The sequence below is a fragment of the Hyperoodon ampullatus genome (genome assembly GCF_949752795.1).
Source record: "Hyperoodon ampullatus genome assembly, chromosome: 19".
Taxonomy (NCBI): domain Eukaryota; kingdom Metazoa; phylum Chordata; class Mammalia; order Artiodactyla; family Ziphiidae; genus Hyperoodon; species Hyperoodon ampullatus.
The window spans coordinates 44,546,255-44,680,248 of NC_136932.1; the positions used below are offsets into that span (position 1 = coordinate 44,546,255).

A 133,994-nucleotide genomic window follows, 5' to 3' on the forward strand; every position below is an offset into this window, starting at 1 on the left:
GGTATTTTCAGTAGAATTCAGATCTTGTCGATTGCCAGGTCATCTGAAAACCCTAAGTGTACAACATAGAAAAAGGTTCAAATTTAGGAAATAGTAAAGAATTAGGCATTCCTAGAATAAACTAGTGCTTCACAGATAAAAGCAACAGCACCTGTGGGTTTTTACCAAGTTAAAAGATAGGCAACACGAGTTTTAGCTTTTGCTAGATCTCCCTCTCAGCTCTACGCAAATGGACACTGAGATCTTTTACAACAGTCAACAAGTTCTCCCTTAAAATGGGGATGTTTACAACTTTGCTAAACCTTACACAAGAGGTAGTGAAATCCTGCTTAGAGCACAGCCCACCAGTTCTGATCTAGCCTTGGAACAGGTAGAAAGCCAAATACGGAAGCCCGTTTAATCATTTCCTAATGTTACATAAGTTTCAAAATCAATCCAGCCTCCATTAAACCTGAATAATAAGAGAAACTCCAGCTATTTAATAACTAGAGAAAAGTACTCCTCAATAGGTTGAAAAAACCTCGAGTTTTTAAAGCTTTATGTCAGATTCTGACTGCTGTCCCTGCCTTAATGTTTCTGGATTCTTTTGGCCATTTAAAATAAAGAGAAAAAGCTAAAGCCACTAGTAAACACCTGGTGTGCAAAATACAACATCCACTAGTTGGCTTTCTTCAGTTATAGCATAAGCTCCAAACAGCTCATCTTAAATTAAGAAGAAAAACAAAGTGGCTGTCCCATCTCTGCATAAATAGAAAGCAGATTTTTTTTTTTTAAGGTAAGAGTACGTTAAGGAGGGGAAGTTCAAAACTGCCAGCCAAATTCACAGAGAAAACAAATTTAGCAAGTTAACTTCCCAAAGCTCTTTGAAGAAGCAAGATAGTCTCTCTTCTTAATGCAGTGTCTCCCAAAAGGAACTGTAACTTTGCTTGGTACTTATGCTGGGAGAGATGCAAGGTGTGTGTTTCAATGTTTGCTGGAATATAATGTTTCCTCTTCAGTGTCTGTTTCATCCTGGAACTCATGGCTTAAGAGAGACTTCTTGGAGCCGGTTGACATCATGCGAATTTCATCTTCATACTCATCATGATGCTGCCTGAGCCGATGAAAGCCATCCTTGTGTCTGTTAGACTTGATTGAGCAGATGCACCAAATAATGCAAGCTGTTAGGATCAATGCCGACATGGTGGCACCTGTCAACCAAAACCATCACGTGAGTGGTGTTCTAGTTGAAGAATATAAATAAGCAGCTGCTTACAATAGCACTTTTTATATTATGCCCTTCATTTATTTTATTTCTTTTCATTCACTTAAAAACAACCGTTTTTTTATTACAGAAGTAGTACATGTATCATGTGCAAAATTAGAAAAATACAGATAAGCAAAATACTAAAAACCCATACTCCAAACTCCACTTCGTGTCTCCATTACCCCGAGGTCATCTTTAACAACCCTAGGGCATGTTTTTTCTGGATTTTCCTTCACGTGTGTGTACGTACACATATATTTTTTTCTTTTACCACAATGAAATCAAACTGTGTCTACTGTTGTGTAACCTGCTTTTCATCAATCAATGACTTCCACTTTTCCTTTCCGGTAAATTTTCATCTCATCCCAAATCCCTCATTTATTTAAAATATTTTTACATAAGGTTATCAGAGTAACAGTCTAAGTAACAGAAAATAATACCAATAAAATCATAATAAAAATTAAGTTCATGGAACTTCCCTGGTGGTCCAGTAGTTAAGACTCTAGGCTCCCAGTGCAGGGGGCCCAGGTTCGATCCCTGGTCAGGGAACTAGATCCTGCATGCATGCCACAACTAAAGATCCCACATCCTGCAACTAAAGATCCCACACGTGACAACGAAGACTCTGGGTGCCGCAACTAAGACCCGGCACAGCCAAATATTAAAAAAAAATTAAGTTCACAACAGCAAATGGATGGCAGAGCCAGATTTAAACTGAATCCCAGCTCCTATGTTTCTAAGCACTTAGTGATTTATGCTTTATCCGATTCAAGTTAAGAACTCTACCATAAACACCCCACAACAGGCTCTATGATTTGACCATGTTTCCAATATACCACTCTCTCTCAACTAAGGATCTCTCCCCAACACACCCTGTAATAAAACTTGGTTATTCTGCATCAGGTCCAAGTTGTACTTAGAAATGAACCAAGGTTCTTTGTGTCAAAAGATACAATACAGCAGAGTATTTATTATTTTACCACATTTTTTCTTTCTAACCTTTCACTGATTCAAGCAATGGCACACATTAAGCCTGGAGGAAACAAATATTCCCTCCTTCCAGGATCATGGAAAAAATAGAACGAATATAAGTCAAAGTCCAAGGGACTTATGATCTTAGTATAAAGCAAATCATTCATTCAATCAACAACTCTTCATTAAGACCCACTACATGCCAATCCATGGTTCTAGGCACTGGGAGGCAGATGAAATCCCTGTCCTCTCAGAGTTTATGTTTTAGTGGGAGAGATCGAATACAGACAAATAGATGACTAATACATAATGTAACGGCAGGTAGTGATAAGTGCTTTAACAGAAACAAGCGGCGGTGAGATAGTGACAGGGGTACTATTTTAGCTAGGGTGATCAGGGAAGGCCTCTCTGTGGAGGTGACATTTGAGTACAGACCTGAAAATGTGATGGGGCAAGCCATGAGAACATATGAGAAAACAGTGTTCCAGGAAAATCATGTTTAGATAGGAGACGTGAGAAGAAAAGTGATTATTTTCGGGTGATTATGGAGGTGATCCACTCTCAAATTGAAATGTCAGGATTGGTTTTAACTTCAACTACTGAAAATTTAAATTTTTTTACCTGATACAGTTACCACAAGCTCCCTTGGCAAACCAAATATCCGGTTATCTGTGTCAAAGACTATTACCACAGAACTGGCTGCATCATGATGCACAAAGACCTAGGAAGATAAAGTGTGAGAATTAGGAAAAAGTTTACCTAAGGTATATTGTATCCCTGCTATATTCCTAGGACCTTTATAGCAAACCAAGGAGATGGTTCATTGTCATCTAAAGTACACAAAATGCTACAAAAATTTCCCTTTTGTTGCTAAAGGATAGAAAGATAACAAGATACCATAATCAAGAGGTGGTCACATTTTTCTTTATTCCCCACAAGCTTTCTAACAAGAGTTTCAAATTAAATATAAGTATTATTAATAATAAAAATTTACATGAGACCACTCAAGTTGAGTTTCTTACCTGGGAATGTTGTTGCTGATACCCATCGGCAATGGCATTGATGTTATGGACACCTGGGGCTAACAGTACATGGAAATAACCTCCCTCTTTTGTATGTACTTTTATTCCTTCATTGAGCACAATGACTGCTTTAGAGATTGGTTTTCCAGTCTTATCTTTAACAAATCCATGAACTCCCTTGTGAACCTTAAAAAAATAAATGTTTAAGATATAAATTTATGTTTTCATAATGCCAGATATTCTAGAGGCCATAACTTGAGGCTTGACAAAAACAAACAAAACAACAAAACCCTCTATAAGTCTAGCTTATTCGTCCCTCCCCACTGACTCTGACCTTGTTTGCTACTCATTCACTGCTTCAGAGGCACAGAGATGGAAATAAGGGGAGAGAGGCCTCTGATAGAGTCAAAGCCTAAAATGTTTGAACCCAAATCTTCCGACGTCTTGAATGCTTTACTTCCCACCACAGGACACTGTCTCGAGTAACTCCGTGTGATATTCAAATGGAAGAACCTGCAGCATCTCACAGGGTTAAATTACCTCAATATACATCAGATATGCAAACTCATGGCACCTATTTCGGCAGTAAAAAATGAACAAAACTCTCCTTTCTACATACATTTAAAATAAACAATACAAAATTTTGGTAAAAGATTAAGAAAATATTTTGATAAAGGTTTTCATTGACCATATTCCTGGGAGTTCGCTTCTAGTTAAAAGGGAAAGACTCACCTCCACCAACATGCTAAGAAGAGATTTTTTATTTTCTGCCCACAACGAAGGGAGTTGTGCTGCACTAGGAAAGTAGCAGCAGCTTGTGTATACTGTGATTTCTGGACAGTGGCCATAGGTAACACTATAATCCTGGAATATAAGATTCAAAAACAAATGTAGGAAAATTAATAAGTAAAAGTAAGAATGAGGTTATGTAATATGACAAATGGAATGAATGGAATAAAAAGAAAAGCTGGGTGATGTAAACAAAGAATCTGTAAAGCATTTTACAGCAAATATAAATAAACCACTTGGTATTATAACCAGTCACAAACATGGCCACTCCTAAGAGAGTTCTTAAGATCAGGGACTATGTCTAATTCATTTTTATATCTCCAGTGCTTCCTACAGTGACTGGCAGTAGAGGGGTTCTTATTAGGGTTTGTTGAATAAATGAGTAAGTACATGCAGAGGGCCAGCTTCCCTCTAACCCCTGGAACTTCACTGTTGTTACTGCTGTTCTGGAGTTCTTAGAGGTAAAAGCACAAGTATTTGCTCTCTGATACCCTCAATCTTCAGGCTCGAACCTACCATACAGCAATATAGCAATTATTTAGGTAGGAACTACTTGTGTGGACAGGTTCCAAAATCTAACTTACCACTTACTTCCCATTCCTTACAGGGGCTTAAACAGATACCTGTACACAAATGTTCACTGCAGTATTATTTTCAAGAGCCAAAAGGTGGAAACATCTGTCCATCAAAAGATGAATTGATAAACAAAATGTGATCTTTACATACAATGGAATATTGTTTAGCCATAAAAAGGAATGGAGTAGGTGATGTATGCTTCAGAATGGATGAACCCAGAAGGCATTATGCTAAGTGAAAAAAGCTGGACACAAAAGAAAAAATATTGTACAATTCCACTTATATGAAATATCCAGAATAGGCAAATACATAGAGACAGAGAGTAGATTAGAAGTTACCAGGGGCTGGGAGAAGAGGATAATGGGAGTTATTGCTTTGGGGCACAGAGTTTCTGTTTGGGGTAATGAAAGTTTTGAAAATAGATATGGTGATAGTTGCCTGACACTGTTAATGTAATTAAAATATCACTGAAATTATAATTAAAAATGGTTAAAATGGCAAAAAAAATTGCTGTCAGAGGTTAGTTAATTTAAGGGCTATCATGTCAAGGAAGCCACAAAGCAGATGCCATTCACTTTACTATATCAGAAAAGTCACCTATTCTTTCACTCAATGTCCAATACGTATTTATAATTCCATTCTCACCGTACTCTATAAAGCATACCTTCATGCTGCCCAGGTGACTGTGCCATTCTGCTCCACGCATTACTCCTCCTGGAATATTCTCATCTATAAAAGCATTGAGAGATGTAGGATCAACAAGATCAGAAGGCAAGTCCTCATCCTCTCCCAAAACAGCAACAACAATAACAAAGGGTAGGGAAAATACCTACCTGATTTATTTGGGCAACTGGGCTGACCCATATGCATCGATGGATGATTATTTGCATAAAGAGATGCCAAATGCTTTAGAGTCTCTTTGTTTTCCACTACAAAAAGAAAAATACAGAAGTTAGCGGAGAAATTGAAAAGATTTTTCTCCAAGTTCAACTTCATGGACACAAAAGTCATATTCCTTTCCTTCTAGTAAATCTTGTACCTCACTGAAGTTTATTGAGGAGTTATTATAATTAAGCACATGGTTCTGTGCACCCCAAGATAATCTGTCCAAGAAAATAAGCATCTTCCTTATATTAAAAGGCACTAACGGCGAGTTTAACAAGTTATCACACTAAAATACAAACCTATTTTGGTATGTTTTACTACGTTTGGGGGCGACTGTGGCCTAATTACAATATTCCTTGTAAGCTGCATTGAAAGCAACACAAAATATCTCCATATACAATGGCCTCAGAGAGATTCAACAGGCAACTGTTTAACTCACCACAAGGTGCAACCAGTCAGTCAAGGTTTAAAGCAGGAGAGGGCAATTCTGTATTGTTAATGTTTGGTTACATAATATGGATTTCTTGGGGTGGGCATTGTGTCTTATTCACTTTTGTATTTCCAATGTCTAGATACATAATAATTGTTCCATAAATGTTTATGGAGTACAAATTGAGCAGATGTGACAAGATGGCTACACTGAATAAAGCTAGGTCATCATTAGATCTGACCTCCCTCCTCCAAGCAACTGAACTGTTGATGTATGTACAGTCTTCTTAGGTTGTTTATTCATGCAGTGTGCTCAAATGCTCACCATTTAAAAAATTTTTAGAAGGGATATTACCTAATTGAAATTTCCTATTTAAGCTTAAATAGTACATATGTAAAGTGACATTCTACATACCTGTTTGTACTGGCTTGTCATATGGGTACGTGACCAGCACTGAACCACCATCTAAAGCAACAGAAAGACTGAAGTCCTGTTTCTGAATCAAATTTTCAATGATGGCTTTAGTTTCAGGTTGGGAGGCATTATCTAAAAGATAGAAATGTCAAACATAAAATATCAAGTTTTACATTTTTAGTATGAGCAGCTAAGAAAATATTCCCTACTTGAGCACAGTCAAAAGGCTAACTTATAAAATCTGTAGATAAATACTTTATTACTCCATAAGCCACTACCTCACGCAAGAAAGATACATCCTAGGAGGTAGGATATTTTGAGTTTTACACACTTTAGGGTAATGTTGAAAGGTTAATGACTCTAACCAAGTTTAAGAAAGTTCTTACTGGAAACAAAAAGGGATGGACATATCCTCTTTTAAAAAATAATAACCCGTCCTTGAAAGAAAATAAGATTTTCAGAAATCAGGGTATTTTCTGAAGCATTGTTTGCAAGAGCAAAAAATTAAAAAGAAACTAAATGTCCATCAGTAGGGAAATTGTTGAATAAACTAGAGTACTACCATATATTAATAGCATAATAAGATGCCATTAATAAGAATGTTAGAGATCTATGAGTATTGAAATAGATAGATGTCAATGATATATCCAATAAAAAAGTTGCAGAACAATATGTATAGCTGATGATCCTATTTAAGTAAATAAGAAACTGGCCCCTTCAAATCAATACACACATACATTGTGTGTGTGTGTGTACATGTGTGTACACTCATATATAAGAGAGTAGAGAGAGAATATACATCTCTGTATGACTATGATGAAGACCTCTCCCCCAATATTATTGATTGAATTTCTAAGAAAAAAACTTGAATTACTTTTGCAAATGAAAAACAACAAAAATTTGAAAAGTGTTCTAGATGTCTCTATTCATTTATATTGTACATCCTAGACAAGAAAGCACCCCTTATTCATCTATAAAATAGGATCAACCAATCTCCTAGCAAAGAGAAATAAAATTATCTACAAAGTACTTTAATGACCTAAATATTGGTCTTACTTGTGAAGTCTGTATCCAGGTCTTTGCCACGAGCATTTGTCTGTCCTATCTTTGAAGTACAGTCTTTCTCTTGTGCTCTCTCTCGCCCATCTGGATTTAGAGAAGGGACAATCACAATTCTAGTCCTGTCGACCAACTAAAATGGAAACAGAAATCAATGAGTTTATTAGGTCTATGTGGAATCAAAAGGTACCCTCCCATGCTTCAAACAGAAAGTCTTTATTGTTTGTTTTAAACACAGATTTAAAAGGCAGAACTGAAAAATAAATAAAATTCTCTCTTGCTCCAAAAAAATTTAAAAAGAAACAAAAAACTGCACAGCTGCTGTTCCCAGAGACCTCCCAATATCTTACAACAGGGTCAGAAACCACTGTCTGTAGGCTAAACCCAGACTGCTGCTTGCTATTGTAAATAAAGTTTTATGGGCACACAGCCTTGCCCCTTCATATGACTATTTTTGTTCTGCAATGGCAGAGTTGAGTAGTTGCAACACACAACATCTGACCCACAAAGTCCAAAATATATGCTCTATGGCCCTTTACAGAAAAAGTTTGCTGACCACTGGCTTAGGTCAATAATAACTGACCAATAAATAAAAATAATACAAATACAATAAACACAATAGTACTGTATTTATAATAATATTGTACTTCCAGATTAAAAACTGGAACATATAATGTGACAAATATCAATGTATGTCTGGAAACAATGAGACAGAAGAGTTGAAATCAGCATATCAAAAAAAAAAATGAGGTGGGATATTTGTCTTACTCATAATTTCTCCTTCAAATGAGCCATATCCAGAGGTGTTAATACCTACATTTATGGCATGAATTTCTGATATAATTCATCCTACATATTTCTAATAATAAATCAGAATAAGTGATCCCTGGTTTATTTATTCTAGTAAAATTGTCAATAGCCTGAAAATATATTTGCAATCCTTTAATCCATTTATGCTGGAATCTCTGAGGGAGACTTTTTTCCTATGCTTGGGCTTAACCATATGTCTCTGGGTATATGTATATTTCCTTGAACTCTCCAGACAATTCTGGCACTCAGCTCAAAACAAATGGCAATCTAAAGTGATCTAAGCCTAATTAGACCAGTGAGGCAAATTCTCATAAACTAGGAGTTTTAAAATTCCTGGTAGATGTTTTACCTGGGATATATAGTCTCTTATAACCTTAAGATCAGTAGGTAGTAACTCTGGCCAAATGTTACAATAACCTAAGGAGCTTTTAAAGAAATATTGATGCTTCTGGGGATGGAGCCCAGGCATTGGTATTTGTAAAAGCTTCCCAAATGTTTTCAATGTATAGCCAGGGTAGAGAACCACTGTCCTAGGTAATCTCCCTTTTAAAAAAGAACAACAACAAAAATCTTTGAAATACTCCTGCAACTCACATGAAGAAGTCAATGGGATCTACTTTGCTGAAAATGGTAAAATAAATGGAAATTTAGGAAATCATGACATCAATTCTTTCCAAATTTCTTTCAGGGGAGGCAGTAGGGTAAAACAGAACAGCACAGGCTTTAAGAGTGAGACATGCTTGGGTTTAAATCCCTGCCTTACCACTTAGTAGCTGTGTGACCTCCTGTAAGTTATCAAATATCTCTGCCTCAGTTTTCACATCTATAAAATGAAGCTAACATAATTGCAGGGTTGAGGATTAAATTATGATGTATGTAAAGTACCTAACACATAGTAGGTATTAAACAAATACTAGTACTTTCCCCCTTTCCTAAATTCTATACAGACAGTGCCAATTAGTGAGTGTTCTAGACAGATGCACACTTTTTCCTTCCTTTCCTTAAGACAACACAGAAACTAGGTTGCTTAGTCATACATAACCAGCTTCTGGATCAACGTTCTAGTCTATAGTCACAGGCGACTAAAGTAGGCACTGCCATATCACTTTTTCTAAAATCTCTAAGCATCCAAGGTGTCCAATAATTTCATCTTTATTACATGAAAAAAAACCCGATTTCTCTTCTACCTCATTTTTCAATACAGTATCCTAGTTATGAATAACTGGCAATGGAAGTCCCTCTAATTAGAATATACATCACTGTGAGTAAAGATTGGAAGGGTAACATAAAGGAATAGAGGACTGAATGCAAATCTTTATTATTTTTTTCCTCTATGGCTCTTAATATATACAAAGAAATATAATAGAAAGACACTACTAACAATGACTATATACCAAGGTCCATTTTTAAAGAGTAAAGTTTATAATGACCTTAAAAGTACCTCTGTATAGAATCTAACAGGAAGTTAAATTTAAAAAAATGGTGCCTTGATATCAGTGTATCACTGAGCTTTTTCCTTTTAAAACATGTCAAAACAGGCTATTTTCTTACTTGGGTAACAGCCGGGTTCTTTTTGTAGTTTAGGCAGAGAAATTCTGCCAGAGCCAAAAGAAGTTCAGTTCCAACTGGAGCATTTCCATGGATACCAGCAACAAAACGAATCTTTGGTTCTTCAGGCTCAGATACATTGGGCTTATTGGAGATTTCAAGGGACCAAATGTGACGATATTCAGCACTCTGTCCCAAACTTTCAAAAACCAGAAATAAAAAGTTAGCAAGTAATCAAGTATTATGTTAACGCTGCCTTACAGATTTTAAAAAAACAAATGAGAACAAAATTTGAAAAGTCTTTAAAGAGTAAATCTTTATGTCAGACTACTTTAAGAAAATTAGGTTCCCTTAATCAAAGAAAGTCAAATAGATGTGAGATACTATCAGATTTAGGAAAGATTATGATTTAGTTCAGCATTCCTCCATATTGTCATTCTCCTATCATCTTCATAATATTTACCCAATCTTCTATAATCTATACTACTCTTTAGTTAATATATGTCTTTTTTTTTTTTTGGCTGTGCCGCCTAGCATGTGGGATCCTAGTTCCCCGACCAGGGATCGAACCTGCGGCCCCTGCACTGGAAGCATGGAGTCTTAGCCACTGGACCTCCAGGGAAGTCCCTAGTTAACATATGTCTTTTAAGTTAACTCACTTAAATTTTTATTATGGAAATATTTAAATATACACAAATGCAGAGCACCTTACTTTTAAAATCTAAATTAATTTACACAAATAAGACATTTTAAACTTTAAATGCAGTACCAAGATTACAGCAAAACTAATTGAAAAGGCCTGCTTTCTTTGATATAAAGGGAGATTTACAAGAGTTAGATAGAAAAAATAATATTGGCATTAAATTGAGGATAATAGAATAGACAAAGTACCGCTTTCTCACAATGGTATTTAATGATACTTAGCAAACGTTGGAGGACCACCTAAAACTGCCTTGTGTCCCACCACTGGCAGGTGTTGCATATTTGCTGGGGAAATATTTAACTAAGAAGTGCATGTTTAATTGAAAGGTTAAAAAAAAAAACTTAAATGAACTAAGTAAATGGATAGCAAAATAATGTCCGATTTTTTGTTTTAAAATAAGAAAGTCTGTAACGTCTACATGGCACTAACATGGACAGTATTAAAACCTGACCTGGGCAGAAATGTTCAAGAGTCAGTTGCGGAAGAGAGGTAATTGGTATTGCCAAAGTAAATATCAGTCTTTGCAATTACAGACCTTATAAACTAGTATTTGAAAAGTAAATTTACTGGTAAAATTAAAAGAACCAATGAAGGAAAAAAGTGAAAAAGTGAAAGGCTAGTTAATGTTCATTAGGTTTGTAGTAGAGAACTGTAAGTTCAGGGCGAAATGTAAAGGCCCTAAAATAGGCAAATAATAGGAATCAACAAATCAAGGAAATAGTTTTGAGACAGTGAAAGTGAAGCAGAGAAGCTTAAGAAGTGAAGGTAAAAGTTGTCTCAGCCATCAGTTTTACATAAGCCAGTACTGCATGTTTTCCCAGAACCCTCAATCACATATGTCCATAAGGCTTCAGGGAACCATGACTGTGAGTAGAGACTAAAGCACAGAAAATGACAGCCAACCAGGCTTCATTTTCTAATTTGAAGAAAAGGTTAAACATGATCCCTGACAAGAGAGCTCATAGTTCCAAATCTGTCCCTGCCCCCAGCAAAATGAAACAAACTAAATATTTAGTTAGAACGTGAATCTGCAGCTGAGAAGTAGAAAGGTTTTGAAATCAAAGTAATCGTTCGCAAGAATGATTTTACATTTTCTGGAGGCACAGGCCACACATTGCTAAACTAACAAGTAATTCTGCTCCAATGTTTCTCATAAAAGTTTCCAAGATTCATTGTTAGAAAGATCTCCAAGCAAACATTTGTTTCAAAATAAGTGAAATCCAACTCTCTATACAGTCAGCTCCCAAATATCTCTAAATAAATTACAAGAACCATTTAATGTGGCTTATGCTAAATGATGTAACCTCTTTAAAATGAAGAAGGAAGGAAGGAAGGAAGGAAGGAAGGAAGGAAGGAAGGGAGGGAGAGGAAGGAAGGAAGAAAGAAAGAGGGAGGGAAGGAGAAAGGGAGAAAGAAAGAGGAAAAAAAGGCAGCAAGAAGGTGACACTTACTTGGTAAGATTTGTAATATGTGGATAGTTCATCACAAGTCCTCTCAGAAACTCTGATAAGTCCTTGTATGAATGGTATCGATAAAGAGCCAGATTTGAGGAGGAGCGTAACATGAAGCCTTCCAAACCATTCTCAGCTGAAAGGTCTTTAATTAAAGTTTCAAACTCTTTAGTAGTCGGATCGCTGGCACCCTCATTGTTGGTGCTGTCCCCCTTGCCTTTCTTTGATTCATTGTTTGAATCTGTTGAAGATCGAACAAGTGTGAAGTTGACCTGAACAGCACCTTCACTGTTTACGGTCACATTCTTGGTAACTGGATTATACCTGCAATAAAGAAGACAGATCAGAGCCACGCTTCTGCAGCTGGAGGACCCAAACCCTGGGAAAACAGAGGTGTGCAGAGGATATGTGAATCCTTGAGATAAATGTGGGGCATCTCCCTAAAGGGTCAAATTGTTAACTTTGTGAGAATTTAAGATTTGTTTTAAACATTAACAAAGACCATACAAGGGTAGACTATAAAACATAAATGAGTTTTTAAGATTAAATATATGACTTCAAAAGAAAGCTCATGCTTGCAGTGTATACTCCTGGAATCTGAGTTCACTTGTCTGTCATCAGGGAATATGGTGGGAAAAGTTTGAGAAGTACTAACTTAGGACATTCTCTGCCAAACGCATCATTCTTGCCCCATTTTTCAGATACCTTGATGCTTTGGTTTTTCCAATACTATGCCAAAACTGAAAAAAACCAGAATAGACTTCTTTACTCGTTAAAGTTCTAACCCATTCATTTACAGACCACTTGGTATTTGAAAACCATTTTTTAAAAAAAGGTAACAATAACTTTAAATGTTTCCATGTATTTACCCTTACTTCAATGAGTGTTCAAACTAACTCTTCAGATATAAGAGAGCTAGCAGGGGGAGGGGAAAATATTCTGTGGAAATACCTACATGTATCAAATATAAAAAAGAAAACTACAAGAGGATAAAAATTATAAGTTTTGACTAAAAAGTAAGGTGGCTCCAGTTCTAAGGTATTTGTAAAGGAGGAGGAACATAAGGAATATTAAGTTTTTTCCAAGGGAAAAGGTCATAAGTTAATTTTTTCTTTTCAAGTAAATATATCTTTGTGGTGAGAAAAACTGTAAAAAATATGAAAATGGCTTTTCTCAGAGAATTAGCAGTAAGTAAGAAAATCTCACTGATGCGAGAAGGCAAAGGTACAATAATAAAAAATAAGTGTCTGTGAAAGAGTTTTAAAAGGGTACAAATGTAAAGTGGTGGTATTTGGGGGACAACATGACTAGAAGTATGCAGAACAGAAGTCTTTTTTTCCCTACTAACAAGTACTTCCCAGAACTGTTACCCATAGTGAAGGAAATCAGTCACTATGGCTTTACATCTGGACAGGGGAAGGTGACCTGAGAGGATGAAGGTAAAAGAGGCTACAGTTCAAAGTGAATAATTTCACAGATTTCTTACATCTGATGGTTCATGTACTCACTGTGCCACCAGAGAAGAGTCAAATGTGTAACCAGCTCTAAACTTCTCAGCGTTAAACTCAAGGTTGCTTAGCCTCTACAGGGCTTTCTGGCAATAATCTTTTAGAATGGAACTATGCTTGTTTCATCTCCAAGCACTCAATTACAAAGCATTCAGTAACTCACCCTCGAGCAGATGCTGTGATTTTATAAGTTCCTGGAACCAACAGACGCCAGTAATCTCCAGTTTTGTAAGTAGTTACTGGGTGATTAATTTCAGCAACACTAATGGTGGCATTTAATATACCTCTGCCATCTGTGGCATCTAGGACGAATCCTTTGACACCCTGATGAACCTGGATAAAGCACAAGGACACCCAGATTTTATTGATAAAAATCATCATCTAATTATTTTGGGAGTTCACATCCAAAATAACAGATTGTTAAATAATGTAAACATGTAGAACAAATAGGAATTCAGGAGCTCAGAGTAAAGCTAAATGTAACCGCCCATTAAACAAAATATTTCAGTTTCTGAAAGGCTAGTTTTTCATAAGTTAGATTTGTTTTTATCTTCCTATCAGCTACAGAAAGACATTTTGAGGACAAGTGGAGGAAATTTGAACATGGATCAGGTATTAGGTAGTATAGGGAGTTACTGTTAATTTCCTTAGGTGAGATAATAGCAACTGGAGAAGTCAGGTAGGAGAATTAACCTTATTTTTAGAAGATGTATTCCGAAATACTTTGGGATAAATATCATAACACTTGCAATTTATACTGAAATAGTTCAACAAAAGTGTGTATGTGTTTATATATATATAAAATACAAATGCAGCAAAGTATAAAAATTGTTAAACCTAGGTAAAGGAATAGTAGTATTTATTGTTAGTCTTATAATTTTTCCTGATGCTTACAAATTTTCAGAATAAAATGTTCTAAAAAATTAGTATGCAAACTCACAGCCATTATGCCACTCTACTCAGCAAAGTACTGGCACAAAGTATTAGTCAGATTATCCTAATAATTTTAACCACTACTAGCATATTTCTTATAGTCTTTACCTATTGGCCACGATGCACATCCAAACAAAAGGAAATTAATTGTTTCACAGTAAACCAATGGCCAAAAAAAAAAAAAAAATTTACCCCATAGCCCATCTTTATCACTTGACAAATTCTTAGGCATGTACCCAATCTATAGTAGCCCTTTATAAAGACAAGGGTAAAAAGTGACCACTAACCATTAAGTGCAAAACATCATCACTATATTGTTTAATCATTTTTAACTCTTCTCCGTGCATATAAATAAACTCATTTACATCCATGAATTTTCTAGATAAATATACGAAAACATGAATAGGTCAAACTGGAATTCAAATGAGGTGTATTCTAAAATCAATGTGTGAAAACCACATGTACACACAAAAATCTTCTTGCTCTTGGGAGAAATTTCATACATCACTCCAGAATCGTCACCTGTTTCAGAAACTGGATTAGAGATCTTCGATTCTGTTCCCAAAATTTTGGCAGATCTTTCTCAAATGGGTATTTCACACAACCAAGTTCAATAGTCACTTCAAAGCAGTTTGTTTGTAAATAGTTCCAGTCCTGCATACCACCTGAAGGATAAAAATTTTAAATCAGTTACTCTGAAGAAGTTCTAACTAGCTCAGATCCCAAACTGTAAGCAACATTCCTAGTAAAAAGCCAAATTCATCTTTAATCAGCATGGCTGAAAACCAATAATGCGTTCATTTGAGAGCTCTCTGATGCTTGTGGTACAGGTAAAACATCTGTACTTTCATGTTCAGGAAGAATTCAAGTGTAGCTCACACTCTTCTTCTTAGCACATCTAAAGTTCTTTGTAATAGCCAGCAGTAAAATATAACACTTTCATGAAGTTTCAGTACATTATTTTACTCAAAAGTCAAAGTGCACCAAATATAAAAAATAGTTGAAACGGTAATTTGAATGTTTTTTTGTTTGTTTGTTTTGTTTTGTTTTTGCAGTACGCGGGCCTCTCACTGTTGTGGCCTCTCCCGTTGCGGAGCACAGGCTCCGGACGCGCAGGCTCAGCGGCCATGGCTCACGGGCCCAGCCGCTCCGCGGCATGTGGGATCTTCCCAGACCGGGGCACGAACCCGTATCCCCTGCATCGGCAGGCGGACTCTCAACCACTGCACCACCAGGGAAGCCCCGGTAATTTGAATGTTTTAAACTATTTATACAATATTGTTAAAAGAATGATTCTTTCTCAAAATTAAAAAATCAGTAACAAGCAGTACCATCCAGGGGGACAGAAAATCCATCAAGTTATACGGCCTTAATATAAAAGAATGTTTACCTGGGACATTGTACCAACTGGCTCCATTTGTTATTCCATGAGGAAAATATTCATTAGGGTACATATTCTTGCAAGGTCTACCTTGAAACATCTGGGAATTTTCCTGGAAAAAAAAAAAAGAATCTTTACTTGTATTTATTTGTATCTGCATCAAAAAACATGGGAAGGATAAAGAAAGATAGGAAGAGTGGTTAACAATAGGGTATATGTGGGGGTGGATGGAGTCATGGGAAGCAGTGACTTACTACCTACTTTTTAAAATCAAAGCTAAACAGTTTATGCTCTGTAAAAAAAAAAAAAGTGAAGACTTCATTTATTACTTGTAATTACAAGTAATATAAAAATGCAACCCAACCCCTCTCAAAAACAAAAACAACACTGTTCATCTTCGTACTTCCATTTCATGATCTCAAGAAGCTTAAAGTCCAGAAGAGGTAATTCACACACAATGGAAAGTAAGCATCTTTCTCTGACTTCTTGGGGACTAAGGTAGCCCCTCTGTGCTTTGACTGCACTCTGTACAATTATTTTATCCTGTTAAAACTGGTTGCACCTCTTTTCCCCCTAAAGACAACACACTACTCCTTGAAACAGTTTGTGTCTTTGTGTCCTCGGCATCCAGCAGTGTCTACATAGCACGTGTGCAATTGCTTGTTCAATGGAGAGTAAGAAAAACTGCCGCAGAGGCACAAATAAACACTACTGGGAGCTAGAGGAGAGAATGATTATTTCTGACTAGAGTGGCAGGGGAATCTTCCTGAAGAAAGTAAGCTTTGAAAGATGGTCAAAACTTCATCTCTCTCTTGTAAATAGAAAAAGAAAAAAAGTGCAGAAAAGTGTAAAGAGAAAAGTAATTTCTCACTTTCCCATCACTGAGAATTAACTTTAAAATATACAAAACAACCCCCTTTCGTAAACTTAACATACCAATTACAGGCTTATGATCCCACCACTCTTATCAAATGAAAGCTATTGTTTTAGGTTACTGGAATATTTGTGTACATGCTCTTTTGCTCTCTGGTTTTTCCACTAAACACTTGTACACATCTTCTATGTCTCTATATCCCTATCTCCATTTCCATCAATATCTATCCATTTGATTATAAATTATATAGATGTACTACTGTACTAATTAATATAGTATGTATATTACAAACCTGCATTAAAAAAATTTTAAAAACGGAACTTCTAATATATTCTTCCTACATCTTAACGGATCATCTAGTATAAATCCCACTCTAGACACCACAGTTCTGGGCAACTGCTGTTAACATTTTGACTTTATTCTCAGAGCAATAAGGAACTTGTGAAGATTTCTGATGGAAGGGTGATATATGATATAGTCATGGAAGTTTATTCTGATAATAATGTGAAAAAATGGACCAAAGCCAGGGAGACTCATCAGAGTACTACTGAAATAATCCAACTGAGAGATAATGAGCATCTGAAAGGTTGTGACACATAGGTTTTACCATGTGTATTTTACCATCTTCTTTAATTCTCACTACTCTACTTTGATAATCTTTTTTTAAAAAACTAATTAAAAATTTTAAAGCAAACAGTTTGACAACTTAAAGAAGACAGGGGGTAAGGATGTAGGTCTCCAGTCTCAGTCCATATATAAAGAGTCTAAAATATATACCAAGATAGTAAATTATTCTCTTCTTTTTGCTTGGCTATAGTCTCTAATCTTTTTATAATAACTTTCATTATATGAAACAACTTTTTTTTTTTTTTTAATTATTTATTTTGGGCTGCGTTGGGTCTTCGTTTCTGTGCAAGGGCTTTCTCTAGTTGCGGCAAGCGGGGGCCACTCTTCATTGCGGTGCGCGGGCCTCTCACTATTGCGTCCTCTCTTTGTTGCGGAGCTCAAGCTCCAGACGCGCAGGCTCAGTAGCTGTGGCTCACGGGCCCAGTTGCTCCGCAGCATGTGGGATCTTCCCAGACCAGGGCTCGAACCCATGTCCCCTGCACTGGCAGGCAGACTCTCAACCACTGTGCCACCAAGGGAAGCCCTGAAACAACTTTTTAAAGAGGCATTTACAAAGTGGTGACAGCTAAAGCAACTGGATGCAATTGTCAAGACAGTAAAAATGGCTAAGGACAGAATATGGAGGGGGGAAAAAGTAAAAGAGAGAGGTTGAGCCACTGAAACAGAACAAAGGAAGCAAAGCTCTCTGCTATATAATGTAACAGAGATCAAGGGGAGAAGACAAGAGCATTAGACTTCAGAGGTCAAGAACATTTTAAAAAAATAGACTTCGGGTAACCTTTGAGAGGGCACTTCCAGGTAAAACAATGTAGGCAGAAGACAGATGACAAGATACTGAGGCATAAGAGAACAATAAGGAAGTGGAGATAAGCAGAGACTATTCACTTTTCTTATTCTTTTCTTTTGATTTCTTTTGAACTAATTTTAGAGTTGCAGAAAAGTTGCAAAAATAGTACAGAGAGTTTTATATACCTTTGATCCAGCTTTCCCTGATGTTAGCATCTTATATAACCATAGCACAATTATCAAAACAAGGAAATTAACACTGGCATGATACTATTAACTAAAAAACATATATATATATATATATATATATATATATATATATAATTTATTTATTTTTGCGGTACGTGGGCCTCCCACTGTTGTGGCCTCTCCCACTGCGGAGCACAGGCTCCGGACATGCAGGCCCAGCGGCCATGGCTCACGGGCCCAGCGGCTCCACGGCGTGTGGGATCTTCCCAGACAGGGGCACGAACCCATGTCTCCTGTATCAGTAGGCGGACTCTCAACCACTGCGCCACCAGGGAAGCCCCTAAAAAACCTATATTTTACTCAAATATCACCAGTCTTCCACTAATGCCTCCTTGAAATTTTCTCTTCACTTATTATGTCACACTGTATAGCTCCATTTTTTCACTTTCACTTAATTGAATGCATTGAATTTCATTATACTTAAAATATAATAAAAGTTACTGTAGAAAGATTAGAAAATTGAGGCAAGCCAAAAGAAAAAAAATATAAACCTAGAGATCACCAATCATTTAATATTTTGGCATATAACTTTTGACGTTTTTTAAGCCTACATATGAACTGAGCATGGATACCCCACCCCTGAGTCTTCTCTAGGTTCTCAAAATCTGCTTTATTGAAATATAATTCACACGCCACACAACTCACGCATCTGAAGTATACAACTCAATGGTCCTTGGTATATTCACTCAGTTGTGTGACCATCACCACAGTAAATTTTAGGACATTTTCATGACCCCAAAATAAACCTGTACCCATCAGCACTCCCCATTTCCTCCCAACCTCTTCCCTGCCTCTCCCTACATCCCAAGCCCAAGGCAATTACCAGTCTATTTTCTGTCTCTATGGATTTGCCTATTCTGGACATTTCATATAAATGGAATCACACAATATGTAGTCTCTTGTGACTGGGTGCTTTCACCAAGCATGTTTTCAAGGGTCATCTAAGTTGTAGTTTGTATCAGTACTTTGTTTTTATGACTGAATAGTATTCCATTGCATGGATATATCACATTTTGTTTATCCACTTATCACTTGATGGACATGTGGGTTGTGTCCATTTTGGCTATTGTGGATAATGCTGCTATGAACATTTGTGTACAAGTTTTGTGTGGACTATGTTTTCATTTCTCTTGGAAATATACTTAGGAGTGGCATTGTCAGGCCACATGATAATTCTATATTTAACATTTTGAGGAACCGCAAGATTGTTTTCCAAAGCAGTTGTACCATTTTACATTCCCACCAGCAATGCACAAGGGTTCCAATTTCTCCACATCCTTACCAACCCTTGTTATTTTCTTTTTTTTTTTAAACTATAGCCATCCTAGTGGGTAAAAAGTAGTATCTCATTGTTGTTTTGATTTGCATTTCCCTGATGGCTAATGATACTAAGCATCTTTTTGTGAGTTTGTCGGTCATTTGTATATTTCTTTGGAGAAATGTGTGTTCAGATTCTTTGCCCATTTTTCAATTGGATTGTCTTTTTATTATTTAGTTGTAAGAGTTCATTATATATTTTATTTTATTTTTTTTGCGGTATGCAGGCCTCTCACTGTTGTGGCCTCTCCCGTTGTGGAGCACAGGTTCCGGACGCTCAGGCTCAGCAGCCATGGCTCACGGGCCTAGCCGCTCCGCGGCATGTGGGATCTTCCCAGACTGGGGCACGAACCCATGTCCCCTGCATCGGCAGGCGGACTCTTAACCACTGCGCCACCAGGGAAGCCCCATTATATATTTTAGATATAAGATCCTTATCAGATATATGATATTCTCCTATGCTGTGGGTTGTCTTTTTACTTCCTTGATTATCATCTGTTATATGTTGAATTATGTCTCCTCCAAAATATATGTTGAAGTCCTAACCCCCAAAACCTCATAATGTGACTGTATTTAATTACAGAGGTAATCAAGTTAAAATGAGGTAATTACGGTGGGCCCTAATCCAATATGACTGGTATCTTTATAAAAAGGGAAAATTTGGACACAGACAACAGGGAGAATGCCATGTGAAGACAGAGGACTGGGATAATCCATCTAGAAACCAATGAATGGCAAAGACTGCCAGAAAAACACCAGAAGCTAGGAAGAGGCAAGGAAGGATTCCCTTCCAGGTTTCAAGGGAGCATGGCCCTGCCAACATCTTGATTTTGGACTTCTAGACTCTAGAACTGTGAGACGAAAAATTGTTACAGCAGTTCTGGAAACTAACACACTATCCTCTGCAGCAAAAAAGTATTAAAGTTTGATGATGCCCAGTATGTCTTTTTTTCTGTCACTTGTGCTTTTTTTTTTTTTTTTTGCGGTATGCAAGCCTCTCACTGTTGTGGCCTCTCCCGTTGCGGAGCACAGGCTCCGAACACGCAGGCTCAGCGGCCATGGCTCACGGGCCCAGCCGCTCCACGGCATGTGGGATCTTCCCGGACCGGGGCACGAACCCGTGTCCCCTGCATTGGCAGGTGGACTCTCGACCACTGAGCCACCAGGGAAGCCCCCAAGCCTCAACTTTTAACATGCTTTCTAAGAACAACTTTTAAACTAAAATTTCACACATACACACACACACAAATATAACATTTCTGATTATGAAAGTAATGTGTGTTCATTATAGGAAGTTTAGAAAATACAGAATTTCTACTTGCTCCTTTGCAGTATGTTACTACTAGGCTCTTAAATACCTTAGACCAGGGGTCCCCAACCCCCAGGCTGCAGACTGGTACCAGTCCCTGGCCTGTTAGGAACCGGGCCACAGAGCAGGAGGTGAGCGGCCACCAAGTGAGCAAAGCTTCATCTGCCGCTCCCCATCACTCGCATTACTGCCTAAACCACCCCCTACTCCCCACCCCTGTCCGTGGAAACACTGTCTTCCCCGAAACTGGTCCCTGGTGCCACAAAGGTCGGAGACCACTTCCTTAGACTATAGGTTGGCAATTTTTTTCTGTGAAGGGTCAGATAGTAAAAACTTCTGGCTTTACAGGCTCTAAAGTGTCTGTTGCAATGACTCAACCCTGCCCTCTGCATCTATTGAGATGACTGCAGCGTTTTTCTTCTTTAGTCTGTTAATATGGTGAATTACACTGACTTATTTTCAAATGTTAAACAAGAAAGCAGCAATGGACAATATTTTAAAGAATGGATGTGCCGTATGTCAATAAAACTTTATTTACAAGAACAGGTGGTAGTCTGGATTTAGTCCCAGAGCTATAACTTGTCAACCCCACCTTAGACTACTTTATGAGGTTTATATTTAAGTACTTTTCAAATTAAATAAACTAGCAGTTTGTTTAATTTATTATGTTCCAGGTACTGTGCTAAAAGCTGTAGATGAAAAGACATTACCTGAACTTCATGGCTAATGGGGAAACACATGCAGTATGTTTAAAAGTGAGGTAGGAAACAGAGGAGAAAAAGAGGTAAGGTTGTCTGAAAGGAATCATGGAAGGCTTAACAGAGAAGAAAGCACTTGACCTGAGTCTTGTAGGACTTCGTTTTAACGCATTTTTTTTTAAATGAAAAATGAATTTTTATAGCATTTTATGTTTAATCACAAGCCTACCTTGGAATAAGAAAGTGCTATTTGTTGAAATACAGCATCATCTGGTGATTTACTATATGTGGCAAGCCCTTGTTCATCATCATCAAAAGGGTAGTTAACCACCAAAGAACCTATGAGGGAAATGAGCAAAATGTATTGTGTTATTTCTTTCAAGATGGAGCATTAACATAAAGTAAGCTTTTCACAATACTGCCAGAGACAGGAAACCAATACAATTTTCCAAGGTTAATTTCCTCAATAGAAAAGAAAAAGTTGCTAATTTCCTCAATAGAAAATCAAAGTGGATAAATAAAATATTAAATAGCTATGCATGATACTTAAAGGCTGCCTTAACTGGAAAGGTCTTGGGAGTTTGCCTGAACTTACAGGCATACTTTACATGTTAGAACTGAAACCAGAAGTATACAGGCTTAATTTAAACAATTTTACTTTTATAATATTTAGGATCAGAAAAATTGAGCAAAATTTGGTACTTTTTCACTAAAATTCAGACATTTATAAGATCATGTCATGGAATTTTAAACTAAGAAAGGACCCTTGAAGTCCAATTAACCCACCCTCTTCATTTTGCAGACGTGGAGTCTAAAATGGAGAGGCTAAAACAACAAATGTATGGATAGTAGAGCCAGTCCTGACCTTCATTCAGAAAAAAATGCTAAAAATTTCTCTTATGCTCATATTATAAATTAGTCAACTGGAGTTATATCATATGATTTTTCATGACCTAAAATACAGAGAGTGATGTTTTAAAACATATATAAAGGATATCAACTCCTTTCATGCTCCCCCTAGGACATAAAGCAATTAGGGTGCTTCTCAGGCAGGAGCCCTGAGCCCACCCCCCCCACCATAGGATCAAATCCCTTATTTTCCTATTAGTCACATCATTTTCATTTGTCCATGTGCCCATTTATTCTGCCTTGATTAGGCCATTCATCTTTGCCTTTTTTGTCATGCCACTTCCTGGGCATGGAAGTGAAGGAACAAATTCAACTTGAATCCAGATGAAGTAACCTGTGGTAACAAATACCAGCAAACATTCATATATTAGAAAAATTTTTTCTTTAAGAAACAAGTATGAAGAACTATGTTCATTTTATTCCCCAAAATAGTTCTAACAAGATAAGTGTACGTCAACACCTGTTCTTAGACAAATTACTCCAAAAAAATCTAATTTCACCTGGATCTATGACTCATGCCTAAAAGTTAAACAGAAAAAAGTCAACTTCTACTTAATATTGTCTTTCAAATGGCTAATTTTATAAGGCCAAAAAAAAGTCATAAAAGACTTACAATACTCCTACAAAAGTTTATTTAAAAAATAATTAGTATTGGGCCTCCCTGGTGGCGCAGTGGTTGAGAGTCCGCCTGCCGATGCAGGGCGCACCGGTTCGTGCCCCAGTCCGGGAGGATCCCACATGCCGCGGAGCGGCTGGGCCCGTGAGCCATGGCAGCTGAGCCTGCGCGTCTGGAGCCTGTGCTCCGCGACGGGAGAGGCCACAGCAGTGAGAGGCCCGCGTACCAAAAAAAAAAAAATTATAATAATAATTAGTACTGGGACTTCCCTGGTGGCGCAGCGGTTGGGAATCCGCCTGCCAATGCAGGGGACATGGGTTCAAGGTCTGGTCTGGGACTGCGGAGCAACTGGGCTCGTGCGCCACAACTGCTGAGCCTGCACTCTGGAGCCTGCGCGCCTAGAGCCCGGCTCAGCAACAGAAGAGGCCACCACGATGAGAGCCCCACGCACCACAACAAAGGGTGGCCCCCGTGCCCCGCAACTGGAGAGGGCCCGTGCGCAGCAACGAAGACCCAACGCAGCCAAGCATGAATAAATAAATTAATTAATTAAAAATTTAAAAAAAATTAGTATCAACACAAAGAGCATGAGCTATTTTAAAAAAGATAAATCTGACTTCATCAATATTAAAAATTTTGTGCATCAAAGGACATTATTAAGAAAGTTAAAATAAACCTATAGAATGGGAGAAAATATTTGCAAATCAGCAATTTGATAAGGGTCTAGAATCCAGACTATATAAAGAAGTCCTTAAACTCAACAAAAAGATGAAAAACCCAATTAACAATGGGCAAAAGACTTGAACATATATTTCTCCAAATAAGATATACAAATGGACAACAAGCACACAAAAAGATGCTCAGCATCATTAGCCATCAGGGAAATGCAAATCTCATTTCAGTGAGATATCACCTTTCACCCACTAAAACGGCTATAATAAAAAAAAAATTAACAAGGTAAGGATGTGGAAAAACTGGAACCCTCATACATTGCTGGTGGGAATATAAAATGGTTCTGCTACTGTGGAACAGTTTGGCAGTTCATCAAAAAGCTAAACATGGAATTACCATATGATGGTATTTCCATCAAAAAGCCAAACATAGGATAACCCAAAAGAATTGAAAACAGGGACTCAGATATTGTCTGGCAATGTTCATAGTAGTATTATTCATAATAGTAAAAAGTAAAAACAACCCAAATGTCCATCAACAGATAAATAGATAAACAAATTGTGGTATATACATACAATGGAAAATTATTCAGCCATAAAAAGGAATAAAGTACTAACATATGCTACAATATGAATGAACCTTGAAAATACTATGCTAAGTGAAAGAAGACAGACACAAAAGGTCATATATTATATGATTTCATTTCTATGAAATATCCAAAACAAGTAAATCCATAGAGACAGAACACAGATTGGTGGTTACCAGGGCTTGAGGGGCATGGGGAATAGAAAGCAACTGCTTAATGGCTAAGGGGTTTCCTTTTGGGGAGGTGAAAATGTTTTGGAACAAGATAGAGATGGTGGTTGCACAGCATTGTGAATGCACTAAATGTCACTGAATTATTTACCTGAACATGGTTAGTGTTATATGAATTTCACCTAAATAAAAAATTAATATCAAAAATTACAAAAAGAAATATTACTTTTCTCTATATTCTTTCAAAATCCTTCTAAATTGTTAAGTTGACAGCAAAGAACTCCTCTGTTAAATTTCTTTGCCAAGATTTCAAAACTCATTTAAAGATTTTAAGATAAGAAAGCAAAATACGTCATGGAAAGAAACTTATCTACGTGACTGAAGATGTATCCCCCACCATGCCAAGGTCTTGATACCACATGTAAACATCTGTCAATTATTTTCACTGGAATGTAACTAGTATTAAGTTTTCAGCTTTAGCCAACATGACATGATGTATTTTTTACAGAATATTTTTAAAAGCTCAAAATAAAAAATATTTTCTGTCAAACATGGTATACAATTAATACAGTAAGAAAAAAGCCAAAAAAATTATTTTGCTAACCAGGCTGCAACTTCATAATTCCTATTTGGGTCTTTGAGAATCGTCCATGATTACCAATTATAGAAGTATTTTCTCCTACTATTAGCAAGCTTTCAAAGTCATTTTTGGAGAATCTCAATGTACTTCTTACATACAAATATCCATGTGTGTACTGTCATTTCTAAAATGGCAGGTTAATCTATACGCCATCAAATCTTGACTGTGATACTTCCTTGGACAATCCAACAAATGTGGACACTAAATTTCTTACCTATTGCCCCTGGTGTTAATACCTTCACTCTTTTTTTTTTAAATTTATTGAGATATAATTCACATAGCATACAATCCATCCACTTAAAGTATATAATTCACTGTTGTTTAGTATATTCACAGGGTTGAATATACAACCATCACTACTATCTAATTACAGAACATTTCATTACTGGAAAAAAAAAAACCCATACCCATTAGCAGTCACTCCCCATTCTCTCCACCACTATCCTCTACAGCTTGAGGCAACTGCTAATCTATTTTCTATCTCTATGGATTTGCCTATTTCTGCACATTTAATAAAAAATGTAATCATACAATATATGGTTTCTTATGACCGGCTTCTATCACCTACCATGCTTTCAAGACTCATCTATGCTGTAGCATGCATCAGTCCTTCATTCCTTTTCACAGCCAGATAACATTCAATTGTATACCACATTTTATTTATCTGATCGTTAGTCGGTGGACATTTGGGTTATTTATACTTCCTGGTTATTATGAATAGTGCTACTATGAACGTCCACATACCAGTTTACATGTAGACATGTGTTTTCAGGTCTCTAGGGTATTGACACTTATTCACACAACCCTAGTTGGACATTGTGATGATTTTTTTTGTTGTTGTTTATTTTTTTATTTTTGGCTGCGTTGGGTCCTTGTTGCAGCACATGGGCTTTCTCTAGCTGAGGCATGCGGGGGACCTACTCTTCGTTGCAGTGCCCGGGCTTCTTGTTGTGGTGGCTTCTTTTGTCGCAGAGCACGGGCTCTTGGCACGTGGGCTTTAGTAGTTGTGGCACCTGGGCTCAGTAGTTGTGGCTCATGGGATCTAGAGCACAGGCCTGGTAGCTGCGGTGCACGGGCTTAGTTGCTCCGTGGCAGGCGGGGCCTTCCCGGGCCAGGGCTCGAACCTGTGTCCCCTGCGTTGGCAGGTGGATTCTTAACCACTGAGCCACCAGGGAAGCCTCATTGTGATGATTTTTAATCTTGACCTCTGATCCTATTCAACTAAGTTCCTGCTGAATTATATGGCGGTGTATAAGCTCAGATACTACATGAGAATGAGGTCATTGTGCTACAGTTAAATACACAGCAGATAAAAGATAAGAGAATGTCAAAATCTAAACCTACATAAAAGGGCATATTAAACTTTAGGGAGAAATAGGACTAAACATTTGGATCTGTTAGTGTTTAATTTTTATAAATGACAAAGAACATGTTACCAAATTCCCAGTGAGAGGGATAAATATAAAACATTTCTGAGGGATAAATATAAAACACTTGAAGAACTAAGTGAGAAAGAAATTGAGGGAGGGAGAAGGAGGAAAAGGGAAGGAGAGGTGGAGGGTGAGAGACAGAGAAAGAGAGGGAGGCAGGGTAGATGGAAGGAGGGAGAATGGAGGAGTCCTGGGAGAGGGGAGGGGTGGGGGAGGAACGGGGAAAACAGCCAGGAAACCGGCTTAAAAAGTCATGAGAAAAGACCTTTATTGTTGTCTGCCATAAAAGCACTAACAGGCTTAAGACAGCCCAAGACTATAAAGAGATAAACTTCCACCAGGATTTTCAAATGCTCTCAACAAGAATTAATTAGTGGAATATCAAGTTGCCATTACCTCCATGCAGGTTTGCTGACAGCACAAATGGATAGGCCTTCATCCAGCTCATTACAGCAATAGTTTCTGGTTGGGTAGGATCTGTGATCTGAAAGAACTGATCTGGGAAATTTCGGTTCAGGTCAAAGTTGTTGCTGTTATTTCTGCCGACTACACTTATTGAATCTCCTGTATGATAAAAGATTCAAATTTAAGCCATGTTTCATTTATATTTTAATCCAATACATACTACTTCAGCTATCTTAACTCAAAGGTAAGTGTGAACACATCAGGCTTCACTATGATCAAACACACTATGATTGAAACCGAGTAGGACCCTGTGGGGCCTTCCCAGGTTAAAAAAGCCCCTCTGTATCCCGTATTTCTTGTTTGTAGAAAAAAGGCTTTAGTCTCCTAGGCTTTCCCTGAGTTCCAAAGAGCAGGTATAAGCAGTTACTAATTAGGGAAGCGAGGAAATTCAGAAGTAAACGAAAAGCAGTTAAGCAAGAAAAGTAATGACAACAATTCCCGATTAAAAACAAGAGTCCTAGTTCTTACTCAAGGGATATACATAACAATCTAACATGTATCCTTGAGTTGTTCTGCAGGATGTAAGACCCCGACCCAGTAGGGGAAGGTGACTATGTGCTGAGCACAAGCATGTAGACCCCAGACTGGTTGGAACCAGAAGGCTGATGATTAAGATTCCCGAAACATCACCCTGTTCCTCCACACCACCAATCAATCAGAAGAAAGTCATGCACCCTGTACCCTCACCCCAAATGTTGCCTTTAAAAATCCTTCCCTGAAAGCCATTGAGAAGTTCGGGTCTTTTGAGCATGAGCTGCCCACTCTCCTTGTTTAGTGCCTGCAGATAAATCCTGTACTTTCCTTCACCACAACCTCATATCAGTAAATTGGCTTTGCTCTGCAGCAGGTGAGAGGATCCAAGTTCAGTTGGGTAACGTGATTAAAACACACATCGTTTTTACATTGTACATTAAAAAAAAAATGTATCTCTTCTAGATCTTCTGAATAGAAAGGTAAAACCATTATCCTTTCATTTCTGCCTCTGGTCATACTTTGAGGGGAAAAACTCCAACCATACGAATTATATTAAAATATTGCTCATCTGTCAATAATCCACATACAGTGACGTGATCACAATGTTGAGTGGGCATGACTGGCATGAGGGGGACTCTATTGTACTGGTATACAGGTCACTAAAACAATGTAAATAAACAGACCAAATGAAAATAAAGAAGTTGCAGTATGCTTACATTAAAGTGAAAACAAAAAGGTAAAATTAGTCAAGAACATAGGTGGAAGGGAGGAAGAGAAAGGGTTCAACTTAAGCTTATTCCATTTTACTATGGGATGAGAGCCCTATTATTGTCATTATAATGAGAAAATGAATGCAAGTGAATGAAGAAAACCTACTAGAGGACTAGTAGTAAGTAGTTCCATCTTTCAGAAAGGTCTCAAGGGAGGAATGTGGAAGGAATTGGTGAGGCTGCCAGAGAATAAGGTCCTTAGGGAAAGAATCTAAATGATATATATAAGGATTAACCTGGTCATTCACTTAATCGATTCTCTCAGTGTTCAGTCAGTGAGAGTAATAAATCACGTGGCTGCATATTCATATTATGGTATCTTTTCTACTCACTGGTATCACTGCCTGGAAGGAATCACAGTTTGGGAAAAGATGGATTCTCACTCTCCTAGTGTTCTGCATAATGTGGCCCATGTAAGAAAGTTGCTCTCCCTGCCCTTACTATAATGTCCTAGGAAAGATGGGCTAGCCTAGAGGAGGCAGAGGAATGGGAAGTCAATAACTTAGCAGGTTTAGATTATACATGCATGGGGCATAGAAATGGGAGTCAAAACAGAGTCACTGGCTTAAAAAATATTTGGTTTGAGATTTCACTTATGAGATAAAGTTCCCAATACAATAATTTAACAAAAATTACTGTTAAAATGGAACAATTTGTAAAAATCTTACATTATTTTAGTAAATAAGAGCCATTACCAAAGTGGAGAACTTCATTAAATGTAAACTTGATGACATAATTGTTGAATGAACTAGCCTATCTTACAAGAATACAAAAGCTAGAACCAATGATAAATTATAAGTATAAAAATAGGAAGGAATTTCAGGGAAACAACCAGTTCAAATTCTTTTCTATCCCCCAATAATTATGCCATATAATAATCAAAAAGGTTAAGCATTAGTAGACAGCTATTCTTTACCTTCCTGGGCCTTTTCATACCCATCAGGATTCATGGATGGCATAAGGTGAATTCTAGTGTTAAGAACCAAATCTGTTACATCGGGATCTGTTCCAAAGTTCTTACAAAGGTATTCAATGAGGTTCAGTAATAGTTCTCTTCCAACCACTTCATTTCCATGCATATTTCCAATGTACTTAAATTCTGGTTCACCTGAAAATAAAGTAATTACATGGAAGACATTTTTTCCTCTTCATTAATCCTAGACTCTCTCTACTTTTTCCCCAACACATACAAAGACACTGAACCAAAGATTTAAGATATATTTTGGCAAAAGAAACAGGAAAAAGCATCTTATAAAGCAGTCCTTACTAATATATACGTCTGAGCAAGCTCAAAGCATATATACGTATGTGTGTGTGTGTATATATATATATATATATACATACATACGTATATATGCCATATAATATGAAAATAAAAGTACTATTAGCAGAAAGAATCTAATTATGCAGTATGTTAAACTTTGTGCATAATATGGATTATCAAATGGATTTTCTTCTTTTCTAGGAAAAAATTGGTTACGTTTTCTTTGATCCAGTTATACATACAATAGGTGACCTTTCTAGATGAAGCAAAGCAATATAGCACATAGCTCTGAGAAGCAATCTGAAATTATGTGTGAAACTACACCAATTACCTGGTTCATGGACACCTGGATTATCAGATATCTCCATTACATAAAGTTCTCTTGACTCTACCGATTTTCCCAATGAATAAAGCCGGGTGATGTTAGGATATTCATTGGCAAACCTTCTCAAGAAGATTTCCATATCAGGGAAATGGTGGTGGTGAAAGTCCTGTGGCTGAACTGGCTGGTGGGAGGACTGTGTTCCAAGAGGACTATTAGGTATAGCAACTGTGCTAGCAGTTACTACAACCTCAGTTGTGTCAGGGACTACTGAAGCCACGGTTGGCCGAAGGGGGAAATTCACCTTTGTGGCTGGTCCTTCTTTCACTATTATGTTATTAACAGTCAGTGGCATATACCTGAAAAGAAAAATTTGAAAAAGTAGATGGCTTGGAGTTAAATTGAAACAGACAATGCTTTAACATTATAAAAGTACAATAGCCTTTTCATACTCTTGCACTTAGTCTATCGAAAGTCAAATCAAATAAAGAAATATGTGTAAATTCAAGACTTTTAGCATATTATCTCACAAAGAATCCCAGATTAAGTCTTTAAAGAACTATTTCTCTTACCATCCTTTCAGGTTCCACACATTAGAATGCTTATAAAAAATTACATTCAGGGGCTTCCCTGGCAGGGCATTCCCCTGCCAATGCAGGGGACACGGGTCCGAGCCCTGGGCCAGGAAGATCCCACATGCCAGGGACCAACAAAGCCCGTGCGCCACAACTACTGAGCCTGTGCTCTAGAGGCAGAGAGGCACAACTACTGAGCCCACATGCCACAGCTACTGAAGCCTGCGCACCTAGAGCTTGTGCTCTGCAACAAGAGAAGCCACTGCAATGAGAAGCCCGCACACCGCAACAAAGAGTAGCCCCTGCTCACTGCAACTAGAGAAAGCCTGTGCACAGCAACGAAGACCCAACGCAGCCCAAAATAAATAAATTTATTAAATAAATAAAAAAATTTTTAAAAAAATTACATTCAAAGGAGAGAATACAATGAAAAATGAAGATCGTTAATCCATTGTAACCATTGCTACAATACTCAAAGTAGGGATAAATGATCCAATTCTTTGCAGTGCCTTATCAGACTGACATTCCAACTACTTTACCAAATGGGAAAGTTCAAAATTAAAGGTAATTTATTTGCTAAAGGTAAATCCTTAGCAAAATGAGCTTCCAGAAATGTTTCCAGAGGAGGTGGGGAACCACTCATGTCATGTTTTAGAAAGGTGATGGTGAGAGAGCTCTTCAAAATGTCTTTCATAGAGCCCTGAGTTTCTTCTACCTTGGTATTCAATTAGCCTTGCAGCAATGCTTTACACAGCTGACCATCAAGCTTTTATTTATTTTTTTTTAAATTATTTAATTATTTATTTTTATTTTTGGCTGTGTTGGGTCTTCGTTTCTGTGTGAGGGCTTTCCCTAGTTGTGGCGCACGGGCTTAGTTGCTCTGCAGCATGTGGGATCCTCCCAGACCAGGGCTCGAACCCGTGTCCCCTGCATTAGCAGGCAGACTCTCAACCACTGTGCCACCAGGGAAGCCCCCCATCAAGCTTTTAAAACTGTCCTTCCTCCCAATTTTACAACGATGCTTCATATCCAGTTGTATTGTTAATGTGACAAAAGATCCACCATAGTATTTTCTCATTATAAAGGGGGAAAAAATCAGAAAACAAGGAAAAATAAAAGCCAGATACAGTAAATAAGATCTCCAAGAGTATATTTCTCTTCTTAGATATAAACGGAAACTTGACATTTTAAGAGTCTAGTTTAAATTCTTACCCAGTTAAAACTGCTGTAATGTTATAAGTTCCAGGAACAAGTAATCGGTGGAAATCACCAAATCTTCCTGTTGTGATATTATGATTAATACCAGCCACTGAGATGGTTGCATTCTCTAAGCCAGCTCCTGTTACTGAATCTTTAACAAATCCTTTAACTCCAATGTGGACCTAAAAAAACAAGAATCAAAGTAGACTGCTCAATCAGTTTGGAAGGCAAGAGAAAATAACCTCTCTGCATTGATGCTAGAATTTTTAAAAAATAAGGTTATTCCTCTAGCTCCCTGAAATATTTTTCAATCCCTCCAAGTTAAAATAAAATATAGACCAAAAAAATTAAATCCTTAAACTTAAGTCATCTGAAATCTAGACTGGTAAAATGCTTTTGAAATTCCTTCTCCTCAAGGCCAGACTTCTGCTTTTATCAACAAGATATAAGTAATCATTTCTGATATATCCAATTAACCTGCCTGATACTTAAATTAAACTTATGTCCATGGTTCATATAATGGTAAAGGTTCTCTAGCAAATATGATCGAATAGCATTGTAAGAATCTGGTACTACAAATTTTGCTAATTATTTCAGGTTGTAAAAGTGTTGTAAGACAGTCAGAAGAAGCCCTCCAGAGGAAAAGAGCTGGGGGGAAGGATAACAGAGGTATGACTAGAATATGTTCTAATAGATTCTAATATAATAATTTCTAAATATAATCTACAATCTTAAATAATAAAAACAGAAAAATAAAGGGTATCTAGAATAAACTGTTGTTCATATACACAAATTTCTCCCTTATTTAATCAATTATTACCATATGCCAACCTTCCATTCAGCTTTTACCTTTTCAATCAATGTGATCAAAGACTCACGATTGTTCTCCCATTCTTGTTGAAGCTGCGAAGCTGGTGGGTACTTGCAACAAGACAGTTCTAATGTGATTTCAAAACAGTTGGCCCAAAGATAATTGTAATCTTGCATGCCACCTGAAACATGAAGGAAAAAATAAGTTTATTCTCAGAATTCTACTCTCAAAAAGACCATAGAAATTAAATCAGTCATCTCTGCATGTATAAGTTCTCTTTTCATTAAATTGTTTGAAATTGGAGAAGGCTCTTGAATTATAGAGGACACAACAAGGAAGGCAAAAGGAATACATCTTGGAAAGGAATATACATAAAGGAAATATATTTGATTGATAGGATGAACAGTTATAAAGAGCATGAATATAATTGTTAATAACAATAGCAATAATGATAACCACTCTACATTTGAGTGTTTACTATATGCCAGCTCTGTTCTATGCCCTTCATGTGTATTAACATTTAATCTTTACAAAACTTTTTGAGGTAGGTATTGCTATTTCACCCATTTTACAGATGTGAGAAGTAAGGCACAGAGAGGTGAAGATTTTTGACAGAATGAACATGAAGAATACTCAAGATCTTAAAGTTATAAAGGATATTCACACCAAAGCATTATTAAGGGCTTACTATTCTAACTGTACTCCCTGTATCACAAAGGTGACAAGAAGGGTCTGGATCAAAATGGTAGAGTAGAAAGATCCTGAGCTCAACTCCTCACATAGGCACACTAAAATTACAACTACTTACAGAACAACTACCTCTGAGAACAACCTGAAGAATAACAGAAAAGATTTTCCACAGCTAAAGATACAAGGAAGGAGCCACAACAAAATGGGGTGGGTGGGTGGAGATGCAGTCTAGTCAGGGCCCACACCCCTGGTGCAACGACGCACAAGCAGGAGGAATATCACAACTGTGACAGTCATCCCTGAGGAGCAAGGAGTCCAAGACCTACATTGAGCTCCCTAGCCCAGGGTCCTGAATTAGGAAGACAAGCCTCCAAAATGTCTGGCTTAAAAGCCAGTGGGGCTTATGTTCAGGAGTACCAGAGAGCTGTAAGAAACCAAGACTCTGCTCATAAGGGTGCATGCAAAAATACACTCGCTCCAAGTCCCAGCACAGAGGCAACAGTTTGAAAGGCACCTGAATCAGACACACTTGCTGATATTGGATAGCCTCCAGGAGAGGTAGGAGGCAGCTGGGACTCCCCCTGGGGTCTGAGGTGCTGGCAGCAGCCATTTTTGTGATCTCATTCTATCATGCTGACACCAGCACTGACAGGCACCATTTTGGAATCCTCTTTCGAGCCTATTAGAGCCAGGGGCCTGCCTCACCCACCAGCATGCCCACAGTGGTCAAACAATGCTGAGCATCACACTCAGTCATGCCGGGGCCTGCCCTGACCATCAATGTGCCCAAGCAGTTGGCCCTGCCACAACAGAAAGGTACAAGCAGCCCTCATAGGGAACACCCCTGAAGTGTCTGCCCAGAGGGGAGCAAGCTGCTGGGCCCATAGGACATCTCCAACATAAAGTCACTTCTCCAAGATCAGAAGACATAACAGACCTATTTAATACAAAGAAAATCTACACAGAAAATTAGGCAAAATGAAGAGACAGAGGAATGTGTTCCAAATGAAACAATAAGACAAAACCTCAGAAAAAGACCTAAATGAAATGGAGATAAGCAATCTACCTGATAAAGAGTTAAAGGTAATGATCATAAAGATGCTCACTGAACACAGGAGAAGAATGGATGAACACAGTGAAAACTTCAACAAAGAGTTAGAAAACATAAAAAAGACCAATTAGGGCTAAAGAATACGATAACTAAAATGAAAAATAGGACTTCCCTGGTGGCGCAGTGGTTAAGAATCTGCCTGCCAATGCAGGGGACATGGGTTCGATCCCTGGTCCGGGAAGATCTCACATGCCGAGAAGCAACTAAGCCCCTGCTCCACAGCTACTGAGCTTGCACTCTAGAGCTCGCATGCTGCAACTACTGAGCTGCGTGCTGCAACTATTAAAGCCTGCGCACCTACAGCCTGTGCTCTGCAACAAGAGAAGCCACCGCGATGAGAAGCCTGTGCACCGCAACGAAGAACTGGATCTCCCATCCAATTGCCTATTCAATATCTCTACTTGGATATCACAAACCTAACACATTCTCATCTTCCCTAAACCAGTCTCTCCCATGACGGTCAATGGCACTAGAAGAATTTAGTTGCTCAGGCCCAAAGCCCTGGAGTCACATCCCACATCTAAAGCATCAGGAAATCGTGTTAGTTCTAACTTCAAAATATATCCAGAATCCCAAGATTTCTCCTCACCTCTACTGCTGCTGCCCTGATACAAGCCACAATTGTTTCTCCACCTGGATTTCTGCAATCACCCTTAATAGGCCTCCCTGTCCCTGCCCTAGCCGTTCTATGTTCTTTTCTCAACAGAGATGCCAGAGAAATTCCGCTAAAATGTAAGTCGGATGTTATTCCCCTATACAATGACTCTCTATTTCACTCAGACTAAGAGCCAAAGCCTAAGCCTCTGCATGATTTGTCCACCACCACTCCCCTTCCCTCTCTAACCTCCTTTTACACTCTCCCCATCACTGGCTGTGCACCAGCCACACTGGCCTCCCCGCTGTTCACCGGATACACTAGGTACCTCCTGACTTTGGGTCTTTGTTCTAGCTGTTTCCTTTGCCTGGTATGCACTTCCCCCAGATACCCCTACTTGACTAACTCCCTCCCCTCACCTTCAGCTCTTTGCTCCAATTTCAACTTGACAATTAGGCTCACCTCCATCTCCCCACTTAAAGTTGCTCCTTACTTCTCCCCATCGCTGTCCCCAAGCCCATCTCACCAGAACTCTCACCCTTTTCTACTTTTTTCTTTTTTTTCTACAGTACCTAACAATTTACCTATTATGTTTCTTATTTACTGCCTGTTCCTCCTTGCTAGATTATAAGCAACACAAGGGCAGAATATTTGTTATGCTCATTGATGGATATTCCAAGCACAAGAACAGTACCAGTCACATCGTATTCCTGCAGTAAATATTTGTTGAAGGAATGAAAGTAAGTAGGCTGGATCAGTGGGAAATTAAGACTTCTGTTTTGAATGCATTAAATTTGCGATTCCCATTGACCATCCATGTGGAGATGTCAAATAGACTTTGTCTTCGTAAAATATATGTGCAGGTTTACCACTACCACAAGCCCAGTAACTTTGTCTTAACCTTTTTTCTTAGAAGGCAAGCTATCCATCTTTTGGCTTTCTCTTATCTTCCAGCATCTTGGCACTTACTTTGGGTCTGGAAGAAAAATGGTGAGATGCTGATTTTCACATCCCTACTAGTCATATTTAGTCATTAAGTGATGTAAGTCACCTTCAGTCATTGCTGACCTCTGATCATCTTTGGTAACTCTGACTCACATGTATACATGTGAACATACATATGTTATTCATTGTCTATCATATTTATTAATCTCCAATATTTACTATTGTATTGGTCACAGTACAATGGTCATTGTAAGTCATTAAACTAAGATTATAGGGACTTATAAATAGGAGACATATTTCCGTTCAGAGTTTAGAGTCTTGGTGAGGAAAAGAAACACAGAACACATACAAATAATTTCAGAGCAATACAAATGTGAACTAATCTATTTTTCTGCATACGTAAAACTTAATAGAAAAAAAATCTTCCCATCTAAGGAAAAAAAAACTTAATAGCTGAATTAAATTGCAAACACAATCAACTCACACTTTAATTATGCCAAAATGCAGTGAAGTAGACTACTTATAATACTATAATCACCAGGCTTGAGTCCTAGCATTCTTTTGTCTACCCCTTGTCTTACTTCAGCAGTAATTTAAGAAATATTAGCTAACAGCAACAAGAAGACAAAGCTTACAGTCATATTTTAGAGTGTTATCTAATCATCTTTTTAGATGTAACTTTAATAGGACTGTAACTAGCCAGCTCCAATCAATAACACATACAAACACATGCCCAGGGAAAGGGGCGGGCAGGAAGGACAGAAGTCTTTTAAAAATAAGACCTAATTCACAGAGAAGAAACTACATTCAGTGGCCTCTGGTCCTACAGATCACATTTTATATAAATAGTGATTTTGTAACATATAACTCTATGAACAATCTAAAACTAAAGGTCTGATTCATGATGACAAATCTCTTTTTGTAGATTCTATAGATTTGGGGAAATATTACAGTGAATAGTGTACCTAACTGTAACACATCTTCATAGAATTAATGTTAACTTTACCACGTGGAACCTAGTGGAGATATAAAATAGAATATTGGGCTTCCCTGGTGGCGCAGTGGTTGAGAGTCCGCCTGCAGATGCAGGGGACACGGGTTCGTGCCCCAGTCTGGGAGGATCCCACATGCCGCGGAGCGGCTGGGCCCGTGAGCCACGGCCGCTGAGCCTGTGCGTCCGGAGCCTGCGCTCCGCAAGGGGAGAGGCCACAACAGTGAGAGGCCCTCGTAACGCAAAAAAAAAAATAAAATAAAATAGAATATTAATTAAATCTTGACATATGTTTCCCAAATTTTCCTTTGATAAGACACTACTCAACAGAAAGTCATGTAAAATGACGTTGGAAATAAAAGGATGACTGTGTAAAAACAATACAAAATGTCTTTCCTATATTTCAGCAATAATCAGAAAATGTAACAGAAAAAAGATGCCAGCATCAAAACCCACAACATGGGGCTTCCCTGGTGGCGCAGTGGTTGAGAGTCCGCCTGCCGATGCAGGGGACACGGGTTCGTGCTCCGGTCCGGGAAGATCCCACATGCCGCGGAGCGGCTGGGCTCATGGGCCATGGCCGCTGAGCCTGCGTGCCCAGAGCCTGTGCTCCGCAACGGGAGAGGCCACAACAGTGAGAGGCCCGCGTACCGCAAAAAAGAAAAAAAAAAACCCACAACATGTATAGGATTAAATGTAATAAAATGCATAATATAAATCAACATTATAAATTCTACTGAGGGATGTAAATTTCATGCTTCCAGATAGGAGACTTATAACAATATCAATTAATATTGAAATTAATTTACAAGCATCATGCAGAAAAATAGATATTTATTGGAACTGGACAAAATGATCTGGAATTTGGAAAAATAAATGGGTGAGAATACCCAAGAAAACATTAAAAAATTAAAATGATAATAGAGACTTGCATTGCCAGATATTACAATGTATTATAAAACCATATTTACTAAAGCAGTGCAATTAAGATGTCAAAACAAATAGACCGGCAGAACAAAATAGAAAGCACAATAACAGAAACAAAAGCATTTGGGATATAATTAAAGACATTTAAAACCAACGGGGAAAGAATTAGTAACTGTTACATGGATAACTGGTTAACTGTGTGACAAAAATATAGGTGAGATTTACCTCAGATCATACTAAATAAAGTCTTACGTCCACATGGAACATGATGTAAAAATGTAGCCATAAACAAAATCAGAAGCCAACTAGTATTTTTATACTCTCAGGATGAGGAAAGCCTTTCTAAGTATGACAGCAAAGTAGTATAAAGCCATAAATGATAGACTTAACTACCTAAAAATTGTAAACTACCTGTTGATCAAAAAACTGACTTAAAAAAGTAAAAAAAAAAAAAGACAGATAAAAAAACCCAGATAAAAATAAAGGTATATAGAATATTGCTGGGTAACAATTTAGCAATATGTATATAAAATCTTTAAAATAGGCATGACCGGGCTTCCCTGGTGGCGCAGTGGTTGAGACTCTGCCTGCCGATGCAGGGGACACGGGTTCGTGCCCCGGTCCGGAAAGATCCCACATGCCGTGGAGTGGCTGGGCCCGTGAGCCATTGCTGCTGAGCCTGCGCGTCTGGAGCCTGTGCTCCGCAACGGGAGAGGCCACAACAGTGAGAGGCCCGCGTACCGCAAAAAAAAATAAAAATTAAAAAATAATAATAATAATAATAATAAAATAGGCATGACCTTAACACAGAAATTCATTTTCCAGGAATTTATTTTAAGATAACAGCTACAGTGATAAGGACTATAGTGTTTAACTTGAAGGAGAATAAAACAGGGAACAACCTGAAGGTCCAAAAATGGTGGACCAGTTTAGTAAATATGATATAAAATGAGCTACTATGCAATAATTTAAAATGTAACAGACACACACTTATGGTCATGACATTTACCATGTAATAATAAAAAAGGTTATAAAACAGCATATACAAGATACATCTTTTTGTAAGATACTTTAAATTTTATTCTTCTTTGAAGCCTACAGAGTTTCTCAGTTCCCCTTTACCCAAGTATGAAGTAACCGATCCAAAACAACTTTGACAATCTCTCTGATCTACATGCTGCTTTACAGCTTTTTCTAAAACTCAGGTTTATTGTGGTATAATTTATACACTGTAATCCCTTTTAAATGTACAGTGCAATGTGTCCAGTCATATAACCATTTCCACAATCAAGATACAGAACATTTGCGTCACCCCAGAAAGTTCCCTCCCCTCTGCTCCCAGGCCCTGGGCAACCACTAATCTCTTTCCCTATATTTTTGCCTTCTCCAGAATTTCATATAAATGAAGTCATACAATGTATAGTCTTTTGTATCAGGCTTCTTGCACTTAGCCTAACACTTTTGATATTCATTCATATTGTTATATATACAAATTCTCCTTTTTATTATTATATATTCCATTGTATGGATATAGTACAATTTGTTTATCCATTCACTATGTGGCAGGTATTTGACTTGGTTTCAGCTTTGGGCGATTATGAATAAAACTGTGCCTAAGTCTTAGTGTCGACATATTTTTTCATGTCTTTTGGGTAAATACCTAGGAGAAGCATGGTTGCATCATGTGGTAAGTGTAAATTTAACTTCATAAGAAACTGTCAAACTGTTTTCCAAAGTGTCTGTACCATTTCACATTCCCCCCATCAAGGTATGAATGTTCCAATTGCTCTGCAACCTTAACTAACAAGCTGCTCAAGCAACTGGTCAGCCTTTTTAAATTTTAAGCATCCTGGTGGGTGTGTAGTGGTATCTCATTGTGGTTTCAATCTGTATTTCCCTGACAACTAATGACAGTTGACACCCTATGATGTCTTTATTCATGATCTATTTTGGGAGACCTTGGAAGCCAGAGATTATGAGACTGCAGACAGAAGAGAGCTCAAAAAAGGGATTCTATAAAGTTTCTATGAACTCTTGGGCTCAACTATGAATTGCACATGTAAGGGTCTGACCCTAAACAACATACCAAAAGCACTGGGAATTGATCTACAGAACAGACCACTGACCAGGTCTCAGACTGCTCCCTGGGTGGTGCTCACATAGGACAGATCTGAACAGGCAGTGTAAAGGTTTTGAAAACTGAACTGACATTGGAATCACAGCCTAAAAAAGGCGAGTCAAAACTCACAACTGAACAAGTCTGATAGTGGGTCATTCACTGTCAGAACAAATAAACAAAAAGTTACCATTTTTATAGGGTTTAAACAAGGCTCAGATTTTATAACCTGATTCAAAATGTTCAGAATATAATCCAAAATTATTTGACATTTAAAGAACTAGTCAAATGTCAACAACTTGCAAGGAAAAAATAATCAATACATACCAACCCCAAGATTACCCAGATGTTGGAATTATCAGACTAACCTTAAAGTAATTATTATAGCCATGCTTTAAGGAAGTAAGATTAAACATTCTTGAAATGAAATAAAAGAAACAAACAGAAGACATAAAAAAGAACAAAATAGTTCAGAAGTAAAAAATATAAACAAAAATTTTAAGTTTACTGGATGAGTTCAACAGAAGAATGGAACTGACAAAGATAAAGAGGGTTAACTTGAAGATAAATAGAAATTACCTAATCTGAATACAGAGGAAAAAAAAAAAAGAACAGAGTTTTAGGGACATACCAAAAAGTCTAATATTCTTGCCACTGGAGTCTCAAAAGGAGAGGGAAAAGAGTGCTATGCTGAAAAAAAAAAGTGTTGAGGAAATAATGGCTGAAAACTTCCCAAATTTGGCAAAAGACATAAACTTATACTTCAAAAGCTCAGCAAATCTCAAAGAAATTCATGCCTAGATCCTTCTTGTCAAACTACTGAAATACAAAGACAAAGGAAAAAATCTTGAAAGTAGTCAGAGAAAAATGATACATTTATATAGGGAAACAATTTAAATGACCGTGAATTTCTCATCAGAAGCCATGAAGGCCAGAAGGCAATGGCACAAAACAATTTAAAAAAAAAAAAGCAAAAGAATAGTCAACCCAGAACCTAGAGTTTTATATCCAGGGAAAATATCCTTCAGGAACAAAGGCAGAAATAGATATTCTCAGTGAAGGAAAGCAAAAAGGATCCACCACAAGCAGACTTCCTATAAAAGAAATGTTAAAGGAAGTTCTTCAGGTAGAAGAGAAATGATAGCAGAGAAAAACTTGGAACTTCAGGAATGAAAAAACAGAAATGGTAAATATCTGGGTAAATATAATAAACTTTTTTTCTTCTTTTAAGTTTTCAAAAATATGTATATCAGTTGAAAGCAAAAATCATAACACTGGTGGGGGTTTTAAGGTACATATATAAAAAATATACATATAATAAAACTGCCACATAAAGTCGGGGAGGGTAAAGGGTGTGGTGGTACGATTTGTACGTTCTTCTTGAGGTGGTAAAATATTACTTCTAGGTAGAACTGTCAAAAGTTAAGTATGTATATTGTAATTCCCAGAGCAACTACCAAAACAAACTCTACGAAGAGATATAGTTAAAATACTACAGTTAAAATGATATGATAAACGTCCAAACAATACAACAGAAGGCAGGAAAGAGGAAGCAATGGAATAAAAAACAGAGGGACAAACAGAAAAATAATAAAAAGGTAGACCTTAAACCAAACACATCAACAATTATATTCAATATAAATGGTGCAAATGCACCAACTAAAAGAAATTGTCAAACTGAATTAAAAAACAAGTTCCAACCACAATATGTGCTCACTTTAAATATAATGGTATAGTATGTTAAAAGAATGGAAAAAATATACCATGCAAACATAAATCAAGTATTAATATCATATAAAGTAGAATTCAGAGCAAGGAAAAGTGCCAGGTATAAAGAGGGATAGTACATAATGTTAAAAGAGTCAATTCACCAAGACAATATAACAATCCTAAATGTGGCACCTAACAAAAGAACTTCAAAACACATGATACAAAAACTGATAGTACTAAAAGAAGAAATGAATAAATCCACAATTATAGTTGCAGACTTCAGTATTCCTCTCTCAGTAATCAACAGAAAAAGTAGACAGAAAATCAGCAAAGGCTAGACAAGAATCGAAAAACAGCATCACTTAACTAGATCTAAATGACATTTATAGTAGATCCTACCCAACCACAGCAGAATACACATTCTTTTCAAGTACATGTGGAATATTTACCAAGACAGACCATATCCTGGGTCATAAAACAAAGATAAAAGATTTAAAAGAACTGAAATTATACAAAGTATGTTCTTTGACATGATGGAATTACACAGAAATCAATAACAGAAAGATATACACAAAATATCCTTCTCTCAATGAAATCTCATAAAAATAAAGCACATTTCCTCTGAGTCTATAATAATGAGCCAGTCCCAGAAGGCAATTAGTGAGCCATGATATACACCTTAATCTACCTCTTTTGAAATCGTAGGAGTCAATCAATGTCAGAAGAGTAGCAAACTAACTTTTAGTTTGCAAGACAAAAATGATAAAGCTATCCTAACTTCAGAATATCAAAAAAGTCTTTATTCACCAACTTCAAGTTTTAGTTTAAAAATTACTTTTAAAAATCATCTAAAAAACTGGAAACAAATGGGGATATTAACTGAGTTATGAATAATTTAAGATTTTTTTCAAGATGCCACAAATAAGCATTATTTGCCATCTGTATTAAACTTCACATTATTTTTCCAATACTAAATGTCAAAGACTGTATAATAAGTAATCTTAGCTAAGTAGCTGGTCCAGATCCGTTGTCTTGATTTTTTCCTTAACAGGAAACCTACTTATGCAAAGCTAAAGCTAGAGTTCACTGTCACAGAGAACCCTGATCTGCAGATAGGCCTGACATTTCTGACAGCTGCAGCTACTACCAGATTCAGTTAATACATTTGTTTATTTTTTAAGCTGATATGTTATGTGGCTCAACATAGACTAAAGGATAAAATGTCTGATTTCAGAACATTATCCAGTCAAAGAAAATTTTAATTTTGGGAATGAAACATTCACCATAGGCATACCTCAAAGCAATAACATTACTCATTAACAATCATAAATAATCAAGCCTCTAAAATCCATTAGTCTCTTACTGGGCTATCTAAACCAATGACCTTCGAACTTTTTTATTCATAGGAAAATAATCTTGAAAAATTATGCAACATTTCACACATTTTAAAGTTGGTACCTAAAAGTTTTGATTTTAAATTTAAATAGCAACAATGTAATTTTTTGCACATTGTAAATTTTTATTTTTTAAATAAAGCCTTTACATTGTTATTTTAGGTGGATTCAAATAAATAAAAATACTACAGAGATTTGATTCCTAGAATCATCTTTTAAAACTTGCATGAACATTCTTCTTCAACAGGAGGAATTTTATAGCTTTCTTTTGTAAAAGAAACTTGAACTTTTATTTCCATTCCACTTGCTCCACAGATTGTTATTCAAATGGGACATACTTTTTTTTTTAATAGATCTTTATTGGAGTATAATTGCTTTGCAATACTGTGTTAGTTTCTGTAGCACAACAATGCGAATCAGCCATATGAATACACGTGTCCCCATATCCGCTCCCTCTTGAGCCTCCCTCCCATCCTCCCTATCCCACCCCTCTAGGTCATTGCAAAGCACCAAGCCGATCTCCCTATGTTATGCTGCTGCTTCAAATGGGATATACTTTTATGCTTGAAAGTCCTTCATTGATCATCCTATAATACTTCAATCTATAATAATATGTATGTATGCATATTTAAATTTCTCTTAATTTCCAATGACATTAATGCCCTATTAAATTTTTGTCTTCTAGACTGAATTATTGGGACTTCCCTGGCAGTCCAGTGGTTAAGACTTCACCTTCCAATGCAGGGGGTATGGGTTCAATACCTGGTCGGGGAGCTAACTAAGATCTCACATGCCCCGAGGACAAAAAACCAAAACATAAAACAGAATCAATACTGTAACAAATTTAATACAGACTTTAAAAATGGTCCACATCAAAAAAAATCTTTATAGATTGAATATGACAATAACTACTGGTATACAATTTATCGATAAAGGCATAGTTTTATTATCAATTTCAATAAATAATAAACCTAACAGGTAATAATTACTGAAAATATATCTTTTCATGAGACGTTTCAGTGATGCTTTTATGATACCATTAAAGTAATCACCAAATTGTCCCTTTTGTTTTTGGTGCACTTTGTAAAACTCTGAGTTAACATATCATAGTGTGATTCAGATGGATAGAAAAAAATACGCCTATCTTCAGTCAAGTGGAAGAAGAGGATATGAGATTGAATCTCAGCAGCCAGTATCTTTCTCAGGCATGAAAGATCTGGAAATTTATTTCCTTAAAGTTATCCAAACTAACTGGTCTCTTCCTCCTCCCCATACATACCCAGCTTGAAAACCACTGATTTAGACTATTTCCTCTACTCCCAAGGGAAACTGGCAAAGAAAGACGAAAGGTATACATTTTGTTTTTAAGCCTACCTACCAATCTAATTTTTCTATACTCAGAAAATATTGAATGCAATGTATTGTGAAAGCTATGATGTTTTCATTCCTTTACCCATATTAAAGAATAAGACTAAAAGTGTAATCACTAGGAATCTGTCCAGCACTACAACAAATTGTGATCAATACTCATTGTTATGGGTGGCTAAATCTTCTGATCAAAGGATCTATTCATAGCCATTCAACTCCTTCAATCCACGTGTCTCACAACTAATCTTCATATGCTTGAAGATACTCAATTCATCTTTATCATGGAACCAATCCCTATTACTGTTTTCACTAGAGAGATCTAGCTTTAAGGAGGTGGAGGGTATTTAAATAAATTCAACCATTCATTCAAAGATGGTGCACTAACAACTCACTCTTATGCCTCATGCAGAAAGTCAATGGAAAAGAAATATAACCAATGTTACAATGTTAAGACTTGAACATAGCAAGTTTTTTTTTAACTTGCCTCAGTAGGCCAACTATAAAGTATCAAACTGTATGACACAAGAACCCCATAAACCTTTTACAGAAAAAAAAATGCAACGTATTTTTTTTTCATTAGGAAAAGCATTTTAGCATGCAGGAATATAGATAGGCAATTTCTATTCTATATTTAAATTTGGAGCTTACTGTTATTTCTTTAATAAAACTACTTCAAGCTGGGATGAAGTGAGAGAGTGGCATGGACACATATACACTACCAAATGTAAAATAGATAGCTAGTGAGAAGCAGCTGCATAAAACAGGGAGATCAGCTCGGTGCTCTGTGACCACCTAGAGGGGTGGGATAGGGAGGGTGGGAAGGAGATGCAAGAGGCAGGAGATATGGGGATATATGTATACGTATAGCTGATTCACTTTGTCATACAGCAGAAACTAACACACCATTGTAAAGCAATTATACTCCAATAAAGATGTTAAAAAAAAAGAATGTGGTGGAATAAAAAAAAAAAAAACTACTTCAAGGGATAGTGCAAAGCTCTCACAACTTTGACTTTTGTGAACAATTTATTTATAAATAAGTGGGTTATTAAATGATAATTTTGTATTCCTTGAGATATTTTTAAAAGCTAATGAGTATGATGGTCATAAAAATTTTTAAGTGGAAGATCTGCATTAAATGAATGGAAAAAACAGAGATTGCCCTTGAAAGAATTTTTCCCATATTCCTGGTCTTTAAATTCAAGTTTGCTTTCACCAAATCTTAACTGAACTTGGTCTTCATATTCTGAACAACTTATCTTATGAAAATCTATTTCCTTCACCACTCCCACTGAATATATATTTGCTAATGATATGATTCTACAAAGTTAAACTACATTACACAGTCTTGCATCTGTTTTCAGTTTTGTCTAACTTGGTCAACACTCTCAGGCAGGTCTTCGAACTGTATTTTCCTCTGTTTTTTTTTGTTGTTGTTGTTGTTTTTAAGTACTTTCCTATTTTCTACCACCTGTATTAAAAAAAAAAAAAAAAGCACATCTAATTTTTAGACTTTGGATCTGAAGATTTAGGGGCCATATCCTAAAACAGTGTTTGGTTCTCAACCTTGAAGAAAGTCTACTATTACATTACAAAATATAAAAGCACACTGCTCCTAAAGGTTAGATTTTTATATGAGGCTATACTTCAGTTTACTAAAACAAACAAACTTATGACTCAAGCAGAAGAAAAAATTCTGTTTGATTATCATTTTAAGTTTTTGCTTTCCTTTTAAATGAGGTGGCACTCAGATAAAAGAGAGAAAGAGAGAAAGGAAGAAAGATCCAAGTAGCTCCTTAATGTACAAGATCAGATAAAACCAAAAGCCCTTTATTAATGCACATTTGATTATCAATAGTATTCTTAAAATATGAACAGGTTGAGAATATCTAAACTGTTGATATTCCTTAAAGAAAACATCCCAGTACAAAATGCCAGAAGTACATTCACTTTTGGAGATGAAAAAGCACCCATCTGTTCATATATATATATATATATTTTTCCCCCTAGTTGAATTTCTGGCTCCAAGCAATTAAATGATGCTAGGAAACAATATCAATTCAATTTTCAAAATCAGGCACACTGCCATATGCTTTCCACATATCTCATAATGCCTAAATCTCTTTATAATCTTGACCTCTTTCCCAAGCTCCAGAGCCTATCTCGAACTGTACATCAAGTATTTATAACTAGTACATCCAGTACCACCTCACCTCCAATTTTCACTCCTCTCACATCTAAAGAGAAAACACACACACACCCTTTCTAATTAGTTTTTTCCCATTTCCATTATCATTCTTACTTATCCAGGCTCAAAATCTCCAAGTTATATCTTTAATTAAGTCTTCCTTTGCCTTGACTCTCTGTTCTACTATCTAACTGACGGTCAATTCTGCAACTCTTCTTGCACAATTTCTTATATATCTCATACTCCCTTTTCATTCCCATGGCATCCCTCTAGATAAAGCCCATATCTCCAAAAAAAGACCTTACTCCAAATAACCGTAAAAACCTCCCTAGTCTCACTTCCTGTAGGACCCTTTCCCTGCCAATACATTTTGTATAAAGATAACTACAAAATGCATAGCACCACACTGTCCTTATCAAGGAATTCACACTCTGGCAGGAGACACAAAAAACTAACAACATAAGTAGATAAGCATTACACTGATGTTAAATAAAATGTTCTAGGAAGGTAAGAGTGACAGTTACTACAGGGGAGGTTTTCAGAGAAGGTTACAGCTGAACTGGAGAAGAGCATTCCAGACAGAGAATAGCCCAGTATGTGAAGGTTCACATTTTGCAGGAAGGACAAGTCATTCAGTGGTAGGTGAAAAGAAGGAGAGAAGACTAGAAATGTAGGCTTGAGTCAGACTGAAAAGTTTAGACTTGCTCCAATTAAAATGTGAAACAAGCAAAGATATAAGAATGCTTTAAGTTTTAGTTGTTTGCTAGTTTGCTTTTAATATGTAATTTTTAAAACAAAAATTAACACAAGCACTAATAGAACTAGACACATCTACCTTAAGTGTGACCAATGGTAAATCACTTATCATATACACTTTGGATTAGTAAACAGACTCTGCAGGAAAATTAGATATGAGGACAGTATTTTGTACATGTTCATTAGGTCAGATTGGTTTATGTTATTTAAATCCTCTGTGTCCTTACTGATATTTTTGTCTTCATGATCTAACAATTACTGAGAAAGGCATGTTTAAAATCTCCTACTGTATTTATGGATTTGTCTATTTCTTAATATCAGATATTGTATTTCTTCAGTTCTGTACCATCCATTTGATTCTTTTTTATTTTATATAGATTCCAATTTCCTGGTGTCATAAGAATTATGACATAATGCCCTATTTAATGACACAGAAAATGCTGCACAAGAATAAGCTTTTCAGTCCATTTTTGGACCAAATCTAACCTTTATGCTGTTCAAAACAGTTTGGTAATTATTTTCCCCAGGCTCTTTCCTTTCTGTCGATAATCTACTTAAAGCCAAACATACCTCAGTATTTAAGAGCACATTAGTGCTACTCAGTCTGACCTCCACTTTATGCAGAGAATGGCTGCCCACATGATCAAAGGAGTTTAAAGTTGCACCAAAAAACCTGACTTAGTTACAGATAGGTTATCTGGTCACATTTCATAGATCTCTTCTCTTTCTAGGTGGTTACTTGCCCTTCTAAAAATTTCTGTAAGTTGAAAGAGGGCAATTCTTAAAAGTTGACTGAAACTATAATTCAGTTTCATTAGGTTTGCTTTGGAATAAACATATTAAACCATCAGATGATTTTTATAATGTCTTCAAAACCATGAAGAAAGAAAATAATAAAGAATGGTAAACAAAAGGCATACAAATCAGCACATTGTGGTTAAAAAAAAAAAAAATAGAATAAGGCCTGCTCCGTGAATAAGTTCAGCTTAGGCTCTCACAATAACAGGCTCTAGCAGAGGAGCACGACTGTTCACAGGCCTTATTAGGACAGTCATTCCCTAGATGGATCCTGAGGTTTGAGAGACATGTTGAGAGAGAGAAGCAAGGCCACCCACGTAGGCAGCTAGATATGCTGAATCAACCCTGGCAATGAAGGTGAAGGTGGTGGGGGCCAAATTACCTCACATCCCCCACTACTAATACACTATCTGATTCCCGAGAGCAGGAATTGTTTCTGTTTTGCTCACACTGTACCCCATCACTTAATATAGTGTATGGGATGTGGCAGGTGCTCAGTAAATATTTGCTAGGTTAATAAATGATTTCGCACCAGTTATTTCTTCTCTAAGGCTTAATTTCCTATAAAGCAAAAGGGTTGGACTAGATCAATATATTCATTTTCAGCTCTAAAAGTCTACACTTCTTTGAGTTAGAATTTCTAAATACATCACATAAACGTCAGTCAAGTTACTCCAGGACATCCGGGTCTGAATATATGCCTAGTCACAAGGTTTCACAACATCTTATCACAGTCCAGTATAAGACAAACAATGAATTTACCCAGTTGAAACTACTGAAACTTAATACTTATGTTTCATGGGTGCACATATTTGTTGAAACTTATGAAATTGTACACTTTAAATGTGTCCAGTTTATTGTATGTCCATTATACCTTGATAAAGCTATTAAAACACACACACAAAAGAAACTACCAAAACTGCTCAATATTGCTAAGGCAGTAAGAGATATAAGCTACCTATTGTAGAAATAAAATATGTCTGACCATCCAGCTAAAACAGGAGAGAAGTAGATGCTCATAAAAACAATAATAATGGCAACAGCAAAATTTAGCTCCTTTAGATGCCTGAAGACTCAGAAAAACCCGTTGCCTGGTTTAACCAAATAATCTTACTGTGAAGGAAGCACACTTACTTTTTAAATAGTATAACATATATTTACCTTCCTTAATTATTTGTCAATTAGAAACTACTTTCTAACCTTTTACAACTTTCTCCAAAAATGAAAATTTAATTATTTTTAGTCCATTATTTTAAATAGTATCTCAAATAATGAAGCAACTTGATTACATCACAAAACCACTAGTTCATGAAATCAGGTTTTATTAAATATACTTGCTAAAGGGAATTCCCTGGTGATCCAGTGGCTAAAACTCTGTGCTTTCACTGCGGATGGCGTAAGTTCAATCCCTGGTCGGGGAACTAAGATCCCACAAAAAAAAGAAAGAAAGAAAGAAAGAAAAAATAGAAATATATTTGCTAAAGATTGAAATGAGATTAAACATTAAAGTACGTCCCTTATCTTTAAAATTTTTTAATGGTTTTCAAACCACCTCTAATTGTTCCGGGCAGAAAGTTTGGCTTCTAAATATTTCAAAGTCCTTTCTAAATAGTTCAAATCACTAGTTATATATAAGAAACACTGGTAGAAACTATATGGGAATAAGAAGACTCTAGAAAGTATCAAGTCCTCAAACTTAGCACCCAATTTGTGTACACTTGGCTTGACATAAAAAGTCAGAGTTATTCAAATATTTATATGAAGGCACATCAAGAGAAACGTCGTAACATACTTTATAATGTGACTAACTGCCAATAAAAAGGTAAGGGGAAACCTAAGGCATTCACCGTGGGCAGATTCTAAGAAGAGAAAAAAGTTTATACTGATGACTTTTCCATAGATTGACTTGTTCCTTCTGATTACTCTTAATGAAATTGTCTAAGCCTGGGCATAAAAATGAAAAAGTCATTATTCAAAGGATACCAAAAGTTTAAAGAGAACAATAGCTGTTTTTATAACATTTAAAAGAAAAGGTAAACAATTCAAGCTTACTTTAACATAAACATAGCATTCCATGAGAAATTGCTGGTGGATATGTAAAGTAGTACAGCCACTGTGTAAAAAGCTAAATACAGAATTACCATATGACCCAGCAATTCCACTCCTGAGTATTTGAAAAGATTTGAAAACAAGGACTCAAGTAGATACTTGTACACCAACATTCATAGCAGCATTATTCATAGTAGCCAAAAGGTAGAAACAACGGATGACTGGATAAATGAAATGTAGTATATACATACAATGGAATACCTCTTAGCCATAAAAAGAAATGAAGTTCTGATACATGCTGCAAAATGGATGAACCCTGAAAACGTTACGCTATGTGAAATGAGCCAGATGTAGAAGGACAAATATATTAACTCTAGTTATATGAAATATCTAGAATAGGCAAATTCATAGAGATAAAAAGGAGATTAGAAGTTACCAGTGGCTGGGGGGGGGCGGTGAGAAATGAGTGGGGAATAGGGAGTTTTTGCTTAATGGTTACGAAGTTTCTGTCTGGTATTTTTAAAGTTTTGTAAGTAGATGGTAGTGATACAGACGTACAACATTGTGAATATAATTAATACCACTTAATTCTACATTTTAAAATGGTTAAAATGTCAAATTTTATGATATATATGTATTTTTCAACCACAATTTTTAAAAAACAGCATTCTACAATCATCCCACATATTAAAATACAAAGGGAAAATGTGCCTTTATGTAAAATGGAGAGAAGTGGTGGTCATCACATTAACCAAGCTGTCCAACTTGGCCACTTGCAGCCTCACTTTATGTGCCTCCCAATGTGATTGATATAATGATCTTGCTGGAAATTTTGACCTGATAATCTTATCAGGAAGAAAGCAGCAAATCTAGAATATGGGACATTCTGTAGGACAACTGGCCTGGACACTTCAGAAGTTTCACCATCATTAAGAAAAGAGACTGCTGATATGACTGTTCTAGATGGGGGAAACTAAAAAAACACAAGAGCCAAATGCAATGCTGGAACCTTGACTGCATCTGATCTGGAAGAAAAGGAGCTATAAAAGATATTTGGGGGATGATAGAGGAATTTTGAGTTATGAACAGCATGTGCAATGATAGTACTGAATTACTGTTTATTTCTCAGTTACAATAATGGTACATGGGTTATGCAAGAGAATGTCCTTGTACTTAGGAAATACATACTTGGGAGGTATTTACAGGTGAAGTGTCATAAAATCTGCAACCTACTTTTGGATCATTTGGCAAAAGAGTGTGTGTGTGTGTGTGTGTGTGTGCGCGTGCACATGTGCATACACGTGAGGGGGTTAGGAGGGGGAACATTTGGGGTAAGATAGCAGTTGGTGAATTTAAATGAAGGATATACAGGTATTCATGTAGTTTTCTTTCAATTTTACTGTGGGTTTGAAATTTTCAAAATTAAAAAAAAAAGATTAAAAAAATCAGAATTCAGACTTCCCCAGTGGTCCAGTGGTTAAGACTCTGCGTTTCCAATGCAGGGGGCACAGGTTTGATCCCTGGTCAGGGAACTAAGATCCCACATGCTGTGCAGCACGGCCAAAAAAAAAAAAATCAGAATTCCTCAAAATTTCCTCTTTCTACCACAGTATACTTAGGAATGCTAAATGAACACAGGGGGAAATATAGCATATTCAGGGCTTTACATACCTTCCACATCATACCAATGCGCACCATTTGTGATCCCATCTTTGAAAGTCTCATCTTCATCTCCAGGACAATGAGGGGCACCAGTTTTCATTATGGGGTGGTTTGAAGCATAGGCTTTTGCCAAGTATTTAAATACTTCATCATCTGAGGTTTTGCTATAGATTCCAGTAGCCTTATGTTCTGGAGAATCATCAAAAGGATAGCTTGCTACCACCGAGCCACCATGGAGATTTCCAGAAAGCACAAACCTTTGAAAACATAACCAAATCACATATCACTTTTTAAAGGGCACAGAAAACATGTATTTTAAAATTCTACATCTTTCATAAATGAACTTAGATATTCTTCTTGACACCTAGAAGACAACTCTATCAGCTGTTAAAACAGACTAACAACAATAAAAAAAAAGAAAATGGAAAGAAAGTATTATTAACTCAATAAATTTCAAACAGTTTTTACAGTCGAAGTTAACTTCAAATAACTTTAAATAATTTCCCCATCACTGAAAAAAACAGCTGAATAACACAGTGTAAATTAATGTTTCAGGAGATGTCTTATTCAGGGGACTGTAAAATCATGTATTAAGTTGAACAATATGAACTTGCCACTATTCAACCATGTTTTGACCTACAAAAATGACAGTTTCATAGAGTTGAATCTAATTCTTGTACTTCATATTGTGTTAATTTCATAGAAAGCATGGCTGGCATAAATAAATATTTGTTGAATATACGAGTTAGGTTAATAAGTTTCATGCTTTTTATATTACTGTCCAGAGAGAATTTTTAAGATAGGGAGTCTAATTTAAAACAGGATGTGCTTTGCCTCATTCCATTTTCACAGTACACTAAATTCACATTTTCAGGAGAGAAGCCATAGTTGAGAAAATTCAGGGGTGGGGAAAGACCTGAGCTGCTTTCAGGTAAAAACAATACAGCACATTGCATCACTGCAAAAGCAGCTCTCTTTCTAGGTGCAAGGTTCCTGGTTGGACCATTAAAAAATAAACTGACATGGAGACAAGGCTGTTTCTATAAAAGAAACATTTTAAACTTTTTGCATTTTTATTGATACTTTTAAGCGAACCCATTTACAATTTGGTCAAGTTTATAGATATAGAAATACTGAAGAATGCCTTTTATGGTAAAAGGTAAAGGCAAAAACATGCCGAAGTCCTATTTATACATTTTTCACTCAGGTAACAGTTCAAACCATTACTATGAGTGGAGATTAAACACTTTTCTCTTTGCACTCAAAATTAGATTTTTTGCTTCTGCCTTTTTGTGGCTGAAATAAACTGACCTACAGTAATTCTAAAGGGGGTTGATTTATAACATTTCTTTCTATATGTTTGAAAGAAAATTAAGTCTACGATATGTTTAATTTGAAAGGTTAAGTATGATCAGTACCTCCCAGAGGAGGTCAAACAATGAAAATTACTTGTAACACAGAATCTATTCATCAGAAGACAGAATTTAGCTGGTAAAGACAGTGATTAAACACCAGAATAGACTATGAAAGAAGACTAGTTTTATATAATTAAAATTAGCACAGTTCTAGATACCAGAGGGGAATGCCATTTGGTATAGCGGCAATAGCACAGGCTTTAAAACCAGGCAAATATGGGTAAGAACATTTGGTTTTGCAGACATGTCACTCACCAGTAACATGATCAGGAGAAGTTGCTGCCTCTGAATCCACTGAACCCCAGTTTCTCTCTCATCTGTAAAATGGGGATTAATGCTACCTGCCTCCCAGGGTTGTTACAAGAATTAAATACGATAATACATGTACAATTATCTTCCAGCACAGTGACTGCTTTATAGCCCCTGCTCAACAAATGTTCATTCCTTTGGAGACATCTAGCATCCTGCTTAGGGAATCACTGCCTTACAGACTATCATTCTACTCACCAGTTGCAATGCTACAATGTAACAGAAACAAAAACTAAGCATCTATTCTAACTCCAATTTACCCATCCCTCCTCCATAGCAAGTTATTAACAATTTACTTTTTGGTTTCTATGCCTAAAATAATTTAAGTACTTCCCCACCACCCCACACTGACTTGGGGAAAGTTACAAGAAGGCTGGCCCAGCTCAGACAATCAACTGAGCAACAAATTTTCTTGAGTGTCAACTATAAGCCAAATGTTCTAGGCACTAAGGTATGTATTAGTGAAGAAACAAATACAAAAATGCCCTCATGGCATTCACAGTCTAGTGGGAAAAAAAAAAAAAGGTAACTGAATATTCTAAATAAGTGAAGCATGTTACTTTATACGTGTTCAATTAAAATTTTAAATTCCAAGATTCTCTATTAAATGCTGTTTTTCACTTTGACATTTCTTCTAACACTTCTCAGAAATACTGTTAAAATGGCCTAACCAAATACTTTTAGAACAATGAAATATTTGCAATCTACTTGAGTGATAAAATTAAATTATTAGATTTTCCTTACTCTACTCACATAGTTTTAAAAGCACCAATGCCACTCTGGTAAGGGCGATTTCAAAAGAAAGTGATATCTATTATAGTGGTTGTAAAATTATTTCTTTTAGTCTTTGTCAAACCAACTTTGTATATCGATCCAATTTTATTTGAAGGGTATTTTATGGTTTCCAATCAAATCAATTCTCTTAAGTATTTCTCACACTTGACTTCAATATTATATATCATTCCTTGTGTAAGATTTAAAGTAGCTGGTAAATATATCATAAAAATTATAAAGAAGAGTCTGTAGATATTAAAAAGTCAATCTCCAAGTTAACTTTATTACGGTCCCCAGATAACCCTGTAAATAACTTTTAAAAATTAAGAAAACTTGATGTCTGATAAACTAAATTCTAAAGGTTTCAGGAAATTGTAGCTATACACCTACCCCAACAATATGATCATTCTTTTCACAAACATACCCAAAAAATCATTTATATGCTAATCTCCTATTAAAGTCTAAGCAGGTATATTTAATTAAAGAACTGTGCCAAAAATATGAGGGTGAAGTAAACTATAAAATCTTTATTTTAATGATGGAGTTAAAATCTTGTATATTTTCTTGAGCAGATGAGTCAACTATCAGTAGTACAAAATCACGGATTGGATGAAGTATAAAGTGAAACAAAGAAAATAAACTCCACTTTCCTAAGCAGGAGGAAATGAGTCTTAAATTGTTATGTATCCAAAACAACAACAAAAATCTATTTCTAATACAGCTGGGTGATTAGGATATCAAGAAATTATTCAAATGATTTATTTCACGAAAATACATTGAAAAAGGTAATTTCCCTGTCGAGACGGATGTCTGTGGTTTTAGAATTTCCTATCCATAAAGCTGACTCTATATATTTAGGAATCAATCTCAAATCGTGTATGTACTTGTTTTTTTACTTTATTCACATATCAATGTCCCTTGTTACTGATTAATCATTAAATAATATGCATCTTGAGTTATTTATGATTGAGGATGGAAGGATGTACTTTTCACCCTATACACTCACCTACTTTCCCTTCTGATTAGAGTTACATTTGAAAAGAGGGCGGATATGATTAGGGTAGTCCATAGCCACAAAATAGAGCCACTTTCTTTGTAATACCAACTGACACAGATGAGCTTTTAAAATCTTCACAAGCTCCTATCATTGAACTAGCCAGCCCAGACCATAACTTTAATCATTAAATACTGGTGATATGAAAGAGTTATCCAAAGAGCACATTTTTGGTCCTAGATTTAAAATTTAAAGCTTTCAGTATAGTCTCAAGGTGACTTGCACCAAGACAAAGCTCATTTTTATTTCTGGTCACAGCAGAAGTAATACTGAATAGAAAAATCTACTCACAGAATTTACATCCCTGCAAAGGTCATGATGGGGCTTCTTAAACGTGTCCTTTAAGCAATGCAAACAGTGAATTTGATATATCATCTCAGAAAGGCCCTGGCCTTCACAGCTTCTGACAATAAGCTGTATGTTAAAGTCACACTTCTTATGTAAATGTTCAGAGGTCCTGACACCATTATCTTTATTTTTTATTTTATTTAAATTTATTTATTTATTTATGGCTGTGTTGGGTCTTCATTGTTACACTTGGGCTTCCTCTAGTTGCGGCGAGCTGGGGCTACTCTTCATTGCAGTGCGCGGGCTTCTCATTGCAGTGGCTTCTCTTGTTGCGGAGCCCGGGCTCTAGGCGCGTGTGCTTCAGAAGTTGTGGCACGCAGGCTCAGCAGTCGTGGCTTGCGGGCTTAGTTGCTTTGCGACATGTGGGATCTTCCCAGACCAGGGCTCCAACCCGTGTCCCCTGCATTTGCAGGCAGATTCTTAACCACTGCGCCACCAGGGAAGTCTCAACACCACTATCTTTAAGGGAAAAATCTTCCCAGAAAGCATGTGAAATTAATACCTACAAGGGATCTCAGAAGGAGTATAAGTGAAAGATAGGAGATAAAAAGAATCTAGAATTGTCATAATGGCCATGAATTTTTCAAGGTCTGCTATATATGCTGAACCTTGTAGAAGAGATGATTCCAAGTCCTACAGGGAAACTTCTTTGTTCATTATTGCTTGTATCTTATCTGTCACTCAGATATCTTCTTCTAATCAGGATGGAAAGATTAATTGCTTCACAAGCCTCAGGAAGACACAAAAATGGGGATATGCTGGCAAAGCCGATGCTTGACAAAAGGAAGAGGTGCATGGTCACTTCAGATATTATTCCATGTGGAATAAGTTCCTTCTTCCTTTATTCTGCTCCTCCACCTTTTTGCTGAAAATCCTACCCATCTCTCAAGACTCAGTTCAAGTTCTACCTACTCCACAGAGATGACCCATATTATTGCAGCCCACACACATTTTGCCAGTAGGAACAATTCCTGTAAGGTTTAACTGGGTACATAAACACACCATATATATATTTATAATATTTTCTTGTTATACACCAATTTCTTCAGGTCCTCGTGCTTCCTTTAAGTTTTTAAATCTCACAGAGCAGTTACTAACACTTAAGGTGTCTATTAATTGTGACAATTAGCCATTTGGCCCTGGCCCACTAATAATGTGCACAAGTGGCAGCAGAAACCCTTCAGAGTCTAAAATGAAGCTGCTTACAGATGAAGGTTCCAGATCTGTACAAGTTCTCCAGCCAGCCATATCTATATGCTCCGTAGCTGAGTCAGAGGTAAAGACGGGAAGAGAACCAGTTTCTGTTAAATAACCAAGAAGAAGACCCCAGGAGTGTCATCTGTCATTTCTAGGCTACCGTCTCCCTCCATGCCTGTTAAGAGCACTGACTAAATGCGTGAGTTGAAGTCCCAGCTACAGAACAGGGATGTTAATGCTGTCTGTCTCATCAGGTTGTGGCCAGCATAAACTGAGATCATGCAGTCCACGGAAAGGGCTTAGCACAGTGCCTGTAGTAATAAGATAATCGCAATCTTGTCAGTTTATGTATAAAATAAGTGAGCTGACCTAGATCATCCTTAATGTCTCTTCCGTCGCTCATATTCTACGATCCTGTGAGAACAGGGGCCAGAATGCTAGAAGAGTCTCCCCTCCAGCCAAACAGCGCTCTCTGCATCCTTTGAACAAATGACAGCCTCTAGGCAGCGCTTCTCGGACAATTAGCCGGACAGGAGGCTAAGCGGCCTGGGCCCTGTCCCTGTTACGGGGTGTCGCTCTCCGCCCTCACTACCCCCGTCCCTTAGGCCTGAGAGCACCGTCTGAGCGCTTACTGAGTGCCGGACCCAGCCTCTGCTCTGGAGGCTCACTTGGATGGGGAGGGTGCGTGGGGGAGGCGGCGGCGGTGGAGGGAGGACGACACTCACTTGTTCCTGCGGATCCACTCGATCAGGGCGCGCACCTCGGGCACGTCGTCCAGGGACGGGGGCTCACCGGTGCTGAACTGGTCCGGGAAGCTGCGGTTGAGGTCGCGGCCACGGCTGTTGTCGCGGCCGCTGGCCCCCGGAGGGCCGCTGTCGCTGAAGCCGCAGTCGCCCTCGCGGGCGCGCTCGAAGCCGTCGGGGTTGAGGCTGGGCAGCACGTACACGTCAGTGGTGTTGAGCAGGCGGACCAGGCGCAGGTCCCCGCGGCGGTAGCCAGCCGCCAGCTCGCGGGCCAGGTAGACGAGCACCTGGCGCGAGACGGTCTCGTCGCCGTGCATGTTGCCCACCAGCTTCACCTGCGGCCGGCCGGGCAGGAGCGGCCCCGCCGCGTCGGGCCCCGTATCGCCGTCAGAAGGCGGCGGCCCCAGGCCGGCCGTGAGGCGCAGCACCCACAGCGGCCGGCCCTCCACCGAGCTGCCGATGCTGAAGAGGCGGGCCAGGCCCGGGGGCCCCGCGGCCGCCGCCTCCCTCAGCGCCAAGCCCAGCTCCTCTTCGTGGTAGTAGCGGTCGAACTGGCCCTTGACCGCCTCGGCGCCCGCGCTCGTCGTCGTCGTCGTCGCCTCCGCCTTCTTGATGTGCGCTGCCCGGGCCGGGCTCCGCAGCAGCAGCAGCAGCAGCAACAGCGGACACAGCAGCAGCGGGACGCGCCCTGGCCGCCAGAGCAGCCGCGCGTCCCAGCCTCTCGCCATCTTCCAGCAGCGCTGCAAACCCGGACCTCGTTCCCTCGGCTCCGCGCTCCAGGAGGCCTTAGCCAGCCGGATCCCCTCCGCTCCCAGCAACCCCATCCCGCCCTCCAGGCCGCAGCCATTCGCGGGCGGTCCTGCTGCGGCGTCACGCCGAGGGGCGGGGCTGTCCTTAAAGCAGCCGATTCCCTCTGGGCGTGCCTTCCTCCTCTCGGGGAAGAGTTTGGTCACGCTCTTCATCGGTCTAGGTTCCTGTCGCTCTCTTTCCCTCCTCCCCGTTTCCCTTCTGCGTTTGCTCCGCTTCTCCTATACTCCCTCAGTTTCTTCTTTCTGGCTTACCCCTTAAATTCTCACCCCTTTTTCTCTGAGTACTCTCACTAGCTTCCTTCCCATCTTTGTTGCAGCTTTTCCTAGCGGCGCTTTAACGCTTAGAAACGAGAGTTGAAAGAATCAAAAGGTTCAAAAGAATCAAAGGACTCGAAAAAATCCAAAGGTTCTAAAGAATCTACCTGGGAAAAGCCAAAAGACGCCTCAGCCCTTTGCACCTTGCACCCCTTCCATCGGAGTCTGTCGCCCAGCGCCCCGGCAGCGGTTGAAGAGACTGGGACACTTGGAGTGGCAGAGGGCTCACTACCTCATTTCAGTTTTTAGTCTCTATGTTGAAAGAAGGTGTCTCCTTTATGTACAGTGGAAATCTGCTATGCAGTAGGCTCCCTTTGGGTTAATGAATATATTTCCTTGGTGTTACCCCAGTTTATTTCACTGCCATTGGTTCCTGTGTGTGCTTTTCTCAGCCCTGTGGGCAGATTTCATTTCATGATTCACTTGCCCACCTCTCACACCTCTCCTGAGCGAGATACTTGTTTAACTGTGGCCTTAAAATAACATTTTAAAAGCAGCAGGTATGACATTTCTGGAGACGCTTGGTGAGAATAATTCCGGAACGCCTTATCGTCTGGAGAAGAGGCCTTTAAACTGGTCTTCAAAGTAGGCTTAAATCACTTTAGCTTGAAGAAACACAAAACCTCACAATCCTTTTATCAAGTGTGAAATTCTACCCAACAAAGAATATAATTGCAATAACAGTTCTGGTTCCTTCTTTCAGAGCCAGGCGATTCAAGTCTCCTTCCTTGAACTATGATTGAACCCTAATATGAACAGTAAAGAGTTCATTCATCAGATTTTTACTGAGCAACTATTGTGTGCTAGAGCTATGTGCTGGTAAGCAATTCACTCTGCTCAGTTAGAGGTTGGATACAGTTTGTGATAAGTGGTACAATATGGATATGGGGGCCCAGGTGAGGGAAACCTCATTCAACCCAAGGAGGAGTAAGGGAGAAAGAGAGAAACTAGGGGAGGAAGGGAGGTATTCTGGACAGAAGGAAGAGCAAGCGCCGAAGGCTTGAGAGCAAATACTGCACATTCTGGGAACTGCATGCAGAGCAGGATTGTGAAGGAGCTCACAGGTATGGAGGACACAAGTCAGAGAAGCAGGACCAGAACCCAAAGAACCTCACAAGCCAGGCTCTGGGGAGCACTTGATCTGTAAGACCACGGAGAGCCACTGATGGATTTTAAGCTAGTTTAGAAAAATCCTTCTGACAGTAACATGGAGAATGGAGTGGAAGGACTAAGACTCGAGACTAAGAACCCTGTAAGGAAGATATAATCCGAGAAGACATGAGGCTCTGAACCCTCAAGGACAGTGCCAGTGGAGGTAGAAAGAAGGAAATGGATTTGAAAGAACTTTAGGAGAGAAAGTGGACAGGATCTGGTGACAGAGAGAGACAGAGGGTTGTAGGCTGACTTCAAGTTATAGCCAAAGCAGCTTGCAGGTGTCCACTGAGGTGTAGGACAGGAGAAAGTGCAGGCTTAGGTGAAGATGATGACTTTAGCACAGTCACTCTGGTCCTGTGAGCTCCTTTTCTCCTCCCTGCCTGCTTGGTTTAGTGCGCCTTTTACACAGCAGCTGCAACTCATCAGAAACAAAGCCCCAACTCTGTACAGAGACAACTCCCCCCTTCCCCCGCCCCCACCCCCCGTCCACCCCGGAACTTAATCATTACACTGTGCACTTTTAGAATAATCCAAATCAAAGAAGCCCCAGGGGACATGTTAACCTCTAATCAAATATTTCCTTTTCTACCATTTTCACTTTCCTTTGAAGCCTCTTCCTGCCAACTCACTCCTGCAGCCTCACCTAGTGAGGCGATAAATAAACGTGTGAAGGCAGTGAAATAATGTGATGTAACTTGAGCCACCGCCCTCCCAGGAATCCCTGGGCCTCCTGCCTTGTGATTGTTGCCTCTTTTGGGTCTGGAGTCTCCATCCTAAGCAGGTACCCGGTGCTGGTGGTTAGAAGTGAAACCCAAAGCTCCCAACCCGGTCACTGCTCACTGGAGGGGAAAACTCCAACTAAATAACTCCAGCTGCCCCTGAGAAATCTTAACCTTGTGACAGGTGTCCCTTTTCTCCTTCCCACAAGGAAAGTCTTGGCCTCACAAGTGAGGGAGCTTGGGGAAAGGCTTCCGGTTCACAGAAGCAGAGTGGTAATGACCTGGATTTTTGGAAACAGGGCAGAGCTTTTGAATGGCCTGCCCAACTTCAGCAACCACTTTTTCTAAAAAGACTCTTAGGTAATTGAAGCACACCATAGATCATGAACCTGTAAATGTCACACTGTCTGGCAGAAACACCCACAGACTGACACATTCAAGTTGGCAAATGTTTATGGAGCACCCATCTAGTGAAAGGTCTGCTGTGCTGGGTGCAGGAGGATTGGAGGATGAATGAAAGATTGTCCTCTTCTAGGAGGTCAGAGTCTAGTGAGGGAGATATAACATAGACAGGACAGAATATTCCCATGAGGCCAGTGCTATGTAACAGGCACTGTGCTAAACCCTTTACATTGGTTGATGCATTTAATCTTCACAACAATCCTGAGATAGGTACTATTACCTTTCCCGTTTCAAAGATAAATAAATATACTGAGGCACCAGATCTCACAGCTGGCAAGCCACAGATCCAGGACTCAAACTCAGGGAGTCTGGCTTCAGAGTCTGTGTGTTTACACTGTGATAAAACTGCTTCTATGTAGTGAACTAAAACAAAACAAAATGAAACAAAGACAAAAACCAAAAAAAACCTTCTATTGGAACACAGAGGAAAAAGCAACTAATTGTGATGAGGAGTCAGAGAAAACTTCATCAATACTGTTAGATTATGAACTGAGTTCAAATCCTAGATCAACCATTTTCTAGCTGTTTCAACTTGGGGAAGTTATTTCATTTTTCTGAGAATTAAATGAGATAATACATGTATAATATTTAATGTAATACTTGATACTTGGCATATAAGAGATTTTCAGAAATCATCATTATTTTTATTGTGCTTAATAAAAAGAATTCTCAAACAGGAAAAAAAAACAAAAAAGGAGAAAAGAACACTCCAGACAGTGGGACCAGTGAGGATAGAGGGGCAGAAGCATGCAGTAATGGTGGCTGGAATATAAGATGTGTTGGGAGGAGCAGCAGAATCCATAGCTATGAAGGAAGGATGGTGCCAGATGATGAAAAGCCTTAACTATTATGCTAAGGGGTTTTTGCTTTATTCCACAGCATATGAAAAACTTACAGAGCTGTTTATGAAGAGAGTGGTGTGGATCATATCCGTGCTTTAGCAAGAGAATTCCAGGAGCTGTGTGGGGCAGACTTAAAAGCAGTTGCCGGGAATTCCCTAGTGGTCCAGTAGTTAGGACTCCACACTTTCACTGCTCAGGGTGCAGGTTCGATCCCTGGTCGGGGAACTAAGATTCTGCCAGCCGCGTGGCATGGCAAAAAAACAAAACAAAATGCAGTTGCCATCCAGACAGGAGCTGATTCTGACAAGATTAGTGAGGACAGAAAGGAGAAGGTAAATTAGAATGATATTTGGGTTATTGGGTTGACAAGATTAAGCAACTGCTTGGATAAGAGGGAAGAGGAAGTAAAAGATGACTTCACAACTAGTGAAGATGACCAGATGAGATGGCCTTGCCAGCATCCAAGACAAGGAAGGCAGGAGAAAAATCTCTCTGAGCTGAGGACTAAATTGAATTGAGCATTGGATTTAGCAACGCAGAGGTTACTGATGACTTTTTTTTTTTTTTTACTTTTTGGATGGAAACTGCACCCCTGCAGTGGAAGCACGGAGTCTTAACCACTGGACCGCCAGGGAAGTCCCTTTACTGATGACCTTTACCATGGAATGGTGCAGGGAAAACCTGAATGGAGGGGGTTCAAGAGAGACTAGAAGGTAATGAAGTGGAGCTGGTGAAATAATTCTTCTGAGGAGTCTATAAAGGAGAGTAGAAAAATGAGACAATGCTGAATGGGGATGGAAGGCCAAGAGAGTTTTGGGGGCTTTAGGTTTTTTTCTTAAGATGGGAGAAACTACAGATTGTTTATATACTGATGGGAATGATCTAATAAAGAGGGAAATTTTAATGATTCATTAGAGAGGAGGGAGAATTGCTGGAGCCAAGCCTTTGAGAGGGCATAGGATCTAATACACCACTGGAGGCTTGGTCTTAAGTAGGAGCACAGACACTTCACCTGTAGTCACAAGTGGAAAGGCAGAATGTATGGGCATAAGTACAATTAAGTGGGTATGTGACATGTTGAGAGCTGGTGGTTATTCTCTGCTGATTGCTTTTGTTTTCTTAATGAAACGGGATGTTGTAGCTGTCAGTTGAGAGTAAGGATGTGGTGGTGGTATTGGAGGTTTGAGGAAAGAGAGAAAGATGTGAAATAATTATCTCAAAGAGTGGGAGAGAGAAATGGAGAGTAATAGTTTTCAGCCATTGACACTTAATAAGGACCAGCAGTTTTTTAACATGTCATCTGGACCTGCTAATGGGACATGGAACAGAGGGGTTTGTTTTGGTTTTTACAGAGTTTGGTCTTACTTCCTCAGAGTCCTTATCTTTCCAGACCAAAGAGAAATGAAAGATGTTTATTGAAATCACTTTCAAAAATTGCCCTTGGTTAGGTAGGCCCATTCTATTTTAATTTTAGTCAGGCCCAATTCTAGGGCATAGACATGCTGCCACCCAAACCTGAGGCCATGACAACGATTTTGATCAGTATTTCAAAAAAACTCACTATGTGCCAGCACCAAATGGACAGCAGTCCTATTCTTATGTGGCAAAGAAGGAGGGAAGCAGGTATCAGTTACTTTTGGTTGTACCTATCAGAAAACCTGACTCATTCTAGTTAGAATAATAAATGGAATGTATTGGCTCATATCACTGAGAAGTCCAAAGGAGAAGTCTGGATTCAGGCATAGCTTTATCCTGTGGCTAAATGGTTACCAGGCACCTGCTTTCTTCTTGTCCCTTGATGTTGCCTTCTACAATGTTCACTTTATTCTAAGTCTGACTCCCTTTGTGGTCCCAAGAGGGCTGCCAGAAGGTCCTAAAGCCACATGCCAGAAGGTCCTAAAGCCACATGCTTTCTTTTCATACTCAGCAACAAACAGAGGATGCCCTTGTACTATTGATTTTGCTGATTTACACTCATATTGGATCAGCTTAGGTCATATGCCTAACCCTGAACCAATCACTATGGCCAGGGAGATGGAGTATGCTGATTGGCTTGGCTTAGGATATGAACTCCATTGCTGGGGCTGGGGGTGGAATCTGATTCCCAAAAATTACATGGTTCCCCAAATGGAAATTAGGGCCTATGGCAAGGCAGAAGGGGGGATGGAAGCTGGGGAGACAGCCAGTCAATTACCAACCTGCTTCACCAACCAAGTGAAAGCAGCAGAATGTTTTATTCACTCAACATTTATGAGGCGTATCTGTGTGCCCTGTCCGGGGATGTGGGTGGGGGCATGTGAAAGAAGAAAAAAGGGAGAAGGAAGAGGAAGTGCTGTAACACAGTGAAATAAGTAACAGTATGTACAAAGTGCTGATAACTAAGCCCTGCACAGGGCTTTAGAGTTTACAATCTGCAGTTTGTCTCACTAATCGTCACAATTTGGAAAAGGAATATTTGTCCTTATTTTTGGCTGTCCAGTATCTGAACCCCTTCCCCTCATTTGGGGGACCCTCCACCTTAGGGGTCTTGGTGGAGGGCAGAGTCTCCTACTATTCAGGCTGAAAATGTCTCCTGGAACATGGGCTCATAGTCTCAGTTTGGTCAAGCAGATGAACCTGTGACGGACTTTGAACTGGGAGCCAGTGACACAAAGAAGCAGAGACTGTGGATAACTCTTTTTGGCTGTGGTGGGTGAGGGTGGCAGCAACATACAATTTCTGGGGTGACAGAGGAAACAGAAAGGACATCCAGCTCCCAGTGCCGGTGGTAGGGGGACAAGCTGCAGCAGTTGGTACCTGGTGACAGTAGCAGCCAATTCTGCTGCTCGTTTTGGAGCATTGTTCTATCTGTGTGTAACCTCTGATTTTCCAACGCTTCCAGCAATTCTGCGAGTCAACCAATATCCTTTCAATAAACCTGTTTTTAATCAGAATCAGTTTCTGAGGCTGCAATTTAGTGAAATACAACCCTTTGAGGTCAGTATTATCATTATCATCCTCCTTTTCAGGTGAGAATACAGGCTCTGAGAGATTAAGTAACTTGTACCTAGGACCACACTATCTTCCAACTTCAAACGCATACTTTTTTCACCATATGCCTCATTCACAGGTAAAGGAGAAACAGAAAGACTCCTTCATTCGCAAAATAGTCCCTTTCTCTCCCCATCTGTCTGGTACCCGAGGGTACCACTAGAGAGAGGTTCCTCTGAGTCTGAAAGGCTTTTCCCTCAATTAAAAGGCAAACACTCCAGGGATCCTGAGGTCTTGTCAGCTGACACCTGGATGGACTTGTTTAACAGCTGCTTAAGAGTAAGGGCCCATGAGAGTGGGATACAGGTGGGTGGGACAGGAGAAGGAGAAAAACACTAAAAGAGGAGGAATAGGGTTTCCATGAGACTGGGACTAAAAACAGAACTTGCCCTCACATTTCTAAGGAGGATCTTTGGCTTCTCTACTTAGCCCACTGGGGTAAAGAGTGGAGATGTCAGTAGGGGAAGCCCCAGGAAAGACTAGATTGCTTCATACTGATGGTTCTCAACCCTGCTTAGGATCACCTTGGGAGGTTTTTTTGTTGTTTTTTTTTTTTGCGATACGCGGGCCTCTCACTGTTGTGGCCGCTCCTGTTGCAGAGCACAGGCTCCGGACGCGCAGGCTCAGCGGCCATGGCTCACGGGCCCAGCCGCTCTGCAGCATGTGGGATCTTCCCGGACCGGGGCACCAAACCCGTGTCCCCTGCATCGGCAGGTGGACTCTCAACCACTGCGCCACCAGGGAAGCCCACTTTGGAAGCTTTTTGAAAATACAAGTGTAGGGGGGAATGGGAGTGGCTGCTTGATGGATACAGGGTTTCCTTTTGGGCAATGAAAAAATTGTGGAACTAGATAAAGCTGATGGTTCTACAATATTGTGAATGTACTAAATGCCATTGAAATGTACACTTTAAAATGGTTAATTTTATGTTATGTGAGCTAAAATTAAAAAAAAAAAAAAACTGAATTCCCTGAATTCCCTGAGAGTGGGGAGGTAATAAAGAGCATGTATGAGGGTGGAGGAGTTTCAGAGAGAAAAGGAAGACTGGAGGAAATTCCTGAGAAGTGTGAGACTTTAGGAGAGACACACCTTTAAGATAACGTCAGTGAAGACTTACCATAATTTTCAGGAATCGGATTTGGATTTCCTTTGGATGTGACCATGCTGAGACAGGGCTGAGTAGATCTTAGTCTTACTTGGGTTATAACTTACACCTATTGTGTAAGTCTGCCCAAGGCTGGTCCTAGATTCTAGCAACAAATTCAAATGGGACCAAGTGCTCTCTTGCCCAGACATAGTCAGGTATGCCCCGATCCAAAGACATCTTCCAATAAAAACAGCAATAAACTAGGACTGTGCGCTCTTGCATAAAGGCCCCAGAGCACAACTCACACCTCCCAACCAGAAAAATATTGTTACCAGGGATGCTCTGGCAGTCAGCAATTGTAGCCTCTAATTTTGATGAAAATACTTGCCGAGACTGGATTGGCACAAACAAAGCACATTCACACCCAGCCAGCTGGACTCTATCTCAAGGTACAAGATGAAGAAGTTCCAGAAGGTGAAGAGATTGATACTCTTTATGGGAACAATCTGCAGTCATCTCTCTGTTACAGGTCTGGGTGAAAACGGTGTAAGGGAATGATAGCAGTTACAAGGACAAAGCAGTTACTGAAATGCTGCAAGCCCACAGAAAAGCCAAGGCTCCCCAGGAGACCCTGAGTGCCAGGGACACAGAACAAAGCAGTGGGTTTGCAAAATGACCCTTATAAGAAGGAATTACTAGCTCATATGCTCAATAGAGAAGGGAAACACTTTATGCAGAAAGGAAAGAATGACAACGAAACCAGATAAAACAGGTGGAACTGATGCAACCAAAGACAAGACAGCATAGATGGCAATTATAGCAAATCTCTAGGGACACCAGAGCAGATGTTCCTGTCAGGTTCTCTAATGCTGCTTCCCAATGCCACCCTACCCCCAACTCCCATCTTTGCTGCTTACCCAGCACGTCATTCTACTCTACAAGTCTTCCATCCATTTATTAATTCATGCAATAGAACTTGACTAAGCACAGTCTCTGTTCCAGATCCAGTACAAGGCTCTGGACATAGAAGTAAGGAAAACACAATTAAGGGCAGATTAAGAAGAGCCTCCGCACCTTAAGAACTAAAGAATTATGGTATCCCATTCCCAAAATAAAACTCAAATTAAATTTTTATTTTTCAAAATGACACAAACTTTATATATATTCTAGAATCAAAATAGCTTCCTTCTAGGTTTGAGGATTAGAAAGTTCAGATTACATTAAAGATGAATGTTTCTCTCATTTTGATGTTCCTGCTTTGCCAGTGCCTTAAGGGGTAACCTAGCTATGAGCCTTTTCCCAACCCTTAAAAAGCTCTCAAGAGGGAGGATGATGCTTGCCTTTCTGGCTACAATGGCTGCTCTTCTCTTTCCCAATTTCTGGTAACCACCATGGTTGTTAATGAGTGGAAGGAGAATAAGATGGCAACAAGGGGAGGAATTAATATGCTGGAAAAGGGACCAGATTTCTTGATGACAAAAATCCCACAAAATCATTTGGGCTCTCACATCAGGACACTGAATGAACTTTCAGTAGTTGTGCTTCAAGATGTGCCGAAGGTTTTGAGAGGAGGAACACCAAGATATCAGAGGGATGAAATGACTTCCATCTTAATGATAAACTAAATCATTTCATACTTTTAACACTATCTAAACATATAAAAATTGGGAGATTATATGACCCAAACCATAAAATTATGGCTTCAGCAAAAGTGGCCTTGTCCATCATATCCTTGAACACTAGAATTAGAGATCACTTCTTATAACTGACCTCAGGGACCATTGGAATCCAGTGGCTAAAGTCTGAGAATAATGTTAAACCAGGCAGGACTTGAAGAATGGCAGGTCCACAGAAAAGCAGTATAGGTATGGGTCAAGACCAGGGAGGAAAAGAGAGTTCCTGAGATGGATTCCAATAGCTAAAATAATTAGGCTTGGAACCTGAGAACTGTAAAGAAAGAAAGTTTCCAAAGTTATGAGCTGGGGACTCCCCTGGTGGTGCAGTGGAATCTGCCTGCCAATGCAGGGGACACGAGTTCAATCCCTGGTCTGGGAAGATCCCACATGCGGCGGAGCAACTAAGCCCATGCACCACAATTACTGAGACTGCACTCTACAGCCCGCGAGCCACAACTACTGAGCCCAAGTGCCACAACTACTGAAGCCCACGTGCCTGGAGCCCTTGCTCTGCAACAAGAAAAGCCACCACAATGAGAAACCCACGCACCACAATGAAGAGTAACCCACACTCACTGCAACTAGAGAAAGCCCATGTACAGCAACAAAGACCCAATGCAGCCATAAATAAATAAATAAAATTTTTTTAAAAAGCTGGACAGTGGAAGAGGAGTTAAAAGCCAATGATTTACTGTGTAGAGTTGGGTTCTAAAGGCAAGATTAAATAATCAAAGGAGAATATGAAAGAATGTCAACATGTTAGCAAGGTGTGGCAGGCCTGCTAGGAAGCCTTGATGGGATTTTGGCTACTGGGCCCAACAGAATGTTGCTTACGTGGCACTTCTCTTCCAGTTCCTAAGTTCACCTGACAGGCCATACAAGCCAGAACCTAAATGGAATTGGTTCATGGATGGTTAGTATGCCCATAGCTGAGAGATGTGCAACAAATTAAGTGAGATTAGAAGAGTCTAGATTACACTCCTGAGCATATATCCAGAGAAAACTCTAATTCAAAAAATACACATGCGAAAGAAAAAAGAAAAGGTACATGCACCCCACTGTTCATAGCAGCATTACTTACAATAGCCAAAACATGGAAGCAACATAAATGTCTGTTGACAGACAAATGGATAAAGAAGATGTGGTACATATATACAATGGAATACTACTCAGCCATAACAAAGAATGAAATAATGCCATTTGCAGCAACATGATGGACCTAGAGATTATCATACTAAGTGAAGTAAGTTAGAAAGAGAAAGAGAAATATCATATAACATCACTTATATGTGGAATCTAAAATATGACACAAAGGAACTTATTTACAAAACAGAAACAGACTCACAGACATAGAAAACAAATTTATGGTTACCAAAGGGGAAAAGGGGTGGGGGAGGGATAAACTGGGAGTCTGGGATTACCAGATACAAACTACTGTATATAAGATACATAAACAACAAGGTCCTACTGTATAGCACAGGGAACTATACTCAATATCCTGTAAGAAACCATAACGGAAAAGAATATGAAAAAGAATATGTATATATGTGTATATATATATAACTGAATCACTTTGCTGTACTCCAGAAACTAATACAACATTGTAAATCACCTATACTCAATAAAAAAAATTTTTTTTGAAAAGAAGTGTCTGGGGGAATTCCCTGGTAGTCCTGTGGTTGGGACTCTGTGCTCACACTGTCCAGGGCCTGGGTTGGGAAAATAAGATCAATCCCTGGTCGGAGAAATAAGATCCCACAAGTTGTGCAGCATGGCCAAGAAAAAAATGAAGAAGTGTCTGGGCTGTATCTCTGACTGTGGTTGTCAGTGATTTGAAGAATGATTGGTTTCAGGGATGGCATGAATCCCAAGCCAGGATAATCAGAGTTCTCTAACTGCAACAGATGGAAAGGTGATTTCTTCTCTGTTCAGTTGGAAGGCTATGTGGATGAAAGCTTAGACTTGCCTGAAGACAAAGCTCCAATTTCATGGGGACAATGGAATTTGGAGAATGAAGCCAACATGCAAAGAGAGGTAGAGAGGAGAGGACACACGGGAGAGTGATGGGAAGGGCAGTTCCACCTCTGACCTCCATGGTTTGGTTGCAAGAGGCAATACATTCTGTTTCCACTTAGACTAGTTTAAGTTGTGTTTCTTTAACTTTTATCCAAAGAATCCTATCCTAGCAAAGCCATCTGGCAATATTACTGAAGGAAATTAATTGCCTGAGGAATTTATTAAAAGTTGCACAGGTACTACCATACATCAACTAGAATGGTTAAAAATTTTTTAAATTGACAATACCAAACGGCGAAAATGTGGAAAAACTGGGACTCTCAGATATTGCTGAGGACAAGGGGTAAGATGATAAACATAAAATAAAACAACTTTTTGTCATTTTCCAGTAAAGTTACACATACCCCTTTCCTATGAGAGAGATTCCACTTCTAGGTCTTTACCCAAAAGAAATGAAAATATATGTCCACAAAAAGATGTACAAGAATGTTCTTAGCAGCTTTATTCATGATAGCTCCAAACTGGAAGCAACTCAAATGAGAATGGATAAACAAATTGTATATATTTATAAAATGGTATAACACTTAGCAATTAAGGGTAATGAATCACACTAATATGGCTGAATCTCAAAAAACTTATATTGAGCAAAAAATGCCAGACACAAGAGTACATAGTGTATGATTCCATTTTTATTAAGTTCTAGTAACAGGCAAAACTAATCAATTATGGTGATAAAAATCAGGAGGGTGGGAGGAGGAGTTTGTTTGGGAGGAGACATTGACTGAAATAGGCACAAGGGAAATTTCTGAGGTCGTAGAAATGTTCTATAGGGTGGCAGTTACATTGATCTATATGTTTGTCAAAGCTCATCAAACAGTTCATTAAAGTCTGTGCATTTTATGTAAATTATACCTCAATAAAAAAGAATATTTGTACACCCATGTTCATAGCAGCATTATTTACGATAGCCAAAAGGTGGAAGCAAACAAGTGCCCATTGACAGAAGAATGGATAAACAAAAGTGGTGTACACATACAATGGAACATTATTCAGCTATCAAAAGGAAGGAAATTATGGGCTGCCCTGGTGGTGCAGTGGTTAATACTCCACCTGCCAATGCAGGGGACATGGATTCGATCCCTGGTCTGGGAAGATGCCACATGCCACGGAGCAACTAAGCCCGTGCGCCACAACTACTGAGCCTGCGCTCTAGAGCCCGTGCTCCACAGCAAGAGAAGCCACCGCAATGAGAAGCCTGCGCACCACAACGAAGAGTAGCCCCCACTCTCCGCAAGTAGAAAAAGCCCGTGCGCATCAATGACGACCCAACGCGGCCACAAATAAATAAATAAATTTATTTAAAAAAAGAAAAAAAAGGAAGGAAATTCTGACACACTCTACACCATGGACGAACGTTGAGGACATTATGCTAAGTGAGAGAAGCCAGTCACAAAAAGAAAAATACTGTATGATTCCACTTATATAAAGTACCTAGAATAGTCAGATTCATAGAGGCAGAAAGTAAATGACGGTAGCCAGGGGCTGGGAAGGGGAGGAGGGAATGGGAGTTATTGTTTAATGGGCACAGAGTTTCCTTTTTGCAAGATGGAAAGAGTTCTGGAGATGGATGTTGGTGAAGGCTGCACAACACTGTGAATGTACTTGATACCACTGCACTGTATACTTGAAAAAGTTTCAATCAAATTATGGTAAATTTTAAGTTATGTGTACCTCAGCACAATTTTTTTAACATCTTTATTGGAGTATAATTGCTTTACAATGGTGCGTTAGTTTCTGCTTTATAACAAAGTGAATCAGCTACACATATACTTATATCCCCATATCCCTTCCCTCTTGCATCTCCTTCCCTCCCACCCTCCCTATCCCACCCCTCTAGGTGGTCACAAAGCACCGAGCTGATCTCTCTGTCAGCACATTTTTTTTAAAAAAGATTATTGAAAAAAGTTGCACAGGGACTATGATTGTCTCCTTTTTATTTTGCCAGGTAAGACACAAAAAAACCCAACAAATAACCCGCCATCTACTATTACCTGCATTTCACAAAAGGAGGGATATTTTTGAAGGTAAAAAAAATGGAAGAAGGACATAGTCTCACGATAAAGAACAGTTCTTTACCCCAAAATGACATTTGAACATGTTCTCCCATGTTATTCTTACTCTTCTTATTTCATTACAGATTAATTTAAAAAAATTCCCATATCAGCAGCTGTTTGGAGACCAGAGTTTGGAACTGCTACCGCTAGTTACTACAGAGTGGGGGTGGATGGCACCAAAAGCAGTGATAAAAAGCCCGAGCCCACCGAACCATTATTTGACCCAATATGACATTTCCGGTGTCCTGAAACCGTGTTTTCATTCACGTGTAGAGACTATCACACAAAAATATCCCAGAGACAGCTTCTGAAAGACTGAAGATCAGAGAGACCTCTTCACCAGAGGATGACAGTGAGGGTTGGGGACACAATGTTCTTCTCACCCTGACACCCCCAGAAAGCACACTTGTGACTTTCCTGCATCTGTGTTCTAATTTGGGGGCCTTATATAGGGCGCCTGCTTAGCGTGCAAAAGCTCTTGCAGCTGCAACTTCACAGAAGCCAGGAAGTGAAGCAACCCAAAGTTGACACAGCCAGGAAGGCTGAGTCTGCGTGGGAAGTGGCAAGGTGAGAAGAAAATGCAGTAAGTGTGAAACCACAAGGAAATTCAGAGCTGGTTCCAAGGTTCAACCTTTGCAGTGAGTGGCGTCCCAGAAAATTCTGGGTGCCTGAACGCTAAGTTTCATGTGCCCATTTAGGAAAGAGGTGAACAGGCATTGCAAAGTCCAGGAATTTTCTAGGTCTATATGCATTCTACTGACTTCACATTTTTTAAGTAGCATTAAAATATTCTATTAAATTAGCACAACAAAATTCTTATTGATACATCCAGAATGATTTATGTATTATGAAAGCAAGATACAGTTGAAAGGAATCGGTGTCGTGTGATTTTATATGATAATCCCAGCGCTTGTAGACATATAGTACATCAAATAAGAATTTAAGTATATTTTGTATGTTGTTTCCTCCCAGGTAAGTAGCTGCAATATCAGAAAAAAAAAATCTGATGTGTTAAGACACATTTTAAAAAATAACATACTTTCAGAAAAATCATAAATAAGAACAAAAACTTTTTTATGTCCCTCCAGCGGGGATTCCCTTTCATCCTGCTCAAGCTCTCAAACCCTATGCCAGTTTGTGCATCCATAGGGTGGCTCTCCTCCACCCTCCTTGGGCTCTGATACCCTCACCAGGTCACCCGTATGCACGGACATTTTCCTCAACTGGCTCAGACTCTAAACCCTGCTCTGAGCCACCACCATCACCACCGCTCCATGAGGACACCATTCTCACCTTGCACAGGCTCCAGCTCCTTGCATTCCACCAGAGGCACCCTGCTCAGATTCGGACACCCACCCTGTGCTGAGTTGCTCCCCTGAGGGGATGCTCTCCTTGCTCCACTCAGGCTCTGACACCCCATACTGGGTTGCACCATTGCATGGATGTCCTCCTCACTTTGCTTGCCACCTTATCCTCCTTGTTCAAACATGTAGGTCATATTTTGCAATATCTGTAATTGTTTTGCCTTATTTCTAGATTTACATAGATTCGACTTCACGACAAGCCTTGTTATATCCTATTTTCCCCACTCCCTAGTTTTCCCTTCTGAAATGTCTTAATTGCCTGGATTTTATCATCAGGTAGCTTTTTTTTTTTTAATTTGTTTTTGGCTGCATTGGGTTTTTGTTGCTGCACACGGGCTTTCTCTAGTTGCAGCAAGCAGGGGCTACACTTCGTTGCGGTGCACGGGCTTCTCATTACGGTGGCTTCTCTTGTTGTGGCGCACAGGCTCTAGGCCCGTGGGCTTCAGTAGTTGTGGCACGCAGGCTTAGTAGTTGTGGCTCGCGGGCTCTAGAGCACAGGCTCAGTAGTTGTGGCGCAAGGGCTTAGTTGCTCCGCAGCATGTGGGATCTTCCCAGACCAGGGTTCGAACCTGTGTCCCCTGCATTGGCAGGCAGATTCTTAACCACTGCACCACCAGGGAAGTCCCCAACTTTTTCAAAAAGTATTTGTATGTGCCTTACCTGACCCAAGCCGTGGCATATTTGAGACTATTTGTTGGTTTCCTTCATACACAGAAATTTGGCTGGGTATAAAATTCTTGGGTCACCTCATTTCTCCTTAGAACTTTGTAAACATTGCTCTATCATCTTCTAGTGAGGATCATTGCTGTGAGTAAGTTTGAACCCAGATTTACCTCTTCCTATTACAAGTGACTTGTGGTTTTTTGCCTAGATATACATAGGATTATTTACTTAATTCATGAGTTTAGTCATTTCATGTGGCCATGTCATATTTCTATGCTTCTGTGTTAATTTTTCCTACAACACAGTGTATCCTTTAAATTTGTGGATTCTGTTCTTCATTTCAGGAAAGTATACTTTTCTCTTTGAATACTTTTATTCTCCATTTGCTGTACTCTCTACCTCAGGGACACCAAATATATTTATATAGTGGATTTCTCTTGTCACTTATCAATGTATATCATTCGTATAACAGCAAAATTCTATGTAGTTGTAAGGTGTCTTAGCTCAGGTTTCTACAACAAAATAACATAGACTGAGTAGCTCATAAACAACAGAAATTTGTTTCTCACAGTTCTGGAGGCTGGGACGTCCAAGATCAAGGCACCAGCAGATTTAGTGTTTGGTGAGGGCTCACTTCCTCGTTCATAGATGCCCATCTTCTCACTGTATCCTCACATGGCCAAAGGGGCAAGAGAACTCTCTGGAGTCTCTTTTGTATGGGCACTAATCCCATTCATGAGGGCTCCACTCTCATGACCTAATCACCTCGAAAGATTCCACCTCCTAATACCATCATATTGAGGGTTAGGATTTCAACATATGAATTTTGGGAGGACACACACATTTAGTCCAGAACATAAGGATCATAATTATTGTTACAAGTGTGATCCAAATACGGGAATTTTACTGTTCTTTCTCAGTTCAGGTCTCAGATACTAAAAACTTTGTGAATGACCTTTAGTGTGTGTTTGAGTGTGTGTGTACACATTTGAGCATGTATGTACTTTTCTTATGAAACAGTAAAAAAAAATCAAACATATGCTACATGTGTGCCACTGTTTACAGCAATATTGAAGGGGAGAAAATAATGTTTATTTAGGAACAGACATACCACAAAGTCCAGGTTTTATAAGCATGCGAATGTGTGATAATGATGTAGTAGGCTGAGATAAAAGATAACACAGTAGTCAGTTTGTTTTCCAAGAACTACAGTGACCAAGCAATATTTAGAACTAATTTTTAGTTAACATTAAATAATGCTTCAAAACTGTACAAGGCAAAGACATAAGCACATTACATGTGTTAACTCATTCAATGCTCAAAAATAACTATACAAAACAAATATTATTAGACCATGATTCAATAAAGAGATCAAGCCTCAGAAGAGTTAAATAAATCTCCAGAGTTGCCTCACTGCTAAATGGTAGAGTGGGTTTGGAACCAGAGTTTCCCAAAGCAGTGTTTCCACATTAATCCTCTCTCTCTCCCATCTTCTGCTATAGTGGGAAGTCCTGAAGGAAAAAAAGAGATGTGTGTGCCTCTAAAGGGTATTCATATTTTAAGAAGTCAAATCTGTTGGTTCCCACGAATGCATATTATCTTTACAGCAATATATGTCAGAATTGTAAAACATATGGAACGTAAAACTTCTCTACAAAGTCATTTTTAGTCACTGTCACCTGGTCTTTTTTCAACTGTTCCTTAGATCCTTTCGGTTAATGTTCCAAAGGGCACTCAAGTTCAACATATTTAAAGGGAAATCCATTGTTTTGCCCCCAAGAACTTTTTCTTCCTCCCAGTTTATTCACTGACACCTCCCTCTCCCTTGTTTCTACGTACCATTAGTCATCAAAATTTATTGCTCCTGTCTTTTCATTCCCTCATTTTCTTTTTCTTTTTTTTAAAAATACTTATTTATTTATTTTGGCTGTGCTGGGTCTCAGCTGAGGCACGTGGGATCTTTGTTGCGGCATGTTTAGTTGCGGCATGAGGGATCTTTAGTTGTGGCATGCGAACTCTTTTAGTTGCAGCATGCACATGGGATCTAATTCCCCGACCAGGGATCAAACCCAGGCCCCCTGCATTGGGAGCGCAGAGTCTAACCCACTGGACCACCAGGGAACTCCCCTCATTCCCTCATTTCCTTGAATCTGTTCCTTTCCATTCAAAATGTCACCACTCTAATCTAGCCTCTGCCCTGACCTGGAATGTTGCATTGTTCGAGGGCTTGATTAATCTCCTGTCTTGTCATCCTTCTGCTCTCTCTCTACTTTTATCTCATACACAGGTTCAGACCTGTCTTTCTAAGCAGTGGTCTTCAAACCCTTTTGAAAGCACACTCTACCAATAAAAATGCTTGAGCATGAATTCCTACTATATTTATTTATTTCTAACTAATGTACACATATGACTAAACATACATGTACTTTGTAAAACGTACAGAAAAATAGAAAGTAAAAGGAAATAGAGAGGAAATGAATACTTTAAATTTTTATTTGCTTTCTTAAAGGTACAAAATCATTTTTGTTCTCCCTATAATTGAATAAATGTCACTGTTTTTTTAAATTATTGGTTAATAATTTGTGATGCAGAGATTCACAAGTATGTTTCTAACTTCACTGTCTTTTGAAAATAGGTTTTAATTGTCATCATAGCCAAAGAAGATATTCACAGAGTTACATAGTACCAAATGCACCAAAAATGCATTACTGAATCCTATTATTCATTTTCGTCCACCAATTATGCAAAGTGGTTTTTTTACAATTAATCTTTTATTTATTTATTTATGGCTGCACTGGGTCTTCGTTGCTGCGTGCGGGCTTTCTCTAGTTGCAGCGAGCAGGGGCTACTCTTTGTTGTGGTGCATGGGCTTCTCATGGTAGCTTCCCCTGTTGCAGAGCATGGGCTCTAGGCACGTGGGCTTCAGTAGTTGTGGCTTGCGGTTCTAGAGCGCAGACTCAGTAATTGTGGTGCATGGGCTTTGTTGCTCTGCAGCATGTGGTATCTCCCTGGACCAGGACTCCAACCGGTGTCCCCTGCATTGGCAGGTGGATTCTTAACCACTGCACCACCAGGGAAGTCCCATCAAAGAGTTATTCTTGCAAACTCATTGAAAGATAATATAAGTCTACATCTGGAATATTAATAGGTTAGAAGATTGTTTCCAAATTTTTTTTTTTTTTTTTTTTTTTTTTTTTTACGGTATGCGGGCCTCTCACTGCTGTGGCCTCTCCCACTGCGGAGCACAGGCTGCGGACACGCAGGCTCAGCAGCCATGGCTCACGGGCCCAGCCGCTCCGCGGCATGTGGGATCTTCCCCGACCGGGGCACGAACCTGTGTCCCCTGCATCGGCAGGCAGACTCCCAACCACTGCGCCACCAGGGAAGCCCCCAAATTTTTTTAAGCATGCAAATATAAATTTTGCATAGGCAATGATACAGTTGTATTCATTTCAGGAATAAAATAATAATGGAAACATTTCCAGGCATTTCAAATAAAATGCTCTCTCAATAAAAAGTGTTTATTTCCAAAAGCAGTTACTTTTTCATTTATTGTTAACACTATCTTTTCCTTAAAGGTACTGGTTAAATAAATGTATTTATTCTTTTAATATCTGTTAGGTAGCACAGTATTGAAAGTCACTTGTCATAACAGAAAAGGTCAGGAATTTTGGAACACCAGTCTTTTTGTAAGAGAATAAGTAATTCATCTTTAAATTGACAATTCTTTTAACTCCTTTACCCTCAAGTGACCCGTGAACCTGTTTGATACAATTGATTTTTACTGTTGCTCCCCATCTCGTTACAATATTATAAAGGTTCTACCACTTAAAAATTTGGGGCGTTTGTTTTTGTTTTTATGAAAATGCTCTTAACAATGACACCCTAGAGCACAAAAATTCCTCTCAGGAGATTTCTCTTACCATTATGACACAACTTCTGTACAGACAAGTGTGGCTACCAGCATGAATCGATAGATATCAGTAAAGTTTAATTTTTTTTAAGAAAAATAAATAGAAATTGTAATATTTTTTCTGTATCCTAAGGCAGCATCTAATGTACACTCAGGAAGGAGCACAGGTACCCCCTTTGGAGGCCACTGTAGTAAAACATTGCTCTGACCCTGTCCCTCTCCTGCCAGGAGGCCAACGTCAGCAACGCAGTGTTTGGCCTGAGCCAGTCTTTCTACTGGGCACAGTCTGACCTTAGCAACTTAGTTGCCAGTTATGGTTTTCTCGCCTTGTGTCCTCATTCGTCAATGCTTGGGTTTGAGTCCTGGATTTAAAATAAATAGATGATAGATACATAGACAGATAGATAGGTAAATAGATAAAGCAATAACAACAGCAATAATAGCAAATACTACAGAGCTTACTCCTTGCCTAGTATTGTTCTGCGTGCTTTACATACATTTATTTAATCCTTGTAACTCTCTAAAATAATATTATTATCCCCATTTTACAGAAGATAACACTGAGACACAGAGATTATACAACTTCCCCAAAGTCATTGACTAGTAAATGGTAGAGGTGGGTGGGTTGGAGTCTAGGCAGTTTAACTCCAGAGCCTGTGCTTATAGCACCTCATTGTTCTGCCCTGTCTCATGCCAACTTGTCATGGCTAATTGTAACAGGGGTGGAGAGGCATTGCTAAGTCAGACAGCTTTCAGCCAATAACATGGCCGATCCCAAGTTCAATATGAGGCAGTGCTGCTTCTGAGTGGATCAGATACTCAAGTTCAGAAACACTGGCACTGGTTGGGGGTTGAAATGTGAAAAAAGACTGGGAGCCAGAAATGGTTCAAAAGCTAGAGTGAAAAACAGAGACTGTGGTTGAGTCCAAGGAAAAGGATCTGGTTGCCAAGGAATAGGGTGACAGAGGAATATGAACAATAGCCACCAGTTGTTAATGCTTACTATGTCCCAAACACTGTCTTATTCACCTTACGTTCATTGTCCCTTTAACTCTTACAGTGGCCCTGTAAAGAAGGTACTGTTATGCTTTCAATTTCTAGACAAAGAAACTGAGGCTTAGAAAAATGAAGCCATTTTCCTAAGCCCCATGGCTAAACTAAGTGGCTCAGCCAGGATTTGAACCTAGGTATGTCTGAATTACGTATGCTAAAGGATGGTTTGGTGTGGAGGAATGCTCCAACCACTGTCTCTCCATAATTTCTATTAGTTTGCCCAAAGCCACCTCAAATACCTCAAATAAATATACAATCTAAGGAAAAACAACTCTGTGAATGCAATTTCAACACAAGACCTCCTCCAGATTGCTGTATCTTTGATCTGGTCCAGTCTTATTCCAAAGGTGTGCTCTTAACCCTGGAGTGCTATACCTCCTCACCACTGCAAGTGTCAACAGATAAGAAAGAGAAGAGTAAGAGTGCACTTGCACACCTCTCCCCTCAACTTTGAGCTTAGAGCAAGTGACACAATGAATCCAGAATTGGATATGGTGCCCAGTGGCAGCTTTGGTGGGAGAAACATCCATTTGCAGGGGCTACAGTTTCAGCAGTGGGGCAGTGTCCAGTGCCTCTGAGGACCATGGTCCAACCTGTGGCATTCAATGTTTCAGCACTTGTCATCACAGAATCTTCCTGGACTGACTTACGGCAACATTTAGGCTGTGGTCCTGACTGCTGCTGGGACTGCTGCCACCCCCCACCCCCCCGACTTCTTGTTTTGACCATTTTCAGAGCCTATTTCTCCATCCTTCCTAGCAATAGCCCTTTGGCAAATTTTCTTTTGTGCTTAAACCACCTAGTTTCTGTTGCTTGCAACTAAGAATTCTGACTGAACAATGATTAAATTTGCATTTTCATTGTTTCTATCACAGTGCACCATATTTCCAAAATTTAAAAAAGGATTAGTAGCAGATTGGTTCAAGAAGGCGGAGTAGAAGGACGTGCTCTCACTCCCTCTTGCGAGAACACCAGAATCACAACTAACTGCTGAACAGTCATCGACAGGAACTCACCAAAAAAGATACCCCACATCCAAAGACAAAGGAGAAGCCACAGTGAGATGGTAGGAGGGGCAGTCACAATAAAATCACATCCCATAACTGCTGGGTGGGTGACTCACAGACTGGAGAACACTTACACCACAGAAGTCCACCCACTGGAGTGAAGGTTCTGAGCCCCACGTCAGGCTTCTGAACCTGGGGGTCTGGCAACAGGAGGAGGAATTCCTAGAGAATCAGACTTTGAAGGCTAGCGGGATGTGATTGCAGGACTTCTACAGGACTGGGGGAAACAGAGACTCTACTCTTGGAGGGCACACACAAAGTCGTGTGCGCATCGGGACCCAGGGGAAGGAGCAGTGATCCCACAGGAGACTGAACCAGACCTACCTGTTAATGTTGGAGGGTCTCTTTCAGAGGCAGAGTGTGGCTCTGTCTCACGGTGAGGACAAGGACACTGGCAGCAGAAGAACTGGGAAGTACTCCTTGGCGTGAGCACTCCCAGAGTCCACCATTAGCCTAAACAAAGAGCCCGGGTAAGCACCAGTGTTCGGTCCCCTCAGGCCAAACAACCAACAGGGAGGGAACCCAGCCCTACTGAAATCTGCCCACCAGAGCAACAGCCAGCTCTACCCACCACCAGTCCCTCCCATCAGGAAACTTGCACAAGCTTCTTAGATAGCCTCATCCACCAGAGGGCAGACAGCAGAAGCAAGAAGAACTACAATCCTGCAGCCTGTGGAACAAAAACCACATTCACAGAAAGATAGACAAGATGAAAAGGCAGAGGGCTATGTACCAGATGAAGGAACAAGATAAAACCCAGAAAAACAACTAAATGAAGTGGAGATAGGTAACCTTCCAGAAAAAGAATTCAGAATAATGACAGTGAAGATAATCCAGGACCTCGGGAAAAGATTGGAGGCAAAGATCGAGAGGATGCAAGAAATGTTCAATAAAGATCTAGAAGAATTAAAGAACAAACAAACAGAGATGAACAATATAATAACTGAAATGAAAAATACACTAGAAAGAGTCAATAGCAGAATAACTGAGGCAGAAGAACCGATAAGTGACCTGGAAGACAGAATGGTGGAATTCCCTGCTGCAGAAGAGAATAAAGAAAAAAGAATGAAAAGAAATGAAGACAGCCTAAGAGACCTCTGAGACAACATTAAATGTAACAACATTCACATTATAGGGGTCCCAGAAGGAGAAGAGGGAGAGAAAGGACCCAAGAAAATATGTGGAGAGATTATAGTCGAAAACTTCCCTAACATGGGAAAGGAAGTAGCCACCCAAGTCCAGGAAGCACAGAGAGTCCCATACAGGATAAATCTAAGGAGAAACATGCCAAGACACATAGTAATCAAACTGGCAAAAATTAAAGACAAAGAAAAATTATTGAAAGCAGCAAGGGAAAAATGACAAATAACATCCAAAGGAACTCCCATAAGGTTAACAGCTGATTTCTCAGCAGAAACTCTACAAGCCAGAGAGAGTGGCATGATATACTTAAAGTGATGAAAGGGAAGAACCTACAATCAAGATTACTCTACTGGAAAGGATCTCATTCAGATTCGATGGAGAAATCAAAAGCTTTACAGACAAGCAAAAGCTAAGAGAATTCAACACCACCAAACCAGCTCTACAACAAATGCTAAAGGAACTTCTCTAAGTGGTAAACACAAGAGAAGAAAAGGACCTACAAAACCAAACTCAAAATAATTAAGAAAATGGTAATAAGAACATACATATCAATAATTATCTTAAACATGAATGGATTAAAGGCTCCAACCAAAAGATACAGGCTCGCTGAATGGATACAAAAACAAGACCCATATATATGCTGTCTTCAATAGACACAGTTCAGACCTAGGGACACACACAGACTGAAAGTGAAGGGATGGAAAAAGATATTCCATGCAAATGGAAATCAAAAGAAAGCTGGAGTAGTAATACTCATATCAGATAAACAAGACTTTAAAATAAAGACTGTTGCAAGAGACAAGGAAGGACACTACATAATGATCAAGGGATCAATCCAAGAAGAAGATATAATAATTATAAATATATATGCACCCAACATAGAAGCACCTCAATACATAAGGCAACTGCTAACAGCTATAAAAGAAGATATCGACAGTAACACAATAATAGTGGGGGATTTTAGCACGTCACTTTCTTCTCAAGTGCACATGGAACATTCTCCAGGATAGATCACATCTTGGGTCACAAATCAAGCCACAATAAATTTAAGAAAATTGAAACCATATCAGGCATCTTTTCTGACCACAACGTTATGAGATTAGAAGTGAATTACAGGAAAAAAAAACCATAAAAAACACAAACACAAGGAGGCTAAACAATAGGTTACTAAATAACCAAGAGATCACTGAAGAAATCAAAGAGGAAATAAAAAAATACCTAGAGACAAATGACAATGAAAACACGACGATCCAAAACCTATGGCATGCAGCAAAAGCAGCTCTAAGAGGGAAGTTTATAGCTATACAAGCCTACCTCAAGAAACAAGAAAAACCTCAAATAAACAATCTAAACTTACACCTAAAGGAACTAGACAAAGAAGAACAAACAAAACCCAACGTTAGCAGAAGGAAAGAAATCATAAAGATCAGAGCAGAAATAAATGAAATAGAAACGAAGAAAACAATAGCAAAGATCAATAAAACTAAAAGCTGGTTCTTTGAGAGGATAAACAAAATTGATAAACCATTAGCCAGACTCATCAAGAAAAAGAGGGAGGGCTTCCCTGGTGGCGCAGTGGTTGAGAGTCCGCCTGCCGATGCAGGGGACACGGGTTCGTGCCCCGGTCTGGGAGGATCCCGCGTGCCGCGGAGCGGCTGGGCCCGTGAGCCATGGCCACTGAGCCTGTGCTCCGGAGCCTGTGCTCCGCAAGGGGGGAGGCCGCAGCAGTGAGAGGCCCGCCTACCGCAAAAAAAAAAAAAAAAAAAAAAAAAGAAAAAGAGGGAGAGGACTCAAATCAATAAAATTAAAAATGAAAAAGGAGAAGTTACAACAGACACCGCAGAAATACAAAGCATGCTAAGAGACTACTACAAGAAACTCTATGCCAATGAAATGGACAGCCTGGAAGAAATGGACAAATTCTTAGAGAGGTATAACCTTCCAAGACTGAACCAGGAAGAAATAGAAAATGTGAGCAGACCAATCACAAGTAATGTAATTGAAACTGTGATTAAAAATCTTCCAACAAACAAAAATCCAGGACCAGGTGGCTTCACAGGTGAATTCTATCAAACATTTAGAGAAGAGCTAACACCCATCCTTCTCAAACTCTTCCAAACAATTGCAGAGGAAGGAGCACTCCCAAACTCATTCTATGAGGCCACCATCACCCTGATACCAAAACCAAAGATACTACAAAAAAAAAGAAAATTACAGACCAATATCACTGAAGAATATAGATGCAAAAATCCTCCACAAAATACTAGCGAACAGAATCCAACAACACATTAAAAGGATCATATACCACGATCAAGTGGGATTTATCCCAGGGACACAAGGATTCTTCAATATATGCAAATCAATCAATGTGACACACCATATTAACAAACTGAAGGATAAAAACCATATGATCATCTCAATAGATGAGCAAAAGCTTTTGACAAAATTCAACACCCATTTATGATAAAAACTCTCCAGAAATTAGGCATAGAGGGAACCTACCTCAACATAATAAAGGACATATATGAAAAACCCACAGCAAACATCATTCTCAATGGTGAAAAACTGAAAGCGTTTCCCCTAAGATCAGGAACAAGACAAGTAACACCACTATTATTCAACATATTTTGGAAGTCCTAGCCACGGCAATCAGAGAAGAAAAAGAAATAAAAGGGATACAAATTGGAAAAGAAGAACTAAAACTGTCACTGTTTGCAGATGACATGATACTATACATAGAGAATCCTAAAGATGCTACCTGAAAACTACTAGAGCTAATCAATGAATTTGGTAAAGTAGCAGGATACAAAATTAATGCACAGAAATCTCTTGCATTCCTATACACTAATGATGAAAAATCTGAAAAAGAAATTAAGGAAACACTCCCACTTACCATCGCAACAAAAAGAATAAAATACCTAGGAATAAACTTACCTAGGGAGACAAAAAACCTGTATGCAGAAAACTATAAGACACTGATGAAAGAAATTAAAGATGATGTCAACAGATGGAGAGATACACCATGTTCTTGGATTAGAAGAATCAATATTGTGAAAATGACTATACTACCCAAAGCAATCTACAGATTCAATGCAATCCCTAACAAATTACCAATGGCATTTTTTACAGAATTAGAACAAAAAATCTTAAAATTTGTATGGAGATACAAAAGACCCCAAATAGCCAAAGCAGTCTGGAGGGAAAAACACAGAGCTGGAGGAATCAGACTCCCTGACTTCAGTAATCAAGTAATCAAGACAATATGGTACTGGCACAAAAACAGAAATATAGATCAGTGGAACAAGATAGAAAGCTCAGAGATAAACCTATGCACCTATGATCAACTAATCTATGACAAAGGAGGCAAGGATATACAATGGAGAAAAGACAGTCTCTTCAATAAGTGGTGCTGGGAAAACTAGATAGCTACATGTAAAAGAATAAAATTAGAACACTCCCTAACACCATACACAAAAATAAACAAAGTGGATTAGAGACCTAAATGTAAGACCAGACACTATAAAACTCTTAGAGGAAAACGTAGGAAGAACACTCTCTGACATAAATCACAGCAAGATCCTTTTTGATCCACCTCCTAGAGTAATGGAAATAAAAACAAAAATAAACAAATGGGACCTAATGAAACTCAAAAGCTTTTGCACAGCAAAGGAAACCATAAACAAGATGAAAAGACAACCCTCAGAATGGGAGAAAATATTTGCAAATGAATCAACCGACAAAGGATTAGTCTCCAAAATATATAAACAGCTCATGCAGCTCAATATTAAAAAAAGAAACAACAAATCCAAAAATGGGCAGAAGACCTAAATAGACTTTTTCTCCAAAGAAAACATACAGATGGCCAAGAAGCACATGAAAAGCTGCTCAACATCACTAATCATTAGAGAAATGCAAATCAAAACTACAATGAGGTATCACCTCACACCAGTTAGAATGGGCATCATCAGAAAATCTACAAACAACAAATGCTGGAGAGGGTGTGGAGAAAAGGAACCTTCTTGAACTGTTGGTGGGAATGTAAATTGATACAGCCACTATGGAGAACAGTATGGAGGTTCCTTAAAAAACTAAAAATAGAATTACCATATGACCCAGCAATCCCACTATTGGACATATACCCATAGAAAACCATAATTCAAAAAGACACATGTACCCCAATGTTCATTGCAGCACTATTTACAATAGCCAGGTCATGGAAGCAAACTAAATGCCCATTGACAGATGAAAGGATAAAGAAGATGTGGTACATATATACAATGGAGTATTACTCAGCCATAAAAAGGAATGAAATTGGGTCATTTGTAGAGACGTGGATGAATCTAGAAACTGTCATACAGAGTGAAGTAAGTCAGAAAGAGAAAAACAAATATCGTATATTAACGCATATATGTGGAACTTAGAAAAATGGTACAGATGAACCGGTTTGCAGGGCAGAAATTGAGACACAGAGGTAGAGAACAAACGTATGGACACCAAGGGGGGAAAGTGGTGGGGAATGGGGGTGAGGGTGTGAGAATTGGGAGATTGGGATTGACATGTACACACTGATGTGTATAAAACTGATGACTAATAAGAACCTGCTGTTTAAAAAAAAAAAAAGAACATTAGAAGACTAAATTTTAAAGAATGCAGGAGTGGATAAACATTTGACAATCACTTAGTTGAAAATGGAAAAAGGGAAGTGTTAAAAATTCAATAAGAAATAAAGAGATTGGGCTTCCCTGGTGGCGCAGTGGTTGAGAGTCCGCCTGCCGATGCAGGGGACACGGGTTCGTGCCCCGGTCTGGGAATATCCCACATGCCTTGGAGCGGCTAGGCCCGTGAGCCATGGCCGCTGAGCCGGCGTGTCTGGAGCCTGTGCTCCGCAACGGGAGAGGCCACAACAGTGAGAGGCCTGCGTACCACAAAAAAAAAAAAGAAAAAAGAAATAAAGAGATTAAAATTTTAAAAAAAGGATTAGTAGCTCAAAGTGGTTCATTAAAATATTAATATAAACCACATCTAATATTATACTTGATGATGAAAGGCTGACACGTTCCCTTAAAATCAGGAACAAGCCAAAGATGTCCACTTTCACTAATTCTTTTCAATATTGTACTGGATGTTCCATTTAGGATGTTAGAAAAGAAATAAAAGGCAACCAGGTAGAAAAGAAAGAAGTAAAACTACCTCTGTTTGCAGATGATATGACCTTATATACAGACAATCCTAAGGAATCCACTAAAAACTACTAGAATTAATAAATGAGTTCAGCAGGGTTGCAGGATACAAGATCAACATGCAGAAATCAACTGTATTTCTGTACACCTGCAATGAAAAATCTGAAAATGAAATTAAGAAAATAGTTCCATTTCCAATGGCATCAAAAAAGTTAAAATACTCAGGAACCAATTTAAGAAAAGAAGTTGAAGACTTGTACACCAAAACTACAAAATATTGAAAGAAATTAAAGAAGATCTAAATGACTGGAAAAACATCCCATGTTCATGAATCAAAAGATCTGATGTTGTTAAGATGGCATTACTCCAAATTGCTACACAGATCCAATGAAATTTCTATCAGCATCCTTTTTTGCAGAAATTGGTGAGTTGATCCTAACATTCATATGGAAATGCAAGGGACTTAGGATAGCCAAAACGATCTTGAAAAAGAAGAACAAAGTTGGAGGAATCATACTTCCTAATTTCAAAGCCTAGTAAAAAGCTACAGTAATCGAAATAGTGTGGTAATAGCATAAGGATAGACACATAGATCAATGGAATAGAATTGAGTGTCCAGAAATAAACCTTCTCATTTTTTGGTTAACTGATTTTTAGCAAGGGTGCAAGACCATTCGATGGGGAAAAAATAGTCTTTTCAACAAAATGTTCTCAGACAACTGGATATCCACATATAAATAAACGATTTTGGACTCTGCTCTCATACCATATGCAAAAAATTAACTCACAGTGGATAACAGGCCTAAACATAAGAGCTAAAACTGTAAAACTCTTAGAAGAAAACGTAGAAGTGTATCTTCATGACCTTGGATTACACAATGGGACCTTAGATATGACACCAGAAGCATAAGTGACACAAGAAAAAATAGGTAAATTAGACTTATTCAAAATTTTTAAAATTTGTGCTTCAAAGGACAGTATCAAGAAAATAAAAAGGCACCCTCCATTTCTTGGCAGGGATGGGGCTTGCAGTCCTGGTCCCTGTAATGCAAGGAGTAGAGGGAAAGAGGTATGGCTCTGGCCCCCTTGACATCATGTCTTCGGTACCGGCAGCTTCTAGTCTGCCGGTTCTATCCTCAAGAGCCAGGACACAGGGGAAAAAAGAAACAGAAAAAATATAAATAACTAAATAAAAATAAATGAATAAATAAGAAGTGAAAAGACAACCCACAAAATATTTGCAAATCGTATATCTGATAAGGGATTTGTATTTAGGATATATAAAGAATCTAACAACTCAAAAATAAGAAGAAAAATAACTCAGTGAAAATTTGGCAAAAGACTTGAATAGACATTTTTTCAAAGCAAGTGCAAATGGCCAATAAGAACATGAAAATATGCTCAGCATTATTACTCATTAGGGCAATGCAAATGAAAACCACAATGAAATTGCTAAAAGGTACCGAGTTTCTTTTGGAGATGATGGTGCCAAAACTGATTGTAGTGATGGTTGCACAACTGTGAATGTACTAAAACCCATGGAATTGTACACTTTAAATGGGTGAATTGTATGCAGATGAGTTATATCTTAATAAAGCCATCACCGAAAACCCACAATGAGATGCCACTTTACACCTCCTAGGATGACTAAAATAGAAAAGACCGACAATAACAAACGATGACAAGTATGTCAAAACATTGCAACCCTCATATGTGGCTGGTGGGTTCATAAAATGATGCAGTCACTTTGAAAGTTCCTCAAAATGTTAAACATAGAGTTACCATAAGACTCAGCAATTCCCCTCCTCGGTATATACCCAAGAGAAATGAAAACATAGTCCACACAAAAACCTGTACATGAATATTCATAGAAGCATTATTCACAATAGCTAAAAAGTGGAAACAATCTAATTGTGCATGAACTGATGAATGAATAAGCAAAATGTGGTATATCCATACAATGGAATAATATTTGACCATCAAAAGAAATGAAGTCCTGATACATGCTACACCACAGATGAATTTTGAAACCATCATGCTAAGTAAAAGAGGTCAGACATAAAAGACCACATATTGTGTGATTACATTTATAAGAAATGTCCAGAATAAGCAAATCCATAGAGACAGGATGTAGATTAGTGGTTTTTCAGGGACTGGAGGGAAGGGGGAAATAGGCAGTGACTACTAAGAGGCACAGGGTTTTTTTTGGAGTGATGAAAATATCCTAAAATTAGATAGTGATGGTTGTACAACACTATGAATATTCTGAAAACCACTGAATTGCACACTTTAAAAGGGCAAATTTTACGTGAATTATATATCAATAAACCTATTATTAAAGTTTTTTTTAACAAATCATTAATATGGTAATGTGATACCATAAATCAGAATAGCATTATAAAGTCAAATAGTGAACAGGACTCTAGTGAAAATATAGAGTATGATTCTGTGTGTTATAGAATAAGCATCTGAAAATACGATTAAATTGCACCAGTAAGCAAAAGATAACAGTGCAAATAGTAAAAGGGATGATGAGTATCTGAAAATTGGATATTACTGGGCTAGCAAGTTATTCATCTGTATTCCTCAGTGTATTATTTATTATGAACTTGTTCATATATGAGCATAAAGCCACCCTTGACTTTTTATTGTCATTTTCAAACAAAAGAGACCTGCCTAGTAAGGAAATAATATTTTTCTAGAATAAGAACAAAACCATACTTTCCAAATTGAAGAATTTTGTTTCTAAAGGCAGGCAGAAAATATCAAAACTATAGCAACATCATTGCTATAGTAATGAAATCTACCTTTCTTCAGCAAAATAAGGCTGTAAATCATTCTATTGCCAAATAGGTATAAATCCAATTACGAAGCTAATGACACATTTTGTGCTTGAAGAGAAAGTGAACAAAAGTCCTTTATAAAGTCTAGGCAACTGCAAAAATTCAATGGCATACAATGTGAAAGAGCAATTACTATCATGTGTGCATCCTGGAAGCTATTGCCCATTGCATAGGAAGGAAACGGCTGATATGCTATGTACAAATCAGCCCTTGACATATGTGTGCTACATATATGAGGGGAAAACGCTCCATGACATTTAATTCTATTTATCACTACAGATGCATGATATGGGAGAAGAAATTTTTCATCTACAAAAATTGGTTTCTGAGAAAATATATGTTGGAGTCGGTACTGATGGAAACCTGGCCATATGTTTAGCAAAGAAAGGTTGCACTTGAATGCCAATCTTCTGCTTCATTCCTAGAGAACGATTAGCAGACAACATGCACCCTGACCTTGAATCAAGGATGAAGGAAAGAGTGAAGGTCGCAAATATGCTCAGGTCACAACCACTGAGTGAATGTCTTTTTAGAGAGAAGAAACAAGATTCTGCTTTTCTAAGTGGAGACGTGTTGTCTGCTGAAGAAAGTCACTCCCACACATTTTTTTAAATAAAGGAAGGGATTTTTGGTATTTCTTCGTGACACTCATAATGCCTGCAGAGACATTTCTCTATTTTCAAGTGGATTATCTCAGCTCTGTGTTCACAGTCTCGCATGGCCTGAACCTGTCACTTCAAGATGGATATAGCAACAAGTTTTAAAAGTTGAAAATAAACCAGCAGAATTTCTTAAGAAGATATAAACAAGCTGAATTAATTATTTGTCTCTACATAACAACTTATCCCCAAACTCACCAGTATAAAACAACAAACATTTATGATCTCACAGTTTCTGTGGGGCAAGAATCTGGGTGCAGGTTAGCTGGGTGCCTCTGGCTCAGAGTTCCTCACAAGGCAGTGGTCAAGCTATTGGCTGGAGCTGCAGTTGTCTCAAGGCTTGACTGGAGAAGGATCCACTTCCAAGCTCACTTGGGCGGCTGTTGGCAGGACTCAGTCATCCCTGGCTGTTGGCTGGAGATGGCAGTTCATCCACTGCCACGTGCCCCTCCACCCACCCCGAGGCCATCTCACAACATGGCAGCTGGCTTCCCTCAGAGTGAGTAAGAGAGTAAGAGAAGGCCAGCAAGACAGAAGCCACAGTCTTTTTGTAACCTAATCTCAGAAGTGACATCCATCCCTTCTGCCCTAATCTATTTGTTAGAAATGAGTCAGTAGGTCCTGCCCAGGCACAAGGAGAGGAGATTACACACAGGTATGGAGACCAGGAGGTAGGGATCATTAGGGCCCTCTCAGAGGCTGCCTGTATCCATATACTTCGTGGGTGTGGTTTTACTTGGACCAGGTGTCACACAGTTCACCAGGTCTTGATCAGTGAAGCTCTCTACTTCTCCATTTGGCATGGGCTAAATTCTCAGTGTTCTGTGATCCAGGAGGCCAAACTTGACCACCATGTCAGTTGCTGAAGATGGGTGTAAGGTCTAAATCAAAACCTCATTTAGAAGTCCAGTGTCTGTGCGTACACGTGTACGATAGAGCTGGTGGGTATTCCCCCGCCCCCTTCAGCGGGCATGGCTGTTTGGTGGGAGAGGTCTAAACCTATTGTTCTTCCTTCCCATGGCAGGAGTAAAGATTGTCTTCAGTCAGCATGCCAATTCAGCTGGGATGCATTGAGAAATGGATTCATCCTAGTTCCTCAGATAGAGTTGGTCTGACCTGACTGAAACAGCAATAGAGTGGATTTGACCTGAGAGGATTCTCCATCGTTATGGATTGGGAGCAGGCTTTCAAACTTGAGGCATTTTTTGTTTTGGCCAGTCAACCCAAATAAGAGTGGCTTGAATTAGGGCAGTGAGTCTTTTACTGATCTACTTTACCAGGGATGAGTGACTGTTGGTCATCCTCCAATCTCCATTTTCCTCTTTATCCTTAGTAAGAAAATCTCAATTATTAGCTGGGCACATGGCTGCCAGGAGAAAGGACAACAATGGTCAGTTTTCTTGCAGTCAGATGTGGTCATGTGACTGTGTTCTGGCCAATGAAATATAAGCACAGTTGGTATAAGCAATATAAGTAGATGGTGTGAGCACTTTTGAGGAAGTGGCCCTACAGGAAAGCAGTATACCCTTCTATAGGCTTTTTCCTTTATGTTAGCTAGAATATGCATGTAGTGACTGAAACTCTAGCAGTCATATTGAGTTCACCTTAGGAGTAGAAGCTATGCAGGGTGAAACAACATGAAAGAAGGACACTCTGGCAGACCACATCAATCCTGGGATGAGGGCTTCCCTGGTGGCGCAGTGGTTGAGAGTCCGCCTGCCGATGCAGGGGACACGGGTTCGTGCCCCGGTCTGGGAGGATCCCACATGCCGCGGAGCGGCTTGGCTCATGAGCCATGGCCATTGAGCCTGCGTGTCCGGAGCCTGTGCTCCGCAACGGGAGAGGCCACAACAGTGAGAGGCCCACATACCGCAAAAAAAAAAAAAAAAAAAAAAAAAAAAAAAATCCTGGGATGACTATCTTTGGATTTCTTATATGTGAAAGAGAAATAAATTTGCATTTTTGTTTGAGCCATGTCTTGATTTTTCTGTTACTCCTAACTGAAGCTAATCCTAACTACAGATGTGGCTTTGTCCAAGTGCAGATCCTAAATGTATGCAATTCACATCTAGTCTTGCTATGACCTGAGCTGCCCCACTACTTCCTACTTCTCTTCTAGTGGGCAGGTATTGTTTCCAAGTATAGGGCAAAAAGCTATAGCAAACGTTGCCAGGTTCCCACTGGTAATGGGTGAGGACCTAGGATGGGCTGACTGGCTGTATCCAGATTATGGGGCAATCTGCAGTGAGCTGGATGTACCTGGTGAACCACAGGGGTGGGGCTACATCAGGGCAGGGGCTAGTCCTTGGGGTTCTCTTCGGGTAGCAGGACTAGCAGGAGGCTGTGGGACCCTGAGCTCTCCTGCCATCTGCCATAGGTGCTGCCTAAGTCCAAAGGCCTGACAGGTTTATGATCTGTAGGTCAAGTCCCTGTCTAACTCAGATATGCAGAGCCAGCAGGTACCTTTAAGAACAAGGGGTGGGAATTGCCAGGGACAAGGAAGTACAGATAAAAGATAAGCAAAGCTGTCTTCTGAAAGTAGGCAGGGAATAGACACAAACAAAAACCCATATCAAGCACCAACATGCACAGTGTTTGCGTTGTGTGTGCAATGCCAGCCAGAGGGCCCTGGGAAACAAAGCCCATGTCTGTTTTCCTTTCACAGCCTCTGCTCTACGGTATCAATGACCTTCCCTAGTGAAACCCACACCCAGGCTTATGCCAGGGCTATGCTCAGCTCTCACTCTCCTTTTCACGAAATACCAAGAAATAACTTGCCTCAGGGCACACACAAGGGATGTTTCTGGGGCATTTTGTGCCTATGAGAGCAGTGAAGGATCCAAGGTATCCACCAGTTTCTTAGGCTCAAAGTATTCCTATTGTAAAATGCAAGTCCAGCCTTATGGAAAGAGCAGGAATTCACCTTAAGGAACAGGAGAGTTTCAGCAAATTTATTACCTACTGTCAAGATTCTGGACCATGCACACTTTTCTGAATGCTTCTGAACTAAATTTAACTTTAGTTTGATAAACTTACTCCATTATCTTCAGACTGTTCTATCTTGGTATGCACTGGCCCGAGAATGCCTCTTGTTCAAAATCCATTACCAGTGCCAATTATTTTAAAATACATTTCCCCAAATCAGGCAAAGGGACCTTCACTGGTCCAGAAGGGGTCAGTTTGGGAGGCTCAGTGTGGAATACAAAGTGTTTGGGTCCTCAAGTCAGGCAGACCTGCACTGAGATCAAGACTCTCACACTGGAGTCCAAAGATACTATCTGTAGGTGTGGAACTAGAAATGAAGGAGTACATCCATTACCTAGAGTTACAAGATGACCAGCTGAAGAACTAAAAATATTGATAAAACCTTACCGGGAAGCAGCTTGGGAGATGAAAGGGAAATGCTGTTAGTGCACTAGAGCCTTTTCTCTCACAGCAGGAGGTCAATTGATAAATCAAGAAATGATATTCCTGCACTGTTGGTGGAAATGAAAATTGGTGTGGCCACTATGGAAAGCAGTATGAAAGTTCCTTAAAAAACTAAGAATCGAGTTATCATATGATCCTGGAATCCCACTCCTGGGCTTATATCCAGAGAAAACTCTAATTTAAAAAGATACATGCACCCTAGTGTTTACAGCAGCACTATTTACAATAGCCAAGACATGGAAGCTACATAGATGTCCATTGACAGATGAATGGATAAAGAAGATGTGGTATATATATATATGTGTGTGTGTGTATATATATGGTGTGTATATATATATGATATATATATATGGTGTATATATATATATATATATGGTGTGTATGTATATATATATATATATATATATATGGTGTGTATGTATGTGTATATATATATATAGTGGAATATTACTCAGCCATAAAAAAGAATGAAATAGTGCCATTTGCAGCAACATGGATGGACCTAGAGATTATCATACTAGGTGAAGTAAGTCAAACAGAGAAAGACAAATATCATATAATATCACTTATATGTGGAATCTAACATATGATACAAATGAACTTATTTACAAAACAGAAACAGACTCACAGACATAGAAAACTAACTTATGGTTACCAAAGGGGAAAGGAGGGTGGGATAACTTAGGAGTTTGGGATTGGCAGATGCAAGCTACTATGTATAAAATAGACAAACAATAAGATCCTACCATATAGCACAGGGTACTATATTCAATATCTTATAATAAACTGCAATGGAAAAGAATTTAAAAAAAGAAATAATGATATTTTTTCAACACATGTTCATGATGTGCCAAGCACTGTTCTAGGTATCAAGGATACAAACATAAAATACTAAACTAAAAAAAGCCACTGTACTCATCATTCTACTAATAAGCCTATTGGTTAAAGGTGGAGACATTAAGATGACTACCAGAAGAAACAGTAAAAGTCTGAAAAGAGTTCCTTTGGGGAGTGGATTTAGGATATGTATATACACACACTTTCTTAGATATAAAAAATTTTAAATTCTCAACAAAATATTCTACTACCTACTAGCTATATATCCTTGAATAGATTAAATCCCCTGGGCCTCTGTTCTTTTGTCTGGAAATTGGGAATAATGACTATTTATTACAGGAGTACCTGGCATAAAGTAGGCACGAAAATGTCAGTCCCTCCCCTCTGTCTCCCATGTAATATTTTGTAGCTCAAGGTCTTCAGGCTGAGAAGTGACATCTGTTCCTGGGTTTGACTGGCCTGAGCAAGTCACATGACTTTTCTTTGCCTGCTTCTGTCCATCTGACACAAAGCTGCTCATCTCAGATTTCTCTGAGTGCTACAAGAACGGGATGTACACTGGTGAAAACTGAGCATTGTGAAAGAACACTGACCAAGTATTAACATGGTTTCCATTTGGATGATACTGTGCAGTTATTCGTGTCATGTTTACTGCTCACTTATGGATAGCTAAGGTAAATCCGCTCTCCTGACTAGTATTATTGCCTCAGAACTTTCACAATTGGCTACTTTAATCCCTGAGGCACAGAGGGCCTCATGATTCAAGGGAGAGAACAATTGTGAATGAGAGAGAGAGAGAGAGAGATCACTGTGTGAGATCACAATGTAATTAGTAGAAAAACACCAAAGATGTCGGCGCGACAGAGCAAGGACGATTGCTGACATCCAAGCTGGCCGTAAAGGGGAAAGTGTGCATATATGATCCTCTGTGTGTCTACACATATACAAATACTCAGGGGGATGTGCCTGCAAGTTCTGTGATGTGTCAGTGGGTGGGGTGGGGCAGGAGGTGGAGAGTAGGTTAGGGGTGGGGTGCAGGCAGCAATGTGCTGGTAAAGGTCTAACAGCCCATCCTGGAGAGGAGAGCCCTGATTTGTAACAGTTGTCAATTTCAATGGTGTAAATGCTCCCAACCAGGCCAATTTCAATGTACCAAGTTGAAGTCACTGAATGCAGAGTTGAGAAGAAAAGCGCAGAGGCAGCTCTTACTAGTCGGTACTAGCAGTTCCACCACGTTGCTGGCTGCAGGTTTCCAGCCCCATTCTCTTTCAGAAACAGAAGCAACTCCTTACACTCACCTGCTTCTAAATTTGTGGATATGGCTTTAACTTTTATTCCAAAATCCAATCCATAAGTCCCAAACAGAATTGTTCATTCAACCCTGGTTGATTATTTAGTCCTTTGTAAACTTCATGGCTTATCCCGGCTCACAGGAATTCTGGAACCAGAGTTTTGTTTGGTTGATTTTTTCCTCCGAAATCTACACAATGGTTGGCAAGACCATTTGTTTATTCAGAAAGCAGTCAACAGGATGCTACAGGCTTGTTAGTTCACCTAAAGATTTGGCAAACTTCTACTGGCCAAGGAAAGCTCTGAGCAGGCAAGAGGGAGCCCCCTCACTTCTGGTGCCCTCACAGTTACAATTCTTTGGAAATTAAGTTGCTGTCTGGTTCTTTGGCACATGTATGAATCTCTTCCTCATCCCACAGAAAACTCTGGTTAGTCTCCAGGGACTTTGAAACTCTCCCCCACCTCCTTCCTCCCTGACATCCTGTATCCTGGAGCCAAACAGGGCTAGATCCAAGCCCTATGGGGCCTAACGTTTATATACTCAGGGGTCTTCTTTAAGGAAAAGAATTACAAATATAATTACAAATATAAAGCTACTGAGGTCAGGGTCTTTAGAATGAGCCTGTGCAAATGAGGGTCTCCAGCAGAAGCATCATTAGATTCCAGTAAATATGCCCCTGGAGCCAGACTACACTCAGAAGGAAATTGGATGTTTGCCTGGTGTTGGTGAGTGGTGGAATGTCCTGCATTTTTTTTTCCTTTTGGTTGAGGAGGAAGCTCCAGACCCCTGTTTCTGTTTAAAAACTCTGCCTTCGAGCCTGACACTGGAAGACATTATCCAATTTCTTCTTTTTTTAAAAAAAAATTAATTTATTTATTTATTTTTGACTGTGTTGGGTCTTCATTTCTGTGCGAGGGCTTTCTTTAGTTGTGGCAAGTGGGGGCCACTCTTCATCGCAGTGCGCGGGCCTCTCACTGTTGCAGCCTCTCGTTGTGGAGCACAGGCTCCGGACGCACAGGCTCAGCAGCCATGGCTCACGGGCCCAGCCGCTCCGTGGCATGTGGGATCCTCCCAGACCAGGGCTCGAACCCGTGTCCCCTGCATTAGCAGGCAGATTCTCAACCACTGCGCCACCAGGGAAGCCCTATCCAATTTCTTCTTAGGAAGCCATTTTATTCTGCATCATTCCTGCTGTATCACATGGCTACTTCCCCACTGCTTGATACAGAATACGCCAGTTATGCCTGTAACAGACAGAGATCTGCCCATTGGTCCAAGGAAATATCTTCTCTAACCCCTAGCAAAGTCTAACTTCAGAATCACTGTGGATAAGAAGGGACCTCTAGTGGTCAATCTCAAAGGTCACATCACTGCGACCTTCTACCTATCCTCTGAAAGGTGTTTTGACCTGTCAACTCTGGGTTGCCAGTCTAAGAAGTGGAGGAAGGAAAATATAGGATAGTTGAGAGGAATTTTGCATTTTGATATAGGTAGGTTGTGGATGGTAAGATGGCTTCCACTGCATGGCATGTAGAAGATGTAGTGGATGTTTTTCCGTATACTTGCACTCAAAATCTATTCATCTCCTAGCATGATTGGACCCAGTGCTGTGCCAGGGAATGAAGGGATATAGGGGAAGCAGAAATGTGACTTCAGCCCAAAGTAGTAGATGTTCTGCATTTTGAAAGCAGAACGTAGTACTGTGAAAGAGTATGTTTTATTTTATTTATTTATTTTTTAAAAATTTTTTGGCTGCGTTGGGTCTCTGTTGCCGCATGCGGGCTTCCTCTAGCTGCGCCAAGCGGGGGCTGCTCTTCGTTGCAGTGCGCGGGCTTCTCACTACGGTGGCTTCTCTTGCTGCAGAGCAAGGGCTCTAGGCGCGTGGACTTCAGAAGTTGCAGCACGCAGGCTCAGCTGTTGTGGCTCGCGGGCTTAGTTGCTCCGTGGCATGTGGGCTTCCCCGACCAGGGATCAAACTCATATCCCCTGCAATGGCAGGTGGATTCTTAACCACTGCGCCAGCAGGGAAGTCCCTGAAATAGTATATTTTAATATTTTATTAAAATCTTGACTCTTGAGAAGCTAATTGAAAAAGCAGAGACGACCTCCCCAGAGAAATACCCACACGCACTCACACACGCACACGCACACGTTTTTGTCTAAAATTCAGGGATTTTATTGACACTCTAAAATTCATCCCTAGTGGTTCAAGAAGCCAAGTTAAGAAACTCTGAAGTAAGGCATTTGGAAAAGGATACAGTGTGGCAGCGAGGAATCCTGAATGGATTCTAACCCTGTGTCACTTTGAACAAGTCGCTTTACCTCTCTGAACTTCACTTCCTCACCTATTAAAAAACAGGAGGATTAGACAGAAGTAGAGTTGCCACATAAAAGACAGAACACCTGGTTAAATCTGAATTTCACATAAATAAAGGGTTTTTTAGTATAAATATATTCCAAATATTGGCTTTGTCATAAATTAACAGATAGTAGGTGCACAGGACATAGTTATACTAAAAAATTATTTGTTACTTATCTGAAATCCACATTTAATGGGTGTCTTGTATTTTTATTTGCTAAATCTGGCAATCCTAGACAGGTGGCCTTTCAGGTCTTGATTTAAGGTCTAGGATTTGGGGGGATGAAGGAATCCTAATGGAGGATGGGAAGTTAGAGGATCATTAATTACTGTTTACAAGCTGGAAATTCTGAAGTTCTATGACCAATTTTAAGCAGTTTAGTTGATACTGTGTCGGATTCTAGATGGAAAGGCACCACACTGGGTCCCTGCATTGCTCAAAGAACCACTCTGTCATTGCAAGGCTGTGACTACCAGATTTCTAATTTTTCTTTTACATTAAAACCCTCAGTTGTATTTCCAGTGACCTGGCCAGATGACCCTGATGGCCTGTGACCCTCCACCCATTTGCTGAGCTGCTGCCTCTGTCACATCAAGCTTGGTGACAGCAGATGTGAAGGCTGCAGCTCAAAGGCCTTTGGGGATGGCACTTGTCAGCAGTCAGCTGTGCTGCCCATCGGGTCTTTCCCCCTGGTTGTCTGTTTCCCTCCCTGTTCTTCATTCCCACACAGCAGGAAGTACTGTGAGGTCTGTGCACCAGCAGAGTCATTTTCCCATGGGGCAGCCCTGTGTACACATTCTCTTCCGGGGAAGAGCACCCCATTTACCTCTGAGTAGGCATCCTCCCCATCTTCCCCCCCTCCCTCCCTTCCTTTTTTCCTTCCTTCCTTCCCTCCTTCCTTCCTTTCACTACTGTTTCCTGAGTACCCACCATGCACTAGGCACTGTGCTAGGCACTTACCCTGAGCTGAGGCGCTTCTACCTTCATCACCCTCATCAATACTTAGTCCCATAGTCCATGGTTCTCAAAATGAGACCCCTGAACCACCATGTCGGTCACCTGGGAGTTTGTTAAAAATGAGATTCCTGATGAAGGAAAGGTGCCCAGAGACTCCACAGGTGCTCCTTGGGCTCACTTAAATCAGATGGCCATGGCTGCCAGTTCTTGGACCCCCTCCTCTGCCCAGAAGTACATGGGCCTGATGTGGAGCAGACTGTATCTACTCCCAGGAATTTCCACATTTGAGGCTGCCTGTCTTCTCTCCCTCTGGGCCTGAGCCACTTGTGGAGGACGTGGAGTATTGGACTCTGTTAATACTCCAACCAGCCAAACTACTTAGGCTTAATGGTTAACTACTGGGCTTAACTACTTATGGCAAAATGGTTTCCTCTCTCTGTCGGTCCTAGGAAAGAGGAATGTTCCAGGGACAATTTGTATGGTCTTGGACAAAGCACGTCACTTCTTTGACTCTCCAGAAGGGGCGCCATGATAACGTTTTTTAATCTGAAAATGCACTCTAACTGGCTCCTAATCATTGTTACCCCACTAGAATGTAAGACACTTGAAGACCAGGAGCTTTGTTTTGCTCATCTTTGTATCTCCCAGGGTACCAACCTAATGTTGTGGAGTTAAGGGAGCACCATTCATTTTATAGACATTATCCATTGTATAGTTATTAAAACAGTTCTCCACAGATGGCAGGAGAGTGACTTGAAAAGCCAAGTCTTACTAATTCATGACAAAGCTACCACCTTGGTTTGGATGGGACTGGCAACCCCATTGCTTAGAGTATTCATCACATAGCAGACACTCAATAAATATTAAATACTTTTCCTCAACATTTTATTTATGAAAATGTCAAACATACAGAAGAGTTGAAGGAATAGTACAATGAATATCTATAGACCACTACCTAGACTCTAGATTCAGTAAATGTTAACATTTTGCTGTATTTGCTTTGTGAGTGTGTTTATTTATTTTTGCTGAATCATTTGAAAGTTAGTTGCAATCACTGTGACACATAAATATTTCAGCAGGCATCTCTTAAGAATGAGGACATTCTCCTATATAACAACAATACCATTATCACACCTAAGAGTAATTAACCGTTATTTCCTAACCACCTAATACCCACTTGTAGAAGTTGATGTTGGTGCCCTACTCACATCCCCTTGGCCTGCCTAGAGGTCACCCGCAAACAATTCCCATATAGCCAATGACTTCCTGAGGGTCTGCCTGGACATTCACAGCCAGATCAAGAGAGTGCACTCTGCCTTCACAGGGCGGGCTGGAAGTGCTGGGGAGTCAACACCCCAAGAGTGCCCCTTAGCCAATGATGGAGGAAAGCTGGTAGATAGATACTCAAGCTTCCTTCCCCCGCATGAGTTGATTCTGAGGTGTGTTCCACAGAGCTTGTCAAAGGGTCCACAGCAACAGTCACCCATAGTAACCTGTTCATTAACACATCCTTTATTAGTTTTCCTTCCTTCCCTATCTCACTCCCTTACTGTGCTTCCTGAGATCACCTTTAGATAAACTACTTGCATGCAAAGTTTTATCTTCAGGTCTGCTCTGGAGGGACCCAGAACCAAGACATCAATCCTCTGCTAAGTTCATTTTAAAATGAGAGCAAGGACTTCCCTGGTGGCACAGTGGTTAAGAATCCACCTGCCAATGCAGGGGACACGGGTTCAAGCCCTGGTCTGGGAAGATACCACATGCCTGGTCTGGGAAGATACCACATGCCGTGGAGCAACTAAGCCCGTGAGCCACAACTACTGAGCCCATGTGCCACAACTACTGAAGCCCATGCGCCTAGAGCCCACGCTGCACAACCAGAGAAGCCACTGCAATGAGAAGCCCGCGCATCACAACGAAGAGTAGCCCCCGCTCGCTGCAACTAGAGAAAGCCCACGTGCAACAACGAAGACCCAACACAGCCAAAAATAAATAAATAAAATAAATAAATAAATGTAAAAATCTTTAAAATGATAGCAAAACACAGTGCCCTTAGATCCATACAGAAGCAAACTCAAAACCTGCTTAGATGGTGCTTGCAACCCAGTCAACAGGAAATGCTCTTAGTTATGATTCTTACTGGAACAATGCTATAGTGAGGCTGTGTTTATTTATTTTGCCCTGCCCAACCTCTATTAATAATAATAATAGCTACTGCTTAATAAGAGCTTACTGTGTGGCTGCTTCACATGCTTTATTTCATTTAATCCTCAAGTGACCTTGTAGAGAGGACACTATTATTATTCCCATTGTATTGATGAAGAACCTGAGGACCCTAGAAGTAAAATAACTTTATGAAGTCATACAGCTAGCAAGCAGCAGATCTCTGGTGTTCTTAACCAATGTATTAAAATGTACAGATGACCATAAATATTTTTTTATTCTATTCTTGTATGAATGGGAACAACAGTACTTGCCAGATAAAATTCATGTTGCAACAACACCATTAACATGTATTTTTAAAAATTTCTTTTATCGAAGTGTAGTTGACTTACAATGTTGTGTTAATTTCTGCTGTACAGCAGTGATTCAATTATACATATATATACATTCTTTTTCATATTCTTTTCCATTATGGTTTATCACAGGATATTGTACATAGTTCCCTGTGCTATACAGTAGGACTGTGTTTTTTATCCATTCTATATATAATTACATCTACTAACCCCAGACTCCCAGTCCATCCCTCTGCCTCTCTCCTCCCGCTTGGCAACCACAGTCTCTTCTCTGTGTCTGTGAGTTTGTTTCTGTTTTGTAGATAAGTTCATTTGTGTCATATTTTAGATTCCATATATAAGTGATATCATAAACATATGTATTTTTAACCAATTAAAAATGTTATCTTCATTATTCAACATAGTTTTGGAAGTCCTAGCTATGGCAACCAGAGAAGAAAAAGAAATAAAAGGAATATAAATTGGAAAAGAAGAAGTAAAACTGTCACTGTTTGCAGATGACATGATACTATAGATAGAGAATCCTAAAGATGCCACCAGAAAACTACTAGAGCTAATCAATGAATTTGGTAAAGTTGCAGGATACAAAATTAATGCACAGAAATCTCTTGCATTCCTATACATTAATGATGAAAAATCTGAAAAAGAAATTAAGGAAACACTCCCACTTACCTTTGCAACAAAAAATAAATAAAATACCTAGGATTAACCTACCTAGGGAGACAAAAGACCTGTATGCAGAAAACTATAAGACACTGATGAAAGAAATTAAAGATGATACCAACAGATGGAGAGATATACCATGTTCTTGGATTGGAATAATCAATACTGTGAAAATGACTATACTACTCAAAGAAATCTACAGATTCAATGCAATCCCTATCAAATTACCAATGACATTTTTTACAGAACTAGAACAAAAAATCTTAAAATTTGTATGAAGACACAAAAGACCACAAATAGCCAAAGCAGTCTTGAGGGAAAAAAAAACAGAGCTGGAGGAATCAGGCTCCCTGACTTCAGACTATACTACAAAGCTACAGTAATCGAGACAATATGGCATTGGCACAAAAACAGAAACATAGATCAATGGAACAAGATAGAAAGCCCAGAGGTAAACCCACGCACCTATGGTCAACTAATCTATGACAAAGGAGGCAAGGATATACAATGGAGAAAAGACAGTCTCTTCAATAAGTGGTGCTGGGAAAACTGGATAGCTACATGTAAAAGAATGAAATTAGGACACTCCCTAACACCATAAACTCAAAGAGGATTAGAGACCTAAATGTAAGACCAGACACTATAAAACTCTTAGAGGAAAACATAGCAAGAACACCCTTTGACATAAATCACAGCAAGATCTTTTCTGATCCACCTCCTAGAGTAATGGAAATAAAAACAAAAATAAACAAATGGGACCTAATGAAACTTAAAAGCTTTTGCACAGCAAAGAAAACCATAAACAAGATGAAAAGACAACCCTCAGAATGGGAGAAAATATTTGCAAATGAATCAACCGACAAAGGATTAATCTCCAAAATATATAAACAGCTCATGCAGCTCAATATTAAAAAAAGAAACAACCCAATCCAAAAATGGGCAGAAGACCTAAATAGACTTTTCTCCAAAGAAGACATACAGATGGCCAAGAAGCACATGAAAAGCTGCTCAACATCACTAATTATTAGAGAAATGCAAATCAAAACTACAATGAGGTATCACCTCACTCCGGTTAGAATGGGCTTCATTAGAAAATCTACAAACAACAAATGCTGGAGAGGGTGTGGAGAAAAGGGAACCCTCTTGAACTGTTGGTGGGAATGTAAACTGATACAGCCACTATGGAGAACAGTATGGAGGTTCCTTAAAAAACCTAAAATAGAATTACCATATGACCCAGCAATCCCACTACTGGGCATATATGCAGAGAAAACCACAATTCAAAAAGACACATGCACCCCAATGTTCATTACAGCACTACTTACAATAGCCAGGTCATGGAAGCAACCTAAATGCCCATCGACAGATGAATGGATAAAGATGTGGTACATATATACATACAATGGAATATTACTCAGCCATAAAAAGGAGCGAAATTGGGTCATTTGTTGAGACGTGGATGGATCTAGAAACTGTCATACAGAGTGAAGTAAGTCAGAAAGAGAAAAACAAATATCGTATATTAATGCATATATGTGGAACCTAGAAAAATGGTACAGATGAACTGGTTTGCAGGGCAGAAATTGAGACACAGATGTAGAGAACAAATGTATGGACAACAAGGGGGGAAAGCTGTGGGAGGGTGGGGATGGTGGTGTGCTGAATTGGGAGATTGGGATTGGCATGTATACACTGATGTGTATAATATTGATGACTAATAAGAACCTGCTGAATAAAAAATAAATAAATAAATAAACAAACAAATAAATAAAAATGTTATCTTCAAATTGCTAATTCTTAAAAGTGTAAAGCAAGGATTCCCAGTCAGTTGAGAGCCTCAAAGGGATAAAACTTTCCCCTGCCATGCCTGTCTTAGCACAGCTTATATACTACACTTGGGTTGCCAGTGGTAAGTATTATTTTTCCAGCATTATTTAAGTTGTGTGGACTCTTCCAGTTTTCAGCTGCTGTGAAAATCAGACTCCCCTCAGACTTGCCCTATCACAATTCTCAGGCTGTCAGATTATCAAGCACAGCCATCTAACTTGAGCATGACAACTCTCAGTGAGATGTGCTACAATTTTTGCACAAGGTCAGGCTTTCTTGGAACAATTACATCCTTGTTAGTAATACCTGGCCCCACCCAGTAACTTAAGTACACAGAGAAACTTGGATCTTAAGAAGATGCCTTTCCCAATTACTGTCTTCTCTAAGAATCCACAAAGAGAAACAGACTTTGAACCCAATGTATCTTATTTACTTGACCCTACTGTCATAAAGTGTTCAGATTCAAGTATTATAAAGATGGTAACAGGAAAAGGATTCAGGTTCCCAGACGGAGGAACAATTGGCCAAGGAAGTCAGCTTTCAGAGCTCAGTGGGTAAGTGGTAAGACTTTGTCTTGCATAGAAAGTAGAGAGTCATGAAAATTAAAAACAAGTCAAGTGAGAGAAATTCATTTTGAAAACTTGTTTTCTTAATGGGGTGGAAGATAAAGGGAGACAGCAATCATCCTCCTTAATAGGGTAGGGTGAGGTCTGCTAAGAAGCCCACACTCTCACTGTTTACTAAGCACCTACAGTGGAGAGTGCTTGAGAAAACTCTATTAATGACCAAATTCTGAAATCCTCACTGTTAACAGTGCTGTACTGGAAATCTTACTGACAAAATTTTTAAATTATAAAAGAATCAATATTATTTCTAATAGCATCTTACTGAAAGATTGATGAAGACTTGCCAGCCAGAAAGAGTGAGCCTGGCAGGAATGAAACTTGCTCCTGGCAGGACAGGCCTGGCATGGGGAGAAGCAAAGCCAGCCCCCAAAAGTCATAGGTATGTTCCAGCTCTTGAAGATTTATATTTGTGTGAAGAGGACAAAACTCCAAGTTGCTGAGGTGTTTGGAGTGGACAGGGACAGGAAGGGATTAACAGCAGTTTCTTTAAGGAAGATAATGTTTACCTAGGCAGCAGCATGGTGAAGAAGAACCTTGCTTTAGGAGTCCTGGGTTAGAATCGTCACCCTGACATTTACAGATCATGTAATTTGACATTTGGTCAAATTATATAATCTCTCAAAACCTTTAGAAATGACCTCAAGAAGCTTGTTAGGGGCTTAACTGAGATTGAAATAATGTATGTAAAGTGTTTAGCACACTGCCTGTTGCTTAGAAAACATTCCACATGTGTTTCTACTGTATTTATAGTGATACTCCTGAAAGGAAGTAATAAATACATGTTTCTCCCAGATGGAAGCAAGGAATATCTTTGGGAGAGAGATGGCAGCAGGAAAAGCACAGAAGAAGGGAGAAAAGAGGCCTTTGTTATTTATTCTTTTTAGCCCATGCTGGGTCAAGGGGGAAGAGTGTTATGAGGGGTGGAGGGAAGGGGGAAAGCAGAGATTAATGTGGTTTAAAGCCTGAGGCTGGGACTTCACTGGTGGTCCAGTGGTAAAGCATCTGCTTTACAATGCAGGGGATGCAGGTTCAGTCCTTGGTCAGGGAACTAAAATCCCACATGCCACGGGGCAACTAAGCTTGTGCGCCACAACTAGAGAGAAGCCCACGCACCACAGCAAAGATCCCGTGCGCTGCAACTAAGACCTGACACAGCCAAAAATAAATTAAATAAATAAATAATAAATAAATCTTTAAAAAAAAGACTAGAGGCCATGTTCAAATTGAGTCTTTTCTAAGGTACAAGCCATTTGAATCTATGTGATTTGGAACAGTTTCAAAAACCCTCTATTAGCAGAGAGCAACTTTATGAAAAATGTCCCAAGAGAGGCTTTCAAGACAAGAATTACTTTGTTCAGCAGAGGCTATCTGAGCAGAAAGGAAATTTCACTTTTCTTACTGTTAAAATGACATTCTATCAATGTCTCTAGGGAAGACTGGTTTCACCTTCCTCGGGGGCGCTCTGTAGCTTCCCTCTATTTTATGGCCTATTTCCTTGTGGTTTCGTGTTTTGCTGTCTTTTAAAAAAACCCTAATACGGGCTTCCCTGGTGGCGCAGTGGTTGAGAGTCCGCCTGCTGATGCAGGGAACACAGGTTCGTGCCCCAGTCCGGGAAGATCCCACATGCCGCGGAGTGGCTGGGCCCGTGAGTCATGGCCGCTGAGCCTGCGCGTCTGGAGCCTGTGCTCCTCAACGGGAGAGGCCACAACAGTGAGAGGCCCGCGTACCGCAGAAAAAAGAAAACCTAATACTAGAAGTACTTTGAACTTAGTAGTCAGAACAAGATTGTTTAATTAAAAACTAGAAATAGTACCATTATAACTGGGATGACTCATCTGGGACTTTATTTTAAATATATAATAGACAAGAGGAAGGTTCATAAGCTCAGTGTAGACCAAAGTGCAGAACCAAATGCACTCTTTTTCCCCCAGCAGATCAGACTTAAATTCATTAAACATGGCATGGAAGACCAGCAGCCTAATGCAAATGTACAGATTTCTTCTCTTAGTGATTTTATTTCTGCCACATGAGATGACAAGTAAGTTAATACTTTTGGGCTTCTTTTTAAATAAAGAAAATTTCAGATTATAAAATGATTGGGGGCTTTGGGAAAATACAAAATCCAAAATGGAATGATTACACAGTTGATATGGCTCAGAGTACAGAAGTCAGATAAAATAGTGAAAAATTAAGTGGAAAAATATTTTCATGGTTCTAATATTATAAGACAGGGTGAAATATTTTATTCTCTCCAGAGCCACAGCCAGAATTTTCCTACATTTTAATGCATTTCATTACTAATCATATCTAAAATAAACCTCTGCTCTTTATTTGAGCATACAACATACATGACAATCTTTTCTACGTTTGCTCCCCACCCCAACCTGGAAATACCTTTTTCCTTCTTGATTCAAAAAGTGATAAGCAGTCATTGTAATATAAGTTAGGAAATATATAAAAGAATAAAGAAAAGTAAAAATTCCCCCAAATCCCATCATCAAGAGATAACCACTTGGGCTTCCCTGGTGGCGCAGTGGTTGAGAGTCCACCTGCCGATGCAGGGGACGCGGGTTTGTGCCCCGGTCCGGGAGGATCCCACATGCCGCGGAGCGCTGGGCCTGCGCGTCCAGAGCCTGTGCTCTGCAACGGGAGAGGCCACAGCAGTGAGAGGCCCGCGTACCGCAAAAAAAAAAAAAAAAAAAAAAAAAGAGATAACCACTCAACGTTTTGATGTATATTCTTCCAGGTTTTAAAAAAATGCTAGGCAGCAATCACCAGTAGTTCATGCTTTTTAAAGGAAAAGTTAATGCATTTACAGAATATATTAACAAATGATATATAGGGGGCAAGTTTGTGGCAGCTAAAGTCATTTTTTAGCTTTGTTACTTGCTTCTAAATGGGGGAAGTACAAACTGAAATTTAGGGATGTTACGATGGATTTCTAAAAATCAGAGGTAGAGATTAACTGCTATATATCCTGATCATCCACCCCACAACAACAACTTTACCGCACAAACCACAGATGTTTAAACATCTTATTTTACTACACTGTCAGTAGAATAGTGAAACATCAGATATACAAAACCAAATTTGTCTATAATCCCATCATCTAATCAAAAATGTTTTCAAATTAGCTTTTGCCCACATGCATATTCAATTTTGATATATTTATAGGAATTGTTAGAGATGTACTTTACATTCTGCCTATTCACCTAATATTACGTCTTAAATATTTTTCATTTTGCTCTTTCTTTCTCCTTTGTATTTCCCCACTCCCATCCCCTTACTATGCTATTTCCAAGCACTTGAAGTAAACAATTTAGATCTGGTAACTATTTCTCCGCCATTTTCTCTATTTTTATCAATCCTAGTCAATATATAGATAGGATTTTCCCAAGACTTGTCCATACATATATATGTATACATATATATATATGTATATGTGTGTGTGTGTGTGTGTGTATAAATGGGGTAATTCCATACATATTGTTTTCTAACCCAGTGGTTCTCAAACTTCTCTGCATACTAGAATCACCTGGGAGCTTTTTTAAAACCCCAGTGCCCAGGTTACACTAATATTAATTAGTCAGAACGTCTGGGGGTGGGAGCCAGGCATCAGTACGTTTTTGAAGATCCCCAGATGATTCCAATGTGCAGCAAAATTTGGTAACCACCCTTTTTTAACCTTTTCCTTTTTTAAATTAAATCCTTTTCGATCTTTTCCTTGTAAAATCACATAGCTCAATATGACTTTTTTTTTTTTTTTCATGCTGTACGCGGGCCTCTCACCGCCGCGGCCTCTCCCGCTGCGAAGCACAGGCTCCGGACGCGCAGGCCCAGCGGCCACGGCCCACGGGCCCAGCCGCTCCGCGGCATGTGGGATCCTCCCAGACCGGGGCACGAACCCGTGTCCCCTGCATCGGCAGGCGGACTCTCAACCACTGCGCCACCAGGGAAGCCCAATATGACTATTTTTAATCACTGCAGGGCATTTCATTGTACCGATGTAATATATTTAGCCAATTCTCTAATTATGGTCATTTAGATTGTTTACTCTATCTTAATAGTTTCTTCCTGCACTCCCAGGTTCTGTTTTAACTGTGAATGGTAAAACTGAAAACTATATTCTGGACACTGAGCCTGGCCTCGAAGCATCTCTGAACTGTGCTGTTCAAAACCATACCAGAGAAGAAGAACTTCTCTGGTACCGCGAAGATGGGAGAGTGGATTTGAAATCTGGAAACAAAATCAACTCAAGCTCTGTCTGTGTCACTTCCATCAGTGAAAATGACAACGGCATCACCTTTACCTGCAAGCTGAGGAGGAATCAGTCGACGTCCATCTCAGTGGTGCTGAATGTCACTTGTGAGTGAGGGGAAAGAAACTGCTAGTTAGTTTGTGTTGCCTGTACACAGTGGTAGATGAAATCTGGGTCTGAAGAGTATGTGTATTTTAACATTTGCTTGATACTGCCCAATTGCCCTATTTATGATCCCACAACAACGCATGAGGGTGCCTGTTTCCCACACCCTCATGAGCCTGAGTATCCTCAAGCTCTAAGAATCTGCCAGCCTGACTTGAAATTTTATTTTCATTTTCTAAATCAGGAATGAGGGTGTTCACCTTTTCGTAAATGCATTACCTTTTCATGGTTCTTGTCTGCAAAATGCTTGCTCATGTCCTTTACCCATGTTTCTATTGGGTTATTTGCCTTTTTCTTATTGATTTGTGGAAGCGCTTTGTACATTAAGGAAATTAGCCTTTTGTCATTTTGAATGATAAGTATTTCGTCTACTTATTTTTGACATTTTAAAATAGTTCTTTTCTTTGCCATATTGAAATTTTAAATGTTTCTGTATTTAAAATTACCAATCTTTTCTTTCTTAAAAGTTTTTCTAGCTTTTGTGTTCTACTTAGAAAGATATTCATTGGGAATCTTTTGACATCACCTTAAACCCTCAAAGGTGAAGCTCTTTGATATTTGGGTTCCAGGTACTGGTAACCCATTGGTGGAACTATCTGAGGTTAGTTGTCCTTTGAATGAGTCTATGGAGGTGATCATGTAGGTGGTTTGGGTGGAAAACTGGTTCTACGTGAGGGGGGTGTGGATAGTGTGGTGAGGGGTGATGTGAGTAAGGGTGATAATATGGTGCGGTCTGGTTGAAAGAGCTCTGGACTTGGAACCTAGTAATAAAATGTCAAAGCCATTTGATCCCATGAGCTCAGCAAACTTTTCTGTGAAAAATTGATGCCATTGTTCCGGAGATAAAAGGGTGGGAAAAATGCCAAGGAATCCAGTGCTGGAATCTGCTGGCATCCTGCAGCTTGAGCTTCCAGAGTGAATCATTTACATGTTTCTGGACAAAGGAGCTTTGCTTTTTATTTCCTGTGAATTGATAAAATGTGATTTTTAACAAGCTATCTCTTGGCAACTTTGTTAGAATCCAAGACTAGCAGCATACCTTGGAGCTTTTGTAATCCTTATAAAATGACAGACAAGGAAACTGAGGCCCAGAATGAAGGCCCTAATTATCACATCTGGAGCTGAGAACAGAACACAAATCCCCAGGCTCCTAATCTAGTGCTCTTTCCATTGTAACCTTAAGAGAGACACAGTAGAAATGCCGATAATATGATTCAGTGGCTTAAAAAAATGATTTTCAGTTTCCCAGCCTGATTCCACATTTAATATTATCATCGTTGCACATATATAGAAAAAAAACCAATTGGCCAGTGATTCATAGTGACAATAACTGACACAAACTCATCAATCAATAAATCAAGATAAGGTCATAAAAGTGACAAGAATATCATGTACAGTCTTGAGTAAGTATTATGGATTATTGTTATAAATGGCAGACCAAGAACTCAATGGAAACTTGATAATACACTATTTGAGGAGGGTGTGCAGAAACTTCTTTTATACGTTGTTGCTGAAAGTATAAATTGAGACCACCTCTTTTGCAATATCTATCAAAATTTAAAGCGCACCTACCCTATGACCCAGCGTTTCTGCTTTGAGATGTTAACCTTAGAGAAATACATGCACATATGCATAAAGAGACATATACAAGGATTTTTTTGACTTTTCCTTTTAGATTTTATTTAAATATTTGCTGAACATCTGGTCACATTTTTCTCCTTGCTTTTGCTTTTAGTCTTTAGATTATAGCCACTACACAGGGTTCTGTCCTGAGCCCATTCTTTTTTTTTTTAAAGGATGTTTATTGAAGCACTGTTTAGCATTTTAAAATGAAAATAACCTGATGCCCGTCAAAATAAAATAATTAAAGAGTCAGATATTATACTATAGCACTCTAAAAGCAATGAGCTGGAATTCTGTGGTTCAACATGAATATATCTCAAAGCGTGCAATTGTTGAGAGAGTGAAGTCTTTTCTGTAAACACTTCTCACCCTCCTAGAACAATACAGTATGTTTCCTATGGGAATATCATATGTATTTTAAAAATACTATTAAAAAAAAAAGATCTGCAAGTATTTACATCAAACTCATAGCACGGGGTGTCTCTGGGGAGTCAGGAAGTGACCAGGATGGAGTCAAGGAGGACCTTAACTTTATCTGAAATGTACTAATACTTTTATTTTATTTATTTATTTATTTATTTATTTTTTGCGGTACGCGGGCCTCTCACTGTTGTGGCCTCTCCCGCTGCGGAGCACAGGCTCAGGGGCCATGGCTCACGAGCCCAGCCGCTCCACGGCATGTGGGATCTTCCTGAACCGGGGCTCGAACCCGTGTCCCCTGCATCGGCAGGCTGACTCTCAACCACTGCACCACCAGGGAAGCCCTGTACTAATACTTTTAAAAGGGAATGCTCATGTAGAGCCGATATGCTTAAAAATTAATTTTAAATAGTTAAATAAAAAGGAACAACTATCTGAATACCATACAACATTCTTGTTGGACATGGATACAGAATTCAAACACATTCCGAAGAGCAATAAAATGTCATTCTTCTGAGAGAGCTATTAATAGCACAGCCTACTCAGGGTCTAATTATTCAGTGTGCAGATTATACAAGCTCCTTTTTTCCCTCCTTCTCTGCGTCTACCTCTTTACTCCTGCCCACTTTTCATGCATTTTATTACTCTTCTGTACCTTGGCCAAAAAAATTCAAGGAGCATGGAGAAGAGGGGAGAGTCAGTTCAGCCATTTCTCCCCCTAGATGTTGGAAAGCCCTGGTGGTAGTAAGGGTTGGAATCATTTGGTGAAGATAAATGTGTTTGACAATCTATGGGTCTACAGATGTCCTTATCATGAAGGGAATAAGAAGTTGCTCACACAGAAGGTTGAGAGGGACTCAAGGTTATGCTCATCTTCCATGGATGCCAGAGTTGCCACGATTGGAGTGCCTTCTGATAGAAGGACATTATTTCTAGAAGATCATTGAGGAAATGCAAATATGCATTGGTAAATCTCTGGCCAGGGCAAGTATGGTTATTGTTCCATGTGTTACAAATTGTCTACTTAATACAGATTCATTATTATATACATTTGTTTCATGGTTTGTCTTCCCCACCACATTAAAAGTGCTATTAAGGGCTTCCTTGGTGGCGCAGTGGTTGAGAGTCCGCCTGCCGATGCAGGGGACGCGGGCTCGTGCCCCAGTCCAGGAAGATCCCATGTGCCGCGAAGCGGCTAGGCCCATGAGCCACGGTCGCTGAGCCTGCACGTCCGGAGCCTGTGCTCCGCAACGGGAGAGGCCACAACAGTGAGAGGCCCGCGTACTGCAAAAAAAAAAAAAAAAAAAAAGTGCTATTAAGTTTGAAAATGGATGTAGGTTATTTACCATTGTACCCCTGGTTCCTAACCCAGTGCTTGCCAAACAATAGGTACTCAATAAATTTTTGTCAAATAAATGAATGACTACATGAGATAGACTGAAGGGACATCTTGAACACGGGCAATAAACTACTGCTTATCTGCTAATTAAACTTAAATGCTTGCGTCTTGCAGTTCCTCCTCTCCTAAGTGGAAAGGACTTCCAAACAGCTGAGGAAGGCAGTGATGTGAAGTTGGTTTGCAATGTGAAATCCAACCCCCAGGCTCAAATGATGTGGTACAAAAACAGTGGCTTCTTGAATTTAGAGAAAAACCATCACCAAATCCAACAGACAAGTGAGTATCTTCAACTGTCAATCACCAAAGTCAAGAAATCTGACAACGGAACCTACAGCTGTATTGCAAATTCACTTATGGAAATGAAGACCAAGGACTTTCACCTTATTGTCAAAGGTAACTCTCTTGTTTATTTACTGAAATATAGTTGATTTATCATATTATGTTAGTTTCAGGTGTACAGCATAGTGATTTAATATTTTTATAGATTATACTCCCTTTCACATTATTACAAAACAATGGCTATATTTCCCTGTGTTGTACAATATACCCTTGTTGCTTATACACAGAGTTTGTATCTCATAATCCTATACCCCTATCTTGCCCCTCCCTCCTTCCCTCTCCTCACTGGTATCCACTAGTTTGTTTTCTATATCTGTGAGTCTGTTTCTGTTTTGTTTTATACATTCATTTATTTTTTTTCCACATATAAGTGATAACATACAGTATTTGTCTTTCTCTGTCAAATCGACAGAGAGCGTAATACTTTTGAGGTCCATCCACAAAGGTAACTTTTTTAAAGTAATATCTAGCATAGTACAAAACTCAGAGAGATGCTCAGTAAATATTTTTTGTGACAACTAATGATGATGACAATTATGATTAGTAGCTAGGATTTTCTTTGGAGAATTATCTCGATCCAAGGAATTCTAGTTGTTTCTTTTAGGGGAATTATTCCCATTCCATATAGGATACTGCTTTTTGAGCAAAGGTCCTTTTCTAGAATCAAGTAGTAGAAGACAGTTCTGGTTGGCTTTTATGGAGGAGTATTTCCATGAATTTTCTTAGGCAACAAGGTTTGTAGGAACTGGACTTTTTTTTTTTTTAATTTGGCTGTGTTGGGTCTTCATGGCTGCGCGCGGGCTTTCTCTAGTTGCGGCGAGTGGGGGCTACTCTTTGTTGCGGTGCGTGGGCTTCTCATTGCGGTGGCTTCTCTTGTTGCGGAGCACAGGCCCTAGGAGCGCAGGCTTCGGTAGTTGTGGCATGCGGACTCAGTAGTTGTGGCTTGCAGGTTCTAGAGCGCAAACTCGGTAGTTGTGGTGCACAGGCTTAGTTGTTCCGCAGCATGTGGGATCTTCCCGGACAAGGGCTGGAACCCATGTTCCCTGCATGGGCAGGCAGATTCTTAACCACTGCGCCACCAGGGAAATCCGAAACTGGACTTTTGAGTTAACAGCTTAGTGACAAACGGAAGAGAAGTCATAAACACATAGAGGAAAAATATACTGACTAGATAAGAAAATAGATCTATAAAATCACTCCTAACTCTGAAATTGTAACCTATAGGCTAATCAGAAAAGGGAGTTGGGGAGAATGGGGGAAACAGCTTCTTTCTCTTGGCTTCATGCTTCTTCTACCCAGGTTTATGATCTCTGCAATAACAAGGAACAAAAGAAGCTCCAAGTGTCTTTCCCTCCTCTTATTTTTCACTCATATAGAAAGAGGAAGGCGAGATACCTGGAGTGGCAGATGCAGATAATGCTCACGCACACATTTCCTGGTCTGGGGCCAGGATGCTAGTAGCAGCCAAACAAGCTGAGGCTCCTATATCTTGTTAGAACATCAGTCACTTTGTCATTTGCCTCTCTGTGCCACTCATTGCCTTTCTTGCCAGTCCTCAGGAAGCCAGTTGAACCCCAGCCAGAAGCGTTGGACATGTGACCATAGGGCTTCTTATTACTGTACCAGTAGAGTGGCTGGTGGGTAGAAGGGGCTGCCAGTTGAATGCCCATCACTGTGATTACTGGTGCGTTCAGTAATTTCTCCTGCAGAACAGTGACAGTATGCCCAGGGGCTACTTGCTTTAAAAACCAAACCCACAGGGGCTTCCCTGGTGGCGCAGTGGTTGAGAGTCCGCCTGCCGATGCAGGGGACATGGGTTCGTGCCCTGGTCTGGGAAGATCCCACATGCCGCGGAGCGACTGGGCCCGTGAGCCATGGCCACTGAGCCTGCACGTCCGGAGCCTGTGCTCCGCAATGGGAGAGGCCACAACAGTGAGAGGCCCGCGTACTGCAAAAAAAAAAAAAAAAAAAAACCAAACCCACAAACTCTTGGTTAAGAAGGAATCATAATTTCTCTATGTCACATTAAACATACAGCTTGTGTGGCAAGCAGGATGCCAGCTTGGCAAATTAGCTTTCAGGTGGGCAGAATCCTGTTTTGGGTTGAGCTCCTCTAAACCAACTGGTTTTTCTTATTTCTTCCTGCGTTATTACTTGCCTGGCTATTGGCTGCCTTAGGAGCATAAGCACTCCGATGCTGGTGCTCAGGCTAAATGCCAGGTTTGCCATGAGCTCTCCCAGCTTCACGGCTCAGTGGGGTAGTTTCTAAATGAGGCCGTGCAAAGTGAGAAATGACATCACGGATCTTTTCTTGAGCACAAGATTTTAGCCACGTGTTGAGATTATTTTACCATAATGAATATGGGCTGGGATGGGTTGGGGGGAAATACCACATCTGTTATAAATAAGAGAGTATAGGGAAGAGATGCAGTTACACTTTCCAAACTCACTTTCAACAGAAACTTGGAATCCATAGTGAGCCAGTGGGTCAGGCAGTTTATTTCAGTTTGTTTATGGGGTGAAAGCTGTCACGTGTGGCTTCATTTTATTCAGCTTGGTAAAAATATTCTGATCTGTGACTGAGTTCTGAGTTTTTCCCCCAACTGTACCACCTTTGCCTCTCCTTCATTTTGACATCTTTCCTTGGCACTGTAAGTTCATGGGGTCCCCAGTAAGATGCCCTTTGGTGTGTCCCAGGGCTGGCTATTACAGAGTCAGGGTTTACAAGAAGTCCCAGGGACTTCCCTGGTGGTCCAGTGGCTAAGACTTTGTGCTGCCAATGCAGGGGGCCCGGGTTCAAACCCTGGTTAGGGAACTAGATCCCACATGCCGCAACTAAAGATCCCACATGCCGCAACTAAGACCCAGTGCAGCCAAATAAATAAATATTAAAAAAAAAAAAAAAAAAGAAATCCCACTGAGCAGAGCTTCTCCAGAGGTTTGGTGTCACCCACATCCTCATGAGAATAATTTTTAGCAACAGCCACGAGAGAGCAAAAGTAAAGGATGCTTAATCTACTCCCTAAAATTATCCTGAGCCGGATACATAATGGAGAAGACAACAGTTAAAAGGTAAATAGTGTCTCATACAATTGTGGAGGGATAAACCCCATTTCATAATCTTGAGGCATATAGGGCTTGGGCTTTGATATTAGATTAATCAAAAGTCTTCTCTTCCCCTTCTCTCTTCCTTTCACCCTTCATATACTATCTCATAACACTTTGTCCTTTATAATACTATCTCAATCTGCAGTAGTTTTTTTTTTTAATGTCAGTCTCTCCCACTAGAATATGAGCTCCTCAGAGACAGGAGCCTTTCATGCCTGTCCTATTTTTTCAGGGCTAAGAACAGCACCCAACACACAGTAGTCATTTAGCAAAAATCTATTGATTTCATTTACTCTACAAACTCAATTATACAATAAATAGCACACTCTTTATTTCCTATAAATTCCAAAAATTTTATCTTAGCCATGACTGGAGCCCCTTTCCCTCCTAGGGTGGCATCAGAATCCAGGAGCTTAGAGTCATTTAAATACCTTTGTTGACCTTAGCACTCTTACTTTTGTAAGTTTCACCCCATATCAAATATATTAACATGAAGTATTAAGTATACTTTTTTGCTGTAAAAATTTGAAAGGGTATTTAAAACTTGCATACATTTTGAATTTTTCTATAAATAAGTTATTAATTTGGTTCTTATGTTTTAAATGTTATTATTATTATTTAACAGTTGGGTGATAGTTGACACAAAATTACATTTTATAGATGCTTAAACATTTATGAATTTTGATTAACTTTGCTACTTTATTTTCATATTTTGGAGCCAACACTTTTCTTTCCGGTCTCAAATATTTTCATAGGCTCTTGGAAAGCTTACAAGCACAGGGACTGCACCTGTAGTACAAAATGGCTCTGAGCTTACCTGGTGTTCACAAAACAAGGGAATGGGCTTTCACTTCTAGGTGGCTGGTGTCTTCCTAGCCCAAGTTAGAAGTAGACTCTCTGTTCTTCCATATCATTTAGAGAAAGATGAAAATCTTTGCCAAGATTGGGAAGGCTGATGCTTAGAGTTCTACTTTCCTAGGGGGCACTATGCAACCACCCTGTATAATGTCTTGTCACCTACTTGGAGCACAATCACAGCACAGCTACAAGGATCCCACTGTTCCTCTCTCCTTAGTCCAGCAGCTCCCTCACCTTTTCTCTTCTTCCTCTTAAAACCTTCCTCCCTCTCTTTCTCCCTCCAGGATACCTCCCAACATCTTTCGGGCTTTCAAATGGTAGGAAAAAGCATTGATTTCAGCTTACTTCTGCTTTCTGCATGGCAAAAATTATGGATCAAGCACAAAATGATCTGACTTTGGGGAGTTATTCATATTACAATAAATTATCCTTCCAAAAAGGAATGGATTCAAAGCCTGTCTCTGCTAGTTACTAGTTCTGTGACTTTGACAAGTAAACTCAAAGCCCCTGGTTCCTCGCCTATAAAAAAAAATGATAATAATATTCTTCGAGGTTGTTTGGAGAATTTAATTAAGAGGAAAAGTGTTAAGTTCAAGGCACTGTGGCTGGGACATACTAGAAGTACATAAATTAGAAGCATATAAATGTGAATTTTCTTGTTTCCTGTGTTTGCACTTCCAACAGATAAAGCTTCATCTGTACCAATAGAACCCATTATTGCTGCATGTATTGTGGTCTTTCTGACCTTGTTATTTGGACTGATTGCCAGAAGAAAAAGAATAATGAAGGTATCTAAGTATTCTAAGCTAAAAAGTCATCTAAATAAAGGCAGAGGGCTTCCCTGGTGGCGCAGTGGTTGAGAGTCCGCCTGTCGATGCAGGGGATACGGATTCGTGCCCCGGTCCGGGAAGATCCCACATGCCGCGGTGCGGCTGGACCCGTGAGCCATGGCCGCTGAGCCTGCGCGTCCAGAGCCTGTGCTCGCAATGGGAGAGGCCACAACAGTGAGAGGCCCGCGTATCGCAAAAAAATAAAAAAATAAAAAAAAAATAAAGGCAGAGAACTGGCTATATAAGTGACTATAGAATTAGGAACCATACTTGAACGATCTGGTCTCTCTACCATGAGATCTAAAATGGAAGTTGCTCAAGGGGAATAAGATTGTACATCTATTATGAGTACAGCTTTACGAAGAATAGAGTAGAAGAATAGACGTGCATATGGACAAGACCTGAATGAAAATAGCTGTGGTGTTAGAAGTAGGTGCTGATTTTTCTTCCTTTTAAATTTCTCTTTATTGTTGCTATGGTTCCTTTGGTACAATAAATAAATAAATAAATAAATAAATATATAGGCACATCTGCTCTGGATTCAGAGATCTGTGGGGAAAAGATGGCACTTACTGCTCACCTCTTGAGTACAGCCACATGCCCTGGCTGTGGTGGGCTGGAGTTTGAATTGTTGAATGGTTAACCTTGTTGGTTAGCATGATGCAGAGGACCTGCATGCATAGGTTAATGCTATGCATTTGACTCCACCAGTTAATCCAGTGCCAAAGGCAGGCAAATGTGGCAGAAAGCCTCTAAGGAAAGGCCAGTGTGGAATTACATTTTCTTAGGTTAAATAAAAATGATTAATGTGGTCAAAGAAATAAGACCTCGACCAGTGCAGAGGTGGCTGTATTCCCAGCCACCTCTGTATTGGTATGTATTTTTCTACATAGACGGTTAACAGACATTTGGGTTTCCTGTCCCTTGAGCCACCTTGATGCATTCAAAATGTTTATTCATGGGCCTTAGCAAAACAGGCAAATTCATTGCCCTTGTCATGTTTGCTTTTAGCTCTGCATAAAGGATAAAGATCTTCAAAGCAGAACAGCTCTGTAAGTACTCTGGGCTGGGGTCAACGATTTTCCATAAGCAGATGGGTAGCAGTCAGTGGTGTGCATCATAAAGCCCATCCTGGGCAAACTCCTCCTGAGATGTAAGGTGCTAGAAGGTGAAGTGGTTCAGAGGAGAATGGAGGGTGGAGGAGAATCTGCCTCCACTTTAGAGGAAGACAGGTGAGGCTAGGTTGGAACGTTGCTTAGAAATGACAACACCTTTGGTCTTGAGCCTACTCTTTCTTTAAGCAATTTCAGGCTAATTCTTGTGCAACTGCCTTTTATTGCCACACAATGTAAATGTCTGAGAGAGCTTACCCTGGGGGAAGCCACTACTGCATTCTCCTTCACAGCCAGGTCAGAAGCCACATTCCTCATCCTAAATTCTGCCTTCTCTTTGGAGCTTCCTTTAGACCGTTGGCTCCAGCATACCTGAAGTGGGCAGTGGCTAAAAAGAACAGAGGCATTCTTTCCAAGAGTATGAATTTTGTTTTGATTTTTTTTCTTAGTGTTATGATCACCATTATAATTAATTTCTTGATTCATTTCAGATGAAAAAGCCAAGATGACATCTAATACAGCAAGAGTTTTGCATCAGGACCTCCTTGATTTATGTAGTCCCATCTGTATTTATTGCTATTACTAAGTTCATTCCTGTCAAATTGTCAGAGGTTATGAAGAAGTGTTTCATTAAGCACTTAGCAGTAGTTATTATGACTAATTTAATATACTTGCAAGAACACTTTCAGGAAGAAAGCTGTAAAGATTGAAAGATAAGATTTTTAAAGTCTTCTCCTTGAAGGATATGTTAATTAATTGAAATTTGTCCTGAAAAGATTGGTAACCATTTACATTTAGTGTGTATTCTTCTAGGTAGGAGATTAACAGACATTTGGGTTTCACTAATCAGTATACTACCAAAAAAAAACTGGGGGATGGGGGCAACATAGAGGGATCAATTTCTAAAGCTGCCAAGGAAACACATAAGTAATATCAATTATATCTACCTTCACTGTCATTTCAAAACAGAAATGTTCTAGGACTAAAAAAGGAAGGGTATAATCTCAGAATATAAAGTATTCCTTTAAATGGAAAAAATTCAGTATTATAAAAAACAACATATGTCCTTATTTTTCTCATCTTATCGTGGTTGACAGTCACAAACTTTGTGAGCTTTGTGTGGTGATGAAGATGAAAACGGCAGGGGACAGGGGATAGCATGTTTGTTTCCTAGTATCCTTTGTTCTTTTTGCATAACCGTTTGCACAGATCCAGCGATATTATGAATCAGCCTGTACTCTTCTCATATACCTTAATTTAAAATTGCAGCTCTCTTATTATTTATTGCTGACATTCCCCACTTCCATTCTTTCTTCATTTTTTTCCCTGTAAGAGTCTCTGCTTCAGTTTCCCACACAGCTGGGGTGGGTTATGGGGAGAGGCAGCCTTGGCCAGAAGCACCCTTGATTGTCTCTGCTGTGATCTCACTCTATCTTAGAAAAAAAATTTTTTGTCTAATGTTGCAGGAGCTAAATGTGCCACCGTGAAAGAGAAGGAGAGAGAGCTGCTATCAGACAGGTGGTTAAAATCCCTTTATTGCCTTAGAAGCAAAGAGAAGAAATGAGCAGAATGTATTAAACCTTAACAGTCTTTTGTTTCTAAGAAGAACAGACACATCCTCCTGTTAGGCTCCTCTTTGCTTCCTTGGAAACGTCAGCATGAAATGGAGAGAGAGACCATTAAAAAACTGTGGTTCACAGATTTCTCTGTCTTCTTGGAGGCCCTAGTAGGTTTTGTGGGGAAGCCTTCAGATCATGTCCCTCATTCAGGATTTCTCAGATTAGAATTTGGAAGCCCTGTGAAAATGCTGTAAAGATAAGGTAGGAGGATTGTGAAAATCTGAAAGGTTAGACAATTAAGTAGAACCCTGGAAATGAGAAATTAAAAAACGGTGGGTTGGGATAGTTTAAAGTGGAAGAGGAAACAGAAAAACTTAACATATTTAATTGGACTTGGAATCAGGAGATCTGAGTTCCAGTCTTGGCTGTGGTACCTTGGGCAAGCGCTTTTCCCTCTCTTGGGCCTTTGGAAAATAAGGAGGTTGGATTAAGAGGAGAATTAAGATTCATTTTTCATTTTAGCTTGAAAATTCTGTGATCCTAAAAAGATTCCCACATAGTTTAGTTAAATGTCTAAAGGAGTTGGCAAGAAAGACTGAAAATGTAATACCTTTGCCCCGCCTAGCACTTATGAATCACCTTTGTTCTAGAACATATAAATATCCTTGAGAATTACAGGTCATCAGGAAAGAGTTTCTTCACCCTTGTTAAATACAATGACCTTGGACATTAGCACAGAGAAGGAACCTTAACTAGTTTTAACAGAGCACAGCAATATTATAAATAGTCATTGCCTCTCATTTTGCCTTACAGTTTTGAAACAGAGTCTGTACTAAAACTATGTCTATTATTTAAAATTAGAAGTTAGCCTAGAGCCTGTCTTAGAAAGATGTGAAATTCCAGGATTCAAAAGAAACCCCATATGTAAATCAACTATACTTCAATTAAAAAAATAATAAAATTTTAAAAATAGGGGTGTTCCCTGGTGGCGCAGTGGTTGAGAGTCCGCCTGCCGATGCAGGGGACGCAGGTTCGTGCCCCGGTCCGGGAAGATCCCACATGCCGCGGAGCGGCTGGACCCATGAGCCGTGGCTGCAGGGCCTGTGCGTTTGGAGCCTATGCTCCACAACGGGAGAGGCCACAGCAGTGAGAGGCCCGCGTACCGCCAAAAAAATAAAAAAAATAAAAAAGAAACCCCATAACCTTTCCCCAGTGTTTTCTCTACCTACTGTGAGGTACGTGGAATTCCAACATTCCCTCATCTGGTTTTGACCCTTTGGACTACAAATACCAGTGGAGAAGTGACAGAAAAATCCAGTTGCTCCCTTCTCAACCTTTTTATCAATAAGGACAACTTTCATAATTATTATTTTTCTCCTTCTTGGGCCCCATATTTTGAAAGAACAGGTCTATCAAACAAATTTTATTTATTAAATAAGAGTCATCTGTTTTCCCAATCTAAAAAACATTTATCAATGATCCCTACTTGTCAGTCTAAGCTTCTTTTATGACAAGACAATTACCCACTTGATGTAATTCCATTTAAAATAAAATAAATCTCGTACTATAGTTAACCTGTGCAGTTTTTTAGGGGTTAACAATATAATCATTGCAATTAGGCTTTTTGAATCATTGAAAATAGCTTACAACTATTACCAAATAGTTCACCAACTTTACGCCTGTCATCACCATGATCATGACTACTTTCCTGAACCTATTAGCCAGGGGTCATAAAGTCATATTCTTACAGGGGTCAAGCAGATCAATGAGTGAAGCAGGCTAGATGTACAACAATAGGGAGTGGTGGGGACTGTGGCAAATAGCACATCTATGTCTAAAAGGGGGCTAATTTTTACCACTGGGGACAGGTCTTCCGATTCTGTAAGAGAAGTCAGAAATCTGGATTTTTATGTGTAGTTCTCCTAATTTAAAAAAACTTTAAAAAAATCTTGTATATCTAGGAGTAGAAGAGTCTTCTCACCCCAATATGTGTCATTCTCTGTTAGGTAAGTTAAAACCTGGTGTTGACTTGGGCTTTCATTGTTTCATGGAGATTTTTGTGAAACAGCTCTTGTAATTTTCACTCATAGTCTACTATTCCCCAAAGCTCAAGCATGATCACGATGAACCAAATCAGAGGTTCTGCAGAACCAAATCAGAGGCTCTGCAGAAATACCTCAGAGATATTGCGGATATATTGCAATAAAGCAAACATCTAAAAAAAGTGGGTAACAAATTTTTTTGGTTTCCCGGTGCATATAAAAGTTAGGTTTACACTTCACTGTAGTCTATTAAATGTGCAGTAGCATTATGTCTAAAAACAATGTAAATACCTTAATTTAAATATAGTTTATTGCCGGGACTTCCCCCTGCAGTCCAGTGGTTACGACTCCGGGCTGCCAAAGCAGGGGGTGCGCGTTCGATCCCTGGTCGGGGGAAATAAGATTCCCACATGCTGCGGGGTGCAGCGGAGAAAAAAACCCAAAACTTTATTGCTGAAAAATGCTAACCATCATCTGAGGCTTCAGTGAGTTGTATGTAATCTTTTTGCTGGTGAAGGGTCCTGCCTCAATGTTCTTGGCTGTTGACTGATCAGGATGGTTGCTACTGAAAGGTTGGGGCGGCTGTAGCCACTTCTTAAAATAAGGCAGTAATGAACAATGAAGTGTGCCACATCAATTGATTCTTTCTTTCACGAGTGACTTCTCTGTAGCAAAGATGCTGTTTGATAGCATTTTACCTGCAGTAGAACTTCTTTCAAAATTGTAGTCAATCCTCTCAAACTCTGCCACTGCTTTATCAACTAAGTTTATGTAATGTTCTAAATCCTTTCTTGTCATTTCAACAATCTTCATAGCATCTTCACCAGGAGTAGATTCCATCTCAAGAAACCACTTTCTTTGCTCATCCATAAGAAGCAACTCCTCACCCATGAAAGTTTTATCATGAGATTGCAGCAATTCATCACATCTTCAGGCTCCACTTCTAATTCTAGTTCTCTTGCTATTTCCACCACATCTGCAGTTACTTTGTCCACTGAAGTCTTGATCCCCTCAGTCATCCATGAGGGTTGGAATCAACTTCTTCCAAATTCCCGTTAATGTTGATATTTTGACCTCTTCCCATGAATCATGAATGTTCTTAGTGGCATCTGGAATGGTGACTGCTTTCCAGAAGGTTTTCAATTGACTTTGCCCAGATCCATCAGAGGAATTACTATCGATGGCAGCTATAGCCTTATGAAATGTATTCCTTAAATAATAAGATTTGAAAGTTGAAATTACTCCTTGATCCATGGGCTGCAGAGTGGATGTTGTGTTAGCAGGCATGAAAACAGCATTAATCTCACTGTATATCTCCATTAGAGCTCTTGGTGACCAGGTGCATTGTCAATGAGCATTGTCAATATTTTGAAAGGAATCTTTTTTTCTGAGCCATAGATCTCAACAGTGGGCTTCGAATATTCAGTAAACTATGTTGTAAACAGATGTGCTGTCATCCAGGCTCTGTTGTTCCATTTATAGAGCACAGGTTTTCAACAGGTACCAAAAAACTGGAAAGCATTTCAGATAAGATGTTAATAGCGCAAAGATAGATACATGCCTCAGTGAGACAGATTGACCCTTATACTAGCTAAATAATGAGAGCAATACTCTGTAGGACTGTTATTTTCTGAAGTAAAGTTTATCTGTTTCTCAATTTTATGTGTATAATACTCTCTTGGTGCTAGCTTTGACAGGCGAATTTTGAAATGTTGGCCCCAGTAAGGATTGTGCTAGTTCATAATCTTTATTAGATTATGAGTATAATCCCCAAAAGAGTTAGAAATATTTCCAAGCAGTTTCTGATCTTTATACTGTATTTCTGGGCACTTGTAATATGGTATTCTACTGATTTATATATATATATATATATATTTTTTTTTAACTAAAGTTTGTGTTTACATTATGATTTAGCATAATTCTTAAGGGCCCTAGGATTTTTGGAATGGTAAGAGAGCATATGGCTTCAGCTTAAAGTCATCAGCTGCATTGGCCCCTAACAAGAGAGTCAGCCTGTCCTTTGAAGCTTTGAAGTCAGGCATTGACTTCTGTTCTCTGGCTATGGCATCTCCTTCCAATATAAGACTGTTTTGTCTACATTGAAAATCTATTGTTTAGTGTAGCCACCTTCATTAATTATCTTAGCTGGATCTCCTGGATGACTTGCTGCAACTTCTATATCGACACTTGCTGCTTCCCCTTGCACTTTTTTTTTTTTTTTTTTTTTTTTTTTTTTTTTTTTTTTGTGGTACGCGGGCCTCTCACTGTTGTGGCCTCTCCCGTTGCGGAGCACAGGCTCCGGATGCGCAGGCTCAGCAGCCATGGCTCACGGGCCCAGCCGCTCCGCGGCATATGGGATCCTCCCAGACCGGGGCACGAACCCGTATCCCCTGCATCGGCAGGCGGACTCTCAACCACTGCGCCACCAGGGAGGCCCCCCCTTGCACTTTGATGTTATGGAGACGGCGTCTTTCCTTAAACCTCATGAACCAACCTTGGCTAGCTTCAAACTTTTCTTCTGCAGCTTCCTCACCTCTCTCAGCCTTCATAGAATTGAAGAGAGTTAGGGCCTTGCTCTGGATTAGGCTTGGGCTTAAGGGAATATCGTGGCTGGTTTGATCTTATATCCAGACCACTCAAACTTTCTCCATATCAGTAATAAGGCTGTTTTGCTTTCTTATCATATGTGTGTTCACTGGAGTAGCACTTTTCACTTCCTTCAAGAGCTTTTCCTTTGCACTCACAGCTTGGTTGTTTGGCACAAGAGGGCTAGCTTCCAGCCTATCTTGGTTTTTTTTTTTTTTTTTTTTTTTTTTGTGGTACGCGGGCCTCTCACTGTTGTGGCCTCTCCCGTTGCGGAGCACAGGCTCCGGATGCGCAGGCTCAGCAGCCATGGCTCACGGGCCCAGCCGCTCCGTGGCATATGGGATCCTCCCAGACCGGGGCACGAACCCGTATCCCCTGCATCGGCAGGCGGACTCTCAACCACTGCGCCACCAGGGAGGCCCCTATCTTGGTTTTTGACATGCCTTCCTCGTTAAGCTTAAAGTAAGAGACACGTGCCTCTCCCTTCATTCGAATACTTCGAGGGCACTGTAGGGTTATTAATTGGCCTAATTTCAATACTGTTGTGTCTCTGGGAATAGGGAGGCCTGAGGAGAGAGAGAAACAGGGGAACAGCTGGTCGATGCAGCAGTCAGAACACACTCAACACTTATCAATTGTTTGCTGTCTCATGTGGGCACAGTTTGTGGCACCCAAAACAATTACAAAAGTAACATCAAAGATCACTGATAACAGATCACCATAACAAATATAATAATAATGAAAAAGTCTGAAATATTGTGAGAATTACCAAAGTGTGACACAGAGACACAAAGTGTGCATATGCTGTTGGAAAAATGGCACCAATAGACTTGCTCGATGCAGGGTTGCCACAAACCTTCAATTTGTAAAAATCGTAATATCTGTGATGCTCAATAAAGCGAAGGGCAATAAAACAAAGTATGCCTGCGCTGTGCTGAGGACTTTACCTGCATTACTTGATCCTGTGAACAACCCTATAAAGTAGTCATGATTGTCTCAATTTTGATGATGAGGACACTTGGGCTCAGAATGCTTAACTAAGTTATAGAGAGTGACTAAACTGGAATTCATACCAAGCTGATCCGAAGCCTGGGACCTGGAGTAGGAGAGAAGCTATCACAGAAGGGGCAAAAGTTGAATAATAAAGACAAACCACTTCTCTCATAATTTCCTGTTGTTGCAACAACCCTAACAGGTAGGTGTTTGAATCCCCATTTTACAGATGAGGAAACTGAGGATTAGAGAAACAAAACAACATGCTCAAACTCACACAACTAGCAGGAGGTGTAGTTGGGATTTGAACCCAAGGCAGTTTGACCCCACAGTCCATGCTCCTTCCTCTACATTGCACTATCTTGGAGATGAAGGATTAGGATAAAGCTACCAGAAAGCAATTGAGAACATCTTACTGCTTTAGGAGTTTGGGGGTTGTAGCAGAGATATTCATCATTCACTGAATATCCTTGTGCTCTTCACATTTCCCTGCTCGCTTGCCATTAACTAGCCCATGTGACTAGTTCTAGTCAAGGAGCTATGGATAGAATTAACGGTGTCACTTTCAGACAAAGCAAAGCAGAATGGATGCATATTCTTTCGCTTCTTCCTTCCTCTGACATGGCAACTGGGGAGAACATCTGTTAGTCTGGGATTCTGAATAATGATGTGGAACAGAGCTACCTGCTCACATGTATGTGAGAAATAGATCCTTGTGTTAAACCACTATTCTTTAGGGTTAATATGTTACTGCAGCATAACTTAGCCTATCCTGACTAACACAGGTATTTTCATTGGCATAATTCAAATACTCACAAAACTTTCATTATAATAAGAATTCAGGGGAAAGTTTAATCTAGTTTAATGAAATAATGCTTAATTTCAAGGGCAAGTTCATAATAATCCCCACCCCTCCCACCAGGGACCCTGAGTCATATAAAATGCTGAATAACCTGCAGTAAAATCATAATTTTCCCTTTGAATAGATTTACATCTATTGACAACACATCTTTAAGGAAATAGGGCAGCAGTAGTGCAGCTAGAAAAAATTAATTCATTTGTTTCATTTTATTAAAAAAGACAAATTATACTTAATCTCATGCCAGCAACTATAGAAAATAAAATCTATAAGTTAATGACAAATTCCTTAACACTCATATAATCTTTTTTCAAGAGCCTATCTCTGCAACATCAAGGTTGTTGTACAGCAAACATCATGGGTAGTTTTTGTGTATGTAATACTGGAAAACATGAAGGACACTACTGTGAATTCTCAAAAACTTGCGCTCTCAGAGGATTGTGTACATATTAAGAAAAAATTGGAGATCTGGTGTTCCTGCCAACAGATTCCTAAAGTGTTGCTGTGGAAACTCATGAATTATTTGTCTTTATTTCTCTGGGCAATCTTGGTAGTAACAATAGTGTCAGCCTCTGTTTAAATTATAGGTATTAACAGCAATCTCTTACATTTTCATGTTACCTTATAGTTTATAAAACATTTTACACATGTCTTGTTTGATCCTCACAGCCACTCTGTGAGACAGGTAGTGATGTCATTATTTATGATGTACAACTGGAGATACCAAAGTTCAGAAAGGTTAAGTGATCTGTCCAAGGTCACACAGCTTGTATGAAGAGTCACTCCTCCCATCACCCTGACTTTTGGCTCTAGGTGAGTACTACTATTGCTCTCAGTTTTGTACAGGACAATCATTCAGCCCTTTTGCCTTATGGGTAATCACTGTATGCCAGTAAGAATTGAGATAGGAGATGAGAAATTAAACTAACACACGTAATTTTTAGAACTTCTTAAAATTGAGTTCTCTGAGTTACCTGAAGTATAGTGACATCACATAGCAATAGTTATACTCCAATAAGCACTTACCTTATATTGTACTATGCTAAGCACCTTATATATAACTTACTTAATCTTTATAACAATCACATAAGAAGGGTCCTATTTTTATCACACCCAATTTACAGGGGAGGAAAACTGAGGCACGGAGAATTTAAGTCACACGTCCTGGGTCACACAGTTTGTTAGTGGCTGAATAAGAATTTAGACCAAGGTTATATGGCTCCTGGGTCTTTAACCATTAGACAAAATTGCCCCTTACATTAATAACTAACTTATATAGTACTTCCTACATGGCAGGAAACAACATATATAAACTCATTTAATCCCTACAAGAGACACATTTAACATTTGAATTCAAATCGAAATTAGATTTAGGAGATAGGGAGGAAAAAGAGGATGGGTAAAAAAGGAAGGGTGTGGAGAGAGAGAGAGAGAGACAGACAGGAAGAACAACTTAAAAGTGCCTGCAATGAGACCTGCCATTCAACTGAAAGAACATGTGCCCTGAAGTAAGCATGAGATGAAGAGGAGAATCAGCTCCCCGGGCCAGTCCCAGTTAATTCCCTCATGGCTCTCAAAGTGTGAGCATCTCATGTGCTGGGGATGAATCTAGTGCTCACAGATTTGCCAACTACTTCATCGGTTCTCAACTGAAGAAACAGCAATCTCTTCCCATACTGGAATAGAAACCTGCCCTGCAGTGCTTATTAAGAGGAGGTGTTTGGGTCTCTGAAGTGATACTTTCCCAAAGAATTTCCAAGGATAGTGTAGACTATAGTCTATTTTTGCCTGACTTTGGAACTTTATCTCTGAGTAAGCTGCAACCCACTTGTATCACTGAACATGAGCCGGGTCAAAGGGAGTAGCTGGATTCCTATAGCTGTAACGCAACTCTGCTGCATATATTCAACATTGCTCATGGAAAAGTTTCAGCTACCAGATGTACATGAAGCTACCACATGTACGAACAGAAAAACAGGCCTCTCCTCCTGGCTCAGCCACTAATGAGCTGCTCAGCTCAAGGGTGTCACATAATCTTTCAGAGACTCTGAACTAAGGGACTATACCAAAAGACAATCTCTAAGATCCTGCAAGCCCTCATATTATATGACTGACATTAAAAAAAAAAATTTAATGGTAACAAAACTTAGGAAGTCTTACTACCTCCTTGTGCGTCATTCTGCAAAATGTATGTTCCTCTTGCAACAGATTCTCATCCCAAAACTGGTCATTTTTCACTCCAGCAGTTTATAGGCAGCTCAAGGGCATCATTTAAAACATTGCACTAAAGAGGATATAGACTTTGCTGTCGATAAAGGATCATAGCCTTGAATTCCTGAATTTTATAGTTATGGTACTCATAAAAGTGTTTAATAACAAACTTGGCTCACTTGGAAATCACCAGTCTAAAGGACTTTGCCCCAATTTGACATGTGGATCATATTTGTTTTTAAGAAAATATTTAACGATTTTGTAACAATTTCATATTTCTGCTTAAGATTTCTGCACAACCTCTTTCAGTCACTCTAAATGTAGGCATAATGTGTTTTATGATTCCACAATGCTATTAAGTTAAGCATCTCGGGGCTTCCCTGGTGGCGCAGTGGTTGAGAATCCGCCTGCCAGTTCAGGGAACACGGATTCAATCCCTGGTCCGGGAAGATCCCACATGCCATGGAGCAACTAAGCCCGTGCGCCACAACTACTGAGCCTGTGCTCTAGAGCCCGTGAGTCACAACTACTGAGGCCCACGCGCCTAGAGCCCATGCTCTGCAGCAAGAGAAGCCACTGCAATGAGAAGCCCGCGCACTGAATGAAGAGTAGCCCCTGCTTGCCGCAATTAGAGAAAGCCCGCGCACAGCAACGAAGACCCAACACAGCCAAAATAAATTAAAAAAAAAAAAAAGTTAAGCATCTGTTAAGCTATTAAGGCTTCTATCATTGATCTTTGTTTGTCATATGAGTGGTCATCATGATTTTCTACCAATATTAGACCAATTAAAATGGGCCAATGCGAAAACTTAACAGCTGTATATGTATGGGCCCAAGAAAAACTTCCTGATTATGTTCCATTTGTCAAAGCCTAGAGTAAAAGCACCCATAAAACTAAACCATCCACAAATGGAATATCCACAATGGTTACTTCATTGCAAATTGAAAAATGACACACAACGCTCAGCAATTTATAAATCTGCAAGTTTATTATTTAAACTGACATGTCTCAAGTACTTGTTTCAAAATTCTTTCACTTACATTATATCTTTTGATCCTTAGGCTTAGACAGCCTGAACTCTTAGTCTCTGGAATCAGACTACCTAGGTATATATCCAAATTCTACCACTTTACTAGCTGTGTGGTGATAGGCAAGTTACCTAACCTCTCTGTTCCTGCATTCCCTCATCTATAAAGTGGGGATAGAAATAGAATCTACCTCCTGACTTATGGTTACTATGAGGATTAAATGAGCTGAGACGTGTACACTGTAAGACACACTAAGCACTCACTGAATTTTAGCTATTATAGCTACTATCCCAGTTTTCAGAAGAAGAAGCTGAGCCTCAGATTAAATGATTTTTTACACCTATAAACAGGAGTTGGGACTTAAAAACAAGGTCTAATGAACTTCAAACCTTCGCCTCCTAACTCCACATTGCTTTTCTTATTTAACAGAAGAAACCAGGCTTTCTAACAGAGAGCTTTTAAGGAACATATTCTTTTCTTTTTTTAGTCCTAAAAAGAGAGGACAAGTTTTTCATCTACTTTCAGGGTGAGATGCATATTATCTTTTTTTAGTTTTTTATTTGCCCTGTGAATGTGTTGTTTTACTTTTAGCTTATGATTTATTCTTGGAACAAGGAAGAAAGAAAATTAAATGAAAGAAAAATAAAATGAGATGCACAAATGGGAATCTGATGAGAAAATATTATAAAGAATGTGCATTAGAAAAGGTGGATTTGAGTCACCACCTCCTTCGTATTAACTTTATTTCTCAGATTTTTATACTTTGTCTCAAGAAATACCTCTGAAAAGAGTACAAGAATGTCATAATTATTACACTTAAATATTTGCTTAAGATAGCAAAGAATGTAGTTCATGAACAAAAGAAGAAATAAAGAAAGCTCTGGTTTTGTTCATTGCACCATTAAGGAAAACCAGTCTAACAGCATTCCTAAAAGGAAACAGGGATCTATGGTCTCCAATAATGCTTATTATTTTCTCTCAAATCCAATTACTCCTTTTTCATCTCTATCATTTTCTCTTCCATGTGCCTTTCTTTTCTTTTCATACTCATCTCAATCTTTCTGTGATTCTACAATTCAGGTTTTGGTGATCACGGGTGATCATTTTCTAAAAACGATTAGTTCAAAGAGAAGCATTTTCAGAGTAGCCCAGCTAGGGCCTCCTTGTGGCTAGATTTTCACAGCGTTATATCGGTCCTTATTTTGTTGTTGTTCACAAGGATCTGGCAAAAGGAAAGGAAAACAAGGGCAATTTCCCTGCATCTTCCAGAATAAGGTCTTAACCCCCGATGGGCACAATTGGCTCTCCGCATTTGGCCCCTGTCTTCTCGCTCTTTAGTTCCAACTATGCTCAGTGTCTTCAGTTCCCAGACAGAGACTTGCTGCCTTAAATTCTTCTTAAAAGCCATTACCTTCAAGTAGAATGCCTTTCCTCAATCATTATCATTTAACAAACCCCTAATTGTTCCAAATTCAAATAATTTCTCCTCTCTTCCAAGGAGCTCTCCCTAAAGCTCCCGGTCTGACTTACATATTCCTCTTTAATGCTCCACATTACACCATGCAAACCTCTACCAGAGCATAATGGTTAGGGTTAGGATTGGGGTTAGGGTGATTCACCTCCAAAACATATCCCATTTTCATCCACTTCCTTTCATCTCCACTGCTGCCCTCTTGATCAAGGTCACCAGTCGCCTTTTGCCTGGACAATTATAGTCTCCTAACAGGTCTCCGGCTTACATTCCCATCTCCCTTCAGTCTCTCATTTACACTGCAGCTAGAGCGACCTTTTTAAGAAGAAATATTTCATATATACAAAAATATAGATAATGTATGAAATCAGGTGTAACAAATAAGATGTAAACCCATGTACCCACCACCAGTTTAAGAAACACAATATTGCCAATACCTTTGAAGCTGGCTGTGTCTCTTTCCCAAAGGCAAACACTACCTTAAATTTGATGTTTAATATTCCCTTGTTTTCTTTTTTTTTTTGCGGTACGCGGGCCTCTCACCGCTGTGACCTCTCCCGCTGCGGAGCACAGGCTCCGGACGCGCAGGCTCAGCGGCCATGGCTCACGGGCCCAGCTGCTCCGCGGCATGTGGGATCTTCCCGGACCGGCACACGAACCCGTGTCCCCTGTATTGGCAGGCAGACTCTCAACCACTGCGCCACCAGGGAAGCCCTGTTTTCTTTTTTTAACTTCTTCATTGGATTATAATTGCTTTACATTGTTGTGTTAGTTGCTGCTGTATAACAAAGTGAATCAGCTATACATATACATATATCCCCATATCTCTTCCCTCTTGCATCTCCCTCCCTTCCACCCTCCCTATCCCACCCTCCCTATCCCACCCCTCTAGGTGGTCACAAAGCTCCGAGCTGATGTCCCTGTGCTATGCAGCTGCTTCCTACTAGCTATCTATTTTACATTTAGTAGTGTATGTATGTCCATTGCCACTCTCTCACTTCATCCCAGCTTACCCTTCCCCCTCCTCGAGTCCTCAAGTCCATTCTCTCTCTACATCTGCATCTTTATTCCTGTCCTGCCCTTAGGTTCTTCAGAACCTTTCTTTTTTTAGATTCCATACATATGTGTTAGCATACGGTGTTTGTTTTTCTCTTTCTGACTTACTTCACTCTGTATGACAGACTCTAGGTCCATCCACCTCACTACAAATAACTCAATTTCGTTTCTTTTTATGGCCGAGTAATATTCCATTGTATATATGTGCCACATCTTCTTTATCCATTCATCTGTCGATGGACACTTAGGTTGCTTCCATGTCCTGGCTATTGTAAATAGAGCTGCAATGAACATTGTGGTACATGACTCTTTTTGAATTACGGTTTTCTCAGGGTATATGCCCAGTAGTGGGATTGCTGGGTCATATGGTAGTTCTATTTGTAGTTTTTTAACCTCCATACTGTACTCCATAGTGGCTGTATCAATTTACATTCCCACCAACAGTGCAAGAGGGTTCCTTTTTCTCCACACCCTCTCCATCATTTACTGTTTGTAGATTTTTTGATGATGGCCATTCTGACTGGTGTGAGGTGATACCTCATTGTAGTTTTGATTTGCATTTCTCTAATGATTAGTGATGTTGAGCCTCCTTTCATGTGTTTGTTGGCAATCTGTATATCTTCTATGGAGAAATATCTATTTAGGTCTTCTGCCCATTTTTGGATTGGGTTGTTTGTTTTTCTGATACTGAGCTGCATGAGCTGCTTGTATATTCCCTTGTTTTAAAAACAAATTCTTTTACCATGTATGTCTGTATGTCTAAACAATACATTATGTAATTTTGTTTGTTGTTGAACTTTTAAAAAGTGGTTGTGTGTCATTTGCTTTGCAACTTGCTCTCAACATTATGTTTCTGAAATTCACCCACGTTGATTTTCATCTTCTCTGTAGTAGTCCATTGTATGAATATGTCACAATTCACACACACTCCTGTTGATGAACTATTGGGTTTTTTCCAGGTTCTATGCAATCACCGGCAATGCTCACATAAACAGTCATGACTGTGACGCCTAGGGCTCGTATGCAATAATTTCTCTAGGGCAGGGCTGTCCAGTGGAACTTACTCTCATGATGAAAGGGTTGTATATCTATGCTCTCCAATATAGTAGCCGCACATCATTACGGAGCACTTGGAATGTGACTACTACTATTGAGAAAGTAGATTTTTAACTTAATCTTAATGAATAAATTTAAATAGCCACAAGTGGCTAGTAGCTACCATACTGGACAGTGTAGTTTTCGAATACAAACCCAGGAATAAAGTTTCTGGGCTATAGAGTACTTGCATCTTCAACTTTACAAATATTGACAAATGTTTTCCAACTTGGTAACATTATTTATATCTCCTCAAGCAGTATGTAAGGATTGCCAATATTATTTTTTAATACCTGCCTTTAAAATTTTTGCCTATCAAGAGGTAACATAGCATCTTATTAAAATTTTATTGTGCATTTCCAACATTACTGTTGCCATTCATTCTTCCTTTTGTGTGAAATGCCTGTTAAGGTCTTTTTTCCATTTTTTATTGGTTTTTTTGTCTTTTTCCTACTGATGCTTAGGAGTTCTCTACATATTTTTAGTATTATTTTTTAATTTGCCTTGACACTGGATTTGTTTAACTAGGGAAGCCCCATAGAAGCAATAGGCAGAAGGCATATCTGCAAAGGCAGGTGATGCCACTCACTGAATTTATATGCATTTTCTTTTCTAAAATTGTGGATTCATGCTAGAATTCTGCTTCTTGTAGCTTTGTTCCATGAGATGTCACAGGGCTCAACAGTATCTTTTCTGGATGGAGTTAAAGGGGTAGGTCTGAACAATCCTACTCT

General features: G+C 39.4%; 2 protein-coding genes across 2 annotated transcripts; one reads left to right on the plus strand and one right to left on the minus strand.

Moving 5' to 3' along the window:
- Window positions 1–963: 963 nt before the first annotated feature.
- On the minus strand, window positions 964–58,359 carry CPD (carboxypeptidase D; the record flags this gene model as incomplete). Its single annotated transcript, XM_079725863.1, has 21 exons — window positions 964–1,190; window positions 2,840–2,939; window positions 3,241–3,426; window positions 3,973–4,104; window positions 5,270–5,334; window positions 5,439–5,534; window positions 6,335–6,466; window positions 7,391–7,526; window positions 9,755–9,950; window positions 11,906–12,229; window positions 13,577–13,746; window positions 14,869–15,011; window positions 15,737–15,839; window positions 21,817–21,926; window positions 27,007–27,174; window positions 29,236–29,427; window positions 29,915–30,264; window positions 31,693–31,862; window positions 32,530–32,672; window positions 51,801–52,048; window positions 57,614–58,359. The coding sequence occupies 21 exons, from the start codon at window positions 58,357–58,359 to the stop codon at window positions 964–966; spliced, it is 4,137 nt and encodes a 1,378-aa protein (XP_079581989.1).
- Window positions 58,360–106,203: 47,844 nt separating this feature from the next.
- Window positions 106,204–118,303, plus strand: TMIGD1 (transmembrane and immunoglobulin domain containing 1; the record flags this gene model as incomplete). The annotated part of the gene is made up of 5 exons (XM_079726280.1): window positions 106,204–106,285; window positions 108,334–108,612; window positions 112,227–112,505; window positions 117,102–117,205; window positions 118,259–118,303. The coding sequence occupies 5 exons, from the start codon at window positions 106,204–106,206 to the stop codon at window positions 118,301–118,303; spliced, it is 789 nt and encodes a 262-aa protein (XP_079582406.1).
- Window positions 118,304–133,994: the final 15,691 nt, after the last annotated feature.